We start from the raw sequence: 128029 nt of genomic DNA, 5'->3' as shown, positions 1-128029 counted from the left end.
ATGTCGGTTAACGTCAGTCAACCGTTGTTAAAGTCCACGATAAATTTCTGAATTGTTTAGTTAATTTTATTTCCATGTTTTTGAATTTTTAGAATATATATTTTACTTTTCAATACATATAGATGCAATATGTCACAAGTGCTAGATGGTATGTTGTAAATTTTAATAGTCACCATATGTCAGCCAATTTTTTAACCTTATTGAACTGATCTGATTAATTTGATTATTAAAATGTAAATTTAGAAGGAAAAAAGTCTAAATACTAAAATAAAATGATAATTTAAAAATCAAATAATGTTTTAATCCTCCAAAATATCCAAGTGCTAACAGTATAAAACATTATTTTTTTTTAAATACAAAATTATTATTTAAAGAGAAAAATTCTTGGAAATACTTTCAATTTCAATTGTGGGTATAGGACCAATGCTTTTAATTGCCAACAGAAAAAAAGGCAGGATGGATTACTAGCTTTCTTATAAAAGTAACCTTAAAAAATAAATTAATTATCAAAATAACTCACATTTTTAATTATGTACAAAAATAATATATTTTCTACAGTAAAAAGTGATGGAGCCATATGATATGGCACCACCACTTTGTCATGTCAGCCAGGGGTATTAAAAAATTATTTTTTGGTAGAGCCATGTTGAATGGCACCACCAAGATATAAAATCTAAGAAATACTAAAAATTTAGAAAAAGGGGACTCAAAAAATTTCTATTTTTGGGTGGAGCCATTCTAAATAAATACCACCACTTTTCCGATTTGTCGGGTTCTTATATTTTTTTACTTTTTTTATTTTTTATTTTTTAACTTTTTATTTTTTCTTATATTTTGTCTCTTTCTTAGATTTTTTCTTTTTAAGTTTTATATTATTTTCTTAATTTATTTTACTTATTTAATTTATATTATTAATTTTAAAAATTTGTAATATATATTTAAAATGTTTTATAATATTTTTTAAATTTTTAATTATTATTTCTAAAATATTTTTAACTTTATATATATATTTGTGAAATTAATTATTTATAAATTTTAAAATGTATTTTTCAAATTAATTTTTAAAATTTTAAAAAATAATTATTTTTTCCTTTTTTAGTTTTTGAAGTCTAATTTTTTCTTATTTTATTTTTTTATCTATTTTATTTATTTTTATTATACATTTCAAATTAAATTTTAGATTAATTTTTCATAAATTTTGTCTTTTCTTTAATTTTTTTTCTTTTTAAGTTTTATATTATTTTCTTATTGTATTTTGTTTATTAGTTTTATAATATTTGAAATGTATGTTTAATATATTATTAATTTTACATAGAATTTTTAAATTAAGATTTTATAATTTTTTGTTATTTTATTTTAGTTTATTTAATTTATTTATTTCTTATTATTAATTTTTAAAAGTTTGTAATGTATATTTGAAATATTCTATAATATATATTTGTTAAAATTTTAAATATCAGTTTTAGATTTTTTAATTTTAAATGTATATTTCTCAAATTAATTTTTGAAAATTATAAATATTATTTTTAAATATTAACCATATTTTTAATAATATAAAATATTAAAATAATTTAAAGATATGATCTTTCAAATTTATTATTTGTTTTATTTTTAATAATATAAAACATTTAAACATTTAAATTTTAAATAAAATTTGTATAAAAATTTAAAATTGTTAAATATTTTAAAAATAAATAAAATTATAAATTTCAAAATTCTATGTAAAATTTAAAAATATTTAAAATCATTTAAAATATTAAAAATATTTTAAATCATTTTAAATCGTTTTAAATATTTTATAATATTAAAATATATTTAATATTTAAAAATAATTTGAAAATATATTTTAATATTTATAAAAATATATTATAAAACATTTTAAAAATACATTTCAAGTTTTTCAAATAAATAAAATAAATAAGGACTTAAAAAAGAAAAAAGAAAGTCAAAACTTTAAAAAAAAAAGGGGCTGAAACAAATAAGTTGGCTGTCAGACTTGAAAACTAGAGGCGCCAAATTATTTGGCTCCACCAGGAAATGGTAAAATTGCTACGGAGCCCCCTATACTCTAAAAAATCACAGTATTTTGGTGGAGCCATTCTTTATGGCTCCACCTCTTGGTTCTCTTTTATATATAGAGTGGTGTAGTTGTTGTGTTAAGTGAAAAAGTTCAAATAAATTGTTAAAAATGAATAATGAGGTGCTTTTAGTGTATGTTGTTTTTTATGGTGAAATTGTAGAAGGTGATATTGGCTGTGTATTTCAAGGCCGGCAAATAGTAGGTTTGCAATTCAAAAAAAAATATGAAGTTAGCATAAATGAAAAGGAAGATCAGTGCAAAAATAGCTATCCGTTGTGGAAGGGCGATGTCCAAATTATTTTACAAGTTTTCAATCTCTACAGATCCGTTCAAATTTTGTGCGATGCAACTGTTAGATGATGATGACTTGGGCACTATAATGGAAATATGGTGGTCCACTAGGAGTGTGAACCCCCAACCAGTTGAATTATTTGTTGAGTTAGCAGACTTAGAGCCTGTTGAGAATGTTAGCCCAATAAGTCAACATCGCGAATTTGATTTTGATCTTAATGTTGGATGGACAGGCCAATTAGAATACGGTGGAACGTCGCAGATACCCAAAATTCCTAATTATGGTAGGAGTTCGTACAACAACCCAACCCTCAGTCCCCGTCTACAAATACATCCGGAGGTGATAATAAGCACTGAGACAAATGTCAGAGAAATGACCAATAATGGTGAAGATTCTGATCAAGACGTTGAAGATTTTAGTGACCCCGATGTTGATTAGGTTCCGGACGATATCGATGATGAAGGCCCGAAGGAGGTTGAAGATGTTTACGGCCCTTCATTTTGTAATCCGAGTCGTGGTATTATTTTACGAAATGAACTTGGGGGCAACATGTTGAACGTAGATTCAGATGCAGCGCATGCATCCGAGTTCCCTCAGTACGCTGATATAGTACCTGCTCATAGATTGGCGTCAAATTCACAATTCGACGAGTTGTTCGTTAGGCAACAGTTCGAGAATAAGGCGGATTGTGTGTTTGCCATCAAACAATACAGCATGAAGTTGTCGATTGATTACAAGGTTTCCCAATCTAAACCGACATTCTACGTTGGGGAATGTTGGAGAGCCGACGGTGGGTGTGGTTGGCGAGTTCGTACTGCATTTATACAGAGGACTCAACAGTGGCAAATACGAAAATTAGAAGGGCGTCATACATGTACTGTCGCACGCATGTCTCAATACCACCGAAAATTTGATGCCAAAAGTATTTGCAATTGCATCATGCCACTGGTGAAAGATAGCCCAATCATTCCTGTGTCGACATTGATTGCAGACATGCAAGCTCGATTTCAGTACAGAGTGTCATACAGGAAAGCGTGGTGGGCGAAACAAATGGCCATGCAACAATTCTACGACGACTGGGATGAGTCATACAATGAACTTCAGAGTTGGATTTCAGCAATGGTAGAGTATGTCCCAGGAACTGTCGTGGACTTGCAAACATTGCCTTATAGAGGCCCTAATGGAGAATTGGAACTGGGAAAAAGAGTGTTTCGTCGACTGTTCTGGACTTTCGATCCATGTGTTAGGGCCTTCTCCCACTGCAAACCGGTAGTGCAAGTTGATGGAACATGGCTTTATGAAAAATACACGCAGATACTTCTGATTGCGGTTGCACAAGACGGTAATAGAAATGTACTACCAATCGCTTTTGTCATCATAGAGTCGGAGAACTCTGAATCATGGGCATATTTCATTCGAAACTTACGGAGACATGTTGTCAGGTAAGACAACATTTGCATTATATCTGACAGATCGAAGGGTGTTGTTACTGCAATTCGGCAATCGGAGGTTCCGTGGAGGTCTGTCTATTGTATTCGTCACATCACTGTGAACTTCCACAATGAGTATAAGAACAAAGACTGGCGTAAACGAATTGTCAACATGGGTAAAAATATCGTATTTAAATTAGTATTTGTAATTATTTCTAGTCTATTTCCTAATTTTAACGCATTTTATCGGAATATATACATAGGGTACGAGCTGGAACCACACCAATTTAGACATAAGTAGACGAGGTTGAAGACTGATATGGCGGGCTGCAAACCTTCTCTTGCACAGTGGTTGAGTAGCATGGAGTCGTGGCAGTGGGCTCAATATTTTAACGAGGGGTACCGTTATGGCCATATGACAACTAACCTTGTTGAGGCCGTTAACTCCGTCTTAAGGCGTACGCGTCACTTGCCAATTTCAGCTATTTTTTCAGCCACATTTTACAAGTTAGCAACCTTAATGCCAAAAATAGGGTTGAAACAAGCAAAACAGTTAGAGGCAAGACACGTGTACGTCGAAAAAATCAGAGATGCCATGAAAGATAACACTCAAAGGACTAGGTTGATGAATGTAGAACTATATTCTCGAAATTTGGAAACTTCTCGAGTGACAGAGTATATCAGTCGTCGGTCAGGGATCCCGCCACGGTCCTATGGAGTTGATCTCTGAAACAGGTGGTATGAGTGCGAGATGTTCCAAGTACTACGGTACTCGTATGCGCATGTGGTTGTAGCTTGTGCTACCTATAGTTTGATTGTTGAACAATATATCGATGATGTATACACACTTGAACGTACGCTGCGTATTTGGGGTAACGAGTTGCCTATATTAAGGGATATATCGACATGGGAAGTGCAATCGCCTGCATTTGAGATGTTGCCTGATCGGTCACTACGTAGGAGAATCAAAGGTAGACCGACAATAACGAGGATTCGAAACGACATGGATGTAAGAGAACAAGTCGATCCAAAGCGTTGCACCATATGTAGAACAGTTGGCCACAATCGGAGCAAATGTCCTCATGGAAACGTCTACACTGGCCAATCTTCACGGTCTAAAAGAAATTAAATGTTATAACTGAGGTCTGTCTATATTATGATCTTTTAGAAATAAAGTTTGTATTATTTAGTGTTAAAATTATATTTAAAATTAATAGTTGCAACTTTTAATACTTTAAAAGATTTTATAATAAATTAAATAAAAAAAACACTAATATATAAGTTGTGAAACCTTAAACCAATACAACAAACATCACATAATACTTGAAATTTACATAACTTAAAATTGGAAAGAACCAAGAGTGGTATCATCGTTCGGCTTATAACGGTTTACGGGCCTTCGTTGACGGGGTGGACGTTGAGGTGTATTATACACATCTGAAGGATTGGCAACTGGGTCGATCGTGGCCTGAGGCGGGGTGGAGTACATGTTATTACCAAACATATCAACTGATGTCGATGGTTGCTCTAGGTCAAATAGACTCGAACCGCCTATATCCGGATGATATGAACTCGAACCACCCATGTCCAGGTGATATGAACTCGAACCACCCATGTCCGGGTGATATGAACTCGAACCACCTATGTCCGAGTTATATGAACTGCTCTGGGACTCATCACAAAAAGTGTTAACCCATTGCTCCGATGTGTTTAAAACTTGGTCCTCCGAGTCGGGCTCCGCCATATGTTGATCCTCTACCTCCACCGTAGGTTGATTTCCACGTCTGTAGCCGTGACCTAGTACTATCATAAGTTGTCCACCATATAAATAAACTCGCCATCGATTCATGTACCACTGCATATATTCAGTCGAGGGACTGAAGTCAAACATGCAGGAGTGCATCTCAGGCCACCTATCGTACCGGGTATTCCATAGTGCTACATAACATTGATGTTCCACTCTCCAATCTAATGTATGTCTCCCCTGCATGGTCTTACCGTGGACATCAGCAAACTGTTGTGGCTCGACCGGCACAAATTGTTTACACCCAAATTGTCGCATAACTCGATCACCGTTGTACCACTCAACGGTTGAGAAGTTGAGCACCGGCGTGTTAATGCACCACATACGAGCTTCAGCGTGAACCCTCTGAGGAATAAGGGTTGCAATGTTTACTGCAGAATACGGCATCCACAAGAACTGCACAATATAACATAATGAGTCAATTCACATCACATACTGTAAGTAGATAAGTTAAATAAACATTACTTAAACTATATTAATATATATTACTTTCTCTCCGGCGTACGCCTCTATCATTTGACAGTAAATGATTAATTCTGGCTCACACCAATTTCCGGATACGTCGCCCATCTGAAATCAAAACAAACACGTTGGCAGTTAAACTTTGAAAAATATTATCCACACTTATGAGTCGTTAAATGTTAAGTATAATTTTATTTTTACCTATTTATAAGTGGCCATGAATATGGTTGGTGCCTAACAGCCGCTAGAAACAGCATCCTGTATAGAGCCCAAGACAGCAGTAGACCCAGACAACCAGTCATATTACTAACCCCATGTTTTGTTGCACGACAGAGCTCATAGTATAATGCAGCCAACACTGCAGATCCCCAGCTGTAACTACCGGCACGAGAAAAATCCTCCAATAGAGGCAAGTACTTTAAGTGGACTCTATTAGACGTGTTGTTCGCGAAGTATCCCCAATCACCGCATAATATAGGCTTGAGCAAGATACATCACCTCCTCGCCGATGGCGTGTTCGATAATCGCTAAAATTTGCTCTCAACCATGCTAATGTCAAGCATGTGAAATTCTGTTCCCCATCACGAGGGGACCGTCCAAGCAGTCTGTGGCATACTACAAAAGGTACCAACACTTTGCTTCGACCTGTGACCACAGCACCGTCAACTTGTAACCCAAGTTGCATAGCGACGTCTTCTAATGTAATGGTGCACTCCTCGCACGGTATAATGAAGGTGTGGGTCTCCGTACACCACCGCTCAACCAAGGGGGATAGTAAGTTTGGCCTTAAGTCAAACCTCCGATCAATGCGACGTCCTCAAATCCGGCCAACCGTAAGTATGGCATGATCCGTTCGTTCGGATCGTACTTGGGAAAATGACACCGCAACCTTAAAACCCGATAACCATCCTGTATGGTAAATTTTTTATAAAAATATGATAAATCAATTATCTATATAATTTAAACATAAAAAAATATATTCAAGAGTAAAATTGAAAGGTTGAGAAAACAAAAACATCACACTTATATTATACCAACGTAACCATTTTAAGTATTTTTTATTTAAGTTAAATTAAATAAGTAATAATATATTAATAATAGAATGAAAATTTATCATAAAATATTAATAATAACACGTAGAAATCAAATGTGATTATTATATCCTAACCATAGTTAAGCATTAAATTAATTAAAATAAATATATTAATAATAAAAGAATGGGAGAAATTACAGGAATATGAACTGGGGACTAGTAAAATTACAAGAAAAGAGAAATTCATTGAGCAGTAACTCAAACTCCACCAGTGTAAAAAATAAGTCCAAACCAAAAAGCAACCGAAAAGAAGATGATTGGTTCAAGCAAGTTCAATTTGACACCAATGGCTACAATACGTATATATTTCTAATTTTAAAATTTTATGATATCTTATTCAAATTTTAAAGTGAGTAATAGCGAAAAATTGTTTTTAAGGAATACTAATATTTTTTATATGATAAAATTTAAAAACATAAAGTATTTTTAAACAAATACTTATGTTTTCTAGTTATTTATAAATTAACTAGTAAATAATCAAATATATTCACTTTTATTATTATTGTTTTAATAATATATATTAAAATTAAAAGAAATTTTTCCATAAATTGAGCTCATCAAGTAATAGTTTTGCTTATTAATCCCTACACACCGTCTAATAAATTAAGTATGAAATTTGTAAAAATAGAGTAAAGTTTTAAGTAAGTCGATTTTAAGGGTAGTTATTTAAAAAAATGAAAATATCCTAATTTATTTTTATAATATATCTATTCTATTATAATTTGTGTGATTAAATTAGATGTTTGGAGGTGAGTGCTACTAACTTTTTTTTAAATATACAAATACAATTACAAATAATGTATATCTAAATCAATTATAACAAAAATAAAGTATTACAAAGTATAATCAAATTAATAATCTAAAATGTTCAATGAAGCTAAATAACAACTAATTAGAGATAAGTATTTTAAAGCGGTCAAAACATGTTCAATGAGAATAGCGATTAGCAAAAAAATTGGGAAACTAAAACAAATTTTTTTTAATTTATAATAAATTTTACTGTTTAAATCGATCATCGATGAAGTGTGATCCGTATTTGCTCCGAAGACATCTTCAAATCTGTATAATATAAAAAACAAACATACAATACAATTATTTATTATATTACATTAACTATAAAATATAAAAACAAAAAATAAAATTTTAACAAACGTACATTTTTTTTCTCACTCAACTTCTTCATCTATACAAGGGACCAAGCCCCACCCATATATATAACAATTTTTTTTTAAAAACAAAACAAAAAAAGAGTCAAAATAATAAAAGAATATTTAATATATATTTTTAAAATTTTTATTTATATTTAAATTTATTAATAGTCACATCACTGACATGATGTGACAAGTTATAATAAATATATATATATATTTTAATTTAAACTTTAAAATTTAAATACATATATCTAATGTTAAAACAGAATTTAAAAATAATATTTAAAATTGTAAAAATATATTATAAAACATTTTAAATATACATTACAAAATTTTTAAAATTAATAATAAAATAAATAAACAAAATAAAATAAGAAAAAACAAAAATTTCAAAAAAGTAAAAAAAGGAAAAAGACAAAATTTTAAAAAATATTTAAAATACTGTGATTTCTTATATAATTTAAAAATTATAAATTTTAAATGTATTTAAAATTGTATTTAAAATTTAAAAAATCTCAAAATACATATCTAAAATTTACAAATATATATATTAATAAAATATTTCAAATTTTTAAAGTTAATAATAATAATTAAACATAAAAGAGAAAACAAAACAATAAAAGAGTCAAAAAAGAAAAAAATATTTAATATTTATAAAATAATATTTAATATATTTTTAAAATTTATATTTATATTTAAATTTATTAATAGTCACATCACTAACATGATGTGACTAGTTATAATAAATATATATATATATATATATATTTTAATTTAAACTTTAAAATTTAAATATATATACCAATGATAAAAAAGAATTTAAAATAATATTTAAAATTGTATGTAAAATTAATAAAATATTAAACATACATTTCAAATATTATAAAACTAATAATTTCAAAACTAATTTGAAAAATACATTTTAAAATTTATAAAAAATAATTTCACAAATATATATATATATATATATATATATATATAATTTAAAAATATTTTTAAAAATAATAATTAAATTTTTAAAAATATTATAATACATTTTAAATATATATTACAAATTTTTAAAATTAATAATATAAATTAAATAAGCAAAATAAATTAAGAAAATAATATAAAACTTAAAAAAAATCTAAGAAAGAGACAAAATATAAGAAAAAAATAAAAAAGTAAAAAAAATATAAGAACCTGACAAATCGAAAAAGTGATGACGCCATTTAGAATGGCTCCACCCAAAAATAGAATTTTTTTTTAAATCCTTCGTTTTTCTAAATTTTTTAGTATTTCCCTAATATTTTATACTGGTGACGCCATTCAACATAATTTCACCAAAAAATAATTTTTTAATACTTCAAAAATAATTTTTTAATATTTCGGGCTGACGTGGCAAAGTGGTGGCGCCATATCATATGGCTCCACCACTTTTTACTGTAGAAAATAAATTATTTTTGTACATAATTAAAAAAGTAAGTTATTTTGATAATTAATTTATTTTTTAGAGTTGCTTTTATAAAAAAAAGCCTGAATTACTTAATCAGTTGAATTTTTTTTAAATTCAGTCTTCCGAGTTCCGACACAGCCTGTTGCCTACTTATAAACAGAAAATAGAACTTAAACTATTATTATTTCAGATCCTGAGAAAGTATAGTAAAATGAAACCAAAAAAAAAGAAATAAAATTATCTTCAAATCTTGGGAGTCTTTATTTGTGATTCTAATTGAGGTAGATTACTTAAACTCCATATTTCAGATTAATTAATTAACTTACCAGTATTTGTACATCATTATTATAACAAGGGACTCAAACATCGGTCACTGCTAAAGTAGGCAAAAGCAAAACCCTCGCCCATCTAACTCTTTAGGCATAGGCATGGGCATGACCTACAGTACAATACACCACCACTAAAACCTCCGCTGGCAAATCACTCAAAAGAACGAACACAACATCATTGTTTCTGCTCTTTCCTATTAAAATAAAAAATATTATAATAAACACTAAACCCTCCAGACCAGTAATGCTTCCCAAAAAAAAAAAGGAAAAAGAAACTCCAGAACAGTACCTGACCCCAAAATTCAATATGGCTGGATCACATTTATATGACAATCCCTGGCATATATCTGGTAATAATAAATAAATACCAATATAGCCTGTATGATTGTCCTATCAACTGCCCAGCTGCATGCAAAACCGCACCGGCACTGCAAATTTGGTAGCTGTTAAAATCCCTTAAATCATATTCATGTTTCTAGTTCACCCAAGTAAATCTTTAAACAAGTTTGGATTCTGACTCGATGGATTCACACCCATCTGCCTCACCAATGCATCCTTTTCCAAGGAATCTTTAGGGTTTGGCCGTTTACTGCTGCTTTGTGTTACTTGCGGCATTGCAGTAGTGCCAGGCATGTTTGTCACTGAAGGATTTGACAAGCCAGATAAAAGATCAGCATCATTTTTATTGTGTATACCAGCAGCCGTGTCAACATACAATGCCATTATATCAGGTGATATGGAAGCAGCAGGTGCACCATTTACAGCTGAAGCAACTTCAGTTGTGTCGAGAAGGCCCTCCAATTGTTTAAATGGATCTAGTTGAAGAGCAGTACTTGTGGCAGTTGGTTCCCCCAAATCAAGCAAGTCCGGAGGTTGCTGAGCAGAAGCGGCCTTATCTGATGCAACTTCCATACTAGACTTTGGCACATGAGACTTCTCCACCATGTGGCTGCTTGCCTTTGCAGCCTTATGACCAGTAGCAGGCCTCTTTTCCGTTTTTGATGAACCTCCAAACAGTGAAGCAGCAAGTTTCTGCTTCTCATGAGAAACTTCAACTTGTGGTTTCCTTGAATCATACGTTTCACGCATTGAACTTACGGTACTTGCCCCATCACCTTGTGAAGTCCCATTAACTGTTTTCTGTGATGTGGAATTTGAGGTAGATGTAGCAGGTGTATATGTCGGTCTACCCCATTTCTTTTGTACTCCCTCTAGTCGTAGCTTGAGCTCCGCTGATCCTGCATCTGATGGAATAGATGGCATAGTAGTCTGGTAGCTCTCCCTAGGATACATTGGCTCAGGCACTGGAACTATTTCAGTTGAAGCAATTAATGCTTGAGGGATCCTGGACTGCACAGCTGGTTTTGGGAGCTCATAAGCCTCAAACCTAAGACCATGTGATGAAGCCTCGTGGTGATCTTGGTTCCTAAAATTGCTGATATTTAACATTCCAGAGCGTTCACTCTCAGGAATATAGGGCTGAGCACCTTTTTCTATTGCTTCTTGGATATAATCATTAAGGAAAGAAAGGTCTCTATCAACCTGCAAGCAGAACCAACAATGACTGTACTCTTGCATGAAAAGTCATATAAATAAGAAAAGAACGTTCCACCATGATGCAGTTGACAGAACACAAACGGACCAAAAAGACAAATAGCCAACATAAGCATGAAATTTTATTTCATTTGCTAAATGGACCCTATCTTTTTGTAGAAAGCTAGGGATTAAAATATCAACCAATTGACAGAGCACAGAATATTCTGAAGCTCCCACAAGCTTTCAATGGAACATATAGATATAAATTGTTATAAGTCAAATCAAGACAATTCTGTGAACTCCTAAAAGCCAAAACGAGGTAAACTAAGTGTGTATATATATCCATATAGTCTTGTCACCAAAGAGTCCATTTTCAAAATTTTCAGGGCAACCTACTTGTAAAAACATTATCTCAATCATAGAAGAGGCAACACCACAACTATCGCAATGTTCAACAAGTATATCGATGCAGGAGCAGGTGACAGATGCAAAAGGGAATTAAATTACTCTTTTCTTTATAGCAATATTTACATTTAACAGAAGTGCTACAGCGAATTGGAGAATCAAGGAGGGATTATGCTTAATTCATCAATCATAGGTTCAAACTCTATATGACAACTTTAAGTGGAACGGACCATTTTCAAGCACTAAATGCTTTATCAATCTGAGCTTGAGGTCAAAGACGCAATCAACTTGTAAGGATAAAAGTGTCATAAGCATATCATTTTATTCTTTGAATCTTAAGCTAGAAAGCCACAGAAGTTATAACAAGACATCACAAGGAAATTGAAACAGGAGCCATCAGAAACATCAGATAAAATGAGAATCTGTACGTTGAAACCAAATTAAACAAACAGAATGCGATAAGAAAGCACCTCAATATCTTCACAACTTGCATCTGATGGCATAATACAATCAACAGCATGAGCATCAAGCCCAATCACTGCTTGCAGTTCATAGGCACGTTGCTGTAAATCTGTTGAGTGAGAAGCCAATAACTCTTCCATTAAAGATTGGCACTGCATCAAGAGCGATAAGAGAAATCAGTCCACAAATTTGTTGCCCTACAAGAGTTGAATATGATTATACATTTAAGCATTCTATATCCAGGCATTAACTAGCTTGCTGGAGTTAATAAGCACTATAAAGAAATTTCCATCTCAACACTAGAAGTTCCATAACCATCCAGTTACAATAAATTTGCAGCAATTTACACACTACTAGCACACTGCACAATTGGCATCACAAACCGCTGATTTCCACCTGGTAGGCTTTATTCCTAAATATAAATATAACCCTTCTTCACATCTATCACTATCTCAACATCAGAACAACCTAGTAAGAGGTAGCTTGATCGTAATTTCTACTTATGTCCTTTATGCTCAAACATAACCCCCACAGAGAGAGAGAAAAGGAGAAGATTATTATTTAAACAGTAGAACCCCTTCTAACAGCTGCAGCAGCTTCTAAGTGAGAGACAGTATGTTGTCAAACAAAATTTCACAATCAATACAATGAGATAAAGCTAACACACTTCCAGCCTGACATCCAGCCCAAGCCTGATTTATTTTCTTCATTGTCAAATCATATGGAAAGAGACTGAGGCATCTCATTGTTATGTTGCAAGTTGTAACCATGGTTAAACTTTGCCTAATTAATTAGAGTACAAATTCCTCTAAAAGTCCTTGCTAGCTAATGTTACTAGATTTTCATTTTATAGGCAACCAAGCAACCACAAAACCAAACATGAAAAGACAGGTAGTTTAAGTTATTTTCAGACCATTTCACTAAAAACATGATAATAAAAGTACCAAAGGATGCAACACATCAACAACATAAATGAGCATTTGCATATAACAAATTTGTCCTCAAGTGTTTGGGAACCAACCTCAGGCAGCATATCTACTTTCCTACGAGCTGCTATTTCAAACGCATATATTTTCATGAGAGCTGTAGTTGCATATGCCTTCAAAAATAAATGAAAGATCATCAGATTTGCAGATATTGAAAGAACAAAAAAATATTCTAGAACAATTACGAAAGAAATTTTCAGTTAACCACGAGATTGTCAACATAAAAGGATCTAGGTTTGCATCAAGTGGTAATAAGTAATAACTAGTCTAAGAACAATTAATTCATATTAGCTGATACCTTAACAGTCTCATCATTAGAATAAGCCTCTGCCACATCACACAGCTTCCCAGTAATGTCAGAAGCAGAGAACATTCCGTCAGCTGTTCCATATTCCCCCAATACCCAACAGATTACCTGCAACAAAACTCACAATTAAGATAATAATCAATATTTTAGTCCTTCCACATGCAAGAAATACAAGGGGGAAAGAATACTTGATACAAAAGAACATACCTGAAGGAAAACAGATGGCAACTTTGGCTCACCAAGAATGCGCAAATATGACTCCACCTGCCCAAAAAAATAATCATTCAAACTTAAGAAAACAAAAGGACCAAGAAAGAAAAGAGTAAAACTTGAATATAGATGCTACATATGAATTAAAAAGGGTGAAGATTGCACTATAAATGTCCCTCTGGGCTAATAGGTAACAAAACATATGCAAAACCCAGACAAATTCAAGTTAAAACATAGGTGATCCTCAAATTATTATTCAGATAAAGAATAATGGATGCTATGTATTATAAGGAGTATTATATCTTTGGCTTTCCACTGAAACCAGAAATGTTACACAAGCCTATGCTGTAAATTATAAGTTGGCGACTTCCTAGTAGTAAAACCAGACATCCTCAACTTTGGCTATGCTTGAACAGGAAAATAGGTTGCAGGTGCTAGAATTTCAAGTGCAAACCTGCTGAATGCCACCTCTTAAGGATGGCTGTATGAACCAACTAGGCTAAGCCCTGGGTTTAATTCCATTCACAGCAATACAAAAATGGACAAAGCACAAGCTATTACAAATCCAAAGGTTTCAAGCTTTCGGGGATCTTTTCTTTCTCTCAGACTCAAAATAGAATCAAATTAATTAAAAATATGGAAGAAAAACAGATCAAACAAGATGCAAGATGTTAAATTTATAGGAAATAAGATATGATGCAAGGGTTGACATTGGGTTGTGCATGGGCCTGCAAAGGCCATCGTCAAATGAACTTACAGCAGATGATCTCAATTTACTATCTGCATTATCATCATCCTCTCCGAATCCCTCAGCAATCAACCGCATCAAACTATGTGCTACCTTAATATTGACCAGATCTCCCGCATGCTCAAAAACTCTATTCATGGTCTGCAGAGTAAAATTATCAGGAACGGTCAGTACTCTAAGCTAAGAAACTAGATTGGCCACTGGAAGTCAAAATAATACCTGGATGAACCACTGATTGCTTGGTGCAAATTGCTCCGCAAGTTCAACACATCGAGATGCTATTTCAGTTTTATAATGATTATCACTAATGCTAATCATGTAATCAATCATGCGATCAACAATAACCTCCACATTTGTAGACTTGGTCATTTTGTAAAGTAGTTCAAAAGTTTTCCTCTTCAGAGTGTCATCGGGGTCCTGTGTCAAAGCACTCATGTTAAATAATTGCGATGAAGAATGACAACTGCATGTAAAATAGCATAACAAAGAAGCAAAAGCATTCACTCAAAATTTTGTAGCCAAGCCAAAACACAAGGGGAAAAAAAAAATCTACACCAGACAGATTAAATTTTCTAAGAGCATTCCCCCTATTTCCTCTTAATCTCATTTCTCATTTATTGGAACCAAGTAACTGGTACATCTGACCATATAGAGCAAGCTATATAAATAATCCCAGTCTGCACTAGTTAAATCATAATAAAGTACTGAAACAAAGACTAAATACCAAGGACAGAATTCAAAATAAGAAGCTTCTGAACCTCTAAGCAATCAATCACAGCCAGCTGATGTTGCTCAGCAATCTCTGGACTTATCTTTATCAATCGGCCAAGAGCATCAATGCCCATGTATTTTAGGTTGTGACTGTCACTCTGCAAACAAAAACAAAAGATGGCATAATTCAACACATAGAATAAATAAATAAATACTAGTAATAGAGCATATCCACAAAAGAAGCATTGGCTACCTTTAAAAATCTTGATATAACATCGGCTGCAGACTCTAATAACTTGGGATTGGGATATATAGAAGAAACACAGCATATGCACTCATAAAGTACAGCATTTCCTATATTACTTGATGAATCACATTTTCGGAATATGTCTCCCACTACAGTATACATGTTTTCACTTGCTTGCTTATCACCACTTCCAAGCAACGCCAGAATTTTAAGCAACTTGATCTGCAAAATACAACTATGTCATATGATCTACATTGTCAATTGAAAAGATGCATCACCTAAAAACTCAAGTAAAACCTAAAAGACGCATCACCTGAATAAATGGAGCTGGCATTTGATGGCAGTCATAAGCCTTTGATAGTCTGCGTTCAGCTACTTGTTTAAGAATGCTTACAAAGCTGATGACCAAATCTTTGTAAGAATTAACATCTCTTGCTATAAGTTCAAAAAGCGGACAAAGGGTTGCTCCCATAACTCCAGGATCATTATCACAAAGCCTCTGAAAGAAAGGAAGCCACTTTTAAGCCTATAAATGAGACAGTCTATGGTCCTCCAGAAAAAATATATTGAGAAACAGTAACAAACAAATATATCAAGACTATTTTTTTTCCCCCTTTTAGGATGAGCTTTTCAACTTCTCAAGGTATAGATCTTAAAATGGACCTTCCTAAAAATGGAAGTACTAATCACAACACACTGAAAACTTGCACAATGGCATTTTCTTTAAAATATATGGTTTCTCTACTCCTATTTTCCTTCCTTAATAAAAAGGTCATTCTACAAAAGCAGGTATTCGAGAATTTGAGGTTTTAGTTGAGTATCATGTATAAGGTAATTCTGTTGGACAGCAGATCGGTTAGCATGAGCTTGGAGTTACTATTAATGATAAATTTGAAATCAACACATAAGACACAACTATTCATCTAGTTTCAATAAAACTTAAGCAAAATGATGATTTGTGAAACTAATCCAAAAATGAATTGAAAAATCAGTAAATTTGGACCTCTATAGTACCCACGCTATCAGCAAATCAAACAAGACACTTTTCCGAATTCAAATAGGTAAATACACATAAAATAGCTGCCTGGTGGTTAAATTAAAATGCATAAACATATTCATTAGGAATGATAAAACTAGCTTAAACCTAGAAGTAGAATATGGAAAATGGAAAGACCTACCTTGCGAAAATTGGAGACAAGATGCGAGACGGAAGAGGGGGATTTCTGATAAAAGCGATGGAGAGCCATGATGGCCTTCTTCCGTACGGCCTCCTTGGGATGTGCGAGCAACTCCATAACCTGCGGCAAAACGGCAGGAATGGTCTCCTCATTGATCAACTTACACACGGCATTCAAGGCCGCGCAGACCACCAAGTAATTGTCAGACTTCAAATCTTTTTGAATGGTATTGACAATCAAAATGATCAAATCATGATCTTCGTTCAAGAAGAGCGTAACGGCCAAGTAACCAGTTCGTTTGACGAGGAGACTGTCATCGTGAGTCATCTTAACGGCATGAATGTAACCGAAGGAAGCGTCATGACCGAGCATCTCGATGTAAACCAATCTGATGATGTACTCTTTCATCTTGCGTTTGGGGATGTCGGGCTCGGAGATACGACGTTTGAGAGTCTCGATCTCGTTGAGAACAATCCGGTCTTCTTCAGCCTTGGATCGAGCCTCGCCGATGGACTTGACCAGATCCAGAAATTCCTTGGACTGGTAGAATCCGCCTTGGGAGCCCATAGCGAGCTCCCTACCGAACGTCCTTAATTGCTCCAGCTTTCTTTACTATCTGCCTACAATCACTTTTTCATTCGGTGTTGAGATTGAGATCTCGAACTGAAAAATTAGATCGATTGATGTTTTATCTGTGTGTTTTAGAGAAGGAAAATAGAAAGGCTTTTTATCAGGCAGAGAGAGAGAAATAGAGAAAAAACAAAAAGTGGGTGAAACGAGGGCTAGGCACAGGGCAGTGCAATAAGGGACCGCCCGGGCTAATCCACGGTCGAGAGCTTCACTGGCGATTCTGGATTTTTTTTTTTTTAAAAACTGCTATAAGAATTTCCATACAACTTTTACTTGACACGGCAGATGAATTGGAATTATAGTCTCTCCCAAAAGAAAAAAAAAAGGGTAATCTACAAAAATAGTAACTTTTGTTTGCCTCAAGTTACATTTTAGTCATTTATGTTTAAAATATTACGTTTTAGTCACTTATGTTATTATTTGTTACGAAATGATCACTCTACCATTAAGTTTCGTTATCTCTCTAACGGTAATACTAGGTGGCAGTCCAACTAGATTTTAGGTGCCAACTTGAATTTTTAAATGGGATGAAAATAAATTTTTAATTAAAAATATTTAATTAATTAAAATTTTCAAACCTAAACCTTAATGTTCATCTCCTCTTTTTAATTTTTCTTCTATCTCTTATTTTTTTTCAATGGGTTTTTTTTCATTTGACTGGAAAAACTATTATTAAGATCAAAATAGTTGAAATCAGCAATAAGAAAGAATAATCTGGAATACCCACAAAGAGATTGTGAACATACAAGTTGATTCAGATAAAAAAAATTGATTGAGAAACCAATTATTCAAGAACTGTGAAAGAACTAGAAAATATAATAATTATGAACAAGAACAGTGAAAGTAACAGCCCTTTTCTGAAAATTTTAAAATTTGCTTGAATGAAACATGTTCATGAAAACATGTTTCTGGTTGTATTTTATGGGATGTCTACTGACGCAAAATAAAATACATGTTTACAAACAATTTCAAAAAGTAGAAGAAAATATCAAGAATTTTAATTTAGGGTTTTCATTAAACAATAAAAAATCTAATCTTTTGTTTTTCAGTATTGAATAAAAGAGATAGAGGAATGCAAAGAAGACATACCTGAACCCTCCATTGAATCCATCTATATGAAGCAGTCAATTTAATTTCAACTATTTCAATCTTAATAATAGTTTTTCCAGTCAAATGAGAAAAAAAAAAGCATTGAAAAAAAGAAGAGATGGAAGAAAAATTAAAAAGAGGAGATGAACAAATTTTTTAGTTAAGGTTTAGGTTTAAAAATTTTAATTAATTAAATTTTTAATTAAAAATCTATTTTCATCCTATTTAGAAACCCAAGTTGGCACTTAAAATCTAGTTGGACTGCCACGTAGGGGATTACCGTTAGAGAGATAACGGAACCTAACAGTAGAGTGATCACTTCGTAATAAAATAATAACATAAGTGACTAAAACGTAACATTTCAAACATAAGTGACTAAAATGTAACTTAAGGCAAACACAAGTGACTACTTTGGAAATTACCCAAGAAAAAAAATACAGTTAGTTATTTTGAATGAAAATGAAAAATAATTATTTGGCAGTGATGGAATAAAAATAACGAGCTTGTTTGATTTTTTTTAAATAAGGTATTTTTGGAAAAAGTTTATCATTTAAACTACACAGTTGGTGATCTAATTTTCATAAATTTTATTTTGAACACCAAAATAAAATATTTATAAATTAGACATCTTTAATAAACTTTCATTTTAGTTATATGTTGTTTATTCAATATTATTTTACATTTATTTCGGTCACTCAACTTTAGTAAATTTTATTTTGATCACTCATTTTATCTTTTTAAATTTTATTATTTTAGAATTTAATTTATTTTTATTGTAAAAAAACCTAAAATTTTATAAGGAATTATCTGTGTTTTTACAAGAAAAACTTAGAATTTTACAAGGAAAATCATTTTATCTTTATTTTCTCCTTTAATTCTTTCTTTAGAATTAATTTAATTTTTTTTCTAGTAAAAGAGAAAAAGTGAAATTTTACAGAAAACTATCTAGATTTTTATTGGGAAAACCAATTTATCTTTTTAATTTACTTATCTTTTTAGAAATAATTTTAGTTTTCTTTTTTCAAATAAAAGGAAAAACATCATATTCTACATTAAATTACTTGGGTTTTTACTGAGAGAAATCATTTTATCTTTTTAATTTTTTTTTAGAATTAACTTTAGTTTTTAGAAATATGGGTCTGTGTAAAAAATTGAGTTACACCAAAAACTTGAGTTTTATCTTCACAATTGAATAACTCAATTTGTTGTAATTTTTAAGAAAAGTAAAATTAATGTTTAAAAAGTAAATGAGTGATCAAAATGAAAAATTATTAAAGTTGGGTGACTAAAATGAGTGTATAATAACATTGAATTAATAGGAATGACCAAAATGAAAACTTATTAAAATTGATGACTAAAATGAAAATGGTTGTTAATCGCAGTGCCCAATTTGTAATTTTTTATTTTTAGTTCTTAAAATAAAAATTTATGAAAGTTGAGTAGAGGTGATCATGGGCTGGGCAGCCCGGCTCAGCTCGAAGGCCCGCCCAAAAAATGAGAGGGTTTGGGTAAAAATATAGGCCCGAAAAATGGGCTTGGGCAAAAAAGGATGCCCGTTTAGAAAAAGGGCCGGGCCCTGGGTAAGTTTTTTTTGGCTCGGGCCCGGCCCGAATTTTATATTAAATTATTATTTTTAATCATTTTTTATTTTTAACTTTAAGTCTTTAACTTTACTCTCTTTTTTTTCCCACTTTCATTTTATCATTTCGTGCTGCTGCCTTCCTCCCTTTTTTCCCTTTTTCCCATTTCCAAAACCCAAATCCCTAGCTCACCTCACCACCACCTCCACCGATCCACCCAAATCCCAGTTGTCTGTCGGCCACCTCCAGCTAGCCTCAAGCTTAGCTCAGCTTCTTCATTTTTGCTTATTCATTTGCAGTCTCGGTAGCCTCTTCTTTACAGTAAGCTTCTTCTTCTTGCAAGTTTATTATTTCATTACTATGTACAAATGCATATATACTTTAGTTCCCATTGTCTGAGTTCGAAGCCATGAGCTTTTAATATACAGACAGCTTTATACACACGAGTGCTTTACTAGGTTTCATTGAGTTTATAAACAATTCAAACTCAAAACCAATGTAATGATACTTATTATTTTAATAATAATGCATATGGATTGTGGACTAATTGACTCTTGTCGGATTACAATAATCAATAACTGGTCAAACTCAAAACTAATGTAATGATACTTATTATTTTAATAATAATGCATGTGGATTGTGGACTAATTGACTCCTGTCGGTACATCATGCATGCTTCTATTCTGTTTCTGTGTTTACAATTTTTTAAGCTTTATAATTTATTTCAATAGTATTTTAATTTTTAAATATACATTCAAAATTCTTTTAAATAAAATTCGAACATAAAATTTTAATTTAAAACCAAATAAGTTAGTAAACTTTAATTTATCTTTAAATAAAAACTTTAAATTAAATTGTCTTCGTTTGAAACATTTATTTTAAATTCAAATTTAAAATAAAAATAAAACAATTATTTGTAGGATTATTTATTTTAAATCAGGCTTTGCTTTTATTTTTCCCTTTATTATTTTTTTGTCATTATTTCATGGTCTCAAGCTAAAAAAAAATTAATATGGGCCAGGCCGGGCCGGGCCCGGGCTTCACACTTTTCCGTGGGGTCGGGCTTGGACAAAAATTTAGGCCCATATTTCGGGCTTAAATTTTTTCCTGGGCTCTGCCCGAACCCGACCCGGCCCATGATCACCTTTAAAGTTGAGTAACCAACAATTTATTCTACCATTTTTTATCAAATTGTCGAGTTATTTTATTGTTTTCAAGAGTTATTGCACAAACTGTTTTACGATAACTTGTTCGTGAAGTGATGATGAAATGATCATACCCTGACCTTTAACACCCTCGGATATTAAACTTAGTGTGAATATTTTTCAAGATTCTCTCAAAAATCTTATACTTAGTTGTTCAGAATTTGGTTTGATGTAGTGTGACCTTGTCACTCATATGTCGAGATTAGACTTTTTTTTTTTTAAACATTAACATCAATACTTACAAGTGTTGTCAAAGGTCATACTATTTAAACTTGACTGTTTACTTTCTCTCCAAAAATTAATTTTGCAAAACTCAAAAAACAAAAATACTCTTAAAATCTACAAAACTAAATCATCATGATTAATTTCAAATTTTACTAAAAGTCATTTATCATGTACATTTTTTCGACATTTTTTGTTATTAGTGTTATAAAAGTTGTCATAAGTATTTTATCTAATGTGAAGTTATTATTGTATTTACCAATTGTAGATATTAAATTTGTAAGTGTTTATTCAGCCAATGTTATGTTGTTATTATTATTGTAACCAACAGTTGAATATGTTAAACATATGTTATAAGGAAGTTATTGTATTGTTTTTGCTTGCTATTGTAGTAAAGTAGTGTTAGTGTTGTTATTAAGAATTGTTGAAATTGTTAGCATTATTTATAATATTATAAATTTAATATTTGACTGTCTTAATTTAAAAAATAGCGGATTGATATATAACCCAAATATATTTGAAAGGATATATTATTTCGACTTAGGATGAGCCATATTTCAATTAGAAATTCTTTGTAACATGATGTTAATGAATGATGTTACAGTAGAAAATATGAAAAGAAAGATTCTTAAGAAAATCCAAGTTGGAGGTTCTAAGTGGATATCTAACTTGAAATATAGAATTTCGAAGTCTAGTAAAAAAGATGTAAGTATTATGCATTGAATCTCAATGACACTGAAGATGTTGAGATGATTATGTTTGGACCATAAGAAATTGGGAATATTATAATGCAACTCAAAGATATTCCTAATAGCGGTTATGGAATATAGAATTTTGCAAATGCATCGACTATCTCAGTGTCAACATATCATCTGAAAATTCTCTCAATCAGTACGTTTTTCGAGTTTAATACCAGAAGTCTACTATGCATAGTATTCATGAGTTGCATAAAAAGAAAATGGCTATATCATAGTTGGGAGAAGTTGACCGATTAGAGCTTATCATTTCGCAATGTGTGTATCTTATGGAAGTAGACAATCTCCGATAAATGCAATTAAAAGATAAACCAAACTGTTTTCATTTGAGGTGATCTTAGCACCATAGCATCACCATTAATTTCACTAAAGTTGAAATCGAAGCCCAAATTAAATTTGAAGTCAATATTAAAGTTTAATATGACAATGATATCGAGCTGAAAGGCAATCAAACAGTTATTATCCTAATGAGTCGTAATCTTTTTATATATCAATCGATAAATTATTACTAAACCTGAACCTTTCAACATTAATGAGAACGAATTTTACAAATATATTTATGAAATGTAATTGATTTGAATTTTTTTTCAATTGGAGACAATGATAATGTAACGACCCATATTTCACGGGCACCGGAAAAGTGAGTTTAGGGCTTCCGTCTTGGAAAATGAGTTCGTAAATATTTATAAAAAAATTTACGAAGTTAGTTGTGAGTTGAATTAAATTTTAATTAGGTGAATTTATTTTAGTTAGAAGTAATTAGTAGAAATGATAAAATTGAATAGAGCATGAAAGCTTAATAATAGAATAGAGAAAGGATAAAGGATTAAATTAGTAATTAAACTAAATTAGTGACATGTGTAAGTTAGAAAATAAATACATGTTTATTTAAATTATTAGTACAAATGTATATAATATATAAATTTACTTATAAATTAAGTAAAAGATATTTACTTATTATTATTATTTTATTATTATTATTATATTTTATCAATTAATTGAGATAATGACAAATGTATGGTGAAAAATATTACATGTGCACATGTGTGTATGAATACACATGTAGTATTTTTATTTGTATTAATTAGATATTTTATAATTAATTATTAATTTGGTAAATGAAAGAAATAAAATGAAATAAAGAATAAATAAAAGAGAAAAACAAGAAAAGAAACAGAGAAGAAACGAAATAGAAAGAAAGAAAGAAGAAAAGAAAAGAAAAGAAAAAGGAGAAATTAGGGTTTGAAGCTTGAAAGTTAAATTGGTTAAGTCAGTTAAGTCCCTTTCTTAGTGATTTTGATGTTTTTGAAGTTCTAAAGTTGAATACTTTTGAATTTGTGTGAAAATATTGAAAGATGATAGACTCTTAAGTAGGGTTTATGTTGAACTAATGATGAAATTAGGAGTTTAATTGATAGAAATTTTGATTTAAATTGATTAAATGATTGAAATGTAAACAAGGTCATAAGTTTTGTGTTGTAGGGACTAAATTGATAGAAATTCAAAATTATGGAAAAATGATAAAAATTTGATGGTTATATTAAAGTTTTGATGGAAATTGAATAAGGAAATAATATGAATTATAAAAAGGGAAGAAGATGAAAATAGTTAGGACAAATTTGGGATTTAGGTTAAAGTTGCATGGAAAGTTATTATTTTTTTTTATAAAATATGTGTGTTATTAATTAATTATAATTATGCTAATTTTCGTAGCAAACATAGAAACCGAGACGTTGAATGCGAAGGGAAAGAAAAAAGTGATCGAGGAGTAGCTTGAGAAAATATCGGTTTGTATTACCTTAATTCAAGTTATTTATTATTAAATGTTTAATTTCAATATATGTGCATGAAAAATGAAATTGAGGTAAGTAGTGATGTTTGAATTGGATGAGAATTGGATTTGATTGATGAATGTATACATGTGTGAAATTGAATTGTATAATGATTTGTGGTGAATTTGAAATTGTGATTGAATTGTTATTGTGATTGATTTGAATTCGAATGATTTCGATACCCTATTAACTAGTCGGGCTAGGGTGGATATAGTTGGCATGCCATAGGATAGGAAGAATTCAGGGATTCTTCGACCTCGAGTCGATGAGACACTTGGTGTGTCATATTTACTTCGGATAGATTCGATGAGCGTCGGTCACCACTTTGCTTCGGCTTAGCCGATGAGACGTTGGTCGTCACTTATTTGCTTCGAACTATCTAATGAGGTGTTGGCCGCCACTCTGGTGTGTTTGGTTGAATCCGTGTATCCTCCAAAGTCCGAGTGATGTTAATAGGGGGAATATATGTGAAGAGAAAAAAATCAAATGAAATTGATAAATTGAATTATTGAATGAAATGAGAAAGTGATATTGTAAGATGAATTGAGAAATGCAATTTGTGCTATGAGATTGAAGGCATAAAACCAAGATTCATGAATTATTCATATATGAATGTGAATTGGATATTTATATGTGATTGAGAGATGAACCAAAGGTTCATGAATAGTTGGTAATCTTATTGATGAATTATTGAATCAAATAATGAAAATGATACAATGGAAATATGATAACTTGGTATGAATTATATGTATGATTTGTTAATTATCTATGCATGTTTATGATATTTTATATTTGCTTTAATTTGAATTATGGTAATACCACTGAGTATTTCTAATACTCAGCGTACGGTTTATTTCCGTGCGTAGGCTAGGTAAAGTTGAAGTTTGGTGCTGCATCTGAGTCAATCCCGACCTCAGCTTAGTTTCTGGTGATGAATCTATCTTTTGGAAATGTGGCATGTATTAGGTTTTATTTTAGTCACTTTAATATATTTATGTTTTGGGTGTAAGTAATTTGTAACTTTTAAGAAGTATTTGAAATGAATAGATGAATGTTATTTGATCAAGATTTATAAGTCAATGTATTGGGCATGAATTAGGTGTGTTTGATATGTGAAAATAGCTTTAAAATGGTGAAAAATCATGTTTTCACACGGCCAAGTCACATGGGCGTGTGCCCTGGCCGTGTGGTAAAGTCAGAATTGCCCACAGGTTAGTCCCACGGCCATGTGAGCAAGTCAAATCTGCCCACGGGCTGGCCCCACGCCATGGGAGCCCCACGGGCAGGGCACACGGGCATGTCCCAGGCCACACGGGCGTGTGCCCCTATTCTCAAGGAAAAGCTTCCAAAGTTCCCGGTTTAATCCCAAAACACTTCCTAAGTATATTTTGGGCCTCGTAGGTCCATATTAGGGACTTAAAGATGGAATTTAAGAAATTTTAAATTGAAATATAGATTTATACCTCGGTGTTGTTCGTTATTAGCGTTTAATTTCGGTAATGCCTCGTAACTCTGTTCCGGCAACGGGTTAGGGTTAAGGGGTGTTACAGATAAGCTCCGAATCAATGAACTTTTTTCATCGAAAGTGATTACAATTAAAAGAATTGACGACTGCAACATTAGAGCCAATGGATTACAAAAGTCTTGGAATGTAATGAGACCATTTACATTGCCAATGTATTAAATTTGGCAACAGTTGTAGTTAGAAGATCTGAGCAGCTTACATACATATAAAACAGTGTAAGAAATTTGTAGATATACCAACTCGTAGTCGTATGCATATACTATTGCAAGGGTGTTACAAGATTATGCAAAGTTGGACATAAATTTAATATATGATTCTATTATTAGGTTGGTTAAAGCAAATTTGATTATATCCATTTTAATTTGATGGTTGATATCCGAAACACATCAATTTTTCATATCATATATAAAAGCATGGGAGGTAAAAAAAAAAAAAAAAGGCAATGCAAAGAATATGATAAATCGCACAGTGGTTTATTTAATTGGATAAATTATAGTTTAGGAATAAACTCTCAATACAATTATTGAAATGAAAATAGTTCTTGTATAGCAATCCTCATTTAGTCCATAAGATATATATATATATGCATTAGCGGATGCAGAGGGGGCAGGTGGAGGTCATTGCCCCTTAGCTGTAGAAAACTTTTACCCATAAAATGGAAAAAAAAAAAACCAGCCTAGAGCAAACTGAAAAAAAAAAAAAAAGAGTAGTAGAAGAAAGCAATTAACAAATTATAAGAGAAAGAAGAAGAAGAAAAATTTCAAGGTATTCTTTAAATATTTTAACTTATTTTCTTTATTTCTTTTATACTTCTATACTTCTATATTATTATGATTTCTGACATGAGAGAATAGAGAATACTTAAAATGCCACTCAACTTGTTCAAATAAGTGAGTGATTTCTCTATTTTATTTTTATATTTTGTATTTCAGATCATATGATTTTTGTATACAAAATTATATTTTAATTTTGGTTTTTTTTGCAGATGGTAGAAGATCTTATTAGTTTTGGGATTTTGATATCTGGTATTACTTATTAGAAATTGGAAGCACAATGCAATTATCAATGTTAAAAGGTTAAACTTTAATTTCATTCATATTTTAAATCATAAATATATATATATATATATATATATATACTTTAATTATCGAATAATTATATATGAAAATTAATAGTAAAAAATATGTAGTCCACAATGCTAATATAAGTTTGTCCCCACTAAGTTTGGTCCTATTTTGATTCTTGTAATGGGAATCACAATAAGTGTACTAGTAATTGTATGGTTAGAAAGAGAAATATCTGCAGGAATACAACAACGTATTGGGTTTGAATACGCCGGTCCTTTTGGGAATTCTTCAAGTGCTAGCAAATGGAACAAAACTATTAGTTATGAAATACCATTAACTTTATGTATTTTATCAATATCCCTTCGTGCGATTCGTTGAAATAGAAACTTTTATTTTGATACAATGTTTAGAACTACCTATAGCCCATTCTAATCTATAAACAGAAGGATAATGCATTTCAACGCACTCAACCTTAGTCTTCCTGCATTGACAACAATGTCCATGCTAATCGAACTAAGACTCAATCAGCACAATAAATTTTATTTTGAATTAATAAAATTTTCACATAAAACAAACTAATTTTATGTGTCAATCAAACCCTGTTAGAATTATTTTTTTTGTAAAATTAACCAAACTATGAAAAAAATCATGAAATAATAAGAATCCAAATGCACACCAGGCTTCTGCTACAGTTGACTTCTTGTTATTAGTTCTCACCGGATTGCTTATACAAGATATACATGATTGATTGATTTGTTTCGTTCAAAATCAAAGTTAACTCTTATGAGTAAATATTGAGTGTAATGCATTACATTTTTAAGGGGAAATATATGTTGGAATTTTGAAGACAATATCGTTAGGAGTATAAACCACAAATCTTAAATATAAATTCTAAAATAGATATGAAAAATACATAAAAAAAATTACCTTGACTCAAAACACATCATGTCACTCTGAAGTGAGACTTCAAAAAAATTTAATTATACTCACAGTACTTATATTCTTTGAGATTTTAAAATTTAATCTATTTAATTTTATTTTCGGAAGTTTAGTTTTCTATTGCCTAATTTGAAATTTGAAGTCAAATTAATAATATTGCTAATGAATTTTCGTTAAATTGAATATGTAACATTTTAATATTTAAAGCTATGTTTTAAAAATTAAAATCTAATTGATAGTTAATAAATAGATTTAATAAATTCTCAATTGGGAATTAAATTTCAATTACTAATATTCCTGAGGACAAAATTAAACCCTCCAAAAATTGCAATTCTATCTTGTATATATTGTTTATTATGTGATGCATTAATTAATTGTGTGCATATACTTTGAGGCCTTGATCAACTGGATTGGTGGTTTTCATGACGGCGGCTGCTCCAAGCAAGGCGAAGATTGCAACCAGGTTTAAAAGTCCAGCGCTTATGTACACGGCGCCTCTAACTGCGTAGCATTCCCCGTCCAACCATCCTTCTCCGTAGGGCTGCCTTCTATTCATACTCGTGGCTGCACTCATTAGAATCACTGCACCTCCAAAGCTCACCCTGCTATTTTTATTATATTAGACCAAGTGAATACTACTATGTTTTTAATATATACTTTTCTTCCTATTTAGGTGTTGAATTTGAGGGTAGATTATGAAACCGAGACATTTCCAGCTGTCCATATATTCTGTTATGCGCTTTCCCAACTAGTAGGTCTCTTCATCCTCAATCTCTCTCTTTAAAAAATCAAATCCAAATTACATTCATTAGCCCAGAAATTCTAGAAAAACAGTGTTTTTAGCTTTGGGATTAATTGTATCGTTTGATAAAGTTGAAGCATGAAGGTAAATGATAGTATGGGTTGGATGGGTCCAGACAATAAACTAGTTGTAATTCTAGCAGCCAGCAATAGACATGCAATGCAAGATATAGATGATGACCTACCAGGAAAATGCTGTAAGAAATAGAACCGGTTTCTTGGCCTTTCTGTTTCTGACCTTCCCTCTGGAGCTCCACCAGTAATTTGCACACACTACTACGCTCCCTGTGATTTGAGCAATTGAGAGACAGATTAGTGCGGCAACTACAATTCCAAAGACATGACTTGTAGGTAAATGACATAGCTTTCCATCCAACTTGACATCTTCGGCCTTGTACAAAACCAACAAAATCATTTTAGACTCACAAACTAAATAATTAGTTAATTGCAATAAATATATGTATACAACTACCTTGGTTCTCTTAGCCTCTGCAACAAGACACAAAGCAAAGGAGACAAGGCCAAGGGAGGCAATGACAAAGAAGATTAAGACGCAACCAACTGGAGCTGTTTTTGCCATGGCAGCTGGTGGCCACTTGATTTTTTTTGTTGGAGGTAAGAAGTAAGAAGAGGTGGTGGGCGGCCTATGTTCATGCATGCCTTGCTTTTCTTCCGAACAATTCATTCATTGCTTGGAAGGAGAGAGATACCATGTTTCCTTTCCAACCCAATTGTTTTTTTATTGTGTAGGTAGTTTTAGATTATTATAATTTAAACAGGGAGCCACCGCTTGCATTTGACCTTCTTCTTTTTCTACGTGGTCAACAACCGCTAAAGTGAACTGAAGGTGAAGGGTAAGTTTCCGGTCTACTCTATTTTCTTGTATTACTAGAGCAGAACTATTATGATAATCAACCAAAAAAAAAAAAAAACAAACTCCACTTTCATGTGCTGAGAAAATATTAGTAAATCAAAATAATAAATCTTAATTTCTATTTTGATATGAATTTTGATTAGTCGATTGAAACATGAATATTGTTGTTAATGAAATAGGATGTAGGTTTAATTGTGCTGATACGTATTTATATATTTTTTTATTTTGGATAATTATTTGATATATAGACAATCAACTTCACAAAAGAATTAAAAAAATCAACAAATATTCTTAATTATTTAAAAATATACATATAAACCACCTTTTAACCAGCTTATGTAATTAAAAACTTTAGTAATACTTGGAATCTGCGACAAAAGATCCGTCTACAGTTTTACTTCCCCTGTTTCCCTTTCCCCCCTTTGGTCCACCACCAATAGGTTTGGATGAATCCCCATGCCGTAGGTACCCATTTAATGAGCTGAACTGAAGTGAACATATTTGTGTATTGAAGTTTCATAATAACCCGGCTCCTTGAGATTCCTTGCTTTGCATTTAATGCCCTTCCCTTTACAGCACTATGTTCCAGTCTCTCCAGCTTCAGCTGCTACTAGTATTCTTAAAAAGAAAATTACCAAGTTCACCACTCAGGACTCTCTCTTTTAACTACCCTTCTTTAATTAATTAAATAAGATGATTTAAGTGAAGTATATATATATCCTATGTTAATAATTTGTTTCTTTAATTTACTATATAGATAGACAGGAAACATTGGGTGGGCAATATTGCGTACGCATATATGCACCTATTAGGTTTTGCGTGGGAAATTGAGAAGCCTTTAAGTGTTAGCAAATGGCACGGCAAGCTAAGCTAAGCAAAGCTATGTATCATTTTATATTTAGAACTTTTTTTATTGGGTTTAACGTGATAAAGTGGCCGTCTACCATTCCTTGATTAACAATTTCCCTAGATAAGAAGTCTTATAACGTGATAAGTGGGTTTAGTCTTATAAATACATGTATATTGAAAAACAGAGGAGAAAAAGGCTTCGAAGGTAGGAAAAGAAGATACCAAAACCTTCCCCACCACTTAGAGATAATTAACAATTCTATACCTTACCAATCTTGAGAAGCCGAAAAACCAAAAGATGAATCACATGAACCTCCTTGGAGCCCTAGATAAGAAGTCTCCCATAAAAACCAAAACCAGCAAACTGTTAAATCCTCCAATCCGAATGTTGTTATCGATCCCAGCCCAATGCCCTCAAACTCAAAGCTACCTTCATCGCGATCGGCTAGGGATGGACGGAGGAATGCATTTGTGTGGTGTGGTGTCATCATCTGCACACTTCTCACCTTAGCAGTCATCATCGCCGGCATTGTTATATTCGTAGGCTACTTGGTTATGCATCCCAGGGTACCTTACGTTAGCGTCGTAAACGCTCAGCTCGACCGGATTCAGATCGATCACTTTAACGGTTTTCTTGAAATACTGGTTACTATAACAATTAGAGCTCGGAATGGGAACCGATTGGCACATGCCACCTTCCTACATTCTAATTACACGCTTAGCTTCGAAGGAGAAGACATAGCCCAGTTGGTAGCACCAGCTTTTGAAGTAACTAAGAACAGTTCGGTTGATTTTAACTATGAAGTGCAATCATCACCCATACCCTTGGGTCCAGAACAAGCAGATCAAGTGGAGGCCGGTTTTAATAAAGATTTGATTACGTTCGGCTTGAAGGGAGGCGCCCGGGTGAGATGGAAAGTTGGGCGGCTTGGGCCGCTGGAGTTCTCGTGTCATCTCGATTGTCGGTTGCATTTCCATGCCTCCAATCTATCCTACGTTCCTTCAAGCTGTACTTCCAAGGCCAAATGATTTCTCCATTTTTTTTTTTTTTGGCGTGGGTAATTTGTATGCTGTATGGCTGTACTCTGTAAATGCATTTGCATCAATAGAAGGCAGCAGCAGCTCAGCCTCTTCCGGCCCTAACTCAGTTCAGCTACCTCTATTCCTTCCATCATTATGCTTCATCTGTTGGTGTTCATGAAACACGAAACGAGGCTTCCTTTTCCTTAAAACTAATTTCACAAAATGTTATTTGAAGGTTATTGAAACTATTATAATTAACTTTATTATATATCACTCATTTTTATTTAAAAATGTATTTATAACTATAATGATTTCACTTTATAGTTGTTAAAAAAACAATTCTATTTAATTATATTTGTCTTATTCTAAAAGAAATTTAAAATATTACGTATATATTGAATTGAAATTCATCCAAGTCCAAACTTAATTGGGGAACAAAGTTTATGTCACTTAAAATTTCAACACCATGGGCAAGGGAAAGTGGAAATGGCCCTAACTCTGTTCTAAGGCTGATCACATTATTCGTTCAATAATAAATTTGTATAGATTGATGGATTTGATATGTTTGTAAATCCTTTCTGCTTCCTTATTATATAATTGTGAGAGTTAAAAGAACTGAACCCCGAAAGTGTCCAAGCGCATAACTGACACTTAAAAAATTTGAGCTTAACCGAGCCAATTAAAACGCATCCATACTTTGGGAAAAGGCTGGCAGGTGATGTTAATGAATGCCCCCATTGCCAGCCCACTCCACGTCTGTGTTCGGACCAGTTCTTTATGGCTTTTGAAAAGTGTTTTTGAAAAGTGTTGTGGAGAAGTATTTTTGAGAAGTGCTTTGAAAAAATTTAAGTGTTTGATATTACTGTCAAAAAGTGCTTTTGAAAAGTAAAATGTCCATTTTAGACATGATACTATAAAGTAACAAATATGTATTTAAATAATGTTCAAATTAGTTAATATTATGATATTTTAGTAAAAATATAAAAAATAATTTATTATAACTTATTGTTAATATTTTAATATATAATATTAATTTTAAATATTTCTAAGTAATTAATATTAATTGTTTATTAAATTTAATTAGAATATATAAACTATATTTAAATATTTAAATATAATAATTAAATATTTGTAATTAGATATTGACACAATTGTATTATTTTAAAAATATTTTTATTTTTATTTTAATTAATGCTTTTAACACATTTGTAAAACTCATATTAAATAACCAAGGAAGAGAACACAAAATAATAGCATCAAACACATTTTAAGTCAAAAAGTAAGGTTAAAAAGGTAAAATAACAGCCAAAAGTGCTTTTTGGCTGAAAAAGCTAAAATTTACTGCTTTTTCATCTCTAAAAAAACTCATCCCAAAAATTTAAAAAGTTGCCCCAATGATATGTGTTCTTCATTGCTTTTAAGAGAAAAGCACTTTTTTTAGAAAAAGTCCATCCCAAAAGCAATGGAGAACACACCCTTCATCAATATAATGAAGAAATGAATTTGGCTTATTTAATTTATTTTAGGTGGAATTGGGGAGTCAGGTAAAAGTAAATTATGATTAATTCACAAATAAAAACAATCATTCATTGCCAGGCGTGGGGTTATAAACCTAATTAACTCTGCAATACCAATACGGCAAACTCGGGAAACGGATCCAAGCAATGATTTGTGAGGGATGAGATTCAGCCGTAAAAAACTCACAACTCCAAGGCTACACTAGTGTCACGGACTTAGGATTTTTACCTCATAATCCGTGTGGCTTTAGGTAATTTCTTACTCCAAAAACGTTTTACGAGGATTCAACAGAATTCCTCAACCAAAACCCAACTCAAACGAAAGCAACTCGAAACCAACAAGATCAACAAAGAACAAAACAAGAACAAACCACAGAAAAATAAGAACACAAGAGAGAGAGAATTTTGGGTGAATGCTCTCAAGAATTTTTATTGTTAAAAAAAAAAAACTCAAGTGATTTACAATGAGGGGAGAGGCCTCTATTTATAGTTGAGCCTCCTCAAATCCAACGGTACAAATCAAGTACATCAACGGCTACGATTAAAGGATATCTACAAATCAAATCTCTAAAATTACAAAATCATATCTTCTAAGATTACATATCATACCTAAGATTGAATATCTTCGAAGATCATGTTTCCATATTTGTCAAGCTTGTAGATGGACCTTCAATCTCTTCAAGCAACGGGCCAGACTGATTGGACCAAATGACCTCTTTCCCTCTTGATGGATCACACAAATATGTCATGGTTGCAGGCTCCCATGCACAACCCATGACATTCTCCCCCACCAAATCTAGCGACGCCTCGTCGCGTCCTCCGCATGGTACCAATCTATCTTGTCTTGGAATTGCCACAAGGCTTCAGCGGGTTCCCAACTTGTCTCACTATGAAGAAATCCCTTCCATCGGACTAGGTATTCATGCCGTGGTCGATAGTACTTCCGTCTGACCACACGATCTGCCTTGATGTTTTCAACCTCTCGATCATAGACAATTTTTACCCCCATTGGTGCTCATTCGGACTTGCTTCAATTTGGGTCTTCTCCATCTTCATGGAATGACTTAAGCAAGCTTACATGGAATACTGGATGGACTTTGAGCTTTTCAGGCAACTCAAGCTTGTAGGCCACCTTGCCTACCTTCTTCACAACTCTAAATGGCCCCTCATATCGTCGCACAAGTCCCTTGTATAAACCATCATGTCGCAAAATCATGTGTAGTTTAGCAAAAACTGGGTCACCAACTTGAAATTGCACATCCCTTCGATCCTGATCCGCCCACTTCTTATTGCGCTTACTTGCCTTATGTAGACAAGCTCTAGCTAAATTGTTTTACTCTTGCCAATCTCTCGCAAATCGGTAAGCTGCTGGATTCGGTCTTACATAATGAGTTGCAGCAACATTGGGTGTAAGTGGCTGTTGCCCGTCACTATCTCGAATGGACTCTGGTTCGTCACCCCACTTCGTTGTAAGTTGTATGAAAATTGGGCCACATCCAACAACTTCGGCCAATCCCTTTGTGTCGCACTTACATAGTTCCGAAGATACGTCTCTAACAATGCATTTACTCGTTCGATTTTTCCATCGATTTTAGGATGCATGCTAGTAGAAAAGTTCAAGTCTGAGCCCATTAACTTGAACAACTCCGTCCAAAACCAACCCATGAATCGCCCATCTCGATCACTGACAATAGACTGTGGTACTCCCCAATACTTCACTACATGTCTAAGGAAAAAACGAGTTGCCTCCTCAGCGGGACACTCCTTGGTTGCGGGGATAAAAGTTGCATACTTTGAAAACCTGTCCACCACAATAAAAATACTCGCAAATCCATCAAACTTAGGCAAACCCAAAATAAAGTCCATAGATAAACTTTCCCATGGGCACTCCGGAATGGCCAAGGGTTGTAACAAACCAGCAGAAGCCTTTAACTCGACCTTGTCTTGTTGGCATACCAAACAAGTTTTCACATAGGTCTCCACATCATCACCCATGTGAGGCCAATAAAATTGATCTTCCAAGAGAGACAAAGTACGGTGTATACTTGGATGGCCAGCCCATTTGGAATCATGACATTCTTTCATGACTTCCTTTCGCAAATTCCCATGTTGAGGCACATACAGACGTTGCCCTGAGTGTACAGTAATTCTCTCTCGAGCTAAAACCTCATTATTCTTCCATCTTTGGCAAGCTCAATTAGATTTTTGGCTGTGGGATCGTAGGTCAATCCTTCTTGAATGTGCGCCAATAGGGGACTATCGGGTTGGCTTATCGTCACAAACTCCATTTTTCAGCTAAACGTATCAGCCACAGTGTTGGCACTCACTGACTTGTATTCCATGGTAAAATCAAACTCCGCTAGGAAAACCTGCCAACGAGCCTGGTTTGGAGACAACTTTTTCTAGGTTAAGAAATAACTATTTGCAACATTATCAGTGAATACCACGAACCTGGAACCCAACAAATAGTGTCTCCATGTACGCAAACAATGCACTACCGCAGTCATCTCTCTTTCTTGGACCGTGTATCTTCGTTCCGTCTCATTAAACTTTCGGCTCTCGAAAGCTATTGGATGCCCGTCTTGCATCAGCACTCCCCCAATTGCATAATCTGAAGCGTCCGTGTGTACCTCATACGCCTTTGAAAATTCTGACAACACGAGTACAGGCTCACTCATCATTGCTTACTTCACTTGGTTGAAGGCTTTCTCGCACCGAGGGTCCCAATCTCACACCTTACCCTTTTTCAACAAACCCGTCAAGGGTGCAGCGATCTTGGAATAGCCTTCAATGAAGCGACGGTAATAATTTTCTAATCCAAGGAAAGACCGCAATTCTGTCACCTTGGTTGGTGGCTCTCAATTGGCAATTGCTCGAACTTTACTTGTATCCATTCGAATCGTGCCACCTCTCACAAGATGACCTAGAAATGGCACCTCCCGTTGAGCAAATGATCATTTCTCCTCCTTGACATATAGCTCATTTTCTCGTAAGGTTTGAAACACCTCCCTCAAATGTCTCACATGCTCCTCAAGCGTCTTACTATACACCACAATATCATCAAGATAAACAACCACAAAATGATCTAAGAAGGGTTGTAATACATTATTCATTAGGGTACAAAATGTGGCCGGAGCATTCGTCAACCCGAACGGTATCACAAGGAACTCAAAAGACCCGTACCGAGTCATACAAGCTGTCTTGGGCTTATCCCCCTTGGCTACTCTCACTTGATGGTACCCCGATCGCAAGTCCAACTTAGTAAACAATCTCGCACTACCAAGTTGATCGAACAAGTCTGCAATAAGAGGAATGGGATACCTGCTTTTCACAGTGATCTTGTTTGAGGCTCTATAGTCAATGCATAATTTTAGGGACCCATCATGCTTCTTTTGGAATAGCACAGGTGCATCGAATGTGGCTTTAGATGGTCTAATAAACTCGACATCTAACAGCTCTATAAATTGCTTCCGCAATTCCTCCAACTCAGGTGGAGCCATCCGATATGGTACCCTTACTGGCAGTTCGGTCTTAGGCAATAACTCAATCTTGTGGTCCACCTCCCTCTTAGGTGGCAACTTTTTCGGCAACTCTATGGGCATTACATCTTGAAATGACTTCAGCAACTGTTTCACTTCCTTTAGAATTTCTCCCTCGGATTTCTCCTCCACATTGTCCCTCGATGTAGCTGGATAGGAGACTTCATTTCTATGTACTACTTTGGCAAGTTGGATCGCCGATAATGTTTTTCCCTCCATACTTCCCTTTCTTTTTATTTGCACCATATATCGACAGTTCGAATCAGAGATCGTCATGTAATTCTCAGAATGATGAATATTCGTATTAACTCGGTCAAGCAAGCTTAATCCAACAACAAAATCATAATCATCAAGTAGGATTACTTTAATAGTTACTTTGCCGGTCTACTCGCCAAGTTTGAGTTCTATCCCTTTTGCCACACCCGTTTATGGGAATGCTCTCCAAGTTCACCATTTTGATTCGTCTCAAATCTTCTTCAACTTTGAGCCTAAGTTCCTTCTTTCTTCGGACATGAATAAGTCAGACGCGCTAGTATCAACAAATGCATTCAATCCTCTACCAGCTACGATGATGTCCACAAACATCAACCCATTACTTGCATTCTCTTCAACACCACCTAATATTGAATTAAGACTTTTGGTGTCATCTTCGGCTTCCTCGTGTGCCTTCATGGCATGGAAAGTGACTTTCTTCGGACAGACGCTCGTCCTATGTTGGCCGTGGCAAATATAGCATTTCAATGGTCCCTTCCTATCCCAAGGCTTACATTGACTAACCCTTGGGCCTTCGCCATTCTTTTCTCCTTGATCGTTGTCTCTCCCACCATTGCCTTTAGGTCTCGACTTAGGCTTAGGAGACTCATTATTATCAAACTTTCTTCCCTCAACAACGTAGAAATTTTCTGCCTCAGCCATGGCTACGGTCAATTCAGTGATACCTAGTCGACGCAACTCTTGCTTAGCCCACATTTTTAGCCTATCCTCGAACCAATGGAATGCTTCCTTCTCGTTCAAGTCTGAGATCTGAAGCATCAACTCACTGAATTCCCGAACATAATCTCAAACGGTGCCTTGTTGCGTAAGCCGGTGCAACTTAGCACGAGCCTCCTTTTCAGTATGTTGTGGATAAAACTGCTTCTTTAACTCTCTTTGAAACTCCTCCCTAGTCCCAATAGTCGTTCATCCACGTTTCTCATTTGTGGACCTACGTCTCTACCACAAGAGAGCAACATCAAAAAAGTAAATTGAAGCAGTGTTTACCTTGGTGGCATCATCCTTAATGCTCATTGCTCAAAAATATTGCTCCAATTCCCACAAAAAGTTATCCACTTCTCTCGCGGACCTAGCCCCCTTGAGCTTCTCGGGTTTTGAAACATCCACATGACGTTGCTTCGGTCCCGAAGCCAACATCCTACTTCCTAGGGCAACCTTACAGGTTGTGAGCTCCCTCTTAAACTCAGCAGTCTCCTATTTCATGACAGTCACCAGGGCCTTAAGAGCTTCGTCCCTCACCGTCAGTTTTTCCAAAGTGGATCTGAGAGTGTCCAACACAAACTCCTTGCTATCTTTCCTCAGTTCCTCCATACGGATCAGGACCACTTCGAGTGTCTCTTTTATGTCACCAACGGACTCCTCAAGATTAACCACTCGATTTTCTAAGCTCGACAGCATATTCCTCGATCGACTAGTCTTTCTAGCCCTCCCACGGGTCTCCATTGGTTCATTCTGATCAACAACTTTTTTCGACATCTTTCAAAAGTGCTTTCAAGAATTGGCTCGGATACTAACTATCATAGACTTAGGATTTTTGCCTCACAATCCGTGCAGCCTTAGGTAATTTTTTACTCCAAAAATACTTAAGTCAGCCTAACTCCCACAATATGATGATTCAAAAAAATTCCTCCACCAAACCCAACTCAAATGAAAGTAACTTGAAACCAACAAAATGAACGAAGAACGAAACAAGAACAAGCCACAAAAAAATAAGAACACAAGAGATAGAGAATTTTGAGTGATTGCTCTCAAGATTCTTATTGCTAAAAAAAAACTCAAGTGATCACAATAAGGGGAGAGACATCTATTTATAGTTGAACCTCCTCAAATCCAATACAACAACGGCTACGATTAAAGGGTATCTACAAATCAAATCTCTAAGATTATAAAATCATATCTTCAAAGATTACATATCATATATAAGATTGCATGTCTTCGAAGATCATGTTTCCATATTTGTTTAGCTTGTAGATGGACCTTCAATCTCTTCAAGCAACGGGTCAGTCTGATTGGGCTAAATAACCTCCTTCCCTCTTAATGGATCACACAGATGTGTCATGGTTGCAGGCTCCTATGTGCAACCCACAACACTAGTAGATAGTTCTCATATACCATTCAAGATCCTCCAGATAATATCCTGTTATAATCCTCTTGGTTCTCAAGTTTGACAAGGAAGTAGTTCTTGTCTAAGTCAACCAACTGCATTCGCCAAATAGATCTCACAAGCTCTTAAACCTTCCATGAAGCCCTCTATAACAAATCAGTAGTTTAACAACCATAGTTTGTTTCATACTCTGATCAATTAAATCATGAACCTGCTCTGAAAAGCAAATGTCAGGATACGTTTCGTCCATATTAATCTCAACATCATCACCATGAAGTGATATATCATTATCCAACCCTAGATCCGATCATTCCTCATCACTGTCCACTTCTTCGTTCGTTTGTTTAGACATCAGCATATCTTTAAACGACATTCTGTACGAGGTACCCTCCACCCTTTCCATAACATCCCTATCGACATCAGTAAATTCTTTATTCTTTACTTTTTTAGTCGTTCTTTCCATTTTCGATGGAATTGGCAAGCCCGGATGTTCTAATCCATGGAGCAAATCGGCTTACACCTCTATGATTTTAATTTGTTTTTTCATTTAAAGTGAACGTGCTTTGGTTCAAGCAACGAGAATAGCGTTTGTCATTGACTTGAACAAGTCGTTGATCTCCTTTCTGGGTATTGACGGGTTTAAGCAGCGGGTTGAGTATGAAGGTCTCCCAACTATTTGCTACGAATGTGGTTGTTTTGGCCATTTTAAAGATAATTTCCAAATCGATCAGACTGGTAATCGAGATGAAATAAGGAATCATTCAGATTCTATTCCTGTGGTACCAGATGAGGAAAAAACTGAGAACTCTCTCTATGGTCCTTGGATGGAGGTGGCGCTTCGCTAGATGAGGAATAAGGCAAGGACGGAGATCTCACGATTTGCACTTTTGGATGAGGGGGAGGATGCTAATATCTCAGTACATATTTAGGAGAATGACGTACATGATGCTAATTCTAATGAAGGGACAACTGGCACCATGCAGGAATCACATACAACTGCTTGGAATAATAAAGGTAAGAAGGCCATGCATGGGCCTAAGCCACCGATTTTTAATCAAAAAAGGGCGAGTAATGATCTTGGGAGTCGATCAACAGAAAGTAGAAGCATGGAAGTTGGGTCAGGAAGTGCGACCTAGGGATCACAATAGGTCAATATGCAGCAGACTACTTTAGATGGGGACAAGCATAAAGCTATTATGTTTTTGACGAAGATGGAACCGATGAGACAAACATATTGGCTCATGCAGAGACAAACATATTAGGGTCTGTTCGGTAATGGATGCTGAGCTATGGGGCGCAAATGATGGGTTGGTGCAAGCGTGGTAGCTAAAAGCTTCTCATGTAGTGCTGGAGTTGGACAACCTTCAAGTCATTCAATAAATACAGAAACCTTATGGAGACGGAGCCACCAATGCCTTAGTACGAGGAATATGGGCAATGATGAAATGGAATTGGATAGTGCAGCTTACCCATGTCTATCGATACAAAAATCATGTAGCAGATGCATTAGTATCCGGTGCTCTAGATCAAGTTTCTAGGATTCAATGTATTTTTACAACAGTCAGATGAAGTTATCATCCACTTAAAAAATGATAAAGTTAAATTTTATCTTTTATGTTTTAAATAAGAGTGAAGTTTGAAATTTTGTGCTAGAGGAATTAAATTAAATTATTATTAAACTGAAGAAAAGACTCGACTAATTTTTATATTAATATTTTAAGGATTCAATTAGAATATTTTAAATTTTGAGAACCAAATTAAAATTTGGGCTATAATTTCAAGATGTATCGCGAATTAACCCTATTGTTTAATTTCTCTCTCTTCTTTGGTTCTGCATCTGCCGCCCTATTTCTCCATTAAAATTCTTTCCGTTTCTATTTGCAACCCATAATTTATATCTTCAAATCACAAACCAACGTTGATAGGCTACTCGTTATCTCTATTCCGATTTTGTTATAGGTTTCGATATGGTCATACCCAGATTTGTTCGTCCCAAAGAAGGAGATAGCGAGTCAAGCCCAAACCTTTATGTGGCAAACTGTGGCCCTGCGGTGGGACTTTCATTTGACACCATCGCATCTGCGTTTAGCTCCTTTGGGGAGGTCAAAGGTGTGTACGCAGCTGATGAAAGTGGTGCTCGTGTTATTGTCTCTTTTCTTGAACCAGCCTCTGCTCACTCTGCTTTCATTGCCTTGAATGGCCGCCCTTGCCCTCACCTTGGAGGCCGCTCTTTACACATCCGTCATTCCATTTTGCAACCACCGTCTTGCAGGGTCTGCCACTCTCTCCTCTCTCGTTTTTTTTTTCCCTTTGTAATTTCTGCTGATACTAATATATGTGTCCATTAATTACACTTAGGGAATGGCGTCTGTTCCAGTCTCGCTAAACGCATCGGATTTAAATATTCCAGGACTCTATTTGTTCCATGACTTCATCAGTGTTGTGGAAGAGGGGGTTAGAACTTAGGTGTCCTTGGCTTTTTTTACTGATTTGTTCTTTTAATTTTTTATTTATTCCATGATGTATGAACTGCCTAATGTCCTTTGTTTCTTTTCAGCAATTGCTTCAAGCAGTTGATACTGGATCTTGGATTAGTCTTTCCAAACGGAGGGTTCAGCACTATGGATATAAATTTTGTTATGATGTAAGTGCTCACTATTGTTGCTCTCTCTTCTTCTAATTTTCACTCTGTACCATTAGTCCAAATGTAGTTTTTAGAAGAACTTTAGAAGGTTTCATCTTGGGCTCCTGGGAAAAGAAGTTTGTTGCCTGAGGTTACGAGGATATTCTCTTCTACTCTACCAAGCACACTCCAAATTCATTTTCTTTCCACTTTTCCACCCAACCAAGCATAGTAAGCGAATTTGGAGTGTACTTGGTAGGGAAGAAAAGTGAGGAAAGAAAATAGAAGATTATCATTTTCCATCCTAATGCATAGAAACGAATTCTTCTAAATTCGAATGATGAAAGAAGAAAATGAGAGAGTGTATGTTAGTTCAAAATTATTTTTTTTCAAATGTTTTATTTTCTTTCCTTTCATTTTCAACTCTACCAAGCAATTGATAAAGAAAATAATTTTTTCTTTCCCTTTTTCCATCTTTCCTACCAAGCACACCTATGGAAAGAAAAAATATATTTTCCGTCTTTTTTTTCTACCCTTCAATTTTCCATCTTTCCACTCCACCAAGCAAAGCACTAGTGTTATTGCGCTTCGAATGATTGGTCTAGAAGAAATATACATTTATGAATGTGTTTCTTAGTAAATGCTGTTTGCTAACTCATGATACCAGTATAAAATATAAATTGCTTAATGATCTGGTAATTTGCTGGTTATAATCTAAGAATTATGGAACTCCTAAAGCCCTCTCTAGCCCCCTATATATCCGTTCTATGTTACAGACTAGGAATGTTGATACAAAGCAGCATTTGGGTGCACTTCCATCATTTGTTTCCTTTATACTCGAGCGGATTTCACTATCTCCAGATATTCCTGAAAAACTGGATTTGGACCAATTGACGGTATGTAGTAGCAAGTTCCTTCCCACTTCTTTCTATTTACTGTCCTGTAAATAGACCAAAGGTTTCATGTTTAAAAAAAAACTTGAGCCCTATGTCATGGTTATAGACATACAGCTTGGACCTAGGAGGATGATGTTAGCAAGACTGAAGATCAGTAATGACCTTACAGGTTAATGAATACCCACCTGGGGTGGGCTTGTCCCCGCACATAGACACTCACTCAGCATTTGAAGGATTAATTTTCAGCCTTTCACTAGCAGGGCCTTGCATTATGGAGTTCAGAAGATATACAGCAGGTTCATGGGTTCCTAAAACTGCCTCTATAAGTGGCACAGAAGTTGAAAAGCCTAATAGTTGCTCGGAGGTTTCTAGGAAGGCTATCTATCTTCCTCCTCGGTCAATGCTTCTTCTATCTGGGGAGGCACGATGTGCTTGGCATCATTATATTCCACATCATAAGGTAAGCTTCATGATTAGATGATTACTGAATACTTTCGTCTGTGCAAGTTTCTCTTTTAGAGGTTAGGACATCTTTGTTTTACTGTTGCTATCATAAACCCAATGATTACGCCTATGAAATGAATTGTCGTGAAAACTAAAAATAGGAAAAAGAGACAGAGAGTTGAGTGGAGTGGAAAACCAAATCTTCCAAGTAGTGTTAACCAAAGTTAAGCTTCAAATCTCTTGCATATATGTGTTTGCTCTTTTGGATTGAGAAGTCTTCAGAGTTTATCAATACTTCACGCTTGCGGAACTTAATAGTAGATCACTCCTAATATTCTGATGCTTGGACTATGATGAAAATTTTAAAGAGTGACTAGATATATGTTGAGGGTAAAAAGTGGGATCTAGATAGTGGCACAATGTGACATTATGACCACTATTTTGCTGTTTCAGTTCTCTCCGCTGCCAGTATTAGCTTTAGTTGACTGGATAGCATTAGTTATGTCCACAACTGTGATAAACATGTTGCAATCAAAAACATGTCCATGACTGCAACTTAAATCCCTAGGTAAAGTGATTCCATGATATTTCGTTTGATGATGGATAATGTTTGAGCATTTAAACTTACCACCTAGGGTTTGTTAGCTCTATGTTCAGGTTTTAAATGTATATGGCTGCATTGCAAAGGCATGAACCTTATGAAGGGAAGCACATCATTATCCTTTTGACAGATATACAGGCAGAATTTTGAGAGGCTTGTGGTGTAATTCGGAGAGAAACTTAAGGGGAATCTTGAAATCACTAACTTTCCTTCTTGCTGCTGCTTGAGAGTTGAGATTTTCATGCCAATTATAAGGTTTTATTCTTTTACGTCTTTCGAAGAAAATAATAACTTGGTGATCAGGTCATAAGAAAGTACTGTATGACTGTTAGATATTTTATAACTTGGTGAGTAAGGTGTCTTTGGATGGCATATCAACTTTCCAAGGACTGCATTCAAACATTTTTGTATTGTTGTTATCATCATCTGTGAATGTTAAAAGGTCCATTAACGCACAATTTGCAGATTGACAAGGTGAACGAAACAATGATCAGAAGGGGTTCGAGAAGAGTATCTTTCACATTTCGTAAGGTTTGTAAGATTTAGGCTTTGGAGAAGTAGTTGTGGCATTGTTTATATCATTACCTTAATTCATGAAGACGTCACTAGATTTTTTAGGGATGGAGACTTGAAAACCATCTTCCTTGGGTGCAGGTAAGAAGAGGGCCTTGCCAATGCGAATTTCCCCAATACTGTGACTCTCAATCCCAAACATAGGGAGGAGGCTTTTGTTGTGCTACTTAACAATGTTGATGTTGAATGGGAGCACAATTGATGTTGAATGGGTGTTGTGCTCGGAGGAAAAATTTTGCATTGCAAAACTAAGGAATTGTACCATTAAAGTAGAAACTTCTGATTTAAGGCATATGCATGGTCAATGGATGATCAAACTTTGATGAGTGTTATGAAATACAATGTTTTTTTTTCTCCCACGATGAGATCCCCCCCTAACAATATTTACTGGATTCCGGCAATGTTATCCATAATACCATACCTTGAGGTGACTAATCACTAATTACAAGATGAGAAGAGCACAGAAAATACAACAGGCCCAAATTCAGTATAGTCTCTGACAGGAGCTGATGCCTATAACAACCTACGGTCCTACACCTTTAATGTTTAACATTGTTACCTTCCAGTCCAAACTGGTAATAACTTTGTATGTGCAAAGAAAGGGCAAAATCCACCATCATCATGAGGGCACTAGATCACCCGTGATATCTCCTGCTATGCATATTTACCAAAAAATTTAATTAGAAAAGAAAATTTTGCACACAATAAAGACAACAATAATTCCATGACCAATTTATGTACCATGTTTAAGCTGAACAGCCTAAGGCTATTCAACTACAAAGTCATATTGGCATTTTAATGTTCAATTCTAATCATTCGCATTATAACCTAGCTGTCAAATATGAAAATTTCATTTCTAGCTTTCGAGAACACGGTATGATATGGAAGAAAATGGAGTAAAATAGAACTAAGAAACCCGTTTCATTGAGTCACTTAAAAAGATAAGAGAGTAAACTACATTATTCTTACCATGCATGCATTTAATGAAGTAATCCAAATCTGGGAGACATATTACTCCTTGAACCAAAGGGGATGGCTGTTGATAGACAAAGAATGAAAAGTGGCGACGATCAGGATCATTTCTCGGCTTGGCTGTCTCAATTATTCTCAAGCACCCTTCTCTGTCATAACATGAAAGTGTATTCTCACCAGCAACCTTCAATCCTCGATCCCAGGCTGAATTGAGAACCTGTGCAGTAAGTTAGAACCTTCAGAACTATATTACCAATAATAATGGATTAAGGGATTTAATCAGATCAAATCAGTCTCGCGTCTGTTGTGGCCTTATATAGTATTAGAACAGGCTCTACACCTATTATTGCTTAACCTAGCAGTTAAGACTTGAGAGTCTAAAGCACGATATTAGAAATTAACTTCAGAACATGATATACTGAGGGCAAGTGGTTGATCACTTGTATAGTTCAATAAGCTTGCAGGTAAAAGGAAGTATCAGGAAATCACGTTAGTTCACTCCAACATAATACTTTACACTTTTAATCCAACAGTTGGCTATCACAGTATAAGCGTCAGTTTATTTACTGCCCCCTTTGAATCCACATCATAGGGCCATTTATCTTAGCGAGTCTCAAGTGATGTTATTTCCAGATTTGTGTGTAGTAACTTAACATTCAAGTTGAACATTTTCACATGCTACCAACTAGTTTGAGGCTAGATACTTGATACAATATGGGTGAAAAGTATTCATGCAAACTTGCCTATCCTTATTATTAAAGGCTAGCCAGGATGCAACTAAATGGCAAAGAACTAATTTTAGCATTAAAAACTCTGTAATAGATGACAGAGGAAAGACGTATGTAGCTTAAAAGTAATCAAGGAAGTCATAGGACACCAGAAAGACTCACTTGCCAACTCAAACCTTCTGGATCAGCAAATGCTTCATCATTTTCATAGCTACAAACCTGCAACCCATAGCATACAAACTTCACTGTCACAGAGTGTTTCTTTAAAACCTCAAAAACTGGAGAATATCCATCCTGATTGGTAGGGTTATTATATCCTGCTGTCAGCTCTGCCGCATGACTGGAAGTCTTGTACCACCAATAAACTGCAGGTATCTGCATATTAGAATAAAAAATTAATCCTTCGTACTTTCTAATATCATGTAAGCTCTAATCAAATATCACCTTCAGGAGCCAGCCACTGACAATAATGACATTCATTCAGTTCAAAAAACTAAGCAGGCCATACATCAGAACTTTTATACATAACCAGAGTTTAACATATGAAATTATTCAATCTGCAAGGAAGTAATTAAAAATGCACTGCGAATCACCTAATTTGTCTAATCCATTTAGATTTGGAACCAGTAAATGACCAGGATCCAATAAAGCATGGGATCTAGGTTCAGTGTTAGAAGGGAATTGACAGAAAATTACACATAATTGCATGAAAATTAATTAAAAGTACATGATCAACATGCTATTTATTAACAAGGAGTCAAAGAATGACAAGTCAAGCAGTGAACAGTATAAAAGGTAAAGCTAGCTAATCTTTTGTACACTACTTGCATACCTTAACAATAATCTTGGTCTCCTCAAAAGCAAGATTTGCTAGAGACAAGACATTATCCGCATGATCCATTAGCGCCTGGGCATACCAATGGAGGAAAAAACGCCCATAGTAGCTATCATAATCACCCCGTTCACAAAAGAATCCCGTTTCATGTGGCCTAGAATTATAATGACCAGCATTATCAGGTCCCCTAGCCCAGAAAGAGTGCCCACGCAATTTAGCAGCTTTCCGTAGATGTTGTTGTAAATATTTATCATAACACTGGACAGATTTGATGGTATCAGGAAAATATTGCATACAAGCATATGCAAGCAAGTCCTCAACTAAGATATTGATCACATATAGAGAGAATCCCAAATTTTCATATGCAGTACAATAAATAACCATAAAACACACTATATGAGCGTAATATATGGTACCAGGTCCAGAAGAGAATGAGCTGGTTTAACAATTTATGAGTTCATTCTTCTTTTAACTTGGGGAAGCATATCTATTTGATAACTGGGCTTGACTTGAAGAATATTTAGACTTGTATGTACATCATACACTAATGAGTTAAGAAAGCTAAATTTAACAAATTTAACACTCTTTGAGTTTCTTTTTTAAATACATTCATATAACTTGCATATAATATACAAATATATATGTAAGCAAGTATTTTAACTTGAGCTTGATCTTAATGTTAGCTTGATTAGAATTGAACCTAACATTGTTGAGATCAGGTAGCTTGACTGCATTTTCAGGTTGAACCTATTTATGGCATATCATTTGGATAACAGAGAAGATCGATCCAACTGTGTTTTAGAATTCACACCCAAACCCGCATATGTTAGATACAGAAAAGAAACAGAAACATTGAAACACATAGGATTTAAGGTTAACAGATACCTGAAACTCACCGATGCCAGGATACCTCCACCCCATCCTTTCTGAGAAAGACGGATACCTCAACTCCCCAGATGGTCCAAGTCCAATCTCCACCGCAGAAATAAGACCCTCTGCAAACAAATCGTCAAACTCTGTCCTGAAGCTTCTCATCAAATCAAAATAGACCTGCAAATAAATGACAATAACACTAGGAAAGACAATCAGTATAAGCAAGACAATCAATATAAGCAAGAGTTACCTGAATAAGTTTTTGGTTACATGCATCAAAAGATTAATGTGATACACGTTACTTTGGATAAAAGAGAAAGGGGAAAAGAGACCAAAATATGTTGAAAGATGTAGAAGAGGAATAGTTTCCACTTGTAATTGGTTAAAACTTAAAACACTGATGGATAGGCTAACTACCTTTTCCAACCCATTGATATGATGAGGCTGGAGGTAACTACAAAAATATAATTGCATACAAAAAATATCAGTTTTTCAATACCTCAACACCAGTTCTTCCATTCAAAACACGTTCTTTGTCAATTCCCCAAGATAAAAATTCAGTAGTCCTCCTTCCTTCACGATCAGTAAAGAAGATATCCTGGTTTTCTTTTCCTATCTCCAAAATCCAGTTTGGTAGGGAGATCAGTACATCAGCAGAATCAGTTCTCCCATACTCATGAAATGCCATTACAACCTTCAAAAGTGAATAAGAAACTTTAAGACAGATGCTTCCATATAAGCTAAAGACCACCAATAGAATACTCCAACAAATGCAGAATAAAAGTTTAGATATGTCAACCACTTTCTGATTTGAGAAGAAAATACAAGTAAAAAAAAAATAGAAATGCATGGATAAAAACCAATGAAACTTTTGAAAGAAAGCATTACATCACATGTAAAAAAGTGCTTAGTAAAGAATGGACTCAAAAATGAAGATACTTAAACTGAAACAAGCAGACATCATTAGAAGCAGACGTCATTAGACACATTCCTTCAGAATTCCTAGCAAGTTTCATTATATAGATGTTAAGAGGATGTAATTCATACAGAGACAGTCTTGAAAGCCATTTCCCACTACTGCATCAACTCTCAAACAATGTTAAACATCTACGGCGAGAGCATAAAGACAGGAAGAGAGAAAATGCAACTTTATTTAGTTGAAGCCACCTGTATCTTCATCTTGAACTCTCGGATATAGTTAAATAATTCCCGGTAGCCAGACCAGACATACTTCTGTGGATTCCAACACTCAACAATTCCCCACCAACAATCTACAATGACTCCATCTACATTTAAGGAGTTCATATGACTTAGCTCTTGTCTAACATCATCAGGATCGGCCAACTGACAGAAGTTGTTGATGACACCTGTCTGCCAAAGAACAGAAAAGAGTTAAATTCTCAGAAAGAGAATTTGAAAGTCAATGTGAAAATTAACAAGCCATGATAAGAACTGTGCATTTCAAACTCTCAATTAGAATATCAAAGACAAAGCCTCACCGAAAGCTTTACATAAACAGGCACATATTGGCTGCCTGTAAAGTCATTATCGTGCTCTGTTGAATGAACATCTTGTATAAGCTGCTTCAATTAATCACCATATCAGATATATATTTATAACGTCAAAGAATTCAAAGTACAGAGAAATTTGAAAAACATAGATGATGGCAGGCAAAGCAACAATTGATATCTATCATTTGAATAATATGAAGATGTAACCACATTCATTTTTAATCTTAAATTATGGCTATAATCCTAGAACAAATTACTCTAACAAATCATAATAGTGACATTATTATTTGTAAAACACAGACAGATTGCAACTCAAAAAGCAGAGGGATGAAGAAAAAGAAAGGAAGAATAAGAAGCAATCAATATGTAGCTCAAAATTTACCTGATCTGCCTCCAGGCACTCAACTGAGTTGATAGGACTAGTACTTGGATATTTCTCACTCCGTGTATCTCTCTCAGCTATAACAACGGAATCAAGAGATGCTGGAGACAAACTGTCATCAATTCTGACGACAGGTTGCTGACAGTCTAACGTTGCTTTAACAGAGCAGTTCTTCAAAGAAGTAGCCGATAGTGGACTTTCACCTGACCTTACCGAAAATGCTCCCTGAGCATTATCAATGTCAAAATATGGTTGCCATAAAGATAAATCAAGCACTGTGCTCATAAAGTAACAGCCAGTAAAGCATTTACAATATGGATGTCCAGAGAAATTATCAGGATACTGACTAGAGCAAAGAATGTACTGCTATTAAAAGCCACAAAAAGCAAACTTCAAACATAGGCACCAGTGGCTCAAGGGCTAATTAGATTTTTTATATCTATCCAAACCATGCTTGAAACTGACGCTATTTGATTCCATGAGATTAGCATATATCAAGTGCGTAGAATGAACATTATGGTTCGGAAAAACAGCTTAAATGACATATCGAAGTTGACCTAGATAACCATGTATTCATCCCACTTAAGAAATTGAGAACTGTAGCAAATTATTACTAATTGCCTAAACATTATAGTCATATTTTCAAGTAAAATAATTTTTGTTCGGTAAGTTGTCGGACTGGACAGAGCTAAAGCAAACCAAGGATGAAATAACTGGGCACATGATATTCAAATCTTCGAATCCCCCAAAAAAAAAAAACAAAGCTGTCAGTAAACTTTATGCTTGGAGAAGAAGAGGAGAGATTCGAAATAATAAAGTAATCAATCAGCATTATCAGGCACCTCTATATAGAGAGAGAAAAAGAGTAAATTAGTAGGTAAAGAAAGAAAACGAACCAAATGTTGTTGATGTTGGGGAGGTGGAGAGTGCCTGTAAGTAGTGCCGTCAGGCTCAACGGTCCAACCAGCCTCACGGGCCAAGGCGGCTAGCACATCGTTCATATCAGCACGCGCGGGAAGAGGGAAATTACCGTATTGCCTCAAGCCGGCCAGCATACGGCTAGTGATGGCTCGCCTGTGCCGTTCCCGAAGCTTTGTCCTCTCTTTTTCTTTCTCTCTCTCACGTTTGCCCTTGCCGGAAGAGGCAGTGGATGCGCCGGCAGATCCAGAGGGAGCGCCGGTGGGGCTCACAGAGGCAGCAGCCGCAGCGGCGGTTGCAGCGAACCCGCGGGGTCTCCGAGGCTGAGGCTGAGGCTGAGGCTGGGGCTGGGGTTGGGACTCCATGGATGGGATCTAGCTTGGAGAATTTAGGAATTTTGCATAAATTATATTTGTGGTTCTTTAGGTTGGGAATCAGGCAGTCAATGTGGTGGCCACCATCATCATCGTCATCCTCGAGCTTCACTTCACACTTCAAATCAACTCCATTCTTGCTCTCTGTCTTCCACACACACTCTTCCCATTTCTGATCTCTCCCTCTACGACTGCGTTTTTATTTTTTAGTTTTTACTTTCTTCTGGACTAGAGTTTGCCATTACATTTTACGACACGCCTCCAAAATCCCTTTTTCTTTCTTCTTTTTTTTTTCTCTTTTAACTATTAACAATGCTTTAGTCCAAAAAAATAAAACCATAAATGATGGTAGAAGTATAAAGAAAAAGAAAGATTACGAAAAAAAGTTAATTTTGTAGGTTCAATTAATGAGTAAATTTTAATTTTGTAGGTTCAATTAATGAGTAAATTTATTTTATTAAAAATTTTATTTATTTGTATTAATTTATTCTTTAATATAATTTATATGGACTAATTTAATTAATTTTTAATAGAAAAATAAAATGTAATCTGTTTTTAAAAATTAGATAGAAATTTTTATAAACAATGCTAAACCCATTAATTTCGAAATAAAAAACAATTTTGGAGATCATTTATCATGCATATTTTATGCATTTATATATTTCATTATTTTTATTAAAATTTATTTCAAATGAATAAAGGTATGATTGTGAATTTGTAATGTTTATATATTTAATCTAAATTTTTAAATACTTTATATTAATTATTTAAATTTATTTAAAATATATATTTTATATATAAAATAATTTAAAAAATTAAAATAATAAATTTAAGACCTTAACCATGTAAATTAACAAATCAAGTTTATTATGTCAATTTTTCTCTCTTTTTAAGCATATTTCAAATAAATATAGTATCAAATTTATGTGTTTTAACTTGAAATTTAGTCATATTGTCAACAATATTTAAATATGGTTGAGTTTTTTTATTTAACTCAAAAATTTTATTCAATTTAATTCGATTTTTTTAGAACAAATTAGGATGATAAATTTGGACTCCTCAACTATAACTCAAATTTGTTTTACTCGAATCAATCAAATGCTCACCCTTAATACTAAACACTTAAATAAACAAAACTTTTTAAATGACCAGTTTTATAACACTTTTCAAAACCAATGAATAACAATCCGTTTTCAGTGGTGCCGAAAAATGTGATTTTAGAACCCTATTTTTCAATGATCGAGTATGTAAATATTATTAATTAATATTTACGAGTATAATATAGTTTTATATTAACTTTTGATCCGGTAATTTTGTTGAGCAGTTAATAATTAAGACACAAAGATTAAATCGTAAAAATCATAAAAGTTAATCGCTATTAATTTTATTAGTTAAAAAGATTTAAATAATAATTATTGAGGGTTTAAATGACAATTAAACTATTTTCAATGATGGTCGACGGTTAATGTATATTAATTAGTGAATATATGTTATTTTTTTTAATATTAAATTTGATTTTATTTATATTAAAACATTGAAACAAAAGAAAAAGTGGCCATTTCTTTCCTTTTCTCCACCAAATCCACCTTGAGCCAAGGAAGTTTCGGCCAAACTTTCTCCCTTGCATGATCAAGATTTGAATTAACCAATAAATAATTGAGGAAAATGAAAAATTGTTGATTAGTCTCTACACTTCAACTTGTTAACAATTTTTGTAGGTAAGTTTATATGGTATAATTATGTTTGTAAACATATTGAATGTGTTTAAATTAAGGAATTGTATATTGTGGTTGTATTTTGAATTAGTTATAAAATAGTACAAAAGATGAGGAGTGGACTAAATTGTAAAGAAATTATACAATGTGTGAAATGTACGCGTATGAACCTAATATAGGATAGGATACAATTGGCATATCAATAGGGATATCTGGCCGTTGTATGGGATATGATATGAGATGATACTGGTGTATGGAGAATTCACTATTTAAACTAGAATCTAACATTTTTTGCGGATTATCGAGTCTTGTCTCTACAGAGACCCTAGTGTGTTCTAGAGGGATGTATTGTCTTGTGACATATGATGCCTACAGATTTAGCACTTCATGTACAAGTGTGTTTTAGAGTTTCGCTCAAATGAGCAATCTGATGTGTTTCTAGTGGCTACCTGCATATCCGTATCTGTTTATTATAGTTCATCGGGTTAAACAATTAGTGTAAAAGGAAAATATCTGATTGATAATGTGTATTGTATATGAAATGTATATATATGTGACTAGAATGATGAAATGTTGTAAATATGTTCGACAACTCTAATAAAATGACATTAAATGAAAATGTTTTGTATAATTTGAAATGTTATAAGTTTATAGTTGACAAACTCGCCTTACTGATGAGAAATGTTGTAACACCCCTTAACTCCAACCCGTCGCCGGAACAGGATTACGAGGCATTACCGGAATTAGACGCTAATAACGAACAACACCAAGTCATAAATCTATATTTCAATTTAAAATTTCTCAAATTCCACCTTTAAGTCCCTAATATGGACCTACGAGGCTCAAAATATACTTAGGAAGTGTTTTGAGATTAAACCGGGAACTTTGGAAACTTTTCCTTGAAAATAGGGGCACATGCCTGTGTGGCCTGGAGCATGCCCGTGTGGCCTACCTGTGGGGCTCCCATGGCCGTGGGGCCAGCCCGTGGGCAGATCTAACTTTCTCACACGGCCATGGGACTAACCTGTGGCCAATTCTAACTTTACCACACGGCCTGGGCACACGCCCATATGACTTGGCCGTGTGAAAAACATGATTTTTCACAATTTTAAAGCTATTTTCACATATCAAACGCACCTAATTCATGCCCAATACATTGACTTATAAATCTTGATCAAATAACATTCATCTATTCATTTCAAATACTTCTTAAAAGTTACAAATTACCTTACACTCAATACGTAAAATATATTTAAGTGGCCAAAACAAAACCTAATACATGCCACTAATTTAGTTTAATTACTAATTTAATCATTTATCCTTTCTCTATTCTATGATTAAGCTTTTATGCTCTATTCAATTTAATCCTTTCTACTAATTACTTCTAATTAAAAATAAACTCACCTAATTAAAATCTAATTCACCTCACAACTAACTTCGTAAATATTTTTAATAAATATTTACGAACTTATTTTTCCTAAGACGGAAACCCTAAACTCACTTTTCCTGTGCCCGTGAAATATGGGTCGTTACAAATGTGATGACAGGAAAAGTCATGTAGTTAGCTAATTTATTATGTTAGTTATGAATTGAAGTGAGTTTACTTTTTTAGCTCATACGAACTTACTAAGCATACGTAATATTTACTCTATTGTAGTTGTCTTTTGCAAAACAAGGCGATCAGATCACTTCGAAGCTCACACTATCAAGCCTTCGATTCAGTTGTCTTGTTATCGTTCTGAACTTGGTTATGTGACATGTAAATAGGCAATGTGATGTTCATGTGCACTTTGAATGATGTTGATTTTAAGACCTAAAATGGTGAATGACATGAATGGTTATATGATATGGATGAATGTGTGTACCTTGGCAAATGTTTAACTATAATAGGAGCATATAAATGATTATATTGATAATGAAAGGTTATTTTGAATGATGCAATGGTTGATGAATGTATAAGTTTTAATGTTATGTTTAGGAATCTAAGGGAGATATAATGAGTTTGGTATACTTGAATCAATTTATTGCTTTGAAATGGTTTAAGTAGATGGAATCGTTTGGAATGATTTATGCAACCTTGTTGTGTTTTGGTGCTAAATATGGCATATTGGTTAGATGTAAGGAAAAATGATGAATGATATGTTTTGGCATGGTTTTGGGAATGTTTTAAATAGGTTAGGATGATGCTATAAGAACTCTTTTGATATATTTGGATGATTGGTTTGAAACAAGTACCAAATGACCTTAAAATACCAAAAAATAGGATTCACGTCATGACGTCATATGGTGGTCATCCCAATGTGTAAAGACTTGTAATATCACATTTAGACGAGAAACTCCGTTTTCTCAATGAGGCCAAAACAATGAGTGACGTTGCAACGTCAAACTTACTGACGTCATGATGTGACAAACTGTTTTGGCGATGTCACAATAAAGAACTCCCTCACGTTACGACGTCGTTTTGGATTTTTGAAATCTTTGTAGTTTGTTCATTTTTTATGCTCGGGTTAACTTAAGAGCTTTCGTAAGCTCAATTAAGACTTGGTTTTAATTATATATTGTATTATGCTTAGAATTATGAAATGAATTGGTGTTTAAATTGAATTAATTGATACGATCTATATATGATTGCTTTGGTAACTGCAGTAACATCCAGTAGCTCAGGTTCGACGACTAGACCGAGTAAGAAGTGTTACAGAATGTTAAAACTCCGAGATGTTATTAATTTTTTAAGCAATTCAATTAACTTTTTAATTGGTATAAAATAAAATAATATCGACAAATTAAAATATACAATTAAATCAATATAAAATACAATGGACAAAGAACTGAATTAAATCCCTTATATACAAATGTCGAAATTAAAGATTAACACATTACAATTGCATGACGAAACTCAAATATGAATGCTCAAAGACCAAAGGTGTCCACCTCGACTGATAATACAAATGTTGGAATTAAAGACCCATACATCACAATTAAAAGATCATAATATTAAAGAATTTGAATATTATTTAAATGTATGTTTTATTTCACATCATCATATTTAAAATACACATTTTATTTCTTAAAGAATTTTTGACAATAATATTATATACTTATTTTTAAATAAAATTTTAAAAACATTTTTTCATAATACTTTTAAAAATACTTTTCAAAAATAGTAAAAAATTGTTAATTTCAATAAAATACTAAGATATAATTCATGATAAAAATTCATCACTTATGTAAGGCGGGGACTAAATCTCGTATTTAATATATATTCAAATCGTGTGAACCAATCCTTTGTATAAAAAAAATACTCTATATTACACCCTGTTTGGTTGAATGTAAAGGTAAATCCATTTACAGCGGCGGGCTTCGAAAATTCAAATCAAAGCTGTTGGAGATGGGCTTCAAAATTAGGCATTGGGTTAACTATAGTAAATTTTAGTGGCAAGCCAGCCCACCTGGTGAGGTAAGAGATGAACCGAACACAAAGTCGGAAGAGAGAGGCGTTGAGTGAGCGAAGAAGAAGATAATACAAGTTAGATGGTGATCATCGGGAGGACCACAACTCTAGCTTTAGTCATCCCTAGCCTACCCCTTCTTTCTACCATATCCTGCAGTCCTCGTCTCAGGTACCATATCCTTCTCTGTACATACTATTTCCTTTTAGAAAACTTTAACCGCTTGTTCGAATTTCATTTCATATTCTCTCACTTATATATATATATATATGTTATCAATTTAAATAAAGTGTTAGTAGCAAGTTGAGAATGAGTACGAGCGCAAGCACTAACACGGGAGGAAGCGGCAAGTCAGCACCTGTAATTCGGGAATTTGTTAGTGTAGAAGGCGGCGGTGGCAATGCCAGAGACAAAGCTGATGCTATCAGATTCCGTCTTGTATCATACAACATTTTAGCTCAGGTAGGTTTTTCTTTGGGTTTGGGGATCTACGCCCTTTATTAAGAATCATTATTTAATACTTTGTATTCGTATCCGTAGGTATACGTCAAGAGCTCTCTGTTTCCACATTCTCCGTCTCCCTGTCTTCGGTCAGCTCAAATCAAACAATTACTTCTTTTCTTTTTCTTTTTTATGTCATTGGAATTTCAATTTCAATTTATCTTTCACATGTTTATCATTTCAACTTTGATATACATAAACTCATGGACGATACTTGTTGATTCATTATTGTTTAATACATAACTAGTAACTACAAATGAATGTCCATCTGTTTTTATTTCTGCTATTTATATCCATGTGATTGTTTCCTACTTTAAAATCAAACCCCCTTGTTTCAGATGGAAGGCTCGCTCACAGGCAATTTTAACTCTTCTTAAAGACCTTGGAGCAGACTTCTACTCCCTTCAGGTTTGTTTTCTTTCCTCCCAATGAAATTCATAAAATATCATTTTTTTTGCCTACTCCTCTCCTGCTTGCAATCTTCCCTGCATTGACTGTATCTCTCTGCATGCACTCATGTACTTTGAGTGTATATGATTCTGATTTTCCTTATCTTTGGTCAAAACTTATACCAGGAAGTAGATGAGTTTGATTCCTTTTACAAAACAAGTATGGAGGACCTTGGGTATTCCAGTATATATGTTCAGAGAAGTGGACAGAAGCGTGATGGATGTGGAATATTTTATAATAAAAACTGGTATGCTTAAAGTACTCCCTATTTCTCCCTCAAACAATTCCCTTCAACATATATTAGTGGAATATATATTAGAATTTCGTCTCATTTTTTACATAATTCTGGCGTTCTATCTTATTTTCCAAACTACCATTGCACAATTGTTTCAGTGCAGAATTGCTTTTAGAGGAAACAATAGAATACAATGATCTTGTACCCTTGGTACATGATGAAGCCTACTTATCTTCAGACAAGCAGAATGCACCACTGACCAACAGAAATAATGGGGATAGTTCAAAGCAAGGTAACCTTTTCTATTGTTATATATCCTTTTTGCATCCTGTCACACCTGCATTATACTTGTTGCTTGATACTTTGGCATATCAAAACCAAGTTAAATAATTTTATTAGCCTTTCTTCCCCCGATTTTAAAGACTTCTCTGCTTCTTGCCTTTGTTTTCCTCTATTACCGTGTGCAATTGGTTTTAGTGTACGCAAATTTGTTTTAGTATTTTCTTTTCCCCTTTGCTCCATTAGTATTGCCTTTGGTAGGTTTTTATGTCTTTTACAAGTTGAGATGGATTAGGGATAAACTTTATTTGGCATTATTATGGCGAAAAGTTCTGTAGTAAATCTTCAAACATATAGTTAAGCTTCGGAGATCCTGTTTTCTGGGCTTTCCAGAAATTCTTAAAGTGTGTTTCTTAGTTAAATATATGTTTGCAGAAAAGCAAGCAGTGGTGTAAAAGCATATTGCATTTTAGTTTGCTAAACTCTGACTAGTTAATAAATCATATTATTGTTGGGTGATGTTATTGCTTGAAGCATAGGTTGGTAAGAATAGATTATTATTCTCCAGAAAGCTAAAATTTAATATCTTAATATGGGTTTTCCTGCTGCTAGAAAGTGATCAAGAAAGAAGCATAGAGCACAGAGCACTTTGTCCTTCACTGAGCTGCTGGTGGCATTTTAACCACTAAGGTCTTCTTATTACATATGGTAGAGATATTATTTGGACTAAATGTCTACTGCTGAAGTTTTATTAGCTTATATTACAGCACAAGTACGTTTTCATGAAGGAAAAAAATTGATATAGTTAATCGTTTATCATTTTGCAAATCTTAATGATATGTATACCTGCCTTTTCCTTTTCTTCTGTGTCTTTTGCTAAAATTCTTTTTTGTGATGGAATTTGGAATCTCATATCATTACCTGCTACAAACTAGTGATGACATGGTATGCTGGTTGTTCACTGTTTGGATGATCTGTTTTCAGATTTGTCAGAAAAGTTCTCAAATTTGTCAGTAAAAAGTAGTCCAGAGAATCATGGAGATCCCAGTGATCCACGTGTAAGATTAAAGAGAGATTGTGTAGGAATTATGACTGCCTTTAAACTCAAGCATCCTTTTCATCATGTTATTATTTTAGCAAACACCCATCTTTATTGGTAAACCATCCAAATTTTCGTTGATCCATTTTATATAGCTATTATGTGTTTATACATCTTAGATCTTATGAGTTATGTTTGGTTATATATATAATATCAGGGATCCAGAATGGGCTGATGTTAAGCTTGCCCAAGCCAAGTATCTTTTGGCACGCTTAGCTCAGTTTAAAACACTTGTAAGAGAGAGATTTGAATGTACTCCTTCGTTAATTTTGACTGGTGACTTCAATTCAACCCCTGGAGACAAGGTTTGTCCATACAATTTAACTTATTTATTAGTTTTTCACATGTTTCTAGTTACCACGGGATAACCCAAATTCTTTATCTGTAGCTTCTTGTCTATCCTTTCTTGCAATTTTATATTGGAAAATTATCCTAATTCCATGAGTTTCTTGATGGCTCTGTTTGTATTCGAAGTTTATTTTGCTCCTTTATCCATTTAACATTTTCATGGAACTCTAAAATAATAAACACGTGGAGGGAAAATACTTTAGGTGCTAGTGAACTAAGTTTGTGCTTAGTAGCTGCTTGTCTTGCATAGTTTTTTTTTGTTCTGTATACTTGCACGTGAAAATGGTAGTCTTGCACCCCATTGAAACAGCTTGATTGTAATGTTTGATGAGCTTGAGATCCATGGGGACTTGTTTTATACTTTAATTTGACTTTCATTGTGCTTTCTTAACTCACCCTAAGCTTCCTCTTTCCAAAACCTTGCTCTCCCTCTGCGGCATGGTCGCCTGTTTCAGAGCATAATCAAGCATGTTCCTTATTGCTTGATTGTGACTTTTAAGTGATAAAGATTGAAACAAAAGTTGTGGTGGTTTTTTTAATGGATGACATACTGTATATCTATATATATATTAATCTTGCGGAGTTTTGTGGATGCCTTAAGTAGTTGCCAACAGCTTGTTTTTTTTTTTGTTATTTCTGTAGCCTCAACATTTTGCAACATTCTGAATGTTATTTATGTTTTCAGGTTTATCAGTATCTTATTTCTGGTAACTCTACATCATTGGATAGATGTTTGGAAGAACTTCTGCTTCCCTTGTGCAGCGTTTATGCTTCGACAAGAGGAGAACCATCATTTACGAACTGCACCCCTGATTTTACTGATACACTTGACTATATTTTCTTTTCCCCATCTGACTGCCTAAAGCCTGTCAGCATTCTCCAACTTCCAGAGTTGGAGTCACCTGATGTTGCTGGTGCATTGCCAAACTATAGCCACCCAAGTGATCATTTGCCAATAGGTGCTGAATTTGAAATTACCAAAGACTAAAATGTTCAAGCTGAGAAATGAGCAAAAATCGGTTTACCGGATAAGCTGAATTTGCTTCATTCGTTGTATTCTTTTCTTTATTTTTTTGGAATTTAGGACATCCTATAGTATTCTGGAGATAAGGCACTTAAAACCTGTAAAAGAATTGACAAATAATAAAGCTGACTTGTTTTGGTTTTGGTTTTAGATGGTGGTCGTTAAGGGAGAGAAATGGAATTGGAATTGCGTAATAAGTTGGGCTTTAATGTATGATACATTGGTATTGAAATTGGGGTTGAAAGCCTGTTTTAATTTTTAAGGGAGGAATGAAGTTTTTCTTAACTGACCATGAAATGTGTTTTATTTTCATGAGCAGGTTTAAACTCTCAAACTATATGTTTAAAGGATAAGATGAACAAACATTACATGAAATGGACCGAGTTGGGTAAGCACTGACCTTAATTTTTTATTTGTGAGGGTAAAGTTGTCTAGGGACTAAATTGAAAATTTGATATTGAATTCTTTATTGTTTCATCTTTGGTTTAATCAATTTGAGCGATCAATGCTTAAAAATAGGAGGGAACAAGTTACACTATCATACCAACTTTGTACAGATAGGAGAGGATCGGATCGAAAGAAAGAGACAAATATGGTAAAGAATTAGTAGCACTTGCCTTACCTCCATTTGCAAATTGCAGAAGTTTGTGCAGCAAATGAGAATGGGATTGATAGACAAGCACCAAAGCCACTACCACCACCCATTTACCAACGGCTCATAGATTTTTCTTTTGCCCAGTGATGCAATAATTAGAGCATTACATTGAAACTCAGAAACTTGATTTCGGTTGGTACGATATGATGCTGTCTGCCAATGCCATACTTGACCACTCAAAAGTGAGGTGAAAGTAGACTAAATATAATGGACTCTGACTCTGATGTAACTAAGGGATGCCCATAAGCGCCACTTTAAACGTCACACACGCATATAGACTCCTTTGACATCCAAAAATCATGGAAAAGAAACTTTTTGTCGTCTAAAGAAGAGACTACTACATATATTTGCATGATTTCATCACCCCACAAATATAACAGTGACTCCAAAATGACTCTTTCAATTTTCTTGTCAGCAATGATAAATGATATATGTTTTATTTTATCATCATCATCATCACCATCATTAGCATTCCATATTCCATATTCCATATTCCATGTGCATATATATGTACTTGAAGTTTTCTAGTATAAGTAGTGTGAATATATATTAGATGTCGATTACTGAGAGATGGAGGAGAATCCAAAAGAAAGAAAAATGTCAGTAATACTGAGGAAAAAGTGCATTGTTAAAGCTATGAATGAATATCTCTCACCAGAGCGTCACCATAAGCTTACACTTTCAAACCTTGATCTTCTGTCTGGCCGCTTCCCAGTGACATACTTGTACTTATATTATCACAGCAGATCCGACAGAGGTTCGATCAATATTAGTAACAATGTGTTTGAGTCACTCAAGACTTCACTCGCCAAAACTCTGAGTTACTACTATCCTTTTGCTGGTCGAATAGTAGAAGACCCGCAAACAAGCCAGACTCTTATCATATGTGACAACAACGGTGCCCTGCTAGTGGAGGCAGTGGCCAATATCCCTTTGATCCACCTGGATTTCTACAATTTAAACCAGACCCTTGAACAGATACTGGTCTCGTGCCTGAACCCCGACGAGTTTCCTTTTCCTGTGCAGGTTCAAGTAACATGTTACACTTGTGGAGGGGTGTCCATTACTTTTACCTTCGACCATGCTCTAGGTGATGCCACTGCTTTTGGCAACTTTCTCTCCTCGTGGTCCCAACTAGCTCGTGACATGCCTCTCTCTTGCATACCGGATCTTGATCTCGGGAGAAGCCTTCCACCGCGCCTCCCTCCTACGTATCACCCTTATTTCAATCATGTTTTTGTCAAGTGCACGCTTGAAGATATTAGAAACATACCTAAAACCGGCATCTTGCTCAAGCGCCTTTACTTTGTTGACGCTTCCAGCATTAATCACCTGCAAACTCTTGCATCTGCCGACGGTAACAAGAGAACGAAAATCGAGGCATTCTCTGCCTATGTTTGGAAGATTATGGCAACAAGCATTGATAAAAGCCACGCTAACTGCAAGATGGGTTGGTTAGTTGACGGACGTGGTAGACTAAGTCATAGCTCCATGTCAAATTACATTGGTAACGTATTATCCGTGGCTATTGAAGAGGCAAGCATTGTAGAGATAAAGCAGGGCTCCATATCGGCAATTGCCAACAATGTTCACAGGGCTATATCCAAGGTAACTAATGAAGCTCATTTCCAGGATTTGATTGATTGGATTGAGTGCCACAAACCTGGATTGATGCTCCCAAGATTTGTCCTAGGTCGGGAAGGGCCTGCCCTTGTTATTTCATCCGGACGGAGATTTCCGGTTGCTGAATTGGACTTCGGGTTTGGTAGTCCCATGCTCGGAACAGTCTCCTCCACCATTAAAAACAGTGGAGTTGGTTACATGAACCAGAGGCCAAGTGCTACGGGTGATGGCTCATGGGTCATTTCCGCTATCTTATGGCCACAACTGGCTGCAGCATTGGAGTCTGATTCAGTTTTACAGCCACTGTGTGCCTCACATCTTCAAAAATCATAATAATAACAATGATTTCATCTCCAAACAAATTAAAGAGGGGCATTAGCAAACGAATAGCATATATGCAAGTCAAAGCCAGATTGTTATAAAAATCATAGGAACCTGTCTAGTTATTTGCAAAGCAATGATAAATTTGAATGCTCATAATTTATGTGAAGTGATGCAAAATAAAGTTTCTCCCTAAATACTAAGAGAAAGAAATATAGAAAATGCCACAAACAAATATATATCCGTAAAATTAGATACATTAAATAACAAATGAGATAACAAAACAGTACCAAATTTATTTATGTTTCAAAACCGAGTTGAAGCTCAAAAATCTCAGCAATCTGACACACTCATTCTTGACTTTTTATTTATTTCTTTCTATCTAATTTCCTTCTTTGACATTACATGACATGATGAATGAATCATCTTACAAACACCTAATTTAGTATTTCTGGAAGAACTAACAACTGCCTGCTTTGAAGTTTCTTATTTCTTCCTACCTCAAAATCCCAATTCCCTCAACCAAGAAAAAGGGGGAGGGGGATTGTTCTACCACCTCGTTGGCCAGATAACGAAAACAGTAATCTATCTGATAAATCTTCTCTACGTACCAAGTAACAGATGAATGGTGCAAGATTTGTCCATCAACAAACTCAGTTTTTAGCAGAGAAAAGTGAGGAACTTGATTGTGATACATGGCACTTCTATTCATCCAGGAGAAGTTCCTGAAAAATTTTAAATGTATTTAGGCCAACATTTCAGAATATATGTGAAGGAAACTAACTAGTAAAACAAAAAACAGATCTACATGGTTTAAAACTCCAAATAGATCCTTACTCTCCCAATTCATCTTCATGATGCAAGAAAGTCATCACAACCCCCACACATGCGCATCCTGCAGCATCAGCGTGTTGCGGCTAACAGATCAGTCAGGAATCTCAAGCTCAAATGCACCTGACATTCTAGGCGTGAGAAGCAAGCATGCAACTGTGAGAACATTTAGGAGAAATCAGTTCCTTTCTTAACATCAAAAGTTCAGAACCATAAGCCCTAGTCACTCAAATAATTTTCCAATACGATTCACCATAAACTCCAAATACAAAGCACATACATCAAGCAAAGCCATTCGGAAACAAAAAAAAAAAGCTTCAGTGCAAGGGTAAATACTAGAATTACAAGTAACAAGATGAAGCAACGAACCTCTGATGTTTAGCAACCAGTACAGTATTTGAGAAAGAGAAGTATCATTGTTGTCCCATGGTCAACAATAAACTTTCCTGCGAAAGAATAATGCAAAATAAATAATCAAACATAGTAAAACATCAATCTTACAAAGTACAACATATATATAATATAATTGCATAGATCCAGTGAGATATTATACCATGCCGAAATTTGCAACCAGCCCTCAGGGACACTCATGGATCAAAGTCGTATAGGTAATATCATCTAATGCCAGTCCTTCACTATTCATATTATCACATACTCTAAAAGCATCATCCACCCTCCCTTCTTTACATATCCCGTTCATGAAGGCATTATAAGTAACGGCATCAGGGGCAATTCCACGTTTAATCATCTCTGTGAGAAGTTTTGCTGCCTCTTTCATTTTACCCAATTTGCAGTATCCATTGATCATAATGGTATAGGTAATTTTATTTGGTTGTATATCATACGAAGACATTTCTTGTAAAAGACTCGCAACTGTATCCATCTGGCCTAACTTAGAATAACCTCCAATTAGTGCTGTATAACAGACAACATTTGGCAACAAGCCCAGACCTCTCATTTCCACAAGAAGTCGCCTTGCATCGTCAGGAAGACTTATGTTGCACATTCCATGTATTAGAGAAGAATATGTGCCAATAGTTGGTAGGATGCCCTTGCTTTTCATGTCATCACGAAGTTGAAAGGCCATCTTCATATTCCCTTTTTTACAATAAGCTCCAATCAGAGTGTTGTAAATAACAGCGTTGAGCCCCAGTTTGGTAGTAGCCACTTCATCCAACAAGTTTTGACCCTCTTCAATTTGATCAACATTACAGTATCCATCTATCAAGATGGCATACGTATAAACATTGGAAATCAGACCATGGCATTTGCTTTCATCCCAAACCTTGACAGCATCTTCCATTTTCCCCATATTCGAAATGCCGAGTATAAGCAAATTGTAAGTGTAAATATCAGGCTGAATTCCACGCTTAAACATTTCTTCCTTTAATCTAAAAGCTTCTTCCACTTTCCCCTCTTTGCAACATCCCAAAATGAGTGTATTGTATGAGACCCTATCAAATATCAAACCCCTCTGCAACATCTCCTTTAGAAGCCTAATAACCTCTTGTACCTTACCTGCTTCACATAAACCATGAATTAAAGCATTGGACGTTACAATGTTAGCAGGAAATCCTTTTTCGAATAGCTTATACCAAAGCTCAATGGCTTCATAATGCTTTCGTTCCTTGCAAAGTCCACCAACCAACATTGTCATCAACCCATCATTGGGCCTTAAATTTCTCAACAACATTTCTTTCGTAAGATGTAGAGCAGAATCAAACCTAGACTGCAAGCATAACCATCGAATTACAGAACTAAAGGTGCCAATGTTTATAAATAACCCTCTAGATAACATTTCCCCTAAAAGATGCTCAGCATGCTCCATTTGGCCAACCCTGCAAAATCCCTGCATAAGCAAATTGAATGTGACAGAGTTGGGCTTCATCCCATTGGATAACATTTGATGCTTTATCCTAAGTGCCTCATCAATATTTTCCATTTTGCAGTAGCCAGCAATTAATGTATTATATACAAACTCATTTGGGGCAAAGCCCTTATCAGACATTTCCTTCAAAACTGAATTGGCTTCCTCAAATTTATCCAATTTAATCAAACCATTGATAAGAACACTATATGTAATGAGGCTGGGGTCAACACCCTGTTTTATCATGTTTTGCTTAATCTGAAATGCCTCATCCAGTCTGCCACTCTTGCATAATCCGTGGATAATATTATTATAAGTAACTACATTTGGAGAGATACCCAAGTTTTCCATTCTAGAGAACAGAGCCATGGCGTCCTGAATTCTCCCACCCTTGCAAAATCCATTAATCATTGTAGTACACAAGTAGACATCAAGGGAGACAAAACGAGACAAAGTTTCAAATACTTGGTACGTCTTTTGCACTTCATTAGCCTTAAGTAAAGAATTCAAGAAAAAATTGCAAGTCTTGGTAGAAGGAAATATACCCTTGTCGGCCAGTGTGAAAAAGACATCAGTAGCGTAAGTAAAACCCACATTCTTGAACTGGGTGCAATAGATATGCAGCAACAAATCAACCCCCGCAACCCCCTTAAAAGAGGTATTCAAATCCGCCAATGCAATAGCAATCTGAATGTGATTAACGCTAGGAGGACTGTTAGGAGAGAAAAGTGGCAGCTTCCCATCAATCAAACGAATCAAAAGCAACCTAGCAGCGGAAGAATTATTTGAAAGAAGAAGCAAAAGAATCAAAATACAGTAGGATCGAAGCGTAAAACGGAAGTTAAAAGAACGGGAAGCAAGGTGAAAAAAGTTAAGAGTGGTTTTGGGATCGGCACGAGGCGAAAGAGCGATGAAAAATCGATCAAAATCGGCAGGGGACAAAAGAGGAAGGAGCTGTTTGGATTTGGAAGAATCAAGGGAAGGCTTAGAGAGAATAGAAGATAGAGCATCGAGCAAACTCTGGTTCACGGGAGGCGGAGAAGAAGGCTGCCGTTGAGGATCGATTTGTGGGGCAGCTGGAGAAGGAATAGGAGACGAGGAAGTCACGCAGGTCAAGGGGCGTGTGATTGGGGTGTAGATATAGATGGGTTTAATGACAGCCGCCAGTCTCCTCACATCCATTGCTAACAATGTTTGGGGATAAAGATTGGCGAATGATAATGGTGAAACTGAATATGGAAATGGGATCATAGAGTCATTCGAGTTTGAGAGGATAATAAGCAGCCACGCTCATCCCAATTTTAGACTAACAAACATATTATTATTACCTATACACACTACTAGGGCACCCATTCATTGACCCGGCTTGCAAAAACTAAAAGGTCACCCAGTTGCTGCAGAATGCAGGCAGCTAAACACAAAGAAGAAGCTAAACAAGCAATGAAAATGGACTGGGGTACAACACAACAATGATGAAATCAGGGTTTAGAGATTTAGACGGAAAATCAGAGGAGGAGATTACAAATGCGGGCTTTTCAATCCAACTGGACTAAGCCCACTTCAAACCCCTTCTCGTTATCATTACTTTTGGATTGGACTTAACCTAGTTTTCTTTCTTTTCTTTTCTTTAAACTAGGTTTAATTTTACAAATAGTCCCTGTACTTTATAAAAGTTATTAATTTAGTCCCTATACTTTAATTTGATCATTTTTAGTCCTTTTACTTTTCAAATTTTAAAATTCATATCATCACCAAATGATAACTATTCAATTCAATGAGTTATGTTATGTTATTTCTACAATATGATGGAGCAAACATGTTATCATATACCTAATGTTGTGTTAGCTTATTATTTCCACATATTACACACTAAAAATCCAGTTAATGGATTAATGGCTGTCATATGCGTTTGTATTAAAATTTAAAAATTTGAAAAGTATAGGGACTTAAAATGATTCGATTGTAGAATATGGATTAAATTTACAACTATATGCATAGTATAGGACTAGTAATTGAATTTAACCAATAAGTTTAACTGTTACTGTTTGGGTCATGACTAAATTTTCAAATTTAAAAAACTAAAGGGATTGAAATTCATCAATTTGAAAAGAACAAGTACTAAAATTGATCAAATTAAAGTATTAGAACAAATCCACAAATTTCACAAAATACAGAGACTAATAGCAAAATTTAATCTTTACACTATTACGAGCAAGCAGGGATCAAGTCCCGTACACAAATACAATTATTATTATTTTTTTATAAGTGGGGGTGGGGAATGGAGTTGTATGGGATTAAATCCAAATTCTCATATCTACAACATAATACTCTTGTCACTAGGCCAAGAGATTGTTGGCTCGTACACAAATATAATTAATACAAGACAAACCATACAAAAATACAAAATAAAACCATACAAACAATATCTAAAAGGCCTGAAACTCATTTTTTTGTAGAAAAAGTAAACTTTGCTTGAATTAAACCGTTATCATCGAACAAAAGAAGCAAAGGTGGAAACTCTTACCAAATTACCACAATCACACAAATTGAGTAAAAATATTCATAAAAAAAGGAAAAAGTACACCAATAGTTACTCAACTTTAATTTCAACAACAAAACAAGCACTCAACTTTTAAAAAATAACAAACCAATCACTAATATTATCGAAAAGTGACAAACCAGTCACTCGCTAACATTTTCCGTTATACGCCTAACAAGATAAGTGACATGACCAATTAACTCGCTGACACGGCCAGTTAACTTACCACGTTGGGCATGAGTTGGACATGAGGAGTAGAAAGGTCTTCTTCTTCTCCTCTTCTTTTTCGGCTAACCATCAAAAGTAAAAAATTGCCAAACAAAACCTATGGTACTTTTAAGGTCGCTGACCCTTGCCACGGCCATAGCCACTGCCACTGCCGCTACTCTACCTGCCGCCTTTGTTTTCTCTTCTTCTTCTTCCTCCTCTTCTCGCATTCTTCTTATTTCCCCAAGCAACTAACAACATAATTTCTTTTTCATTTACGTTGAATAATACTTTCTATTTTATCCCCCATTATTTTTCTCTTATTTTTTTTCATTTTTCATTTTAATTTCCCTCCCTTTCCAGACCTTATTAATCAGTAAAATTGAAAAAGAAAAAACCCAAGCAACAGTTGTAGTAGTGGTGAAAGTGAAACCTAAATTCTAAAACCGGTCCCTTCTTTTTTTTCTCCTCTTTTCTTCATTTTTCTCTTTTGGTTTTGTATTCTATATCTTGAATAATCTCATTTGGTAGAGTTTGATTTTGAAGTAAAAGGTTTGGGTTTTATTAAGAAAAATTGGAAAAGTTTTTGAGTTTACAAAACTAAAGGTGTAACAACCCGATAGTTAGGGGTGTTGGAAAGCGCATTCCCGAGACTCCGTTCCCGTAAATTAGACTCGTAAATATTTATTAAAAATATTTACGAAGCTAGTTGTGTAGTTAATTAGGTTTTAATTAAGTGAAATTGCATGAATTAAGAGTAATTACGTATAACGACTAAATTGCATAAAGGGTGAAAGTTGAATTATAGATTAAAGAAAAATTAAAGGGACTAAAGAAGTAATTATGTCATTATCCTTTAATGAGGCGACATAAATGTAAATTATTATATACATTATTAATAAATTAAAGTTAAAATATATATTATAATATATTTTACTTAATATTTAAGTAAATATATGTATAATATAATACTAAAGTAATTAAAATAACACAAATGAATAAGTAAATGAAATAAAGGAAAAAGAAAGAGAGAAAGTAAAACGAAACAGAAAGGAAAGAAAGAAAAAGAGAAAGAAGAAAGAAACAGATGCAAAAGCTTAGGGATTTCAAAATTCCAAGTTCAATTGGTTAGTCAATTTAGTCTCTTTTTCTTGTAATTTTTATGTTTTGGGAATCTCGGTATTAAGTACTACCCGACCTATGTCGAAATTTTAGCAATTATTGAGTTTTTAAATGTTATTAATGTTGAATAATTTTAGTATTAGGGACTAAATTGATAGATTTTTAAGCTATAAATGAAAAAGACTAAATTGTAAAATAAATTGTAAATTTTGAATAATAGGGACTAAATTGTAAAAATTTCAAATTTTAGGGATTTAAGTGAAAATAGGGAGTTAAATTTAGTTTAAAGTGAAATTTGTGTGAAAATATAGGATTAATTGTAAAGAAATAAAGTTAGTCTCGATTTAGGGACTAAATTGAAAATTAGGAAAATATTGAGAAAAAATTGAAATATGCAATATGAAATTGAATTGTGTTGTATTAATGAATTTTAATTGTTTTTAATTTAATAGCTAACGTCGTACCGGAATCCTCGACTAAAAAGGGGAAAGATAAAGTTGACGGGGAATATCTCGGAATTCCTGGTTTGTATTTCTATAATCCGAAACTAGTTATTAATTATTGTATTTTTTATTTAATACATATGGTAAGTGTTGAGGTGAGTATTCGATACTTTGGCATTGAATTGGATTAAAAGTTTATTGGATGGATTGAATTGATATTTATATTATGAATATATTGATTATTTGAATTGAAATGAATATTAATGTAATGGCCTAAATTCAAAGTTATCGAACGATGAGTTTCAGAACCACAAATCCGATTTAAAGAGAAATTTATTTCAATATTTTTGCATGAAAATTGATATGATAGGAAAATCGTATGAAAATATTGATAGAAAAATTTTACCGATTTAGTGGTTAGTTAGAAAAAAAAATTATTGAAGAAATTGGGTAAAACAAGGTATCGAGACTTCTATCTCGTAAAACCGAGTCGAAAATAATTTTATAAATATTTATGAAATGTTATTAATGTGGTATTAAAATTTCGTTAGGAAATTTTAATAACGAAATTTTAATGTTTGGGTAGTCAATTAAATAAAAAGGACTAAATTGTAATAGGTGTAAAAGTTACTAGAATGATTAAATAGCTTAAGAGTCTAATGAGAAAGGATTTAAAAGGCAATTAGAACCAAAAGTTATTTGGGATGGACGGCAAGGGTATGAAATCAGCAGAAAAATTGATAAATTAAGGGTAAAATTAGAATATTGCAAAATTAACTAAATAAAGCTAGGACTAAATAGGAAATATCTAGATTTCTCTTCATTTCTATTCAATTCCAGCAGCTAAAAACGCCATAGGAGGGTTTTCTAAGCTGGTATTTCATAATTTTTGCACCAAGTGAGTTAATCCTTGCCTTTTTCTTGTAATTTTTGCGTTTATAAGACTTTTGCAACTAGGTCCTACTATTAAATTCATTAGTTTTTGATTTCATGGATGAAATTGAAAGTCACCATGATTGAGTTCTGTAATTTTATGATGAAATAGAATGAAATTAAAGCTTTAATTTGTTTATGAGATGATTTTATTAGGTAATTTCAATAGAAATTGATTTTTAGGACCTAATTGTGAAAATGTTTGGAAGTAAATCCTATTGCTGAAATTCTGATTCTTAAGGGTTGTAAACTAGTTTAAGGTGATAGAATAAAGTGCTAATTGAGAAAAATCATCTCAATTGAGAGACTAATTGAGTAGGGACGAAATTGTTATTTATTAAAAGCTTAGGGGAAAAATGGTAATAAACAGCTTGCACTAACAATATTGGACAACAGCAGTAGACTAACTTTGAAAAATCACCATAAATTGTATGAATCGAATTAGAAGATGAACAAAACATGTAACTAAATCTTATTGAGTCTAGTTTCTCATAGAATAAACGGTGTAAGCATTAGATTTATAAATTTTGAGATGTAATAAATTTTGTGAGACAAGGTCAGAATGAATTCGGATTCCCCTGTTTTGACTTTGAAAAATCATAAAAAATTTAATAAAAATAATTAGGGGCTTAAATTTATATGTATAGAATCCTAAATGAGTCTATTTTCAAGATAAATAAATCGGAACATCATCAAAATTCTGTATGAAGAGATAATTAATTTTTAGTGAAGAAGGGTCAGAACTGTTGGACAGCAGAACAGGGGTGACTTTAAAGAATAAACTGTACTTATTGGCTAAACCAAAAATTCTGAAAATTTTATGGTAAGAAGATATGTGAGTCTAGTTTCAGAGAAAATTATTGGATCCTAATTTGGAGTTCTTTAGCTCAAGATAAAAATAATTTAATGACTATGACTCAAGTAGACAGCTTTGAATGAACTATAAATAATAGTTGAATTATAGAGAATGTTGCATATGAACATGAAATGTATTAAATTGATAATTAAATTTATTTATTTAGATCCAGAAGATTCAAATACGAAGCTAGATCGAGGAAAGGAAAAAGTTCGGGATTAGTAGATTTTTGTTTACAAACAAGTATCAAGGTAAGTTCATGTAACTTGAATTATATTCTTAAATGCTTGAAATGCATGTTTTTATATGAATATGATTTGAATGTTCATTATATGGAAATTTATGAAACATTGATATATTTGATAAAATGAGAAGAAATCCTGTTTGAATGAAAGGAAAATTCGATGGATCTCTGAAAAGGAATTGACGGTAAAAGGATCTCGCCTCGAACGGGTGATCCTATCTGATATAGCCCTCCGAAGAATATGTGTAAAATGGATTTAGCCGGACGGGTAATCCGAATTAGGGTCTGAATTTAGCCTGGACTGGTAATTCATATCCAAGCTCATTAAAGTAATTATCGTTACAGGGGATTTAGCCTGGACTGGTAATCCCGACAATACTCTATGAGTTTATATTACAGGGGATTTAGCCTGGACTGGTAATCCCGCTACAAGGTTGAGGTTCACGGGAGTGTGCTCTCTGAAATGGAAATGTGCGCACATGAATATGAATTGACGGACCCGAAATTGTACACTAAAAGTTTTCCTCTGTAAATCCATTGAAATCCCGATAAATTCAACGGGATAAATATGGAAAATAATAAGGGAATGAAAATCATGGTATTGATGAGTACATCAATCATGGTATATATTATTGGTACATGAAAATTATTGTACTAACTTGAATGTTGAGTTTGTGCATATTAGGGTAATAATGCATTGAATGGATATAGGAATGTTTATTGTATTGTATTGAAAATATTAGGTAAGTATAATTCTTGTTACATGAGCTTACTAAGCACAAAGTGCTTACCCCGTTTCCTTTTCCTCTGTTTTGTAGTGTTAAGAGCTCGGAGATCGGATTTGGTCGAAGACACATCACACTATCAACCTCAAGACTTCGGTATATAAAGAAACTTTATTTTGGAGATTAATGGCATGTATAAGCTGATAAAGTAAATGATTCTATGAAATGAATGTAAGGTCAACCAATGGTATGGCTAACAAATCTTGGTTTTGTTATGTAATGAGGTTATCTTATAAAAATGCATGAATCTATCTTGAAAATATGTTGAATTGGATTGGTTGATTTGGATTGGTCTCGATATAATATTGCAGGGAAGGTTAGATATCTGTAAAGGGAATATATTGAGTTTTCCTAAAAAAAAAAAAATTAATTCGTAAACTCCGGTAATACCTTGTAACCTATTCCGGCAATGAATACGGATAGGGGGTATTACATTTAATGTGAAATTTGAATATTGGATATTTGTTGCATTTGGAAAGTGAATTGAAACCCTATTAACTATATCGGGCTGATTCAAATATAGATGACATGCCATAGGATTGGATGAGTTCAGAGATTTCTTCGACTTCGAGTCGATGAGGCACTGGGTGCCAATTTACTTCGGTTAAACCGATGAGACACTGGGTGTCAATTTATTACTTCGAATTTATTTGATGAGACGCTAGGTGCCAATTTACTACTTCGAATTATCCGATGAGGCATTGGGTGCCAAATTGGTGTGTTGGTTGGATTCGTGTATCCATCCGAGTCTGAGTCGTGTTAATAGGAGTAAATAAATAATAAAGTTATATAATTGGTATTAAAATGGCATGGTATGAGAAATTGTAATGATATAGAGAATTGAAAATAGAATGTGAAATATGTTGTAAATACATAGAATATAATATATGAGTTATATACCCATGAATTGAATATGGAATGGATAATGCCATTGTTTGAATGAAATGTGAATCAAATTGTGAAAAGCTATTTATATAGCAAGTATGAGATTTGGGATATTGTGAAACAAATGAATTATGATATGTTATCATGTATGAATTCAAAGAGTTGGCATATGATAATTGTGATAATTTTAAATATTAATATGTGTCTATATTCTAATTATACATTTGTAATCTCATCTTTAAATATTCGGATTATAGAAATACCATTGAGTTTTTACTCAGCATACAATTTTATTTCCCGTGCGCAGGTTAAGTACTTAACTTTTGATCGTCGATTCAGCATCCAACAACGATCCCAAACTCAAATGTGGTGATGTCTATATTTTGTATCGGCATGTACCTAGGGTGTCTAAATAGTAGTTATTTTGTGGTTTGATTGTAAATGAGGTTATAAGTTTAATAATGGTTTGGTATATATATATATATAAATATGTGTTTGTCTTTGAAATTATATTATGGCATGTTAAATTGATGTTTAATTGTTCAAAAATGAGGGAAAGTGGATTAAATTAGGTATGTTTATAATTTGGACTTGAATAATGCTTTAATGATATAATTTGATGATATAATTGTGGAACCAATCAGGGTACATTGATTAGACACATAGATTGATTGTTTTGACATGATTTGAATGTGTTTGATTGTGTTTTGAACCGGTTAAACGAATAATTTTTGAATTATTTAGTGTCCAAGCTTGCAAGGAATGGTAAACTTGTTGTTTAAGGTACATTCTGAGTCCACATGGCCAGCACACGAGCATGTGGCTTGGCCACCTGACCCAAGTCAAAGAGTTATACGGGCATGGACATAGGCTGGGATACGGCCGTGTGTCCCTATTTCGAATGCCCACACGGCCTGATGACATGGCTGTGTGAACCCTGCAGTTTTGAAAATTTGTAATATTTTTTGAAAAATTTCCTGAATTTCTGAATTAGTCTCGATTTGTTTCTAACGCGTATTTAGGGCGCAAGGGTTCGAATAAAGGACAATATATATGAGTTTGATTGGTTTATGACTTGAATATTATATGATATGAAATGTTTGTAATTTATATCTGTTTGATCGGTAAACTTTGGTAATGCTTCGAAACCCTATTCTAATGATGGACATGAGTTAGGGGTGTTACAGGAGCAAACTCCATTTCTACTTACTTTCTCTTCCATTTCGTTAAAGACTAAATTTTAGAGGAAACCCAATCAAGAAGATTCAAGAATGAGACAATCTCTCCAATTATTGTCTTTCAAGTCAATGGTTTCTGGTAAAAATGTTGGTTACTTTTCTCTTTTTGTATTAGTTTGGTCTGTATATGTATTTTTTTTAATGTTTACTTTCTAACAGCAAAAGTTCTCAATTATGCACTCGTTAGAAATTGCTAAAATAATGAAATGTAGATCTATGAATTTTCTTTTTTTAGAAAAATAAAATTGAATGTTTGCTATAGCCATTGCTAGGGTATTGTCTTCAATTTCGTTTTCAACGACGATTGGTTTTTAAGATTGAGGGATTGGACGGCATATCTATTTTTTCTTTATTCTTTTTCTTTTTCTACGTAAACTTCAATGTAGCCCATTAAATGCCAGATCAATTTGTTGTTACCTTGTACATAAAATGAGTGATTGACTTAGAAAGTTTTATTGGTCTACTTTACCCTTATAAAAATTATAAAAAATTACTAGCAAACTTTAAGTGAATTAATAAAGTTAAGACTTTAATTTGTATTTGAAGGAGTAATTTTAAAATTTTGGAAGTTTTAAAATATTATTGCTTCAAATTTGATTAATTAAAATGAGCTGTTAATTTTTAAAAAAATTTAAATATTTTATATAAAACTCATATATGATGATATTTATACCCAACACTTACTAAATTTTAAACATTTAACCTCATAAGTTCAATCAAAATTTTATTTAATTTTTTAGAAAAAATAATATAACTTAATAAGATATTTATTAGGTAAAAATTTCATGTGCCACAACCTTATACTTAAAAGTTTTATCTCGTAATAATGCCAAATGATCAGCGACTATATGTTAAATAATGAATCGCTTTAAAAGCAAAAAAGAAAGAGGCAACCTCTCTATCTTCAATCAATTTCAAGTAACAAAGCAAACTCAAAACTTCAATTTCCTCAAAGTTTTCTCAACTTGATCAAAACGTAAGTGGGAAATTCCATAAGATTGCATGTATTTTTCACTTTTCTTACCTACCAGCAAATGCTTGACCTGTTCTCCACCCATTGCTAACAGCTTCAGGATGTCCCTAATACAGGGGAAAAATGCTTCAGGACGAGCACAAAATGGTTGGAACACAAGGAACAATACTTGCATATCAGTTCCAAACTCATTGCTTTGCTTCTTTGAAAACTTAACATCACCTCCTAAAATGCTACCACATATAAAATGGTCCAGCCCATCCGCCACACTTCGCCACAAGTCCAAGAAGTCTTTCCCGTTGAGATTTTTCTTAAGAACATTAAGCTGGTTCTTCAAACTCTGCAACGCTTCAATAAAAACATTGGAATCCTCAGTATGGTTGTATTCCAGGGTTAGATTTTCAAACTGACAAAGAAGAATGGCAACGATTTCCATAAGCCAGTTGGTCTCTAGTTCAGCCAAGCATTTTATTTCCTCTTCAAAGAAGCAATCATCACAAAACCCTTGCTGTTGTTCCTCCATGTTAGAATTGTTTTCGGCAATTTTCATCTCCAAAAAACTTGCATCATCACTCCATTCTTGCAGCTTAGACTCAACATATCTAGCAGCATTGATTGATTCACATGCTCTAACCAATAAGCTACCATCAACCTCTTCAGGTGACAATTCGGCACTTCGGCAATGCAGAAGCAGCACATTGGAAAAATACCAGAAGAATCTGGCTACAGTTGATCTAACAAATTTGGCACGAGCCAAAATAACTGGTAAAGTTTGGCATCTATCAATCATTTCTTGCGCAAGTTTAAGTGCAGATTCCGCAACAAATGGAGCTTTATGGGCTTCTCTAGAAGAGAGCAAAAATGTTTCGCATATTGTACTAACATCAAAGTCAACTCTATGTTTGTCGTCAATTTGCCAAGCTTTAGCATCCTTCAGTACTGCTTTTAGTTTCTTCCAGCCGTCCTTGAGCTCCATCTTTGCCCAAATCTTAAGCCAATCTGGTCTATCACAAAATACTATCAACACGGATATCCCCCTCCTTTGGGCATCTGGAAACAAGAGACAAGTTTCGTATCTCAATAACGACTGCATCTGTTTATCAAAAGCAACAATAAGGTCAACTAGATGAAGCCACAATGAGATAACTTCTAATTTCATGTCTTTCTCCTTGTATCTTTCAGCCAAGGCAGGAAAAACATTTTTTGTTAAGAACCCAGAAAGGATATGCACCATTGCAGAAACCCAAGCTTCATTAGCACTATAGCTCCTTAATCTAGCTGCATCAATCAGAGGCTGCAAAATATCACTTATTCCTTCCATAAAGTCCCTAGTAACTCTATATACAAGAGCAAACATAAACTCAGGCTGCTCAGCCCATTTCACGAAGTGATATTCCATTCTTACAGCTAAAGGAGACACCAGTTCATCAATAGCCCAAAGTCGTATCTCGCACTCCTTTTGACCTAAAGTTTTAAACTTTCGAGCTTCTCTATGCAAATGCAGTTGCTGCAAAGCACAAAGCACATGAAAACTTTGAGCATAAGACTTCTTTTCATCTCCGTGCATTAGAAGTAGTGGGTTCAGGAGCTTGGAGAGCCCTCCACTTTCCACTTTCGATGCTAGAAGTTTTGGAGGCCACCCAAAAGAAGCAAGAAGAGCACGATGTTCTGCAAGAGTTTCTGGTCGAAGTACAGCCAAAGTTTTATCTACTCTATGATCAACTGACTTTAAAAGATGGTGCCATTGTTGGGCTTTCTCAACATTGACGATTATCTCCTCAATATCATTCATGGCTTTTATGGCTTTTAGTAATCTTTCTTCCTTTACTCCAAAATCCTGCATGGCAAGAATGTCTGGATATAATGTCGGCGATGCATTCTGAAATAATAGGGGAAAACAGGATCACGGTTATTACTTGTGATGTCAGTAAAGTTGAAAACTTTGCGAACATATTCCCTGGACGACAATTCCCAGAAGAGAAAACTACATCCTCGAGGTCTCCTACCAAAGCTTCTAAGCGAAGTGCAGTTTCTGTAATAGTTAAGGATGAGCTAAGTTCATAGTCTGGTGGCATAGTACATAAAAAATTGGGGAAAGGTCACACAAGCTATGAACATAAGAACAAAGAAAGACATGTAAACATATTCTAAAAACAAAGAAAGCATTGCACGCTAAGCCTTTGCTTGATAGAGTGGAAAGATAGAAAATTGAAGGGGTAGAATAATAGAAGGGTAGAAAATATAATTTTTCTTTCTATAGGTGTGTTTGGCAGGAAAGAAAGAAAAATTGAAAGAAAAAATAATTTTCTTTCCATCCATTGCTTAATAGAGTTGAAAAATGAGAGGAAAAAAATAAAACTTTAGAAAAATGCATAATTTTGAGCTAACATAGACCCTCTGATTTCTCTTCTCTTATCATTTCAGTTTGGAAAGGTTGGATTTTATGTATTAGGATGGAAAATGATTATCTCTACTATTTTCTTTCCTCTTACCCTTCTTCCCTACCAAGTACACTCAAAATTTATTTTCTTTACACTTTTCTACTCCCTCCTTCCATCCTTCCACTTTTCCACTCTGCCGAGCAAACTTGCTCGGTTGAGTGGAAAGAAGATTGGAAAGGTGGATGGAAAATAAATTTTTACTTTTCATGGGTGTGCTTAGTAGTAAAGATGTAAAAATTGAAAAAAAAAAAAATTTCTTTTCCTCCATTGCTTGATAAGGTTGAAAAATAAAGAAAATAAAACAAAACACTTGAAAATGCATAATTTTGAACTACAAAACATTTGAAAATGCATAATTTTGAACTAACTTATAGGTTATGCATTAAAATGTAAAATGTTTTTTTCTCTGACTTTTCTTACCTACCAAGCACAATTAAAATTCCTTTTTCCAATTTTTCAGTCCCTCCTTCAATCCCTCCACTTTTTTACCCAACCAAGCACACCTAAAAGCCGAAATATGCGTTGTTATTCTAATAACAGATGAATATGCATCAAGGAGCATTCTCAAAATCTAAGCAATAAACTATGAGTATAGGCATTAGTAGTAGCTGAGCATTCTTATTCTGAAGTTGCATGAAATCACTGTCATTACCTCACAGCAGGTTTTTTCCTTTTTCAAATTGAATGCAGACAAAAGCTAATAGGCAATTGAAGAAAACTTGCATAAAGGAACATTCTTACACACACAAGGCCATAGAATGCAAGAATAAATAAACAGTCTTTCATTGTCATGAGGAATTAAAACCCAGTCTTATTATGTAGATAAAATTAAGAAGCAGAACGAGTAAGCCAGAAACTATCTGCTTGGGATTATTGCGATAAGGTGTAAAAAAAAAAATGCTGACCAACATATTGGCGGATGAAGTGAATTCGGTGCAATTGAAGGGCCAGCAGCCGCAGTTCTTCACCCAAAAGCCTCTTCAAAGCAGTCCCATCTGCAAAGCCCCAAACGTTTAAATTAAAAAAAAAAAAGAGGAGAGATTAAGCCAAATCAACCAACAAATCTTATGCAGAGTGCTAACACTGAGAGGAAGCGGAGAGCGTGAGATTGAGATTAGAAAGCGAAGCTTTAGCTCGAAAAGAAGAAGAGATCCATGAAAGGGTGCGATCCATGAGGGTGGTGCGGAGGTGTAGTAGACGATTGTTGTAATCAGAACAATGTTTGGTCCATTCAGACAAAAGACAAGAAGAAGAAGAAATAGAAGATGAGGAAACATCCTTCTGGGTCTTGAAATGTTGGTCCAGGTACTCTGACTGTGATCGACATAGCTTACCCACCTCCGGTAGAATTAGATTTTGAGGATCCCATCCTTCCATTTCCCTCTATTCTCACTAGATTCTCTCTATTCTGAACAGTAAACACTCATGATAACTAAAACCAAAGTCATCTCTCTCAATTTCTCTATCGAAGAATTTCGGTTTTTTTTCAAAATTAAATAATATAAAAGTACCGCCTTCCACTGCTTTTTTATTTTCTTGGGTCCATTTTCTTTTTAGTCCAACAGCTAATATAGCGTAAATTCAAATATTTGCATATATTTACTTTTGCTAATTGTTTCGACTTCATATGTTATGGGTTAATACATATTTTATTGTCGAATTTCTGGTACCTAATTATACTTAAATTTGTATTTTCGGTTTGTAGGTTGAGATTAACATAATTACTTTATATTGGTATGAAATTATTAATCAATTCGGTGATCTCATGTGATATAAATAAAAAATATTTTAAAATATGTAAATAATAAATCTATTTTTTACAAAATATCAAATTATTTATATTACTATTATTTTGAAATTAAAATATATTAAATTTCAAATATATATAAATTAATAAAAAATAAAAATTTACATTAAGAATAACACTAGACAGTTAATTGTTATTTGTTGATATAAAAGATTGTGCATTTTTTTAATTTATATATTTTAATTTTGTAATTTGTATTTGTCATGTGGCACCACTAGGTTAGTAAGTAGTGTCACGTCTTCACATACTAATAATTTTAATACAAAGGTATCAATTTGATTAATAGAATACAAATTCAAGTACAAACTAGAAAATAAAAAGGACCAATTATGTACAATAAATAAGTTTAAGGAACAAAATATATATTAACCCTTTCAATTTATTAAGATATTCAAATATACTATATATTTTATATTTTAAAAATAAATTTAAACTTTTAGTGAATTTGGATATCATCAAGTAATTTAATTAATCTAAAATTTAAAGCATATTCAAATTTCATAAACAAATTATAAATATGTTTTTATATAAAACTAAAAATTATTAGTAAAATGAGATGGAGTGATGTAAAACAACGCGAAACGATCACGAATACTTCGACTTATGTGCCAAGGGAGGATGAAAATGGGGTTTTTTACTAATATGGTATTAAAAAAAAACTTAAATAATATAACCTAAAAATTAATTACCGAAATGGTATGTCTAGGGTAGTCATGCCACCGCCAGAGGCGGCACCACCCTGGTATCTAACAAAAGTTGAAAAAAAAAACAAAAACAGTATAAAGCTAAAAAAAAAAACAGTATAAAGCTGAAAAAAACTGAAACAGAAAAAAAAAAGGCTGTAGAGTGGTGGTGGGCCTACCACAGGCGGCACCGATAGTGCCACTGCCACCGGTGGCACCGTGACAAGACCACTCATACACGGGGGTTTTGGCTTCTTCTCTGTTTGGGACCATATATTATAGTCCCCTACCTCATTTGGGGAAGAAAGGAGGGAAAATAAAGAAGAGAATAAGAAGAAGGAGCAAGCAGACGACGATGGTGAGGGAGAGGAAGAAAAAAGAAAAAGAGAAGGATAAGAAGAGGGAGGGAAGAAAAAAGAAGGAAAAAAAGGGTAATTTTTTTAAGTAAGTAATTTATTTATTTTAGACACTATTATTATTGTTGATTTGAATTTGATTTAATTTAGATTTAATTTATAAATTTATTTTTTGCAATGTGTTATTTGGTTAAAAGAGATATTAAAGTATGTTTGTATTTATTTTATATTTTCATTCATTCCTAATTTATTTTTAATTTTTATTGAAGTAAAAAGCTTATGTATGTTATGTGTAAAGAACATTTTATTATTATTATTTTACGTAATTTATTTGTTAAGTGTGTTTCAGTTGATTAGATATAATTTTATAAAATTTTTTGGCATGTTATATTCGATTATTTTAATTTTTTATTTTTTATGTGATGTGGTTTTTATACTATTTTACAAAAATAGTATAAAAAAGAAAATATGAAAAAATATCTTAATGAAAAAATAAAATACGAAAAGAAATAAAATATGAAAAATTACAATAAAATATGAAAATAGTATAAAAATAATATAAAAATAAAATACGAAAATAGTATATTTTAAAATTAAAATCCAAAAATTTAAAAATACAAACAAAGGGACAAAATCAGGGTTATTTAAAAATACTAAAATAATACATTTAAAACATTATGTACTAAAATAAGATAAAAAATAAAATACGAAAATAATATATTATAAAAATAAAATCCGAATATTTTAGAAATACAAACAAAGGGACAAAATCAGGGTTATTTAAAAAACACTAAAATAATACATTTGAAACATTATGTGCTAAAATAAGATAAAAATAAATACGAAAATAGTATATTTTAAAAATAAAATACTAATATTTTAGAAATACAAACAAAGGGACAAAATCAGGTTATTTAAAAAACACTAAAATAATACATTTGAATCATTATGTACTAAAATAAGATAAAAATAAAATACTAAAATAGTATATTTTAAAAATAAAATCCGAATATTTTAGAAATAAAAATAAAGGGACAAAATCAGGGTTATTTAAAAACACTAAAATAATACATTTGAAACATTATGTACTAAAATAATATAATAAAATAAAATACGAAAATAGTATATTTTAAAAATAAAATCTGAATATTTTAGAAATACAAACAAAGGGAAAAATCAAGATTATTTAAAAACACTAAAATAATACATTTGAAACATTATGTACTAAAATAAGATAAAAAATAAAATATGAAAATAATATATTTTAAAAATAGAATCAAAAATTTTAAAAATTTTAGAAATACGAAAATTTTTATTTCCCAATGAATTTAATTAAAATATTTTACTTATTAAATTAAAATATTATACAAAATTTTTTATTTCCCAATAAATTAAATTAAAATTTATTAAACTACATGTTGGGTGTATTAAATATATTATATTTTAAACCAAAATATTTTACTTATTATATATTTTAAATTATAATAAAAATATTTGTATTTGAGTTGGATATATTTATTTTTTAATGTAGTATAGCAAAAAATAGGTTGTTGAAAGAACTGCTTGCTATTTTTTGTAATTAAAAGCAATATATAAAATTTAGTTATTCTAATAAATATTTAAAATCCATCAAACATTAAAATTAATAATCGAAATTTATTTTGAAATTGCAGGCATCGCAATGGCTTCATTGATCAAGAAAGATGTTCCTCACACATGTGACACAGTTAATAATATGGTAAAATATTGTTATTTGTTAATCACGGGTTCCATTAAAAAAAGATCTATGTAATTTAAGGAAATAAATTATGTTATTATAACTATTTTCTGTAATTTAACATTGTCAGGACTCGTATCGCGTATTAAGGGGCCAGGTGAATGGTTTAGGATATTCCCCAGATGCACGACTGATGCCCTACTTGGAGCTAGCTGGATTTGGGTCAGCAGCATTGACCCAGACGTTCGATTTGCGGTATGATTTAATATCCGCATTGGTCGAGCGTTGGCGACCGGAGACCCACACTTTTCATTTGTCGTGTGGGGAGTACACTGTCACTCTGGAGGATGTTGCATTGTACTTTCGGCTCCCAATCGACAGGGATGCCGTCACGGGCGTAAGTGCGATAATTGAGCCGGCTGCACTTTGTTATAACCTACTAGGAGCCTCACCCGGTGATGCTAATTCTACTTTTTCGGAGTTGAAATTTAATGGTTAAAAGCCAATTTTCAGTATTTATCAGTTAATGCCACTGAAGAAGAGTTGGTGTGCTCAACTCGAGCGTACATTATGCATATAATAGGGGGTGTACTGATGCCTAATTCGAACAATAACAAGGTTCATCTCCAGTATTTACCCCTGTTAGCTGATTTGCGTAATGTTAGCTCGTATAGTTGGGGTTCCGCAGTTCTGGCTATGTTGTATCGTGAGTTTTTTCGGACGACAAAGCCTGATGTCGTAGACATGGACGGATGCCTTGTATTGTTGCAATCATGAGCTCTTTATCGGATGCCATTCTTGGCATCGGTTAGTCACCAACCATACGTATTTCCGCTAGTTAACAGGTGATGAAATTTAACTTGTTAGTAATTGACAATTTCTTTATAATGATACTATTCTAACGATACTATATTTACTTGAAAATTATTTTCGTAGATGAAGTATTTATCCGGGTATCGGGAGGTCGTACGCTGTCCCGATATATCGTTTGATGATTGAACAACATGCCGGAGAAGGGGTAAGCTATTCAAATATTCGTGACATGTAATTGTTTTGTATATCTTACTCGAACCGTGTTAAATTTTAACCATAGTATTAATCATGCAGTTTATATGGATGCCATATCGTAGACTAAAAATTGCAGCTATTATACCCTCGTCTGCCTACGTTAATTCTCAATTATGGTGCACTACCGCACCAATTATCAGTTTCAATGTAGTCGAGTGGTACCACGGAGATCGAGTACTACGACAGTTTGGTTGTATCCAGTATATCCTGGATCCGCCAATGCAGTGAGGGGAGATTCACGGCATCAACAAGAGAGGGAAACATGGACATCATTAGGGGGTTACGTACCGGAGATTTGTTGCGGTGTGGGAGAATCGGATGACTCGAAGACCTCAGATGGATATGTCTTCCAATTTGCGACAATCGTTAGAGTACATACAATGGTACTCTAGTATGGGGAAGCCATATTTACTTGGTGGGCAGTCGACTATAGTCCCCCCGCACGTGTAACGATCTGGGGCATACGAGCCAGTGGCCAATATAGAGCCCGATCCACAGTCAGATCCCGAGTCTGACCCAGAATGGGAGCCCGAGGCATAGCTGGAGGCCGAGTCCAAGCGATCGCATTCACATTCGACTAATACTTCTTATCATCCGGATTTGCCGAGCAATGACTATTTCCCGGGCTCATCAGGGGGCGGACACCATTACGGGTTTGATATCTTTGGATCGTACCCACCGCAGCACAACACTTTTCCCGGCCCATATCCATCGCATTATAGCACTACCCTGGCCCGTATCCACTGCAGTACTCCACTTCTATTGGGTTGTATCCACTGCAGCATGGCACTCCTTCCGGCTCAAATTCATCGATGCGATTCGAGCCATAGGATTTTTCTTCCATGTATCAGACACATTCACCTGCGACTGAAGAGGATGTTGGTCGTCGCAATTACCCACAATGTGAACGTCGACCTCCGCAGAAATATGCCCCTAGGACCACATCATCGAACCATCAATTTTAGGGGTTTCTTGAGTTTTGATATTAAAAAGTTTGTATTTTTTTATATCTATTTAATTAGATTAATTGGAACTTTGAAAAGTGGAACAAAATTTGACCATAAAGTAAATTAGATTAATTTGGACATTTTTGAACATTAAAACACTAAAACTTGTAACAAACTTAGTCTTGTAATATAAACTGGAACAAACTTTAAATATATTACAACATTAATCTAATTGGAACATTAATTAAATTGGAACATACTATTACCGGTATATATAGAGATTTCATGGACGTATGAAATAGATGATACATATGTAGTTATATATGCAAGTTGAGTAGATGTAAACTCAACCATGACCTTGTTTGTATATGTGACTAATTCGTTGATTGAGTGTAGGTAATTGGTAAAAATTACCTTGATCGATGGAATGTTTGGTTATGTGTGCTCATGAGAATTGAATGATGATTATATTAAGTTTTATTGTGTAATTGAGCATGGGATCCATGAAATGGTGAGTTCATGATTAGTTGAAAATGATATTATGATAAATATCATTTTATTGTACAAAAACAGTTTGGACAACAGCAATAGTCCAAATTTAAAAATTCAATAAAAATTGTAGAAATTGAATTAAAGGCTAGATAAAATATGGAATTAAAGCTTATTGAGTCTAGTTTCACATATGAGAAAAATGTAAGTAGAAGAATTTCATATTATGAGATATTTAAATTCTTGTGAGATAGAGTCACAATGATTCTAGAATCCCCTGTTCTGATTTCAGAAAAACATTAAAAATTGTACAAAAATAGTTATGAGTTATAATTTATATTATTAGAATCTTTAATGAGTCTATTTTCAATAGAAATAGACAAGAACATCATCCAAATCTCGTACTATAAGATAATTGATTTTTAGTGAATAAGGGTAGGAGCTATCGAATAGTAAAACATTGGTAACTTTAAAGAATAAACTGTACTAATTGGCTAAATAAAAAATTCTGGTTCTTTTATTGTAAGAAGAAATGTAAGCTTAGTTTCTGGAGAAATTAGCAGATATTAATTTGGAGTTCCGTAGCTGCAGATATAAATAAATTAGTAACTGCGACTCGAGAAAACAGCTTGACTGGAATTTGAACAAATAAAGGAATATATGCAATATAAATATTTTATATAAAATAAATACATTACAACATAAGCTCAATTCCTACCTGATCGTGATGATTGTCCGATATGATAGTTTCGTTGCGAGCATTTACTCCGATTATGACCATCTAAGCTGCATAATCCACAACGCGTACCGTCGGATTTCTCCCTAATGTCCATTTCATTACGGATTTTGGTTGATTACGGACGAAATCTCTGATTCTTGCGTATCCCTCTGTCTGGGACAAGCTCGAAAGTCGTCGGAGGCTCTTCCCACGTAGACAGGTCAGGCAGGACAGGAAACTGATTTTCCCATACAAGTAACGTGCGATCGAGTGTATACACATCATCGACAAATTGTTCAACATTAAAGTTCACTTTAGCACACACTGCCACGACATGCGCACACGGATAATTAAGTGTTTGGAATCTCCTGCAATCGCACTGTATATTCTGGAGATCAACTCCATAGGACCTAAGTGGTATACCGGGTCGATGACCAATGATCTCCATTAATGTTTTGAGGCGTCGTGAATATATTTCTACATTCATCGACCTCGCCATCCGACGGCTTGCAACTATTGCATCCCTGACATCTTCGACAAACACGTGTCCCGCCTCTATCTGGTTGACTTGTTGCTGACCCATTCTTGGCATCAAGGTAGCCAACCTGTAGAATGTAGCCGAAAAGACAGTTAAAATCGAAAGATGTCGTGTTTTCAACAATACAGCGTTGACCCCCTCCACTAAGTTTGTGGTCATTTGACCATAACAAAAGCCCACGTCAAAACTTTGAGCCCATTGCCACGACTCCATAGTACCCAACCACTGTCGAAAAAATGTACTCGTTTGACCCTCCATTTCACTCTCAAGTCGAGTCATTCTTTGGGAAAAAATGTGTGGCTCTAGCTCTTACGCTGTATATGTATTAAGAAAAGATAAGTTACAGTATTGCCCTAAAATATTAAAACTTATATTGAAAAGATAAGTCAATCATTTACCCATTTTGACAAATTGTCTCTTCCAGTCTGCATTCTTATAATCTCGATGGAAGTTAGCCGCAATGTAACGGATGCAGTAAACGGATCTCCATGGTACACCAGAAAGTCTAATGGTAGCAATTAATCCTTTCCCTCTATCAGAGATAATGAAAATATTATCGTTGCTAATAACATACATACGTAGGTTGGTAAGGAAGAATTCTCACGATTCCATGTTCTCCTCAATGACAAATGCTATCGGGAGTACGTTCCTGTTGCAGTCTTGAGTAACCACAAGAAGTAAGATTTGTGTATATTTTCCATATAGCCAGGTCCCATCCACTTGCATAAATGGCTTACAGTGGGGAAATGCGCACACACATGGATCAATCGTCAATAACATCCAATGGAAAATTTCTTTTCCCCGCTACATTTGGTTATCCGGGCCATAATAAGATTGTGTCTGTAACTCAATGACGGTCTCCGGTACGTACTCTCGCATAGTGGCTATCTATCCCTGTAGCTCGTTATACGATGCATCGAAATCTCTATACAATTGCTTTATTACCATCTGTTTAGTTATTCATGTCTTTCGATATGATACTCGATACTGAAATCGTGCCTGCATTTCGGTAATCAGTACCAAAACTTTAATGGTCGGCTTGTCCTTTACCATTGGCATGATACACGTACAAATAGTTTTAGAATAAAGTTTTCGATTATCTTCTGTCATATGTGTTGATGTGCATGTGTGAGGCCCAACAAATTTGCGTATCTCCCACATTTGCAAATTTTGAATAAATACAGCTCGTACCCGCCAATTGTAGCCTTCCGCCGACTTCTAACACTCCTAAAAATATAATGTTGGTTTAGACACTGCAACTTTGTAATCCACTGATATATTCATGCTATACCGCTTAATAACAACTACACTCTTCTTTACTTTCAAATCTCTCGTCGACGAATAACTCCTCAGGATCAGAATTTACGGCCAGTCGGTGAAGAGGAAGTATTTCAGGGTACTCTGGGAACTCAGCTACATGCGCCGCGTCGGGGTCTATGAGAGACATGTGTGGCCCAGGATTATTGTGTATCACAACACGTCGCATCTGGTTTCTGACCAAAGACGCGTTAATGTTTCCATCGTCATATCTTTATTGTCAATATCATCGGGGATATCGTCCACATCGAGATCACTATCACTATCGACCTCTTGATAACAATGATCACTATTATCGTAACCATCATCACCAACCACATCCATATTGAGTGTAATATTAAGATCGATATCGATCCCACGTATAGTCGATTCATTATCAACGTACGATATTGGAGCCACCATGCACGGTTCTTGAGCTCTATGTTCTTTACCATATGCAGTGAGATTTTCATTTTCCTCTATACCGGCTAACTCAACAAATAAGTGAATCGGTGCATTTTTATTACTCCCATTCCCACAGTAAAGAGCGACCATTGTCTCCACGTCTTCGTTGTCTACAAGTTCTATTTCAGTGAATTTGATGGGATTTGTCGAAACTGGAAACTTGTAGAAAAGTTTCGACATCCTTCTCCCACAATGTCTAACAATTTTTGCATTAATCCTTCTTTTCATATCATCCAACGAGACATTTCTATTAAATCTCATTGCTATTTGTTGCCGACATTCAAATATGCATCCAACGGTCGTTGTCAAGATAATTCCATCGAAATAAACGCATACGAAAAACTGATTATCCATCTTCAATGCTCAATCTGTTAAAAAATAAACAAGCTTTCTCAAAATAATTTCGAACAGCAAATAAATTACTTAAATAAAAAAATAATAATTAATCAATATGCAATTTTTTTCATTCACAAGCTCATAGTTTTTCAGTTCTAATTTTTTACGTGAACAACATTTATCTTTACATTTAACCATTTAAATTCAGTTCTATGTTTTCTTCCATCTCTGACCCTGTATCTTCCTCTGGGAAATACTGTATAATCCAATTTAGATATTCTTGATTTTCTTCACATTTATCTTCTACAATCCAATTTGGTAATTCCTCGAAATCTTCTTCCTCTTCAATCTTTATAACGGGTATTGAAATTAGAAATTCTCTTGTTAATTTCCTAACATCTAATTTATCCATCCCTGGTATGTCAATCACATTTTGCTTCCCAGTCAACTTTCGTGAACCTATACTTTTTATTTTTCTTGCTCCATAAGAGATTATAAACTTTACGAAACATATAACTAGATTCCACTAGGTTCGTGGTACCAATGTTTTCCAAAGTTGGTCTAAAATGATTTGATGTTCCCGTTCTATTAATGTCTCTCTAATGGTTAAGTATTGCACTTTATTATTCCTAATCATTTCATTACTTTTCCACAACACTTCTTGCATCTTTTTATTTACTGTGATAACATGTTAAACAATGTATTCTTCTGGTTTCATTCTGTAATATTGCACTTCTCTCATCATCTTATCAACTTTTTCCCTTTGTGCTGAAGTTATTATTTCATCATGCAATACTAAATATGTTGCCATTTCTAACAATATCTATAACATGCCAAATAAATTTCATAAATATTATCTAATCAACCTAAAACGGGTTTTTACCCTCTATAAAAAATAATATAAAATACCAAAATAAGTAAAAACCTATTACATAAAAACCCACCTAAAACACATATAACAAATAAATTACATAAAAAATAAAACATTCTTTACATAACATAAATAGGCTTTTTAGGGTTTTTTTTATAAAATTAATATAAATCAACAATAATAATAACTAATAATAATTAGGATTTTTACTAACAATAATAACCAACAATCCTAATAATAGTTTTTACTAACAATAATAATAACTAACAACAAAAATAATAAAATCAACAATAATAATAATAGATTAGAGTCGATCATGGTTTGAGAGGCTCACTACCAAGGCCCGCCTAAAAATGGAAGGGTTTGGGTAAAAATATAGGCTCAAAAATGGGCTTGGGCAAAAAATGAGGCCTGTTTAGAAAACGGGCCGGCCTCGTAAGAGTTTTTGGCAGGGCCCGCCCAATTATATATTAATATATATTTTTTATTTTATTTTTAATTATTTTAAAATTTTAATATAACCATTTTTATTATATTATTAATTTGTGTATTGTTTTAAAATTATTTTAGTATTATTTTTATTTGTTTTAATATTTGTTTTATGTTTTTAAATATATTTGATTTATTATATTTTTAATTTTTTTATTTAATGAAATAAAAAATTTTAATATGGGCGGGCGGACCGGCTCGGCTTAGTAATTTTATTTCGGGCGGGCTTGGCAAAATTTTAGGCCCATATTTCGGCCGGGCCGCCCTGGGCATAGTAGACGGGCCTAAAAATTTGTATGGGCCCGGCCCGACCCGGCCCATAATCACCTCTAATAACAGTAAAAACACAATAACAATATAAAAATCTATTATTTAAAAAAAATTATACCTTCTCTTTTCTTTTTCTTTTTTTTTTCCTTCTCCTTCTTTTTCTTTTCTTCTCCTTTCTTTCCCTTTATTTTCTTCTCCTTGCTGCTGCTTCTTGCTTCCGGAGTTGCTGCTTCTACGTGCCTTTTATACTGCTTAGGTGCCGTCTTTGGAACCCACACCACCGGTGGCGCCTCTGGCACCCACACCACCTTTTTTTTTTGTTTTAACAAAAACTAGTAGAGGCTGTTGGACTCAGGGTGGTTACGCCACTGCCATAGGCAGCATCACCTTGGAATGTACCATTTTCATACATAATTTTTGGGTTATATTATTTTGAATTTTTTTTTTATTTTTTTTACTGCTTTAGTAAAAAACCCATGAAAATGCAAATCCAACTCTATTGCTGTCCTTATTTTGAGGTCAGAATCCCTTATTTTCAGGTCAGAATCTTTTCTTCACCAGAATTTTCAACTAGCTATTATTTATTTTTTAGGCTGAAAACTGCATTTGTCAAATAAATTAGGTAAATAAATAAGGGGCTAGTTTCGTGTACGCTATGGTCAAGGTCAATAAATTAGTCAAATAAGAGGGGCTCAAGAGTCAAGACCAAAGTGCCACAACATTCAGATTTGAGTCGAAAACATACTTATATCGCAACATAGGTAACACAAATCAGTGTCTTCAATCCAGCTCTTGTATTAATTGTCTGAAATCTTAATTTTAAATGAAAATAAAATGCAGCAATGAATTCACTAGAGTAAAAAGCAATAGTCGTATAGACTTGCATATATGTATATGTATATCCTAGGGATAAACACAAAATGTGTCATTTTTTATACAAAGAAACAATCTCTCATACGCCAATGCCATCTTGCTTGCTGTGAACATGGAAGCTGCATATTCCCGAGATGCCTTTCCCCTTTGTGCTACCCTCTTTGGACCTTCTTTCACCACCTCCTCTAACGCCTCTACTAGTGAATCCACATTTGGCGAAAACATGAAACCCAACTCATCATTAACAACAATACTGCCTTTGATGCTCGGGAACCTCGATGCAATCACCGCTTTCCCGCTCATCATTGCTTCCATCAGTGTCAGATCTAATCCTTGAGGCCTCAGCGTTGGGTTCACAAAAATGTCAATAGCATTGTAAAATGCCTTCAGTTGGGATGGGCTCATTGAACCTAAAACTTGTACGCGGGCCCCTAAATCCTTGTATCGTTGCTCCCATGGTCCGCTCCCCGCTACCAGCAAATACACATCGGGGTGCTTTGTTATGAGCCTGGAGAAAGCTTCGTAGAGCAAAGGGTGCCCTTTATCCTTCACCAATCTTCCGGCCACACCAAGCACCAAACTAGCATTTTTGGGGACACCGATTTTAGACCTGAAGTCAAGGCCCAGGGATAAGTCGTTTCCAAAGCCATTTTCATCGACACCGTTGAGGATGACATGAACTCTTTTCCTTGGAATCTGATACACATCCCTCAACATCTCCCCGCAACTATCACTGATTGCCACATGATGAGCGTAGTTGTGGAAGAATCTTATTTCGTTAAGCACTTTGGGGACGACCCCATATAAACTAGCGTTGAAAGCAGGCGACATGGGTTCATTGGGCTTACGAGTTAAATCTTGGAATATGCTGGATTCTAAGCTTTCAAGGGCTATACCGTGCCATGAAACAGCAAGATTCTTGAGATTGCGAGCCAAAGAATGAGGAAGAGCCACACTTTCCGAATGGATGACATCGAATGGTTGACGCTGGTTTTCATCATTAAAGAGCTCCCAAGCTTTGTTGTATTGCCACTTGCCAGCTTCACCTTCATGGCAGTGAATTCGTGGGGAATCATTAGATGTTGTCAGGACATCAGGGTGGTGTCCGTTGTTATTGACTATAGGGGACGTAAACACATGAACACGATGGCCGCGGCGAGCTAAAGCGGTGTGCAAGGTGTAAGCATGGCGCTCCATGCCGCCAGGGGTGGTGCCAATAGGCCATTTTCGTGAAAAAACAGCAATTTTGAGCGTGACAGGGGGAGATTGAATATGGGGGAAAGGAAGACGATTCCAGGCAAACAGGGTATTCCGCAGGTCGCCAGACCAAGACTTAACTTTGTTGGAGGCAAAAGGGGGTTTGCAGAGGTAGGAAGTAGAGGTATGAAGGATAAGAAACAAGAGAGGAACGGTGAAGGCAAGTATGAAGAGAAGAGTAGTGAAGACATTAGAATGGAATGAGATGAGATGAGGCTTCTTGGGTTTGTTGTTGAAGGCCATCCTATTTTTATTCAATCCTATCCTTTTCTATCTAGTAATAATAACTTTTTAAAAATTCTCTGGCTAATTCACTTCATTCCAGTATGCATATATTCTACCCTACCCCAGCTAGCTAGGGATCCAAAATGCAAAGTTGGGGTATTACAATTAGGAAGGAAAGGAGGAAAAGTTTGCTGTGGGCAAGCACTAGGCACGCACTAGGCACGCACTACCTAAAGCAGGCAAGCAAGCAACGCAATGTGCCTTTATTGGTTTTTAAATATTGGACTTTACCTTTTTCAGAACTAAGTGCGTTTCTCACGCCTCCTCTAAACGGAAAAAAATGTCCTATCATCATCTTCATAACGTTTCTATACATATAACAACTTGGTTTCATATTATAAAATCCTAAACTATAACAACTTGGTTTCTATACATATAACGTTTCTACTCAACTTGGCCGTGGCAGTGCCACTCACAAAAAAATTATAACGTGGCATCAACAGTTGTCTTTCGCTTTTTCCGGCCCGCACTTCATGCTTTATTACCTGTTACCCAACCCTAAAATGCAAAAAAAAAAAGAACAAAACAAAACACACACACACACACACGAGAAGAGATGGTAGGAAGTTTAGATTATCGACCACGCCCCTGCTAGGCAGCTACGAAACTAAAACCTAAAAAAATGTCTAAATGTCAATTGGATGGATCGAAATTGTAGTTGCTGCTACACGTGGTTCATTGAAAATTTGAAGTTTGAACGCCGACCCAACGCTAAGTATATCAATTTTGACAAACTAGGCCAACCTGATGTTGAAAGGTTTCGGTGGATTTTTTTATCTGAAGCCAGAAGAATATCTCATCAGTAATATCCAAACTAACCGCAAGCTTTAGTGAAACTGATGATTCAAGCACTAGATAGTAACATAACATCGAATTAGACAGGACAAAGTGTCATCAAAGGCAGAACCAAGTTGCATGTATAAATGCGTGCTATATAATTCACCGAAAGCCAAAACGAAAACAAGAAAACACGACAGGATGCTAGATACAATGTCTTTGCTGTCTATGTTCCCCAGAGAACGAAAATACCCACATTATTGCTTCAAGTTGAAAAGCTAAAGCAGCTTACCTCTAAAGCCTAGAGTAGTGGTTAATTTGTAATTTAGTTAGTGGGTTAAACTGGTTTTTATGGGGTAAACAAAGAGAAAACAACTTAATACAACCTACTATTCAAAACATTTTTTAAACCGAGCTAGTCCTCAATGATTTTTAATGATGACACTTTTAATTCCTTTATGTGGTCTACGATCAGTTAATGTATTTCAGTTAAAATTAAATTAATTTAATTCAGTCAATCAGTTAATGGTCAAATTTAGTTCGATTGGAGGTTGGTAAATGATTTTTTGAAAATTTGATGATAGGTTAATTCAGTTAAATTGAATAATTAATCGAATTAACCAAACTTAATAATTAATATTATGTATTAGTTATGAGTTAATTTCAATATTTATGTAGTGTTTTTAATTATATAGTGTTTCAAGATATAGAATTTCAGTTAATTCAACTAACTTTCAAGATAAAAATATATGTTTTGGTTAATTTTAATGTATTTTCTATATCTTTTATATTTATTTTAACCAAAAATAAAAACATATAAATTTTAGTTAATTCAGTTAATCGACCAAATTAATTGAAATATATTGGTTCATTTAAATTTTTTCTTTGAAAAATTTCAATTCGATTAATATTAGTTCAGTTCAATTGACTGTTTAAACATCCTAATAAAATGAGAATCATTCAAACAAGGATGGCACCAAAACTGAATGGCAAGGACCTGGCCCCTCTTAATATATTTTTCTTTTTAGGCTTTTAAATTTTAGTAAATTTTAATTAATAAACGGTAAAAATTTTATTTTAGTCCTAAATTTTTGGCGCATTCAAATATGAATAATTTAGCATGTTACCAAATATGTATATATTTTATAAGCATATAATGTAAATTATTACCATTTACCTTTGGTTTTCTATTATAGGTAGCGATTATCTTGGTGTTTTGAAGTTAGAAATGGTTCCTTATATTTAATGGAACAGCGTGGCTTTCCTTTACTCTTTTCGGCTCCTCATCAGTCATCATTGTATTTGCAATTATGTAAATAATTCTATTATTTAGATTGAAGAATGAAGATATTTAGGGCGGTTACCAGAACCTATAGGGTTCTTTACGTTTAAATTTGGTTTAAATAATAAAACTTTACTAATCTTTCCAAAGAAACAACTAAGGTACTTTTACTAGATTATAAATACAGAAATTATGAGGTTAGATTAAATATACAAGTTTTTGAAATGAAAAAAAAATCTGAACTCACTTATAGTGAGAGTACATCATATGTCATTAAATTCAATCACATTAATCACATTATTATTAAAACTCTATATTATTATAGCTTAAAAAATTAATTCAAATCATGAATCAAATCAAATTTAGATTTAGTGTCTTAACTAAATGACTTCCCTGAAGAGATAACGGTAGCATAACGTACAAAGTTAATTTATGATTGAATACAACAAATTAAATGCCACAATGATCGAATGAAATTCCCTATTTTCGTTTCAGCTGATTAATGCAGCTAACTTTTGATCCACATCTAAGCTATAAATTAATATGTTTCTGTAAAGCTTAAAGTAAAATTAAGCCCCCCTCCCCTCCCCTCTCTACTTAGCTCGTAATATTTCTCAAAAACAATGGCTTCAACTTTCGGAAACTGTTCAGTATTATCTTCTGTGGTTCTACTAATAATGTGCATATGCTTGACTCAGTGGCTGCTAGTGTTTCCAGTTGCAAAAACCATCCCAAATGGCTTTTCGGTGGACCTCATACACCGTGACTCCCCACTCTCTCCGCTTTACAGCCCTCTTGAAACCCCGTTTGATCGTTTCTACAATGCTTACAACCGCTCTATCTCTCGCATTAATCGTTTCAGGCCAAGTTATTCCGAGGCAGTCTGGTCGGATATAATGGCGAGCGGGGGAGAGTATTTCATGAATATCTCCATTGGAACCCCACCAGTTTTGGTGCTGGGGATAGCCGACACCGGCAGTGATCTCACATGGGTTCAGTGTAAACCTTGTGAAGAATGTTACCAGCAGAAGCCTCCTCTGTTTGATCCTATGAAATCCTCCACCTACAAGAGCGTTCAATGCGGGTCTGGTCCCTGCAATGCATTGGATAGCTCCGACAGAGTCTGTGATCAAGAGCAGAACACTTGTAAATACAGCTACTCCTATGGAGACCGCTCCTTCACCAGAGGAAATGTTGCTCTCGAGAAGTTCACCATCGGTGCAGCCAACTCTACTCGCATAGACAGTCCGGTTTCCTTTCCGAACCTAGTGTTCGGCTGTGGGCACAAAAACGGTGGCACATTTGATGATGTAGGTTCAGGTATCATCGGCCTTGGTGGAGGTCCCCTTTCTCTAGTCAAACAATTGAGTAAATCCATCCATGGCAAGTTTTCCTACTGTCTGCAGGCTCCGGATTCAGCAGCGAAATCAAGCAAGTTAATATTCGGCACGGCAACCGACTCCAATGTTGTTTCAACTTCAACTCCCTTAGTAGACAGAGACCCTTCAACGTATTACTACGTGACATTAGAGGCCATCAGTGTAGGAGACAAAAAGTTGGCCTACGGCAGAGGATCAGCTTCATCGGCAACATCGGAAGGCAACATCATCATCGACTCCGGGACGACATTGACGTTCCTGGAATCAGAGTTCTACAACAGCCTTGAATCAGCGTTGGAGGAAGCAATTGAGGCGAAACGAGTGAGTGATCCCAAGGGGCTTCTCAGCCCATGTTTCGAAGCCGATAAGGACATGGATCTTCCCATTATCACGTTTCATTTTAGCGGTGCGGATGTGAAGTTGCAGCCATGGAATACATTCGCGCAAGTCCAAGATCATATGGTGTGCTTCACCATCGTACCTTCCAATGATATAGCCATTTTTGGGAACCTGTCTCAGATGGATTTCTTGGTCAGTTACGACCTTGAAGAGAGATCTGTCTCCTTCACGCCAACTGATTGCACCAAAAATCATTAGGCTCGATACCTAAATAAATCAGTGATTAAATAAATGTGTGTGATATGATGATCTTTAATCAATATATGATAAGTCGTTAATTGTGCAGCTGACCATTGGGTGTTTGGTGTAATGTGATATATACACATGGCTTGGTTATGACTTTGTAAAGTCGCACTTCAATGCACATTATATTTGAGTTAATTAAATATTGATGTTTTTGTCTTGTCTCAACTCAATCATCTTATGTTTTTCGTCCTATCAATCAGCTTGTGTAAACACCAAATTCAACCTCATTCTAACAAAATGTATTAGCGAAACAAATTGTTAAAAATGTGATTATGACATGCGAGTTAATCCATAGTATGAAATCACTGAATAGAGATAAAAATAATTTATTCGTGTCAGCCATGAATAAAGCTACTTTTTCTTAAAAAGCAATTATGTTGAAAATGGATTTTTATAGAAAGTGAATTAAACACATGATCAAGTGCATCAACTTTAATATCTACTCTACCATTATTAATGGAAAAGTCATTTTAAGAGTTCAGCCGAATAAATTTATTATCATTTAAGGGTGTGAAGTCAGAAATTATTTGTGAGCATCGGAATTAAAATTAATGTATTTTATGCAAAAGTGCAATTTAAATATTTACTAACTCATAACATGATAAAATTTAAAGGAGCAAAAGTGCTTTTTGTCCATTTTAGGGCTTGACATCGCCCTATTGTCATGACATCTGTCACGACATGCTTGAAGGTTGAATTAAAAAGAAGCAAAAAGTAACTTTATCCATTTTATAATATTTTTTATTTTTTTACTTTTAAAATTGTATTTTTAAATTTTTGAATTGATATTAAATTGACAAAATTGTAATGATTAAGAGTTAAATTTATTAATTTTTAAAAATTAGGATTAAATAGATAAAATATATAAAATATTATGGTCAAAAGAAGACTATACCTTCTAGTGACTAGAATTTAAAATTAATCTAATTAAGTGATGAAATAAAAAATAAAATCAGTAACCAAAACAAAATTCGAGAGAATATTTTTTTAAAAAGGGTAAACTATATAGTTGATCATCTAATTTTTATAAGTTTTCATTTTAAGCATTAAAATTTAAAAAACGCATTTTAGGTACTACCATTAACAACCATTTTCATTTTGGTTATCCGTTGTTAATTCAATGTTCATTTAATTACTAAACTTTAGTAAATTTTCATTTTGGTCACTTTTTTATTTTTTAATTTCCTTTATTTTTTATTTTTAGAATTAATTTTAATTTTTCCAATCAAAGGAAAAACTCGTGGTTTTGAGGAAATTATTTGAATTTTATAGGAAAAACTTGAGTTTTACAAGGAAAAAAACATTTTATCTTTTAATTTCCTTTATTTTATTTCCATTTTTAAATTTAAATTTAATTTTTCAAGTAAAAAAAAGAGAAAACTCGAGTTTTTACATGGAGTTGAGTTATAAGAAAAACTTAAGTTTCATTTTTACAACTGAATAACTCAATTTCATGTAAAAACTCATGTTTTTTTTCTCCTTTTTAAATAAAATTATTTATAAGAAGGAAATGAGTGACTAAAATGAAAATTCACAAAAATTAGGTAACTAAAATTGGTGTAAAATAACATTGTCTAACCCCAAATTAAGGATGACCAAAATAAAAACAATTGTTAATGTTTGTGTCTAAAATGCAAATTTTTTATTTTTAATACTCAAAATGAAAATTTACAAAAGTTAAACAGCTAATAAGAAGAAATTATACAAATAATCATCAACTATGACTCAAGTTTAAATTTTCTAGTTTTAATAATTTATACAATGAAATTGATTACACCGAAAAAGGGTTCAGCAGTTGAATACCCTAAAAACAAAAACACCTTACTTTTGCTCCGATCGAGAAGGGAGATTACATAAGTAAACTCTGATTTCATAAATCCAAAAATAATAATCTCTCCCTATATAACTATAACTAACATCAGCTAATTTTCTTCTAATTGAATAAATAGTAATAGTTTAAGAAGAAGAAAAAAAATTGATGACGCATAACGGGGCGGGCAGCCTGGCAGTCCAGTGCCTTAGGCTAGGCTAGCGTCTTGACTCCTGTCTTTTCCACAATCGGGAATTTCTCCCAGATCTTTTTTCCTCAGTTGTTCACTCGTCCAGTCATTGCTCCTCTCTATTCTTTTCACGCTCTTTAATGCTACCATCTTACTCGAAGCCACTCAAAGCCTCTTTGCCTCTTCCTCTTTCTTGTTCTTTGCCTTGGGTACTGGCCTCCATTTATGGCAACCTCAGGTGAATGTGAAGGTGATGGTGAAGAAAATGAGGAGCAATTTCTATTTCACCAAACCCAGAAGCTGCTTTCTTTATATCTCGGTGTTAGTTTCAGTGTTTTCTTGGCATACCTTCCCGAGTCTTCCCTCGCTTTGCTGCCCAAGTTGCAAACCCAAACGAGAGATATCACAGCTAGGCTTTTAACGGCCGAAGAGCAGTTGAGGCAAATGAAGTCTAGGAGAAAAGAGGACTCCAAAGCTAACGCCAGAGTGGTCGAGATCTTTGCCACCCACAGGAACACGTGGCAAGCGGAGGAGAAACAGCTCCTGCAGCAGATCCAGGATCAGAGGGCCAAGATCGAGGAGTTGGAGAGGGAGACCCATGAATCCAAGCGGAGAATTGAGGAGCTCCAGGACATTATCGGCTTCATCTCTACTACTAGCGGAGCTGCTGCTGGAGAACAACAACAACAGCAACAACAAGAACAAATGGAGGAGGCATTCGCTGCGGAAGACACCAGGGATGACCAACTCAAGTTTAATGGTGTCCTTAATGTTGCTCACAATGGGAATTTCCCCTTCACTCCCGATCTATTAGCTTCTGCTTCTTCTAAGTTCTGGGCCGACAGAGCTACTGTCTGGCAGGTTTGTTTCACTCTTCTTCTAAATCATCATCTTCTCTTTTTTATTATTATTATTTTTGGTTGCCAGGCAAATACTAGATTAGAAGACATTTTTTTTATTATTTCTTATGACTGGAACTGTGAATGATCTCATAGCTTTTCTCTCTTTTTTAATTATTAATTGTGTGGAAAAAAAGGAGACAAATCATGGTGAAAAGCCTTAAATCAGTAGGAGAAAAAACTATAGCTTTTCTCGCAACTCTTTGTTTTTGGCACCTTCTCTTCTCCCGCATGAAATTTCTCACACTACGTATTATATCCTTGTTGAAATTTTGAGCAGAGAAGGCATTGCTTTGCTTCTTTTATTTTTATTTTTTTGGTATAAAGAAGCTGCAGCTTTGAACTTAGAAGGGTTGCTCTATGTATTGCTTTTCTTCAATTTGATAAAACATGAGCGTACTGTGTAATGAATCCAAGATCCTTTTGCTGAATGACCACTCAGACCGGTTCTAGGCTATCTATTACCTCTGCTTCGCATGCTGACTACTAGTCTTCCTTGTACTGCTAGAAGCTTTCTGCTTAAAGCTGAGAATGAAAAATCAACTTAATGTCGTCTTGCTCAAGTATCTTCATCATTTAGAAGTTTTAATCTGCAATGAAGTTTTAATTAAGTTTGTATTAGGCTTATGTATCATTAACACTTAATGCATAAAGTCATCCCTCTCTTTACTCGATTCTTTGTTCCTTTTCACGATATGTTGGTTTGGTGCCCACTCAAAAAGTAGCTTTTAGTTTCTGATTAGGCCCTTCGTTGGAGCATGTGTTGGACCACCTTTATCTAAGACAAGACAAAATCATAACCTTCACAATTTCCTTTAAGGCTTCTATTGGTTGCAAACAAAGCAGCTTCAAGAAGCATATATACGGTTTTCAATCAATTCAATATCCTTCAAAAGTCGTAATTCTACCTCAGATCAATTAACTATGATTCTTATCACACACACACAAAAAAAAAAAAAAAAAAGAGTGAAAAATAGTATAGTTTTACAACCGATAAATAATCAACTAGAATGTGTGTGGTAGGCACTATTTATTAGTACCATCTGAAGATATTAGATCTCTGAGAACTTTTTCATTTTCATTTCATTGGCTACTTTTTCTTTTCTTTTCTTTTTCTTTCCGTTATTTGGATGAATTTGATCACTACAACTTTTAAAACTCTCCATGAGTGCTCTTATCTTGATTCTGGTCTGGGTCTACTGGCTTTTGGGAGAGAATGAATAGCTGAGAGATGAGAATGTGAAATTGAATGCCATTTGTGAGAAATTGTTTAATATTGCCATCTTTAATCAGATTGTTAAGTATTCTCATATCTGTTTAAACCTTTTAAAAAAAAAATTATGTTCAGCATGACAAATGGTGACGATTTATCAGCTTTGTATTTGGATATTTGGGCTTTGCCATTTTTTAATTGCTTCCCGAATAATTTGCTATGTCTGTGACTGTTAAAGGTTCATTGCTGTCTGTTTATGCTTGCAGGATATACAGTGTGAATCTCTTGAATCTTTGTATCATATGAAGCATTTTGTTGCAAGGTACAGTATAACAGTCTTGATATTGGTTCTTGAAATATGTCTATATGAAATGCTGAGGCTGATGAAGGCGCAACTTATGTTTTCTCTTCAGAAGGGAATCACCTTGGAAGGTAGATGGTGAATCAACTGGAGTTTCCTCTAAACTAAAGCTGCTTGAACAGGAACTATTGAATTTGGAAAAACTAGGCAAAAGTGATTTTTCAAGGGTACCTTCATTAATGAGGAAGCAGGCCAGAAGATATCAAGCTCTTACTGCAAAGATTGATGATCTCTGCAGAAGAATGGTAAGACATGTCTGCCTTAGATTTTATTTTTCTGTGGTACATTTTTCTACTTGTGAATTTTGGGCTTTTGAGAACCATATATATACCACATAAAGTTTAAAATTGAAACTCATGTAATTAGATTTTTATTCCGGATTTTGTGAGGAACCCAATGATTCAATACCAATTAGGACTTGGTTTTCTAGGGGTATGGAAAATTATAGAGGCATTCAATATTTTCAAAAAGAAAACAATGTCCTGAACTTTTTTTTTTCAATTAATGAATCTAATTCCTAAACTTTTAATGAAAGTTGATTTTATTGCAGTTGATTATGATATTAAAATTTTGACTTTAACTCGTATGACCAGTCTTTTGGTGATGAGATGGCATACTAAAGTGGAATAGTATTTTTATAACTAAAGTTTTTGTGGCTAGTTTAGGCCACATGACCAAATAATTCAAGTTGACATTTCATGTCATAAACCAAAATGCGATGCCCCACAAAGTTAAGTTGGGTATTTCGCTACGAGTTGTCTTAAATCAGCTCTTATATAAGTGTAGGGATTACTAAAGGACTAAAACTAGGGAAATGAGATATTAGAGAAACCAATATTAGACTTGGACTCTTATCTTATTATACACTGTACATGATACATACAAGGAATGACACAATTGTTTACAGTTGAGCCTAACTTGCTCTGGTGAAGCTTGGGGTGTGAATCCATTGACTTTGATCTTGTCAGTTGGAGAGTAAAATATCTGTTTTCTGTTTCTCTCATGCCAATTGTGGTCGTTAGGTTACTATTTCTTTGCCAAGATGATAGCAGAAGTAGATCCATCATACTGTGTTGTTTGGCTTAATATTTGTTCTTAATCTTGCAGCAGGCTAGTGATCCCTCTGAACCTACACTCAGTGTAGAGTTTCGAACACAGAGGCAGACGGAGTTTTTGCTGGAAGCATTTCGGCTTCAGCAGCATGCATCTGAAACTGGTCAAAAGCTAATGGCATTACAAACCGAGATAGGGAAGAGTTACTACAAGGATGATATTGGAGGGTCAGGGTCAGCCAAAGCGGGCACGAAACAATCCATGGATTCCATTAGAAACAACTTACAGGAAGTACAAAGAAACTTGGAGATATGGTTGGCCAGAATTATAGGAGACCTGGAAGGGATTCTGGCCAGAGATGGCTCTTGCTCTTCTCGTGTTAGGGAATACTGCGTTTCTAGATACAACAGTCATTTTGTGCAGTAGTAGAAACAAATATTGGTCTAACAAAATACCCTCTCTCTTAGTAAATATGAACTGATAATGTCATATAGTAGTAGTTCTAGTAGTTAGTTTATCTGCGAGGATGAATTACATTTCAATTAACAGCAGCGTATGTAATTGTAATATTCCTTTTCGTCTCCAGCAGGGCAGCCTTAGAAGTCCAATACTCCTTTTAGCTAGCAATCACCGAATCTTTATAATTAAGCATTTTAAAAGGAGTGAATGCCTGATTTGGGTTTTTCATGGCAAGCATCAAATGAAACAAAGTTGTTATACTTGTCTGAACATAGTATTTTGGGGCACGTAGTACCAGAGTTTGCATGCATGGAAATAACTTAGATTTCTCTGTTGATCTGCCCCTGGATTGGAGAGACGGATTTGTGTTGGATAGGAAGTGTCATCCACCATTTGGTAAAGGAGGAGCCTTTCAAGAACACATCATTACTTATTTGGTTGCTACGAATCCATTCATCCAACTTTCTTTCCAGATTTATAGTTCCTTCCCTGATAACTTCAAATGCTCCAGGGTCGGCAGTCCTGTAGAGCAGCAGCAGCTCCTCTACCTCAGCCCAGAAACAGGACTCTGCACTTGATTCCACCGGCATTCTTAAGCCATGCTCACGCCATCTTTGAGTGTATCTGTAGCGTCTTGGTCTGCCTTTGTACATATAGGGTCCAGTGTCTTCGTTTTTCGCATGTCGATAATAATTGGCAATGTCCAAAGGCTCGACAATGCGACGGTACTTGGTTGCAAGCTCTATCCAATCTTTTCGGCTTTCGAATGGTTCAGGGAGTTCATACCTATTCAGCATTTCAATGATCTCATCCCATATTCCTGTTAGTTCCAGCCTCGTTACATTTGCTTTGAAATCATCCTCGTATTTTGATATCCTGAAGGCGTCATAATAGCCCACCTTGCACAATGCAGATTTGCTCTTGTACTCTTCTAGTTTTGCAAGTCCTAATTCAATTTCTTGCATCTTATTATCCATTCTTTGCTGGTTACTTAATTTTTGCTTTTCGTGCTCTCCGGCAGCCCGAAGACACAACCTGGCCCTAGTGCTCTGGAATTCCAAGACACCAGCAATTAGGTCATGTTAGAAATAACACAGCCAAGGGCATATTTCTTGACAAATTGAACAAGTGATACTTACCAAGCCAAGGTCATCTAAGGCAATTTTTGTTGCAATATTCCCAGCAGCTGCGTCACTCGACGAGAGTGGAAGCCCTTCCAAATGATCTAATTGAGCAACATTTTGCCAATTCAAGCATCCTTGAAGCTCGCTTGGATAACCCAAGTGGTCGTTGAGGCTTCTCTCAGCAATGGCATTAAGTTGATTCTCAGAGCAGAGCTGAGCAGAGTAGAACAGTAGTTGAAGAATAGCATCGGCATTTTTTACCACAACCAGCTTCCCATGTCCAGGGAGAAACACAAAAGTTCCACAGGGCCTATAAGGGCTTAGCTCAATGAAGCTTGCCACAGTTTCCAATATTGGATTTGTGTTTCCCATTAATCGGCAGGCAGCATGGCTGGCAACAGCTGATGCATTTCTCATCACACTTGTATAAAACGTCGATGCTTCTCGAACTGATCCCTGAATAGGAAACATTGCCTTCTGGCTCAACAGTTTAAGGATCTGGTCTAGTTCCTGCCCCATGGTAGACAAAGCCGCAAGCAAAATCCGGGGGACAATATCATATCTCATCACAAAATGCAGAAAAAAGTTCGACCAATTCTCTCTTATAAGTGCATGGTTGAAAATGAAATCACCAACAAGAGGGGATCCGAATGTCACACAAAGAGGTGACATCAAGGTTTTCCCAGGTTTCAAATAGTGCTCCAAGAACCAAACTGTTGCTAGGATAGCAATGGCGCCACCAGATGAATGTCCAGTAAACACTATCTTCTTCTTCTCCTTAATAGCTTTTTCTACCTGAGAAATGTCAAAATCTATAACTATCAACTTCAAGCTATGCTTCTTTTATACCTGCACAATTCCATTTTTTTGGCCCAATGGTTTGCTTTTAATGCACCATCTTTACCATCTTAAAACTCTATGCCCTTTTTGCACCATTAAGTTGGTAAATTGGATCTAATTTCAGAATCAAATTTACTCTTAATACAGCACCTTTTATTACTGTGTCGTTTTCATCACATTTATCGTTCATATGCTTTCAAAACATTTCACTATCTATCAGTTAAACATCACACACACTAATTGCAAAAATGTATAATTACTAATATAGTAATTATACCTTTTAAAGGAATTCTAATTTTCTAAACTGGTAAGAGTTTAATTATATCTTTAAATAATAATAACAATAATAACCTTCGATTTAATGTCAAAATAATCGCAATTTGTCAATCCACATGCATTGATACATATAACATGGATTACCAATATATGCATATTTTTACCCAACAATCAATACAACATAGAGTAAATAAATTACATTTAAAATGTAATTAATTATTATATTATTTTTAAGTTAAAAATAAAGATAAAAACAAAAATGAAAGATTTTATAAATTAGTTAAATACTTACAAAATTTTAGATTTTTGTAAAATAGTATAATATAATAATTAATTACATTTTAAATAATTACATTTTAAATAGTATAATTATGAAATATTATTTTTAGTAATTAATTTTATCAAATAAATATCTCATCTTTTACTTTTATTTTTTGAAAATTAAATTTATTTTATTCAAGAGGATTGATTTTTGAGCAAATTTTTCTCACTCATACCTGTATATTGGAGTTCCTACCATGTGCATATCAAATTCAAAACATGTAAATTGACAAGTCACTACATGAAATCAAAATTTTAAAATTTGACAAATCTATGGTGAAAGCTGTAATCATAAATGTAACCGGTTAAATGGTGATATGAAATTTACCCCAAATCTCACAATCTCAACTCAAATCGGTTAGAGTACATAATATCCAGATTCAAGATGCATTAACGAATATAAGTAGTAATCGACTTCTAAACCATGAATTGAGTGAAGGCGCCACAGAGAAAAGAGATATCATAAATATTTGAATAATTCAAAGCGAAAAAAGAAGAAGTAAAGAGATGTGTCAATGGTAATCAAGGGGTTACCTCAGTTTGAAGCGAAGATTTAGCCAAAATCATGTCAAATCTTGTCAAAAACCCTTTATTAACGCTTGCAAGTTCATCACGTCCAATACTTCTAAGAGATGTGGCCACTTTATCCTTGCCTTTGGGACACAGCAACTCCGACCCATCAATCTTCATTTCCCCGAAAGGTTGTTGAGTAAACCAGTCACCCACAGACCAGGATCCAGGGAAGCTGATCAATACTTCCGATGATTTTTGTACAAGGTAAGGCTTTTCCGGCGACTTATGTGCTGCCATCGCAATCCAACATGTTTTCTTTATCAGTTCCCCAGAAATTTCCCCAATCGTAAGGCTACCCATTTCCCTTTAGAATTTGCAAAGCTTTAGAAGCTGTTTTAGAAGCTATGGTGTTCTTTCTTTTTTTGCTTGGCTTTTAAGGTTGAGCTAAAAGAGTTGAATGGCAAGAAAGTCCATGGAAACTGGTGTTTTTTTTTTTTCTTCCGATAAAAGGAATTAAAAAAATGAAAAGAAAAAGACCCTCTCAATTGCGTATTGACTGCTGGAGTCGATGGGTTGATTATAAACTTTTGCATCATTAGTACAATTTAAGTGACTTAATTATTTTTTAAAAATTATTTAAATTATTAAATTATTTAAAAAAATTATTTAAATTATTAAGCTGTTAAGTTTTTTTTTTAAGTTTTACTAGCGAGTCCCAAACTATAATTTGATAATCGATATTATAAATTAGTACTCATCAATGAATAGAATATTAAAACCAAGTTGATATGACATCAATGTCGGAAATTGGAGAATTTTTTTTTTTAAATTTAGTTAATAAATTTGTGACATCTAAAGCTATTTAATAAAAAATTGAATTGTAGAATGAAACGGAAATAAAAGCTTTCGATTGGTATAAATAGTGCTAATAAAGAATATCATATAACATCAATTTTAACAGTTTAATAACTTAAATTAAAACTTTTGAATTACCCTATAACAATCCAATTTTAGGCGTGTAAAAAATGTGGTTTGAAAGTTAAATATCAAGTTATTAATAAAAATTTTCGTTAATTATAATAGGATTAAATTGTAAAATGTAAATTCTATTAAATTTTATTTTGGAAAATGTAAGGGATTATTATAATATATAATGGTCTTATGATAATAAGTTAATTATTATTAATTAAGTTAACTAAATTACTAATCTAAGTGCTGTATATGTGAATCAATTCATCCTCTTAAGTTGCGCCGCCTTAGCTAGCTATGGAAAGAAAAAGAAAAATTCAAAGTTTATTTAGGCATTGTCGGTCCAAAATTGATAAGTTAAGAATGTTCCTTTTCATTAGATTTTTATGAAATTATGATCATCTCAATCTAGCATGTCTTACCCATATACTGAAATTTAAATTATTAAATTAAAAACAAATTGCCATATTTGATGAAATTAAATTTGTCAGTAATTAAATTGTGAATAATATGTTTATATTATGATAGAATTAAATTAGAATGTAGTGAAAATTGATTGATCTTGTTAGAATTTAAATAAGTTTTATAATTAATTTTATGAAATTAGATATTAAATTAAATAAATTGAAAGATATTAAAAATTATGTTATAGATTAAAAGCTCGAGGTCCTTGGTGAATGAATATCAAATTATATTTTGATTTAATGTTAAATATTAAATGATATGAGCACTTAGAATATAGGAACTAAAATGAATAAAATATAAATTATGTTAAATTGTTGTGTTTTTATGTGTTTATGTGAAATTAATATTATTTCTATTATTGAATTTATCGTATGTAACGAAAGACGACATCGAACTATCTCAAGATAAATAAAAGGTGAAGGTAAATTGTGCTTTCATGATTTGTTTTCAATACATAAGTGTTAAATTAATTAAGATAATGTTTACATGCTTGTATCTCGAGTAAATTTATACTATGATTAAATTATGGAACGTTATAAAAGTATAAACTTGTATATATGACGATATGCATATGATGAAGTGATGCAAAAATGTCAATATAAGATGTATGTGTTAGATTAGATACGAAAGCATGATAAAGATATGAAATGATGAGTATTAATATGTAAATGATTTGATTATGACATGAAATTGTTATACAATTACTTGTGACATGAGAAATATATATGCTATGAAATAGCGAATACCTTATTAACAGTTTCGGGTTGAGTCGAGTATAGTTGGCATGCTATAAAATTAGTGTACGAGGTTTACTTTGGTTTATACCGACGAGGTGTGAAGCGAACATTATACTTTGGACGTATCAATGGAGTGCTAAGCACATTTATATATTTACTTCGATTTATATTAATAATGTAACACCCCTAACTCGTATTTGCTGCCAGAACAAGGTTTCGGAGCATTACTACCATTTGCAGATCACTTAAATTTTTTTTTTAAATACTTACCGATTCAATGCATCATATAAATAAATATATTACCATTCAATCAATAGTTTGGCACTTGTATAAGCATTAGACAGCAACATTGTTAGTATACTTGCACATATCTCATAAATTCAACATTGATATATCTATTTTCTCGACATATCGCACTTGAGTTTAATAATAGTCTCAACTTACATAATTTCCTTGTATCAGCATATCAAAGATAATCATATATGTACATGTCATGAAACATATCATGCTCTTACCGTTTCTTCATAAGCATATATCATTCATTTCATTATATCAATATTTCATGCTCCATCATTTCCATATATTTTATGTATATTTATTCCGGTAATAGCTTATATCTTAACATAAATTATATTCCATGTAATTATACTTATTTCGTTTATCTATCTTCATAATTATTTCATACAACTATTTTGTACATATATTTCCATATGACCAGTTCTTGTAAACATTTCACACAACCATTTCATATAATCATTCGTCATCTGATACATATTACCTGAATATCAATTGTTCAGCATATGTCATAGCGTCTCCCATCCACGGTCTTATTTATCTTTGACATGATGCCATAGTGTCTTTCAACTATGGTCTTACTCATTTTCTGTCATGGTGCCATGGTATCTTTCAACCATGGTCTTGTTCATTTCATATCACGTTGCCATGGTATCTTTCAACCATGGTTTTACACATTTCATATCAGGTTGCCATGGTATCTTTCAACGATGGTCTTACACATTTCAGCCATGGTATCTTTCAACGATGGTCTTACACATTTCAACCATGGTCTTACACATTTCATATCAGGTTGCCATGGTATCTTTCAACCATGGTCTTACACATTTCATATCAAAGAGCACACTCCCGCGAACCTCATCCTTACAGTGGAATTACCAGTATAGGCTAAATCCCCTGTAATATAAACTCAGAGAGTATTGTTGGGATTACCAATCCAGGCTAAATCCCCTGCAACGACAATTACTCTAATAAGCTTGGATCTGAATTACCAGTCCAAGCTAAATTCAGGCCTTAATTCGGATTACCCGTCCGGGCTAAATCCATTTTTCACATATTCTTCGGGAGGGCTATATCAGGATAGGATCACTCGTCCAGGCTAGATCCTTTTTACCGTCAATTCCTTTTCAGAGATCAATCGAAATTTCCTTTCATTCAACCGGGATTTCTTCCCCTTTTTATCAAATATATCAATGTTTCATCAATTTTCATACAATGAACATTCAAATTATTTTCACATCAATAACATACATTTCAAGCATTTAAGAATATAATTCAAGTTGCACGAACTTACTTAATTACTTGTTTGTGTTTATAATTTCATTAATCCGATATCTTTTCTTTTCCACGATCAAGTCTCATATTTGAGTCGTCCAGATCTTTATAAATAAATTTGATCATCATTTTCATTCATTTTATATTCTAATGCATTTAATTAATGCTCTAGGCAAAATTACCATTTTACCCCTAAACTTTTAATTAATGACGATTTCATCCTTAGGGTCAGGAAAATAAAATTCTTGCAATTTAATCCTTATTTCCAGCTATTATTCTCATATGCATTGATAACAGTCCATGAATTCTATAAAATATCAGAATTTTCCATAATTTCAACACTTTTCAATTTAATCCCTAAAACATGTTTTCCTCCGATCTTGAACTAGATTAATAATTTCATTTAATTTTGTACTTTAAATAATAAAATAATCCATTTCATGCAATTTGGTCATTTCTGACATTTTTTTACAAAATTGCCCATAAAGTTTTACTTTTATTTAATTTAGTCCCTGAGCCTAAAATATACAAATTAGCCATGCTAGATGAATATTCATACATATTTTTCCTCCTCCTCCTCTCCATTCCACATCCTTAACGTAGATAACACACTTGTAAGTAACATTATCCATAATTTTTATTATTTACTTTTATGAATATTCAAGCTGTCTATCTGCGTCATAGTCACTAAATTATTTAAATCTGGAGCTATAGAACTAAAAATTAAGATTTGCTAATTTTACCTGAAACTATACTTATATATATTCTTACCATAAAATTTTCAGAATTTTTGGTTTAGCTAATAAGTGCAGTTTATTCTTTAAAGTTACCCCTATTCTGCTGTCTGATAGTTCTGACCCTTCTTCATTAAAAATTAATTATCTCCTCGTACAGAATTTGAATGATGTTTCCGTTTGTTTCTATTGAAAATAGACTCATTCAATATTATAAACATGTAAATTTAAGCCCCTAATTATTTTTATCCAATTTTTTATGATTTTACAAAGTCAGAACAGGGGAACCCAAAATCATTCTGACCTTGTCTCACAAAGTTCATCATATCTCATGATTTACAATTCCGTTGCTTACATCATTTATTCTATAAGAAACTAGACTTAATAAGCTTTAATTTCATATTTTATTCATCCTATAATTAGATTTCTAAAATTTGATGATTTTTCAAATTTAGACTACTGCTGTTATCCAAAACTGTTTTAGTACAAGATATTAATTACCATGTTATAACACCCTTATTTTCTTTTTCTACACCATTTCTCATCACTTTCTCTTATTTTCTCTTCACTAACATATCAAGAACATAGGACCTTATGTAAGAAAACTCTACTATAACATTATTTCCATGCTTTGTCAATAATAACAAACTTAAAAACATATTGAAATCTTGATATACTTACCTTGTTCTATTGATACTAATCTTTAACTTGATTTTATCTCCCTTCCAGCTTCTATTTCTTGAATCCAACTTGATATTCTAATTCCCCATGGTCTCCTTAACATTTTTCTCTCTTAGTAGCTATGGAAATTCTTTTGATTTCTAGGTGAAAATGGTGAATTTTTGGTGGAAGGACCAAATTGTAAAGAAAAGAAAATTTCTTTCTTTTCCTTCTCTTCTAACGTTGGTTGCATGCATGGAAAGATGATGAAAATTCTTCATCTTTCATTCCTTTTAGACTAAATAATTAATAAAAAAATAATAATGAAATAATAATAAAATAATAAAATTCTCATTAAAATAATATATATTTAATTAAATAATCATAAAATATCATCAACATCATCATTATTTTATATATTTCTCTCTCTTCCAATTGACCATTTTGCCCTTTATTATCTTTTAAAATTCCATCCTTGAGTCATCATTTAATTTGGCTAAATTGCAATTTAGTCTCTCATAGTTCTTCACCTATTCAATTTGGTCCTAATTCATCCATTTTCCTTAGTTTCTAGATCATTCCACTCTTAAAATATTTACACTATTGGTCCTTCAACTTTTTAATATTTACAGTTTACCCCTAAAATTTTGAGTATTTACTCTTGTGCAACAAAACTTTTCTCACTTTTACAATTTAGTCCTTTCTTGAATTAATATATCATAATATACTTCTCAATATTGACATAACTCAAAATTTCCTTTTTTGTCACTTTATTTCCTTATTTTACTATATCAAGGATAATATCTTACTGTAAAAATTTTCAAGGTATTACAAATAAGGCGTAGAGCACAATATACTTCAGACATACCGATGATGCATTGAATGCTAATTATATTGGTGTGATGGTTGAATGATCCATATCTCCGTCTTGAGTTTGTGTCTGGTTAACAAAGATTATAAAATATGTAAATTGATAAATGATAATGAATATTGAATTATAATTTTGAATTAGTATATAAACATTATAGTATTGATAATAGCATGTGAAAGACCACATGATACAGTTGTTACGAGCCTTGAAGGCCGATATGGTTATAAAATGAAACAATGGATTCAAATATAAAATGAGAAAGTGGAATGATTCGTGTGATATGCCTTAATTTTACATATAATTTAGATGTAATGATAGATGAATTAACTTAATAATTTAATTTAATCTAATTTTAAGTGACTTGCTCATTAGTAAAACACGAATTTATACAACTAAATTATGTGACCAGTTTAGCAATTGGATACTGAGTTTCAATCGTTACTTGGGTAATTGTTCTCCTTTTGAAGTTGAAGTATAGGGTATTCTTGATGGGCTCCTTATTTTACAAGATAAATGGTACATAGGGTTATAATTCAAATTTACAGTTTTAAGGTAGTTCAAACCTGGGTTTTTTACCCAATTGGGTTAAAAAAAAATTTAAAATACCAAAATAGGGTGTCAGATACATTATTTACGGAAATGGGTTGTTTTTTTGGGTCGAGCCTACCTGACAGGCGTGACCCATTTTTTTAATAATATAATTTATTTATTTTTTAAATATTATTATTTTATTATATTTTAATAATTTTTAAATTTTTAAAATTCAGTCGGGTCAAAACCGGGTCGAGCCAGACCCGGAGGCGCGACCAGTCGCTCCTGCTGCAGAGGCGCGACTCCTGCAGCCATCCACGTGTCCCCGCCCCACCCCCCCTGCACCTCCCATGCCACCTGAGAGAAAAGAAAAAAAAATTATTAAGTTTAATAATTATTTAGAGTTTTTTTACTAAAATAATTTTAAAAAAATTATTTATCAAATAGGTTGTCAGCCCAATTATATACGAAAATTGGGTTTTTTTTCATTCGCGCCTATCTGACAGGCGCAAATGATTATTTTATATTAATTTTTTAAATAAAATATTATTTTTTTATTTTAGGGTTAGTATGACTTGCGTATAAATACGAATACAGATTGCGCCTACTTGAGAGGCGCGACTAATCGAGCCTTTCTCAGAGACGCAAATGAATATGGTTGTGGTGGGGCCCACACGTGCTTAACTTTTCCCCTATATATACTCCCGAAAATCAAATGGTTTCATATACACAAAATTTAGCATACGAAAGTTGAACGGAAAGAAGAAGATAGGGAGAAGAAAAAAAAGATAGGAGAAGAAAACAAGGAAGAGGATAAGGTATTTTAGTATTTTTTTTTTGTAAATAGAATGTAAAGCTGGCCTCGAGATCGAACTTAAGCCCGTGACCACGTTCCCGTCGATGGGGAGCCCTAGCTGTACTGCAACGTCCTCTAAAGTTATGGTGCACTCCCCGCATGGCAAATGAAATGTGTGCGTCTCCGGACGCCATCGCTCGACTAAAGCAGAAATTAAGTCATATCGCAGATCAAAAGTCCGGATCAATGCTGCTGATCCGAACCCCGCTAACTCTAAGAACGGTATTACGCGTTCATCCGGCTGAAACCCTACATTATAAATACGACCCCTCAATACGCGGTACTCGACCTGAGATTATTATATTTACGAAATGGTTAATACAATATAATTTCATTCAACAAATAATGTGACTATCAAATAAAATTTTCATTACCATCTCATTAATGTTACTCGATATGTGACCCTTATTTTCATTATCAATCAACGAACCCATTTGCTGCAAATCTGCAATGAAAATTATCAAATAAATAAAATTATAAATTTACATTATATCAAAATTACATTAAAATTTCTTACTCTCTTGAATTATTTAATTCTATTTCTTACTCTCTTTAGATCGTTTATTCAACATCTTTCCATATTCAAAGTAACTTATTTCTCATATACTCACTTTCAACTAGTCAATTATGCATCTATTCAACATAAAGTACTACATTACTTCCAATCATAAAGCCAAATGCATTTTAACATATCATTTATATTAATGTGTTTAATTCTTTAATATATATTAATTCTCTTGTTATGTGTTTTATACAAGTTAAAATATAAGCATAATTTATTAATAGTCTATTTTACTCTTAAAAATATTTTATTTTTCCTTAAGTTTTGATTAAATTTTATAAAATTTAAAAGAATTATTTTTAACACTTTACATAGGTAAATTTAATTAATTTTAAAAGTTTGAAATTAAATTAAATTATAATTTAAAAATATTTGAAAAGATTAACTCTCAAGTTTATACATTTTACATAGGTATAAATTTTTATTTTATTTTTAGAATGTATTAGCCACTATATTTCTCACTTTTTGTTAACAATGAAATGAATGCTAGTAAAGTTTTTTAAAATAAAATACAAAAATATTGATTCCAAGTAAATCCGAAAATGGACAATAACGGCAAAATATTTATTTTTTTATCTATTTATTTAAAAGGGAGGCTGTCATCAAGCTATCAAAATCGAGCATCAATGACAAAATAATGGGGTTTTTTACCCAACTAGATTAAAAAAATTAAAACACCAAAATAGGATGTTAGATAAAAGTAAAACAAAATCATGGACTTGAAAATTCAACAAAAAAAGTTTAAATTAAAAACAAATAAAGCAAGACTTGACAAGTAGTATTAAAACAAAAACAAAAACAAAAATTAGCAATTAATAAACTATATTCAAGCACAATAATTACATAACACTCTTAAATTACTAATATTTTACTTTTTTTGAAATGTAATTTTTTTAATTTTAAAATAATTACAAACACTAAAATTATCACATAACACTAAACTACTAACATTTTAATCTTAAAATAATTATAAAAAATTACTAACATTTTTCTTCTTTCTCCTCCTCCTTCTTCTTCTTCTTCTTTTTCTTCTTCTTCTTCTTTTTCTCTTTGCTGCATCAAAAAATTGGGGACCGGTGCTTATATGGTCCCCCATTATAACATTTTATTTTTTTCTCTCTGTTTCTACAGGTGGCATGGGGGGTGGGGGGCAGGGACACGTGGCGGGCTGCAGGGGAGTCGCGCCTTTGCAGCAGGAGCGACTGGTCGCGCCTCTGCAGCAGGAGCGACTGGTCGCGCCTCCGGGTCTGGCTTGACCCGATTTTGACCCGACTGAATTTTAAAATTTTAAAAATTATTAAAATATAATAAAAAAATAATATTTAAAAAAATAAATAAATTATATTATTAAAAAAATGAGTCGCGCCTGTCAGGTAGGCTCGACCCAAAAAAACAACCCATTTCCGTAAATAATGTATCTGATACCCTATTTTAATATTTTAAATTTTTTTTTAACCCAATTGGGTAAAAAACCCACAAAAAGATAAAGAAAGTGCTGCTTTGATGCATTTGATAATTTATCTTTTCTTTTTTACCAAAAAAAAAATTATAAAACTCCACCAGCCTTCCAAACTCTTAATTGATAAAAGATTTTGACCCACACATTCGACATTCAGCAGTCAGCACAGACATAAATTATTAAAATAATACTTCAATAAAATATCATTAATGACAAAACTTTAATCAAATTGCCGTGTGTACAAGAACCCTACAAATAATAATAAAGTCAACAATGCTCCACCCACTCTCATTATTATTCCCAAAAATTAATTCAAGTTGATAGAAAAAAAGAGGGCAAAACCGTATTCATACTGGTGGCGCTTCCTCCCTAAAATCTTCTCGGCCACTGCCGCTGCCACTACCACCAAAACGAGCTAATTCATTCAACAACTCAGCCGGAGCAGCACCCACTTCCTCCCCAACCAAAACCGCCACCACCTCCTTCATCGTGGGTCTCCTCGAAGGATCAGGGTGACAACAAGCCAACCCAAGCTTCAACATCATCTCCACTTCCTCACCCTCGTATTCCTCTCGAACCCTCGCGTCCGCCGCCTCCCTCAGCCTCCCTTCTCCATACAGCCATCTCACCCAATCAATCAACACTTGCTCTTCTTCCTTCTCCAATGCCATCTCCAGCGGTCGTCGCCCACACACCACTTCCAAAACCACTACCCCAAAGCTGTAAACATCGCTAGACGCCGTAGGAACCGCGACCGTGGCCAATTCAGGTGCCAAGTAACCCAAAGTTCCCACCACCCTCGTTGTATTGGGAACTTGTCCGTGTTCGTACAATTTAGCCAATCCAAAATCTCCAAGCCTTCCTCTCATTTCAGAATCCAACAAAATGTTGCTTGATTTGATATCTCTATGAACAACAACTTGGTCCCAGCCATGGTGCAGATAATTCAAACCCTCGGCCACGTCGGCCAAAACCAAAAGCCGCTGTTTCCAACCTAGGAGCTTCTCCGGTTTGTCGAAAATCCACCGGTTAAGGCTTCCGTTAGGCATGTAATCATAAACAAGCATGAGTTCATTTCCTTTTCGACACCAACCTCGCATTTGAACAAGATTCTTATGTTGGAGCCTTCCCATACTTTCGATCTCAGCCATGAACTCTCTTAATCCTTGCTTGGAATCATGGTTCACGCTCTTAACCGCGACCTCCGTCGTATTTGGAAGCGTCGCCTTAAAAACACGACCAAACCCACCGGCGCCTAGAAGATTTTCGTTGGAAAATCCATTGGTGGCTTGTTTAAGCTCATCGTAAGAAAATCTATGAGGCCAATACTCGAGTTCCCAATCTTCAATCTCTTCTTCACTTTCTTCCCTGAACTTTTTCCTCCAAACAAAATAACACCCAGATCCGCAGATAATTACAAAAGCAACACAGCCGATTACGATTCCAGCAACAACCCCAGATGACAAAGAAGATGATGATGATTCTATGAAAAACTCAGGCAAACCAGTCGTGTTAATCTCTCTAAGAACACCCGTATCGCTGAAGCTCCAAGCTAAAATCCTCTGTGCCTCAACCCACTGAGTCTTGGACGCTGAGAACCCAACAAACATTTCACTAGCGACATAGTTAGCAATCACGGGATCTTTATAATTAAGCGTTGGCGTAGAGGGTTTGGAAACGCCGACGGGAGCAACAGTGACGTTGATCTCGAAATTTGAACCATCGAAATCAATCCAAGCATGAACATTTTGGCCCGTTCGCATGTTAAGGGGAACGAAACTTCCATTGGAAGAATTAAAATACTGAGCTGTAGCTGTTTGAGCAGATATAATACTGTTTAAATCGATCCCGATATGATTACCGTCGGGGTCATTGAATTCGGGGTTTTGACCGGTGTCGAACTCAACTGCTAGAAGGGGAGCCACGGTAGGAGAGGTGGCGTTGGTGAAGATGCCAAAGTATTGGCTGGCGAGAGCGCCTGGAGGGGAAGTGGAGTTGGAAACGACGAAGCAGAGGCCAAAACCGGGGCTGGTGGAGATTTGCGGTAGGACTGAGAAAACGAAGGCCGTTGAGAAGGAAGAGAGGGTTGAGGAATTAGAAGTTGGGATCATGCGAAGGGTGGTGGGGTAAAAGGCGCGGCCATAAGAGAGGGGGTTGGAGTCGTTGGTGAGGCGGATGGTGGAGGTGTCGATTCGGGCGTCGTTAATGAGGGTGAGATTGGTGGCGTTGACGGCGGTAGTGAAGGAATTGAAGAGGAAGTCGAGAGCAGAAGTGGGGGAGACTAATATGACGAGGAGGAGGAGGAGGAGCAGTGGACGACGGAGAGGCTGGGAGTGGGGACATTGGAGCAGCTTCATGTGTGTCCGGTGATAGTTGGGTGATTCTGAAAAAACAAAGTCTATAAGCTGACGATGACTATTTGTAAAATAAAATAGAAGAAAAAGGTGTGCATTCTATTAATTGTTGATTTGGTTAGATTAGTATTAGCCGCCTCAACTTATCACCATTATTGCACGCTCGGTCTTTGCTTAGCATTGCTGGATCTGTCTTATTTCTCACCCAAAATCCCTTCCTACTCTAAACCGTTTTGTGTCTCAAATTAGCCTTAAAACGATTTTATGGTACGGTTTGATTTTGGGTTTTACAGTGTCATTATGAATACTTCATTTCTTTCATTGGTCAATATTTCTTATTTCATCAGTCAACTTCTTTCATTAAATTTGGTTTTTTTGATATACCTCCAAAAAATAACACCTTGTCCTTATTCTTAAATTAGACCATCACATATTAAAAAGAATAAACCTCAAAAAATTGAAAACTGAAAATACACATTTAAGTACCAAGGATTCGAAATAATCAAATTATTATAGAAATTAAAATCGTTTTCCATGACTAAAAAAGGGTTCAAAATAAGTGTAAATTGAAAATCTAAATCGAATTACTCTGATTGAAGCTTGCAAGAACTACATGCCCGAAACTGGCTTTGTGGGAACATAAAATAGCATTAATGGTTATCTTAATTCTCAAGTCTTTACTAGAACTTTTACAGAGACTAACGACTGGGATTTTTAAATAAGAGGTAAGCAAGACAACCGGAGAGAATATAGTTTTCAACCAGTTTCTTGCTCAAACTCCTCACCCTCAGATTCTTCTGCATTGTCAGCATCATCATCATCCGCATCATTATCGTCTTCTTTATCATTATCAGCAGTTGTCTTCCCAATCACAACCAAATTTCTGTTAGTATCCCTGATTTCGTTCAACTGCAAAAATTAATTATACAAGCGTTAACAAAACCATCACTGGCAAACATATGAAACCCACACCTAGATAAACATCAGCTTCTACAAACTTCTGACAATCTGATTACATGCTCATGTTGAGTTATATGGTAAGGAGATGAGCGTTACTGATTCATAAACTACTTGTAATCCAACATTATAATTAAGAAAGAAACAACACAATGACAGGGTGAGAGGAAAAAAGTTTTCTCCAGTTGATTGCACTCAACCGTGTAGGGAACTGCAAAACATGTAATCACCAGCTAAACCATTTTCAAGTTAAGCTCCGGCATATCCAAGGTCCAGTGCACTTCTTAGTACTTGCCTCCACTTCTCAGCAAAAAACCATTATCCTCGCAACCTAGCAACTATGAAGGGAAGAACTAGGAAAACCAAAAGTATATGAAAGCATGGTTTTTGACACATGTTATCTGTTAAATCCTGGTTCGGTGACATGCATTCAGCGTCAAGTTCCGAACCCCGAAGCATAGAATCTTTTAGAAAACAAGGTATTTTTTTTAACATTATTAGTGCTCCTTTTGAGCAAGTAGAATTAATGTCCTTACTGTAACTTGTTCAAATGAATTACAATAGCATCCTATTTCCTTTAAAAACTTAAACACTGATCATATCAATAGCACAGCATTACTACATGAAATTCTATCATCAACTTTGGTAAACAAGAAAAGAATGTTGCTATTAAATTCTTGTTAAATAGAGGCTAAGAATTTTATGGAGTAGCTTGTCTCTACAAAATCCATCACATAGCACATCCACTAAATCGCCAGAAAGACAAACATAGCTGTATCAGTGCTCCAATTTAAATAGCAAAGAGGACCTCCATGTTTCAAATACTTCATATTTGATATTTCAAGGGCGGGGGGGGGGGGGGGAAACAGTCCTCTAATTTAGCATTACAAATCTCTTATAAACACAGTATGAAGGATGGGCATTCATTAAAATATGCGTAATTTAAATTAAGTGATTATTTTCATAAATTCTTCAGCAATAAAAAAATCGTTTGCCTATTTCCGAGAAAGTGGTTAGTGCACAGTTACTTTTTATTATACCAATTGTATGATTTATGTGAGAGGGGAAAATCCCTAGAAGAGAGGGGATTGGGAAATTTGAAAGTACCTTGTCTTCGAGATTAGATTCCTCCATGGCGAGGAGGAGCTCTTCGTTGTGGGGTTGAGGCCATTGAGAAGGAAGCAAAAGTGACGACGGAATAGTCCTCATCGTCGACGGGAACTGCGTCATGAACGCCGGGAACTGTAGCATCTTCTCTTCTTTTAATTTTTAAATTTAATTAATTTTCAAATTATGAACTTGTGCCACTGGCGTGGCGGTTTAAATTTGCTTGCCTTTTGGGCCTTCTAGTATTCCTTTCGGCTCATGTAGCCTGCTAATTTGTCCAAAGCAGATTAGAATTTGTTCGAATTTGGGTTCAAAGCTCACCGATCCATCAATTTTATTTTTCTTTGGTTAAATTGTACCAAATATCTCTAATTTACATTTTAATTACTTAATTTTAAAACATTTTGAAATTCTTATAAAATTATTTAAAACTTTTCATTTAAGTTATTGAGCCGTTAAAATTATTATTGTATAGCTTCTCTGTTTGTATCATTTGCACTAATCGAAATCTCTTCTTCTTTTTCTCTTCTATAGTTCCGTTATTTTTATGAAATTACTTTAAACACCATGAATCTATAAAAAATTCAAAAACTTTTTCTACCTGTTGATAGACATCAATCAATCATACGAATCGTGGAACTATTGTTTAGAACTCTCTAATTAAACTTTTTTAAAAAATTTTAAAAATCTAATGAATCAATTTTTTTAAAATAATTCAATAACTTAAATAAATTTTTAAATAATTCAATTATCATTTTATTACTTTTTAAAAATTTAGTTAGTAGCCCTTCATTACCTACATGTATAAACTTGAGTTATCAAAGTCTATTTAGTGGGTTTTTACCTCAATATTATAAAAAAAAAAATTATACACGAAAATAGGTTGTCAGCCAGATTAATTACGAAAATGATATATTTTTTTAGGCCGTGCCTACCTGACAAGCACAACCGATTTTTTTAATATTAATTTTTTTCGTTTAAAAAATTATTATTATATTATTTTTTAAATATTTATATTAATATATATGTAAAAATACGAGTTTTATACGGGTAAAAAATACCTGAAACGGGTCGAGCCTTCAGGTAGGCACGACACCCCCACCTAGCTGCTGCTGCCGCTCCACCTGCTGCTGCTGCCTTGTCTCTGCATGCTGCCCATTTTTTCTCATGCATGAGTCATTTCACTCATGGGAAAAAAAAATTTATGGGGACCTTATAAGCGTGGTCCCCCAATATTAAAGCAGCCACCGATTGTGAGAAAGAAAAGAGAGAAAGGAGAAGGAGAAGAAAAATGAAGAAGAAGAAAAAAAAAAGGGTAATGCATTATTTTAGTAATTTATTATAAAATTATGGTGTTTTGTGAGTTTTACCAATATAAATTTAAAAAAATGTATAATTATTTTGTTAGTAGTTTATGATTAGGTTATAAATTATTAATTTTTGTATTTTGTTATAGTTATTTGTTTTGTTAATAATTTATGGGATTAAGTTACAAATTGTTAGTGTTTAGTGTATTAGTGTATTGTGATTTTTTAGTAATAATATATTTTTAAAAAATAATTTTATAGTTGATTAGGTTATATAAATTGTTAGTGTTTAGTAGTTTAGTGTATTAGTGTATTGTGATTTTTTAGTAATATATTTTAAAAAATAATTTTATAGCTATTTTATTAGTAATTTAAGATTAGGTTACATAAATTGTTAGTGTTTAGTGGTTTAGTGTATTTGTGTATTGTAATTTTTTAGTAATATATTTTAAAAAATATTTTTATAGCTATTTTATTAGTAATTTAAGTCTAGGTTATATAAATTGTTAGTGTTTAGTGGTTTAGTGTATTAGTGTATTGTGATTTTTTTAGTAATATATTTAAAAATATATTTTTATAGCTATTTTATTAGTAATTTAAGATTAGGTTATATATTGTTAGTGTTTAGTGGTTTAGTGTGTATTAGTGTATTGTGATTTTTTTAGTAATGTATTTAAATAAATAATTTTATAGTTAATTTGTATTAGTATATGATTATAAATTGTTAGCATTTACAGTTTAGTGTTTTGTGATTTTTAATGTAATTTTTATATAATGTAATTTTATATTATTATATATTTATTTGATAATTTTATTGATTTATTAAAATGTCGATTAAATTTGTTGTTATATAATTTTATAGGTTATTTGGAAGTTCTTCTAATTAGGTATGTTTCTAGTTTTTTTTTAATTAGTATGTTTTTTATATTTCGATAGTTTATATGTTTTTAATTATATTATTATTGTTATCTAACATAAAAAAATTGTAGGTAAAAATGAGAAATTATGAGATATTTACCGTGTTTATTTCTAAAATTTGAAATAATTTATTTTATCTTTTGAAATAAGAAAAATGAATTCAATTTTTTTAATTGCAGATTTGTAACAAATGGGTTATTTGATTAATAATACAAATCACATATCAAGTACCATTAAGGAGATGGTAATAAAATTTTTATTTCATAGTCATGTTATTTGTTGAATTAAATTATACTGTATTAATTATTTCGCTAATATAATAATGTCAGGAGCCGTACCGCGTATTGAGAGGCCGTGTTAATAGTATAAGGTTTCAGCCAGATGAACGCCTAATACCGTTCTTGGAGTTAGCCGGGTTCGGATCAGCAGCATTGATCCGAACTTTTGATCTGCGATATGACTTGATTTCCGCTTTAGTCGAGCGATGGCGTCCGGAGACCCACACATTTCATTTGCCATACGGGGAGTGCACCATCACTCTAGAAGACGTTGCAGTACAACTCGGAATCCCCATCAACGGGAACGCGGTCACGGGCGTAAGTTCGATGTCCAGGCCGGCAACCCTTTGCTATAAATTACTTGGACGCTCGCCAAGTGAGGGGAAATTTGCCAGTTTGAGGTTGTCATGGCTAAAGGCCAATTTTGAGTATTTGCCAAGTATTGCCAATGAACGGGAGGTGATGCAGGCCGTTCGAGCTTACATTATGCACCTTATAAGGGGTTTACTTATGACAGAATCAAACAGCAGTACTGTTCACTTGATGTACTTACCCCTATTATCTAATTTGCATAACACCTGTTCATCAAGTTGGGGGTCCGCAGTGTTAGCCATGTTGTATCGAGAACTTTGTCAGACGACAGATCCTTCTGCGATGGACGTAGGCGGATGCCTCATACTGCTGCAATTGTGAGCACTTTACCGGATGTCATTCTTGGCATCAATTAGTCACCAATCATATATATTTCCACACATGGATCAACCGTCCAGAACATCCGTTGAAAAATTCTTTTTCTTGGTTGTAGTTACTCATCCGGGCCGTAATAAGGTCGTGTCTACAACTCAATACCACTAAATGTAACACCCCTTACCCGTATTTCAAGCCTAGAATAGGGTACGAGACATTACCAAACTTAATATGATCAATCATGTAAAAAAAAAATCAACCATAAAATTTTTTTCTAAATTAAAAACTTTCATACATATGCTTAACGTCCCTTATATGGGCCTACGGGGCCCAAAACATACATTCAGGGTGGTTCGGGACCAAACCGTAAACATATGAAACTTTTGCAACACTTAGAAAATTTTCACACTTTGGAGAGTCACACGCTCGTGTTTTCAACCCGTGTAACTCTCTGTTTATAACTTCATCACCCTTGTCAGTCGTACACTTCATATAAATAACAAGACACTCGTATGGGCTTAATTCTCATTCAATTTCTCATATATATACAGAATTTCACGTTATGTAATCATACAACATATATCAACCATATCTCTGTAATCTAAATATATTTTCATAACAACTTATCTTGATTTCAGACTATTTCCTATTTAAGCTTAAATAACCAAAGTATTTGAAATATCATCTTTATGCAAATAGTACACATGAGGTATATAATTCTATAATTATGAATAAACACATTTATCAAACATTTTCCATATTCATATATCAATGTCTCATGTCTCCATATATCAATAACCGTCATTTTCATGAATTCTGAGTTCAATTTCATAATTATTTGTCTCGTGTTCAATTTATTCCATATTGGAATTTTATTCATTAAAACATTTGAATTATCAATACATATGAACAGTACATTCAAGATGAACAATTATATAATCACAAATGAATTCATTTATCAACCAAGTCCTATACTCGTATCTTATCAACTCGTACTTCCTTATATCACATAATTCCATGTAACACTTACCAAACTTTGTCAAATTAGTGAACGTCTTACGAAATTGAGTACTTCGTTTTCTCGATGCCATAGTTCAACTATGGTCTTACACATCTTCACATAATGATGCCATAGCCTAGCTATGGTCTTACACATATTCATATATCGATGCCATAGCCCAGCTATGGTCTTACACGAATCACATATCTCACTGATGCCATATCCCAGATATGGTCTTATACAGTAGCATATATCACACCGATGCCATATCCCAGATATGGTCTTATAGGGAAATCACTTGTCACTTGTCACTTGTAGCCGAAGCTGCGACTATTCACTGATCAGGTAGCCGGAGCTACCATTTTTCACTAATCAGGTAGCCGGAACTACCACTTTTCACTGATCAGGTAGCAGAAGCTACCACTTTTCACTGATCAGGTAGCTGAAGCTACCACTTTTCACTTGTCATTTGTCATTGATCAGATAAGTGTAGCCGAAGCTATCACTTATCACTTTCACTTTTCCTTGATCAGATAAGTGTAGCCGAAGCTATCACTTATCACTTGTTGCCATGGTCCAACCATGGTCTTTTCCTTCAATTCATCTTGTCATTTGAATCGAAATGCTCAATTTGATCATTTATTCAATTTTCATGCTTTTACATTATTCACGATTTTATCATGAACACATATGAAATAACACATCATGAAATTCATAAAATTAACAAATAATCACTAAAATTTAGCCATATAAACTCACAAGTTCAATTTTTGTATTATAACGATAATCATAATTTCATAATAAATATACCAAGTAAAACATTATATCATTTCTAATCCAACACTTATCGATTATAATCGGGCATGTGATCAATTTATACACGAGTCATTCATATATTTTTGTATATTTTCCTCCTCCTCCTCTCCATCCACATCCTTAGTATAAACAACACACTTGTAGGTAAACATTATTCATAATTTTCGCTATCTACTCGTGTGAATATTCAAGCTGTCCATCTGTGTCATAGTCACTAAATTATTTTTATCTTGAGCTACAGAACTCCAAATTAATATCCATAAATTTTCCCAGAAACTAGACTCATATGTATTCTTACCATAAAAATTTCATAATTTTTGGTTGGGCCAATTAATACAGTTTATTCATTGAAGTCTCCCCTATTATGCTGTCTGACAGTTCCGACCCTTCTTCACTAAAAATTAATTATCTTCTCGTACAAGATTCGAATGATTTCCTCGTTTATTTCTCTTGAAAATAGACTCATTCAGGATTATAAAAATATAAATTTAAGCCTCTAATTATTTTTATCTAATTTTTTATGATTTTCCAAATTCAGAACAGGGGAACCCGAAATCATTCCGACCTTGTCTCACAAAAGTTATTGTATCTCATGATTTACAATTCCATTGCTTACATAATTTCTTTTATAAGAAACTAGACTCAATAAGCATTAATTTCATATTTTATTCATCCTCTAATTCGATTTATAAAATTTTTTGTGATTTTTCAAAGTTAAACTGCTGCTGCTGCCCAAAACAGTTTTAGTGCAAAATGTTGATTTCTATTTTACCCCAAATTTCACAATTCATACAATTCAGTCCTTGCTCAATTAACCCCTAAATTAAGATAATTTTCTCAATTAATACTTTTTATAGACATTATAAGTTATTTCATAACTATTTAGATTCATAATTTCCACATAAAACTCTAACTTCAAACTCTTTTACAATTAGGTCCCAAACATTCACTTTCTATTCAATTCTTTCAATAAAATCAGAATATAAACAATTTAAAGCTCTAATTCCATGCCAAATCATCATATACTTCCAGCAATCATCCATAACAACTTCAAAAATTAGACATGGAGTCACAAACTAATGAAATAGTAAGTTGGACCCAATTGTAAAAGTCTAAAAACATAAAAATGTCAAGGAGAAAACAAGAATTAAACTTACATGAAGCTAGAGTATGAAAACCAGTTTGAACCCTCCTCCATAGATGTTTTTCAGCTGATGAATATGAAGAGAAATGAAGAGAATTCTAGATATTCCAATTTAGTCCCATTTTTATTTAGCCAATTTTGTCAATTTTCCAATTTTTCCCTTATTTCACCCATTTCCTGATTTTTCTCATCTATTGGCGCCCAAAATATCTCCTTTGGGCTTATTTTCACTTTAGGTCCTTCCTCATTTGACAATTGAGCTATTTAATCCTTTTAGCAACTTTTACACCCTTTTCAATTTAGTCCTTTTTATTTAATTAACCACCCAAACGTCAAAAGTTTCTGACTAAATTTTATTACTACCTCACCAACACTCCATAAATATTTATAAAAATATTTATGGCTCGATTTATGAAGTCGAGGTCTCGATACCTCATTCTCGACCCAATTTACCTAATTAATTCTTTTAAATCACCAAATTCACTAATTTAAAAATGCTTTTATATTCACATTTGACTCATAGGTATTAATTTATTAAATTTTCAACTCACCCGTCGAATTTAGTGATCTCAAATCTCTATTCCCGATACCACTGAAAATTAGGCTGTTACAGTCCCTGGTACGTACTCCCTCATAGCGGCAATCCATCCCTGCAACTCATTATATGATGCATCGAAATCTTCGTACAATTGCTCCATTGCCATCTGTTTAGCTATCGATGCCTTCCAGTATGACACTCGATACTGGAATCGTGCTCAGTATTTCAAAGAATCGATCATCAAACTTTAATGGTCAGCATGTCTTCAACCATTGGCATGATGCACGTACAAATAGTTTTGGAATCAAGTTTTCGATGATCTTCTGTCATACGTGATGAAGTGCATGTGTGAGGCCCAACAAATTTTTGTATCTCCCACATCTGCGACTTTTGGATAAATGCAGCTCGTATCCGCCAATTGCAGCCTTTTGCCGACTTTCAACACTCTCTAATATATTATGTCGGTTTAGACACGATGACTTTATAGTCTACTGATATATTCATACTATACCGTCTAATGTCAAATACGCACTCTTCCTTATTTTCCAATCTCTGGTCCACGAACAACTCCTCAGGATCAGAATATACGGCCATCCGATGAGCAGATTGTATTTCAGAGTACTCTGGGAACTCGACTACATGCACCACATCGGGGTCTATCCGAGACATGTGTACCCCAGGATTATTATGTATTACAATACGACGAATCTGGTTCCCGACTGAAAACGCATTAACATTTACTTCCTCATTCACGCCCTCATCGTCAATATCATCCGGGACCTCATCCACGTCGGGATCACTTTCACTATCGACTTCATGATTAGAAGGATCACTATTATGGTATACATCATCACCAACCATAGCAGCCTCGGGTGCAGCATTAAGATCAATGTCGATCCCATGTATAGTTGATTGACTACCAACGTATGATACCGGAACCACCATACACGGTTCTTGAGCTCCATCTTCTTCACCTAATGGAGTGGGATTTTCAGTTTCCTCCACACCAGCTAACTCAGCAAATAACTGAATCGGTGCATTTTGGTTGCTCCAAGTCCCACAATAAAGAGCGACCATTGTCTATACGTCTTTATCGTCTACAAGTTCCATTTCGGTGAATTTTATGGGATCTGACGAAACTGGAAACTTATAGAAAAGTTTCAAGATCCTTCTCCCACAACGTTTATAAATTTTTTCACTAATTTTTTCCTTCATATCATCAAAAGAGATATTTCTATTGAATCTCATTGCTACTTGTTTGCGACATTTAAATATACATCCTACGCTTGTTGTCAAAATTTCTCCATCAAAATAAACGCATACAAAAAACTGATTCTCCATATTTAATACTAGATCTGTTAAAAAAATTTCAAAATTCTCAAAATAGTTTCGAATAGCAAAAAAGTTACATAAAATTTTTAATGCAAAATTTTTTATTCAAAAGCTAACAAAATTATTAATCTAACAAACTTTTAAATAATAAAATTTCTAACAAAATTCTACATTCTATTTAAAAATAAATAAATTAAAATACCTTATCCTTCTTCTTGCTTTCCTTTCTTTTCTTCTTCTCCCTCTCTTCTTACTTCTATTTTGATACTAAATTTTCTATATGTTCTTCATCTGATTTTCGGGAGAAAATATAGGAGAAAAATTATGCATGCGGGCCCCACCAGTTGCGCCTACCAAGAAGGCACAACTAGTCGTGCCTGTCAGATAGGCTCAATTAGTTGAGCTTGTCAGATAGGCGCAACATGTATGTATGCTTTTCCCGTCCATATACACGGGTTGTATACTAACCCGAAAAAAATATAATAATAATTTTTTAAACAAAAAAAAATTTAATATTAAAAAAATCAGTTGTGCCCGTCAAGTAGGTACGACCTAAAAAAATATACCATTTTTGTAATTAATCTCACTGACAATTTATTTTCGTGTATAAATTTTTATTTTATAATATTGAGGTAAAAACCCCCTACTTAGTATCTCACGGATTCTTCTCAGTAATTAAGAATAAGTTACTTTCTTCCTCATCTCATTTAACAGATTGGTAACTATCACATTCAACAGTGACCTTCACCTCATATATTTGCCAAGCCATTTTCAGCTCGTCGAGAATCCCACATATAATTCAACCGCCATCACCATAGAAATTCCAAACCTTCTAGCATACCCCATTATCCAACTCCCTTGCTCGTCCCACAAGCAGTGCTCCCTGAATTATTTGTTGAAACTACTCCGTCGGTGTTTAGTTTCAGCGAATCATCATTGGGAGGATACTACCCAGCACCACGAATACCTCTGTTAGTTCAATAAGTTGAATTGAGATAATTATTTTTTTTCCAGAACTGAAAAGATTATCGAATTTTTAATAAAATTTCATGAGCTTATTAGTCTCTCTCTACAGCTTTCTAATCTAT

The 128029-nt window shown here is 33.9% G+C and overlaps 17 protein-coding genes across 29 annotated transcripts; 8 read left to right on the top strand and 9 right to left on the bottom strand.

Annotated features, from left to right (window-relative positions):
- Positions 1–10033: 10033 nt before the first annotated feature.
- On the bottom strand, positions 10034–17794 carry LOC108479293 (AP-4 complex subunit epsilon). 4 transcript variants are annotated; one of them, XM_053022508.1, is made up of 13 exons: positions 16867–17794; positions 16002–16187; positions 15695–15910; positions 15489–15599; positions 14950–15147; positions 14740–14871; positions 13980–14036; positions 13764–13880; positions 13501–13578; positions 12488–12631; positions 10623–11618; positions 10366–10504; positions 10034–10270 (listed from the first exon to the last, which is right to left on the bottom strand). In XM_053022508.1, exons 1-12 carry the CDS (start codon positions 17431–17433, stop codon positions 10379–10381), a joined length of 2928 nt encoding a protein of 975 aa, XP_052878468.1. In that variant the 5' UTR covers positions 17434–17794; the 3' UTR covers positions 10034–10270; positions 10366–10378. The 4 variants fall into 4 exon arrangements, 3 of the variants coding, with proteins under 3 accessions (XP_052878468.1, XP_052878467.1, XP_017637290.1); XR_001870443.2 differs by having other exon boundaries at positions 10366–11618; positions 16867–17793; XM_053022507.1 differs by having other exon boundaries at positions 10034–10504; positions 16867–17793.
- Positions 17795–27970: 10176 nt separating this feature from the next.
- LOC108477500 (protein MODIFYING WALL LIGNIN-1-like) lies at positions 27971–29251 on the bottom strand. 2 transcript variants are annotated; one of them, XM_017780047.2, is made up of 3 exons: positions 28984–29251; positions 28697–28902; positions 27971–28315 (listed from the first exon to the last, which is right to left on the bottom strand). In XM_017780047.2, exons 1-3 carry the CDS (start codon positions 29194–29196, stop codon positions 28081–28083), a joined length of 654 nt encoding a protein of 217 aa, XP_017635536.2. In that variant the 5' UTR covers positions 29197–29251; the 3' UTR covers positions 27971–28080. The 2 variants fall into 2 exon arrangements, with proteins under 2 accessions (XP_017635536.2, XP_052879504.1); XM_053023544.1 differs by having other exon boundaries at positions 27971–28312.
- Positions 29252–30407: 1156 nt separating this feature from the next.
- LOC108478896 (uncharacterized) lies at positions 30408–31548 on the top strand. The gene has a single exon (XM_017781352.2). The coding sequence runs from the start codon at positions 30643–30645 to the stop codon at positions 31261–31263; it is 621 nt and encodes a 206-aa protein (XP_017636841.1). The 5' UTR covers positions 30408–30642; the 3' UTR covers positions 31264–31548.
- Positions 31549–40448: 8900 nt separating this feature from the next.
- Positions 40449–44186, top strand: LOC108479336 (alkylated DNA repair protein ALKBH8 homolog). 4 transcript variants are annotated; one of them, XR_008275875.1, is made up of 8 exons: positions 40450–40963; positions 41049–41144; positions 41248–41334; positions 42090–42209; positions 42379–42669; positions 43385–43601; positions 43720–43785; positions 43909–43963. XR_008275875.1 is itself a non-coding variant. In XM_017781877.2 (7 exons), exons 1-7 carry the CDS (start codon positions 40658–40660, stop codon positions 43969–43971), a joined length of 1029 nt encoding a protein of 342 aa, XP_017637366.1. In that variant the 5' UTR covers positions 40464–40657; the 3' UTR covers positions 43972–44186. The 4 variants fall into 4 exon arrangements, 2 of the variants coding, with proteins under 2 accessions (XP_052878805.1, XP_017637366.1); XR_001870448.2 differs by having other exon boundaries at positions 40451–40963; positions 43385–43509; positions 43909–43976; XM_017781877.2 differs by lacking the exon at positions 43385–43601 and having other exon boundaries at positions 40464–40963; positions 43909–44186.
- LOC108479335 (beta-amylase 8) lies at positions 44084–50767 on the bottom strand. Of its 3 annotated transcripts, none has more exons than XM_017781874.2 (10): positions 50025–50767; positions 49129–49353; positions 48735–48815; positions 48403–48606; positions 47735–47929; positions 47248–47412; positions 46360–46620; positions 45690–45902; positions 44797–45016; positions 44084–44481 (listed from the first exon to the last, which is right to left on the bottom strand). In XM_017781874.2, the coding sequence occupies exons 1-10, from the start codon at positions 50409–50411 to the stop codon at positions 44447–44449; spliced, it is 1986 nt and encodes a 661-aa protein (XP_017637363.1). In that variant the 5' UTR covers positions 50412–50767; the 3' UTR covers positions 44084–44446. The 3 variants fall into 3 exon arrangements, with proteins under 3 accessions (XP_017637363.1, XP_017637364.1, XP_052878804.1); XM_017781875.2 differs by having other exon boundaries at positions 44084–44478; positions 50025–50766; XM_053022844.1 differs by lacking the exon at positions 50025–50767 and having other exon boundaries at positions 49129–49869.
- A 4789-nt stretch (positions 50768–55556) lies between these two features.
- On the top strand, positions 55557–59729 carry LOC108479324 (carbon catabolite repressor protein 4 homolog 4). Its single transcript, XM_017781857.2, has 9 exons — positions 55557–55755; positions 55875–56046; positions 56125–56174; positions 56424–56493; positions 56661–56782; positions 56929–57062; positions 58034–58205; positions 58306–58453; positions 59182–59729. Exons 1-9 carry the CDS (start codon positions 55667–55669, stop codon positions 59482–59484), a joined length of 1260 nt encoding a protein of 419 aa, XP_017637346.1. The 5' UTR covers positions 55557–55666; the 3' UTR covers positions 59485–59729.
- A 1016-nt stretch (positions 59730–60745) lies between these two features.
- Positions 60746–62278, top strand: LOC108477501 (coniferyl alcohol acyltransferase). Its single transcript, XM_017780048.2, has one exon. The coding sequence runs from the start codon at positions 60746–60748 to the stop codon at positions 62129–62131; it is 1386 nt and encodes a 461-aa protein (XP_017635537.1). The 3' UTR covers positions 62132–62278.
- Positions 62279–62395: 117 nt separating this feature from the next.
- Positions 62396–66362, bottom strand: LOC108479322 (pentatricopeptide repeat-containing protein At4g19440, chloroplastic). Of its 2 annotated transcripts, none has more exons than XM_017781853.2 (4): positions 63504–66362; positions 63320–63396; positions 62957–63106; positions 62396–62844 (listed from the first exon to the last, which is right to left on the bottom strand). In XM_017781853.2, the coding sequence occupies exon 1, from the start codon at positions 66066–66068 to the stop codon at positions 63528–63530; it is 2541 nt and encodes an 846-aa protein (XP_017637342.1). In that variant the 5' UTR covers positions 66069–66362; the 3' UTR covers positions 62396–62844; positions 62957–63106; positions 63320–63396; positions 63504–63527. The 2 variants fall into 2 exon arrangements, with proteins under 2 accessions (XP_017637342.1, XP_017637344.1); XM_017781855.2 differs by having other exon boundaries at positions 62957–63081.
- Positions 66363–74936: 8574 nt separating this feature from the next.
- LOC108477153 (RINT1-like protein MAG2L) lies at positions 74937–79040 on the bottom strand. Of its 2 annotated transcripts, XM_017779617.2 has the most exons (4): positions 78566–79040; positions 78389–78478; positions 76959–77074; positions 74937–76879 (listed from the first exon to the last, which is right to left on the bottom strand). In XM_017779617.2, exons 1-4 carry the CDS (start codon positions 78858–78860, stop codon positions 75002–75004), a joined length of 2379 nt encoding a protein of 792 aa, XP_017635106.1. In that variant the 5' UTR covers positions 78861–79040; the 3' UTR covers positions 74937–75001. The 2 variants fall into 2 exon arrangements, with proteins under 2 accessions (XP_017635106.1, XP_017635107.1); XM_017779618.2 differs by lacking the exon at positions 76959–77074 and having other exon boundaries at positions 74937–76921; positions 78566–78621.
- Positions 79041–82010: 2970 nt separating this feature from the next.
- On the top strand, positions 82011–82823 carry LOC128285524 (protein MAINTENANCE OF MERISTEMS-like). The gene is made up of 3 exons (XM_053022991.1): positions 82011–82067; positions 82177–82443; positions 82560–82823. Exons 1-3 carry the CDS (start codon positions 82011–82013, stop codon positions 82821–82823), a joined length of 588 nt encoding a protein of 195 aa, XP_052878951.1.
- Positions 82824–90308: 7485 nt separating this feature from the next.
- LOC108478229 (uncharacterized) lies at positions 90309–92153 on the bottom strand. Its single transcript, XM_017780660.2, has one exon. The coding sequence runs from the start codon at positions 91904–91906 to the stop codon at positions 90437–90439; it is 1470 nt and encodes a 489-aa protein (XP_017636149.1). The 5' UTR covers positions 91907–92153; the 3' UTR covers positions 90309–90436.
- Positions 92154–94514: 2361 nt separating this feature from the next.
- On the top strand, positions 94515–96168 carry LOC108478783 (probable aspartic protease At2g35615). The gene has a single exon (XM_017781242.2). The coding sequence runs from the start codon at positions 94631–94633 to the stop codon at positions 95981–95983; it is 1353 nt and encodes a 450-aa protein (XP_017636731.2). The 5' UTR covers positions 94515–94630; the 3' UTR covers positions 95984–96168.
- A 1650-nt stretch (positions 96169–97818) lies between these two features.
- On the top strand, positions 97819–102286 carry LOC108479369 (uncharacterized). Of its 2 annotated transcripts, none has more exons than XM_017781920.2 (4): positions 97819–98892; positions 100410–100465; positions 100557–100749; positions 101615–102286. In XM_017781920.2, exons 1-4 carry the CDS (start codon positions 98257–98259, stop codon positions 101981–101983), a joined length of 1254 nt encoding a protein of 417 aa, XP_017637409.1. In that variant the 5' UTR covers positions 97819–98256; the 3' UTR covers positions 101984–102286. The 2 variants fall into 2 exon arrangements, with proteins under 2 accessions (XP_017637409.1, XP_017637408.1); XM_017781919.2 differs by having other exon boundaries at positions 97822–98892; positions 101612–102286.
- LOC108479368 (protein EDS1L-like) lies at positions 102172–105664 on the bottom strand. Its single transcript, XM_017781918.2, has 3 exons — positions 105112–105664; positions 103156–103935; positions 102172–103065 (listed from the first exon to the last, which is right to left on the bottom strand). The coding sequence occupies exons 1-3, from the start codon at positions 105448–105450 to the stop codon at positions 102337–102339; spliced, it is 1848 nt and encodes a 615-aa protein (XP_017637407.1). The 5' UTR covers positions 105451–105664; the 3' UTR covers positions 102172–102336.
- Positions 105665–114679: 9015 nt separating this feature from the next.
- On the bottom strand, positions 114680–117237 carry LOC108477008 (L-type lectin-domain containing receptor kinase S.1). Its single transcript, XM_017779413.2, has one exon. It carries the CDS (start codon positions 116858–116860, stop codon positions 114851–114853), a length of 2010 nt encoding a protein of 669 aa, XP_017634902.1. The 5' UTR covers positions 116861–117237; the 3' UTR covers positions 114680–114850.
- A 112-nt stretch (positions 117238–117349) lies between these two features.
- On the bottom strand, positions 117350–119128 carry LOC108478363 (uncharacterized). Its single transcript, XM_017780815.2, has 2 exons — positions 118922–119128; positions 117350–117766 (listed from the first exon to the last, which is right to left on the bottom strand). The coding sequence occupies exons 1-2, from the start codon at positions 119063–119065 to the stop codon at positions 117614–117616; spliced, it is 297 nt and encodes a 98-aa protein (XP_017636304.1). The 5' UTR covers positions 119066–119128; the 3' UTR covers positions 117350–117613.
- A 2208-nt stretch (positions 119129–121336) lies between these two features.
- On the top strand, positions 121337–122152 carry LOC128285522 (protein MAINTENANCE OF MERISTEMS-like). Its single transcript, XM_053022990.1, has 3 exons — positions 121337–121390; positions 121476–121969; positions 122029–122152. Exons 1-3 carry the CDS (start codon positions 121337–121339, stop codon positions 122150–122152), a joined length of 672 nt encoding a protein of 223 aa, XP_052878950.1.
- Positions 122153–128029: the final 5877 nt, after the last annotated feature.

This window comes from Gossypium arboreum, chromosome 12, assembly GCF_025698485.1.
Source record: "Gossypium arboreum isolate Shixiya-1 chromosome 12, ASM2569848v2, whole genome shotgun sequence".
NCBI lineage: Eukaryota > Viridiplantae > Streptophyta > Magnoliopsida > Malvales > Malvaceae > Gossypium > Gossypium arboreum.
The sequence above is the reverse complement of the archived record's forward strand: the minus strand, read 5'-3'. Positions and strand labels throughout refer to the sequence as shown.

Bases quoted from the DNA above. Each gene is read 5' to 3' on its own strand.
- LOC108479293 (XM_053022508.1), bottom strand. From the start codon at position 17,433: ATGGGCTCCCAAGGCGGATTCTACCAGTCCAAGGAATTTCTGGATCTG. The intron at 14,872-14,949 runs GTATTATTTTGA...TTTACTCTGCAG, and splicing joins GCAATCAGTGGTTCATCCAG to ACCATGAATAGAGTTTTTGA. The intron at 13,579-13,763 runs GTATCAGCTAAT...TTATTTTTGAAG, and splicing joins CTAATGATGAGACTGTTAAG to GCATATGCAACTACAGCTCT.
- LOC108477500 (XM_017780047.2), bottom strand. From the start codon at position 29,196: ATGAATTGTTCGGAAGAAAAGCAAGGCATGCATGAACATAGGCCGCCC. The intron at 28,903-28,983 runs GTAGTTGTATAC...GTTTTGTACAAG, and splicing joins CAGAGGCTAAGAGAACCAAG to GCCGAAGATGTCAAGTTGGA. The intron at 28,316-28,696 runs GTAGGTCATCAT...TAATAAAAATAG, and splicing joins TTTCTTACAGCATTTTCCTG to CAGGGTGAGCTTTGGAGGTG.
- LOC108478896 (XM_017781352.2), top strand. From the start codon at position 30,643: ATGCCCTCAAACTCAAAGCTACCTTCATCGCGATCGGCTAGGGATGGA.
- LOC108479336 (XM_017781877.2), top strand. From the start codon at position 40,658: ATGGTCATACCCAGATTTGTTCGTCCCAAAGAAGGAGATAGCGAGTCA. The intron at 41,335-42,089 runs GTAAGTGCTCAC...TCTATGTTACAG, and splicing joins GATATAAATTTTGTTATGAT to ACTAGGAATGTTGATACAAA. The intron at 42,670-43,719 runs GTAAGCTTCATG...CACAATTTGCAG, and splicing joins ATTATATTCCACATCATAAG to ATTGACAAGGTGAACGAAAC.
- LOC108479335 (XM_017781874.2), bottom strand. From the start codon at position 50,411: ATGGAGTCCCAACCCCAGCCCCAGCCTCAGCCTCAGCCTCAGCCTCGG. The intron at 45,903-46,359 runs GTATGCAAGTAG...TCTAATATGCAG, and splicing joins AGACCAAGATTATTGTTAAG to ATACCTGCAGTTTATTGGTG. The intron at 45,017-45,689 runs GTGAGTCTTTCT...CTTACTGCACAG, and splicing joins CAGAAGGTTTGAGTTGGCAA to GTTCTCAATTCAGCCTGGGA.
- LOC108479324 (XM_017781857.2), top strand. From the start codon at position 55,667: ATGGTGATCATCGGGAGGACCACAACTCTAGCTTTAGTCATCCCTAGC. The intron at 55,756-55,874 runs GTACCATATCCT...ATTTAAATAAAG, and splicing joins TCCTGCAGTCCTCGTCTCAG to TGTTAGTAGCAAGTTGAGAA. The intron at 57,063-58,033 runs GTAACCTTTTCT...ATCTGTTTTCAG, and splicing joins TGGGGATAGTTCAAAGCAAG to ATTTGTCAGAAAAGTTCTCA.
- LOC108477501 (XM_017780048.2), top strand. From the start codon at position 60,746: ATGGAGGAGAATCCAAAAGAAAGAAAAATGTCAGTAATACTGAGGAAA.
- LOC108479322 (XM_017781853.2), bottom strand. From the start codon at position 66,068: ATGATCCCATTTCCATATTCAGTTTCACCATTATCATTCGCCAATCTT.
- LOC108477153 (XM_017779617.2), bottom strand. From the start codon at position 78,860: ATGGAAGGATGGGATCCTCAAAATCTAATTCTACCGGAGGTGGGTAAG. The intron at 77,075-78,388 runs GTCAGCATTTTT...TAACTATTACAG, and splicing joins CTTCATCCGCCAATATGTTG to AAACTGCACTTCGCTTAGAA. The intron at 76,880-76,958 runs GTAATAACCGTG...CTTGCCATGCAG, and splicing joins CAACTTTACTGACATCACAA to GATTTTGGAGTAAAGGAAGA.
- LOC128285524 (XM_053022991.1), top strand. From the start codon at position 82,011: ATGGCTTCATTGATCAAGAAAGATGTTCCTCACACATGTGACACAGTT. The intron at 82,068-82,176 runs GTAAAATATTGT...TAACATTGTCAG, and splicing joins GTGACACAGTTAATAATATG to GACTCGTATCGCGTATTAAG. The intron at 82,444-82,559 runs GTAAGTGCGATA...GCCAATTTTCAG, and splicing joins ACAGGGATGCCGTCACGGGC to TATTTATCAGTTAATGCCAC.
- LOC108478229 (XM_017780660.2), bottom strand. From the start codon at position 91,906: ATGGCCTTCAACAACAAACCCAAGAAGCCTCATCTCATCTCATTCCAT.
- LOC108478783 (XM_017781242.2), top strand. From the start codon at position 94,631: ATGGCTTCAACTTTCGGAAACTGTTCAGTATTATCTTCTGTGGTTCTA.
- LOC108479369 (XM_017781919.2), top strand. From the start codon at position 98,257: ATGGCAACCTCAGGTGAATGTGAAGGTGATGGTGAAGAAAATGAGGAG. The intron at 100,466-100,556 runs GTACAGTATAAC...TTTTCTCTTCAG, and splicing joins ATGAAGCATTTTGTTGCAAG to AAGGGAATCACCTTGGAAGG. The intron at 100,750-101,611 runs GTAAGACATGTC...TTAATCTTGCAG, and splicing joins ATGATCTCTGCAGAAGAATG to CAGGCTAGTGATCCCTCTGA.
- LOC108479368 (XM_017781918.2), bottom strand. From the start codon at position 105,450: ATGGGTAGCCTTACGATTGGGGAAATTTCTGGGGAACTGATAAAGAAA. The intron at 103,936-105,111 runs GTAACCCCTTGA...GACATTTCTCAG, and splicing joins AATCTTCGCTTCAAACTGAG to GTAGAAAAAGCTATTAAGGA. The intron at 103,066-103,155 runs GTAAGTATCACT...TTGGAATTCCAG, and splicing joins CCTTAGATGACCTTGGCTTG to AGCACTAGGGCCAGGTTGTG.
- LOC108477008 (XM_017779413.2), bottom strand. From the start codon at position 116,860: ATGAAGCTGCTCCAATGTCCCCACTCCCAGCCTCTCCGTCGTCCACTG.
- LOC108478363 (XM_017780815.2), bottom strand. From the start codon at position 119,065: ATGCTACAGTTCCCGGCGTTCATGACGCAGTTCCCGTCGACGATGAGG. The intron at 117,767-118,921 runs GTACTTTCAAAT...TAATTTTTGCAG, and splicing joins AATCTAATCTCGAAGACAAG to TTGAACGAAATCAGGGATAC.
- LOC128285522 (XM_053022990.1), top strand. From the start codon at position 121,337: ATGGGTTATTTGATTAATAATACAAATCACATATCAAGTACCATTAAG. The intron at 121,391-121,475 runs GTAATAAAATTT...TAATAATGTCAG, and splicing joins CAAGTACCATTAAGGAGATG to GAGCCGTACCGCGTATTGAG. The intron at 121,970-122,028 runs GTACTTACCCCT...GGGGGTCCGCAG, and splicing joins AGCAGTACTGTTCACTTGAT to TGTTAGCCATGTTGTATCGA.